The sequence below is a fragment of the Capra hircus genome, chromosome 4, assembly GCF_001704415.2.
Source record: "Capra hircus breed San Clemente chromosome 4, ASM170441v1, whole genome shotgun sequence".
Taxonomy (NCBI): domain Eukaryota; kingdom Metazoa; phylum Chordata; class Mammalia; order Artiodactyla; family Bovidae; genus Capra; species Capra hircus.
The window spans coordinates 58884110-59028288 of record NC_030811.1 but is presented as its reverse complement, the minus strand read 5'-3'; the positions used below and the strand labels follow the sequence as shown (position 1 = coordinate 59028288).

Below are 144179 nucleotides of genomic sequence, written 5' to 3'. Positions count from 1 at the left end.
GCAGAGTAATTCATTTTTCTAGGCAGCTAGCAGACACTTTTGGGGCCTGTTAAAGATAACCAGACACAAAAACAAGACAATTCTGCACTAGCTTTGTCCGCAGGTAAACTGAACCCAAAAACAAAAAATACATGAAAAGAAAGCTTTCTGGGAAATCAATAAAAGAAGTCAGTGTTACCTGATTGCCATTTTTCTTAAAGTCAAGTGTACAGTCTGTATTTTTCTATCATGCTTTTATTCTTCAGTTCAATTCAGTCACTCAGTTGTGTCCGGCACTTTGCGACCCCATGAACGCAGCACGCCAGGCTTCCCTGTCCATCACCAACTCCTGGAGCTTGCTCAAACATGTCCATCAGTCAGTGATGCCATCCAACCATCTCATCTGCTGTCATCCCCTTCTCCTCCCACCTTCAATGTTTCCCAGCATCAGGGTCTTTTCCAATGAGTCAGTTCTTCGCATCAGGTGGCAAAAGTATTGGCGCTTCAGCTTCAATCCTTCCAATGAATATTCAGGACTGATTTTCTTTAGAATTGACTGGTTTGATCTCCTTGCAGTCCAAGGGACTCTCAAGAGTCTTCTCCACCATGGTTCAAAAGCATCAATTCTTCGCACTCAACCTTCCTTATGTCCAGCTCTCAAATCCATACATGACTACTTACTTGAGATCAAAACCACTCACTCACAACTTTCTAAACCCATGGTCAAGGTGATCCAACCTTGAAGGTCTAAGGAGATGGTAACCCTTGGATAGACCCATAGTGAATGCTGTAGAGATCTCCTTATGGGAAAGCAAGTCTGAGATCAACAGCAGAGTCCTCCTCAGAAAGAAGAACCAGAGTGTGACTGTCAATTGTAAAATCTTGATGTGACTGAATGCAAAGTTCTTACAAGATTTTTTAAATTGTAATGCAAGGTATTTAAAAAAAATTATTATTCTATAAAAATGTTGGGGAAAGAAAAAGATGAGGTTCTACTTAGTTATTTCTGATCTTCTCTTGCATGGCCCTGGAGTTTCATAAATCAAAGGATCCAGGGCCACCCAGGGATGCCCCCACTCGCACCCCCACCCCCCACCCCCGCCATCCAAAGTTCTCTCGGCCCCTCCAGTCCCCTCAGAGACTCATGGCTTGAGTCATGTTCCCACCACAAGCTCTAGAAGATGATATCACACCCCTTCCTCTCTTCTCTGGGCATTTTGAAGCTTCTGCCAGCCAGTGTGTGTGTGTGGCCAAAGATGGTAACTGCTGAGTAGGTCTTCTCTGTTTAAAAAGAAATATTGACTGTCCTTTTGGTTGTGAAAGTTGAAACCAAGAAGAGTTTGAGTGAGAAGTTGGGAACAAAAGGAGGAGATTCCCAATTTCTCTCAGAATTTGTGGGAAGGAGGTAGGCTGGGGATGGTAGAAGGGGAAGAGGGGACTCAGGAGTGGAGACCAGTACCCTGGCCGGGGGCCTGGACTGAAAAGGCAAGTCAGCTAGTCTGAGACTCTCCTCTGTGGGACAGGAGGTGAGCTTGGGGAACAGAGATACATGGCCTGTGCCTGAATCACCTACCATTGTCTCCAAACCTTCAGTAAAACCAGTGACATGAAAAGGAAGGCCGTGTGAATGTTCTAGAACAAGCCAGGGGGCTACAATGGCAGAGGGGGAGCAAGAAGGTGCCCAAAGGTGGTCAGGCAGAGGCCTGGACAGGGTTCTCTGTAAGAGTCAGCCTCCTCCCCGTCTCCTACCCTAGAGCTCCTGCCTTCTCCATTGAGGGTCCTGGGTATCTGGGGATAACTGGGACACACAACTGTCTCCAGCACTCTGTGCTCTAATATCTTTCTTCCCTCAATATCTTCTCTGTTCTTGTGTCCATTTGCACATCTATGCCTTTATTTTCAAGGAAATGATACATTTCTTCTAAACACAAACTGGTCTCTGCTTTTTTTTTTTAATTGAAGGATAATTGCTTTACAGAATTTCATTGTTTTCTGTCAAACAACAAGAATCAGCCATAGGTATACAAATGTTCCCTCCCTGTTGAACCTCCCTCCCGTCTCCCTCCCCATCCCACCCTCCTAGATTGTCACAGAGCCCCTGTTGGAGTTCCCTGAGTCACACACTTGCATTGGCTATCTGTTTTACATATGGTAATGTAAGCCCAACATTCAGAAAACGAAGATCATGGTATCTGGTCCCATCACTGCATGGGAAATAGATGGGGAAACAGTGGAAACAGCGTCAGACTTTATTTTCTGGGGCTCCAAAATCACTGCAGATGGTGACTGAGGCCATGAAATTAAAAGACGCTTACTCCTTGGAAGAAAAGTTATGACCAACCTAGATAGCATATTCAAAAGCAGAGACATTACTTTGCCGACTAAGGTCCGTCTAGTCAAGGCTATGGTTTTTCCAGTGGTCATGTAGGGATGTGAGAGTTGGACTGTGAAGAAGGCTGAGCACCGAAGAATTGATGCGTTTGAACTGTGGTGTTGGAGAAGACTCTTGAGAGTCCCTTGGACTGCAAGGAGATCCAACCAGTCCATTGTGAAGGAGATCAGCCCTGGGATTTCTTTGGAAGGAATGATGCTAAAGCTGAAACTCCAGTACTTTGGCCACCTCATGCGAAGAATTGATTCATTGGAAAAGACACTGATGCTGGGAAAGGTTGAAGGTGGGAGGAGAAGGGGACGACAGAGGATGAGATGGTTGGATGGCATCACCAACTTGATGGACATGAGTTTGAGCAAGCTCCAGAAGTTGGTGTGTGGACAGGGAAGCCTGGCATGCCGCAGTTCATGGGGTCGCAGAGTCGGATGTGACTGACCAACTGAACTGAGCTGAAGGAAGTGAAAAGACACCTCTGTGGTTTTCTCTCCCAAAGTCCATAACCCAAATCTAAACATGAGAAAAACATTAGACAAACTGAGGGATATCCTACAAAATACCTGACCAGTTTCCTTCAAAAGTACCAAGGTCATGAAAAGCAAGGAAAGACTGGTAAAATCCTTAAAAAAAATCTGTAGTGAATAATATCAGATCAGTGTGACTTTCTTATTTTTGACAAATAACAATGGTTATATAAGATTTTAACATTATGGGAAGTTGGATTAAGGGTATGTGGGAACTCTCTGTACTATCTTTGCCACTTTTCTGTAACCTAAAATTATCACAAAAATTTTTAAAAATCAATAAGGCGAACGCATAAAAATGCATCAATAGTTAAGCAAATATTCAAGCTGGCATAATTCTATTTGTTTTTCCCCCTAATAATCAAGAAAACAGACTGAAATTAAAAAGACTACACACATAATCGCAAAATGTTAATAGACGTTAGCACAAGATAATAATAGATAATTTTACTTTTGTTTCCTGCATTTCTCAATTTCCTTCCATGAATATATTTACTAACTTTGTAATAATTGTTTTGAAAGTTATATGGAGAAAAAATGACCTACACTCTATGGACTCGAGAGGGCCCAGAGGCCAGAAGATACACCCATGGTAATTCTGTCTGGTGCTGAAAAGAAATGAGACGAAGCCCTGGAGAAAAGACAGAGAGCTTTCCAGGAAAGCACAGCATTGGAATGCAAAGCTTGTTCGGGCTCTGAAAGCACTGGGGGACACAAAAGCCTTCAGTACTTTTGGCAGTGAGTGCACTCCCTGCTTGAACAAGACAAGCATCTCGGCTGGGTCAGTTGCCTCTCTGGGTCCTCCCTGCTGACAGTCAGGCGGCAGGAAAGGTTTTCCAGGCTCAGGTGGCCTATTGCCAATCACTGAAAAGGAAACAACAGGAACGTGGTCTGGCTGCCTGGTGGGAAAGGAGAAATGCATAGGTGGGTGGCAGGCGGGATAAGAGGGCTCTGTTCACTGGGCACAGTGACATGTCAGGTCCCAAAGTAAAGCTTAGGCACCGTGGGAGGCAAAAGAAGCATGACTGCCCTCACACAGCGTTGAAAGCCTCGCTGGTGAGTTTAGAAGAGACCATACTGAAGGGCATGTTCAGTCAACGAGGCACAGACAGGTAATCTTTCTCTTCCTCACTTTCCAAAGGTTTTGATGAAGCCATAGGATCAAGGGGAAACATTTACATCGCTAGTCAATCTCTTACATTTAATTAACCAGGAAATGCAGAGATTTAATTTCCTGGCAGTCATCCAGAGACTTAAGGAAGGGGATTTGGCAAAATGCAGCAGTTTCTGCAGGATTCCATCTCATAATCTTTGTGAAAGTGATGTTGAGTCATTGCTTCGTTCACTTAAAATGCATTCTTAAAACTAATGTTTACTGAGCATCTATTTTGTACCAGATTACAATACCAGCGTGCCCTCCTTGTGAAATGAAAAGTGTGGAAGTGTTAGTTACTGTCATGTCTGACTCTTTGCAACCCCATGGACTGTAGCCCGCCAGACTCCTCTGTCCATGGAATTCTCCAGGCAAGAATACTGGAGTGGGTAGTATTTCCTTCTTCAAAGAATCTTCCCAAACCAGGGATCAAACCCAGGTCTTCTGCATTGCAGGCAGATTCTTTACCATCTCAGCCACCATGGGGGAATAATGGAAAGAGGTGGACTAAAGCTGGGGGCCTGGAAGTAATAGAGCATTACAGCAAAAAGTGCTGAGCAAAACCAGCAGCATCGTATTTAATATGACACGGCCTCAGTTTTTCCAGATTCACTGCTCTTCTCTTAAAAGGAAAAAGAAAAAAAACGTATAGCAAATGAAGAGGTTTTTCAGGGTCAAAAGGAAAATTCAGATCTCAGTGTAGCTTCAGGAAATTTCTCTAATTGCTATGGAATCATGGCCTAAGGGCAAAAATCAACTGACAGATGGTTTTTTTAGTATAATGACTAGCTAGGAAGTTTCAAAGTGCATTTCAAAAGAGTTTAGGTGACAGAGCACCTGGAAGTTGTGAGACCTGGAGTCTCTTCCCAGTTTCCTCTTTTACAGTACATGGGTGACCACAGTACCTACCTCATGGGGTCGCTGCAAGGATGAAATAGGTTATGTACGTGACTCATTCAGCACTTGTCTGGCACATAGTAAAACAACAAATGTTAGATATGAATTTAATACTGATGTACTATAACTTGTTGATATATTAAATTCCACTGCATAAATAAATTTTACCTAGTGAAAATATGACCATGTTCCAGGTATTCTTATCTCATTAAAAATATGTTATTAAATACTTTCTGAACATTTGAAAGTTCATACTCAGCACTTGTGCATTTGTTTATCTGCCAGCTGACAAGCAGGATCATCTACCAAAGGTGTATAAAACTTGGAAAAAACTTGAACCTGAATCCATTCTATCCGCTGACTTACAGTGTTGTTGTGGGACACAGCTGTTGTCATTCAATGCAAATTTCAAGACTATGGCAGTGTTCTTTGGATGCACTCTGAGAGCCACTAGCGCCACTCTAGAGCCAATATAGTGAGGGCCAAATATATTGGACAGAATATTTATAACTACTTTGAGTTTAAGAGAGAATCAGTTAGGATTCATAACGAGGCCATGAAAATTGCCCTGCTTTCCGCCAACCTCTCTAAGAACTCAGTAAATCTGAAAAATCCTAGAACTAAAGGAAAACAGTGCAAATGCTTGGGCTGTCAGCGGTGAGACACAAGATTCTGCCAATACAGTATTGTAAAGTAAAATAAAGTAAAAAAAAAAAAAAAGATTCTGTTGCGTAAAGGATCTTATCACCTATCTTATCAAGTGACAGGACACTTCTCAGAGTGAAAGGGGCCTTTTAAAATCATTCTAAGACAGCAGATATACACACAGGGCTTGTCCCTGGCAAACTGGGACGGGGTGGCCGCCTTCTCCACAGGCAGCTGAGTCCCTGGGATACGTCTCAGCAGCAGCAGTGCAGAGATCCAAGTGCATACACGTGCTGTCCATCCTCCTTCACATGGCCAGTGAGGGAAGGTGGGAGGCTGGCATATTTGCACCGATGGGACAGCTTAGAGGTGGGAAATGGGTGAGCAGATCCACACCCTCACTGCAACTGAAGAAACTGACTCTTTGGAACAAGCACTGAATTTTCCAAAAGAAACCAGAGTTTGGGAGTAAATATCAGAGGAGGCCTCCAAAGCCTTCTTCCCACAATAAACAAAATGATTTCGTTCAGCCCATGAGCAGGTCTTTAAATCGCTTTTTGTGCCAGGTGGCTCCTGAGAGCAACCTGAGGAAAATGGCTCCAGTTTTTGAGCTGGGTTTCTGTCAGCAAGTCGGAAACTCTGAGGGTAGCTCCTTACTTCTGGGCGTGAGGTTGAGGTGATGAATCTCTGCCTGTTCTCTGAGCTCAGAACAGCACTGACTGGTGCTTAAGAAGGGCTGGGAGGGAGAAGCATTAAGACAAGTCCAGGGGTCACATTAAAAAGAGGCCCAAAAGCACTCAAGTGAAAAATCAGGGGACTGCCATGTGATGCTACAGTCACTGCAGTGGGACAGCCCCGCCTACTGCCCACACCCACTCACTTTCGTCTGATCCTGCTCCATTTGTAAGTGGAGGGTAAACGGTTCTTACAGTGTCCTTGGAAGGAAGAGGCTCCCTTGAGGCACCTACATTTTTTTTTAGCTCCATCCTTGAAGAGACCCTCCCCCAGAGGGATTCCTGTGGGTGCTCCTGGGACTGGTTCTGTCAGCACTGAGCCTGCATCTCCTGGATGACCTGGTGAATCCTGCATCCTCTGATGTAGCCGATTCCCAGCTGTCACCTTAAGAGTCTCCTTCTCTTGAATGCTTTTTTCCTGAAAACCAGTTTTAAGTGATAGAAATTTGTGAGTTTGTTTTGCCAGAAATTTCCACGTACAGTCAAAGAGCAGAGCACAGGCCACTTGGTTCTTAGAACCAGAAATTAGTTGGGATCCCCCTTAGCCAGGCCCGTAGCTTCACTGGCTCTCTTCAGTCCCTGGTAGACATATGCCGCAAAGGAATGTGTTTGGAGGCAGAAGTTGCCTGGTCACCATGGTGATGAAGATGTGTTACTTGCATCATACAGGGTGTCCTATATATTTAGTAACAGCAATTAGAAAGGCTGCCGTTGCAGTCAGCTGGGGCACATAACTGGCTGGTCTGAGCATCCTGAACAAGATGCAGTCCTTACAGAAGGGCCTCAGTGAGATTTTGGTGAGGTCTGAACACCTTCCCGTGGCGTAATCCAGTCTTTCTAACAAGCCTGATTTGGGAGAGGCAGCATGGCAGAGCAAGCCTGTGTGGCTAAGACACTAATGAAGATGGAAAGAAAATTGTAGATGCCAGAAATATTTAAACAATAGAATATTTTTCCAAATTCCAATTCCTGGAACCACATTAATGAGACAAAAGACTCCAAGAACTACTGACTTTACAACCCAGGTTCCCATTTGTTCTTATAATAAGATGAAATATTATCTTAGCAGGGTGGGCATGCCTCAGGAAAATTCTCTCCCTGGGGCCTGAGACTCCCTTATACTGCTTGTTATTTAATGATTTTCTCCTTATTTTGAAAATAGCTGAGATTAATAATCATCTATGCTGGCTGGAGGGGGTGATGGGTAGTAATAATATTTTGATTATGTACTGTATGCCAGGAAATACACCAAATGCTCTACATTTATTTATTTTAAAAGCTGAAATCAATCAGCTTTTAAAGCATATCATTGCTATCAACCATTTTTATATTTAATGCATTCGCAAATGTTATACAACTACCACTTCTTTCTAGTTTCAAAACTTTTTAATCACCCCGGAAGAACCCTCTATACCATTAAGCAGTCATTCTTCTCTGTTGCCTCCTCCCCACCCTTACTGTCTCCTGGTAACCATCAATCTGTTTTACGTCTCTATGAATTTACCTATTCTGGATACATCTTTAAAAAGAAATCATATGATATGTAACATTTTTGTCTGGCTTCTTTCATTTAGTATAATGGTTTTGAGAGTTATTCAGTCACAGCAGATATCAGTACTGAGATCCTTTTTCATGACTAAATAGTATTCCACTGTGTGACTATACCACAATTTGTTTATCTACTTCTCCACGGGTGGCGCATTAACTTATTTGATCTTCTCTACAACCATATGAGGGCTTTCTGTTCACTCTTTACAGAACAGGAAGCTGAGGCACAGAGAACTGGAATGACTTGCCCACCGTAATATCCAGAGAAAGAGGCAGCACTGGGATCGGAACCCAAGCGTCTGGCTCCCTTCAATGCTCTGCTTCCCCGCAGAAAAGCTGCTTTGGGGGGCAGAAAATGAGACTATAAAGATACATGTAGAAAACAAACAAACAAAAAGGGAGTGATGTTATAAATGTTATTTTTGTTCCTGAGTAGGAGGGGGAAAGCAAAAAAGAGAGGAAAGAAAAGAGAAGAGCGAGATGAGTCAGAAAGAGACAAGGAGCAGGAGTGCTATGGGTGCTGCAGCCAGTGAGAATTTCTTAGGACAAACATGGATTTCAAATGGTTGCAGCCAAATTCTCCTACATGCAATGATTCGCTTTCACCATTGTGTTCGTGGAACTAAGGAAATAGAAGAAAGAGTTGTGCCTCTAGTTTGGGTCAAAGGAGTGACACAAATGAACAGCCAGCTCCAAGATGCAGAGAGGAGAACAAAACTGGGCAAAGAAATTCAGTGGGAAGTTGATCATGAAAAAAATGTCAAGAATTCAGAAGCATCTTGCGAGGCTTTAGAATTCTATACTCAATGGGAAAAGGTTTGAATTAAGCTTTATAGAGCCTGAGACAGATATCAGCCTATAGTTGATATCTGGGTTATACTATATGAATTAAAAAGCTTCCCAGGTGGTGCAGTGGTAAAGAATCTGCCTGCCAATGCAGGAGATGCAAGAGAGGTGAGTTCAATCCGTGGGTCGGGAAGATCCCTTGAAGGAGGAAATGGTAACCCACTCCAGTATTCCTGCCTGGAAAATTCCATGGACAGAGGAGCCTGGTGGGCTACAATCCATGGGGTCACAAACAGCTGGACATGACTGAGCAGATACATAGATGAAGACCATATGAATTAAATATCCTATATCTTTCCAATGAGGAGTTGCCTGGCATAGGCTTTTTGTGAAGTACTAATGAGATGACATCATGAGAAGTGCTGGGCTGGAAGAAGCACAAGCTGGAATCAAGATTGCCGGGAGAAATAGCAATAACCTCAGATATGCAGATGACACCACCCTTATGGCGGAAAGGGAAGAGGAACTACAAAGCCTCTTGATGAAAGTGAAAGAGGAGAGTGAAAAGGTTGGCTTAAACCTCAACATTCAGAAAACGAAGATCATGGCATCTGGTCCCATCACTTCATGGGAAATAGGTGGGGAAACAGTGGAAACAGTGTCAGACTCTATTTTGGGGGGCTCCAAAATCACTGCAGATGGTGACTGAGGCCATGAAATTAAAAGATGCTTACTCCTTGGAAGGAAAGTTATGACCAACCTAGATAGCATATTCAAAAGCAGAGACACTACTTTGCCAATAAAGGTCCGTCTAGTCAAGGGTATGGTTTTTCTAGTGGTCATATATGGATGTGAGAATTGGACTGTGAAGAAGGCTGAGCACCAAAGAATTGATGCTTTTGAACTGTGGTGTTGGAGAAGACTCTTGAGAGTCCCTTGGACTGCAAGGAGATCCAACCAGTCCATTCTAAAGGAGATCAGCCCTGAGTGATCTTTGGAAGGAATGATGCTAAAGCTGAAACTCCAGTACTTTGGCCACCTCATGCAAAGAGTTGACTCACTGGAAAAGACTCTGATGCTGGGAGGGATTGGGGGAAGGAGGAGAAGGGGACCACAGAGGATGAGATGGCTGGATGGCATCATGGACTTGATGGATGTGAGTTTGAGTGAACTCTGGGAGATGGTGATGGACAGGGAGGCCCAGCGCGCTGCAATTCATGTGGTCGCAAAGAGTTGGATACGACTGAGCAACTGAAATGAACTGAACTAAACTGAATGAGATGACACCTGCTTTCTCATAAATACATCATATGCTGGGTAAAATGGAGGTGGTAGAAACTTAGCTGAGTCTGGAAGGAAGCTGTGGAACCAGAGTTGACAGAGAAAATCTCACAACTCGTATTGGAGAGGTCACCAAAATCCACAGAACTCAAAGAACCAAAGATTCAATCCATCAGTCACCAAAAGTCCAAACCAGTCACCAAAATGAGGTCCCAACTCAGCTCTCTGAAGGCAGAGTGTGAATCAGGGGTCTCTGAGTCCCCTGGAAAGCTCAACAGTGCAGGAGCAGGCCCTGGAACTCCCTGCAACAGACACTTGTATGCAAGCCAAGCCTTGGGGTTGGCTATGTTCAAACAGTCAAGCAATAATGAATGAATTATTCATTTGAGCCAAAACTAAGTCATAATCATTAATATTGCAATAGACTAACTCCTGGCTTGTTCACATGGACCATTAGCCATCCCTGTGTGTGCTGTAAGAAACATCATCCTTCCAGATTGCCAAGGTCAAGACCGAAGCTACCTCAGCATTTTCTGCCTGAATGGGGGCTCTGAACAATACAAACCGTCGACATTTATAGATAGTATCATATAACCCTCACTGGAGACAATGTTTGTAAACATGACAGGATTTTTCATCTCTGCTCCCTTCCTGTACTTTGATGGATATGTTAACTGAAAGAACTGGCTGAGAAAAGGAGATGGAAGGAGGACAGAAAAACAATCACCCGTAAACGGGCTGACCAGCTACCAAGTAACCGAGAACCATCCGTCCTGTGTCAAGAATCCCTTATGCTTATTTCTAAACCACATGCCATGATTTAAGCAGAGCATTATTGATATCAACCCAGCAGTAACAGAACTCATGTTCTTAAATTTAACTTCCAAAAGAGGCACACACTATTCTTTTTTGTATATATACTTCCATATATTACATTTACTTAATATTTCCATTATAAAACTCTTAAAAGACATGGAAAACCGTTAAATGTCAATTTATCAGCTGCTGCATGGAACAACCACTTCTGACATGACCTGCTATAATAAAACAAGACTGTGTGGCCTTTTGGAAAAGATTCCTTTACTGACTACCTGGAAGTTGGCGGGGAAAAGGGAATGTGCAGACAGATGCTGTTTCCTTCCATGTCTGCATCTCCTCCCACCACGATTTGATATAAAATGTCCCAAGCCCTGAGATGAAATCCCATGATAGGATCCCATGGTAGGATCCAAGCTGGGACTTGTTTTCAAGTTCATGGTAGGAGCTTAATTAAGCAGTGTCTTGAATCTGCTTGGGGTGTAGAACTGAAAGTTTACAAAATGGAGAAAACTCAGAGCTTATTACTTATTTGATTTCACTGTCTGGTTTGATCTTTGCTTCATTCTGTAAACAAGGAGATCTGGTACTGTCATCTCCCTTCTACAGAGAAAGTTACTGAAGCTTATAATGGTTACAGTGATTAGTTCAAGTTCACAGGCTAAATTCAGAACCTTGGTTTAAATCCAAGACTTGTGATTATAAGGCTACTGTTAATGTCCATGGCCCTTCTTCCTCATCATTTGCTATTGTCCCAAGTGAAAGTGTTAGTCACTCAGTCTTGCCTGATTCTTTGTGACTCCATGGATTGTAGCCTGCCAGGCTCCTCTGTCCATGGAATTCTCCAGGCAAGAACACTGGAGTGGGTAGCTATTTGCTTCTTCAGGGGATCTTCTTGAGCTAGGGATCAAACCCAGGGCTCCTGCACTGCAGGCAGACCCTTTGAAAGAGAGCTAAATGTGCCCTCCTCACCATCAGATAGTGTCCTTTTTTTTTTCCTGCTGCCCTGACCCTTTTTCTAATTGTGAATCCCTCTGAGTTTTTTTTAACTTATTTTTTTAATTATTTAAAATTGTAGTAAAATGCACATAACATGAAGTTTAACATCTTAACCATTTTAAGTGTACTTTCAGTGGTCTTAGGGCTTCCCTTGTGGCTCAGCTGGTAAAGAATTCGCCTGCAATGCTGGAGACCTGGGTTCGATCTCTGGGTTGGGAAGATCCCCTGGAGAAGGGAAAGGTTTACCCACTGTAGTATTTTGGCCTGGAGAATCCAGAGACTGTATAGTCCATGGGTTTGCAAAGTATCAGACACTGCTGAGAGACTTTCACACTCACTCAGGAGTATTAAGTACATTCCCATGTTGGGCAAGAGCATACACTATTCTTAAGTGACCAGTGGATTTTAAATAAAAACAACACAGAAATGCTGGGCTTTAGAGCTTGTCATCTCTCCTGTTCATAGAACAAATGTTGGAAATAATTGCTTTTAATATTCATAAGGCAAAACTCTCTGATGTGACCTGTCACTTCTGGTCAGTTCCAGTGACCTCTGGACTGGCCTCTGCCTCCAGGCGCCACTGCTCCAGTCCACCCCTCAACCTACTGGGTCCAGTCTCCACAGCCCTGTTGTGGGCATATTGGTCCCTGGACCAAAAACTTCAATGGATCCTCATGTTCTGCGGAATAATGTCTATGCTCATTAGTTCAGCATTCATAAATCCTTACAGTGCCTCCAATGTTTCTGCAGTGGCACTGCTAATGGTATTGCTTCTATATCTGCTAGTGACCGTTGCCGTGTATGAGTCCTTCATGTATGCGCTCAGCACTAGTTAGAGACAGCCATTTCATTTAATCTTGTCATAAATTTTAAGAGTTGCAGGTGATGCTGAAGCCATTTCACAGGTCAAGAAATTGAGATGCAGCCAAGTCAGGCGCTTTACTCATGACTTCATTTCTGGTTACATTCACTCTTGTTTAGCCTCTGGGATCATACCTTCCAGCTCCTGGCATAAAATGGGGGTGGTCATGTTTTTATCCGCCATAGCACCCCCTCACTCTCAGAGGAGGCTCTAGCTCCAAACCCAGACTCATTGGGAGAGAAAAAACAAATTTAGCAGCCTGGAGCATATGTAAATTGGTAAAGGAATCTGTGTTGATAAATGGAAAGAAATTACATATTCTGTGACTCAACCATTCTACAACCAAGAATACCTCCCGAGGAAATCATCAGAGCCATGCGCGCACGTTTGTCCACATGAATGCACGCTGGAGCATTATTTGTGTCCGTGAAAACAAACTTCAAGTCCAATAAGAAAGGGATGGTTAAGTTATATATAGTTTGTACACATATCCAGATTATAATAATTGTTAAGCTCTATTGAATGCTTACCAAATGTCACTCATCGCTTCAAGGGCTTTACTGGTGTTAACTCATTTAATCCATGTGATGGATTACAGAGTGATCCTTAAAATAAGACTGCACAGGAATACTTATGGATAAGGAATACTTACTTATCTTTTTTGTTTCGGCTGTGCAGCTGCAGGATCTGACCAGAGATCAAACGCACGCCCCCTACAGTGGAAGCATAGAGTCTTAACCGCTGGGCCACCAGGAAAGTCCCATTCATGATCTGCTGTTGAATGAAAGAAGCATGTTACAAAATTATACTTAAAAACTATAAGTTTATAGCAGTTTGGTTCATAATTGCCAAAATGTGGAAATAACCAAGATGCCCTACTATAGATGAGTGAGTAAATAAAGTGTGGTACATCAAATAATGAACTATTACTCAGTACTAAGAGGTAATGAGCTATGTATGCAGCCATGAAATGACATAGATGAAACTTCAATGAATATTTCTAAGTGAGAGAAGCCCATCCAGAAAGGCTACATACTATATCATTCCAACTATATGACCTTCTAAAAAAGGCAAAACTATAAAAATGGTAAAAAAAAAAATCAGTGATTGATTGCCAGAGGATATGGGGTTGGTGGGAAGGGATGCCAGGTGGAACACAGAGGTTTTTAGGGCAGTGAAAATACTATAAATGATACCATAATGATGGACACAGGTCACCATACATTTGTCCAAACTTATTAAGTATTAAGATACCAAGAGTGAGCCATAATGTAAACAAACTATGGACTTCGGGGAATAACAGTACGTCAAAGTAAGCTCATCCATTATAACAAATGTCCCATTCTGGTGTGGGATGTTGATAACATGGGAAGCTATGCCTATGTTGGGGGCAGGGAGTATTTGGGTAATCCGCACCTTCCCGTCATTTTTTCCATGACCCTTACACAACTCTTTTAAACAGTCTTGAAAAAAAAAAGATACAACTGCATAGTGAAAGTAAAATGACACTAATAGGTCTAAAAATGGAATTACTGTTTTTATTGTCTTCTTGGTAATTTGGGGAATATTCTGAAATAATAATCATTTATTTCTTTTTTAAAAACTGGCTTTAAAATAAACACATTAAAACAAACACATAGTTTAGGTATTAGATGGCATCTGAAGGCCTGATGGCCAGAGCATCAGGGGAGGTCACTGATAAACAAATGGAAGAGTGAGCCCAGCTGGCACCATGGCCAGGGAGCCAATGACCCTGGGGCTGACCACAGGGGCCCTCGGCAAAGTGACCCGGCCACGGCCCCTCTCTGCTGTGGGCCCCTCCTACTGCCCTATTTGCTCAGAAGTTCTGCTACTGTGAGGTGCTGGCGCTGGGTCAGGAGGGAAGAATCCAGTCACTCTGGCCAGCACTAAACACAGAGTTCAGGGCCTGACATTTTTGGGACCAAGATCAAAGGTCTTATTCTAGCTGTGAGAGGACTTCACTGACTTCTGCTGGTTTCGTGGACTCGGTTTCTCATGGTTCTCTGTCACAGAACTTCACTCCAGAAAGACCATTTTCTCCTAACTTTCCCCTGGACCCATCACACACTTTCCTTCTCCTGCACATTTTCCAAACTTTCCTGTCCTCAGCTCCAAAAATATCCTTCTTTGTTTCATGTCTAGGGATGATGCTGATGAAACATGGTAATGTTGATGCAACTGCTCTAAACTTAGGTATAATCACAGTAATAATAGCTACCATTTATTTAGCAGTTAGCATGCATTCTTTAAACACATTGAATCCCTCTTAATCTTTACAGCTTATCTGTGGGCAGGTACCAGTGTCCTTCCTTACAGATACTGAAGATTCAATGAGGTGAAGTAACATTTCAAAGGTCCCATCATCAATAAATGATAGAAATAAACCTCAATTCCAGGTCTGTCTGCGTGACTCACAAAGTGTTTCCACACTTGTGACATTATTTGATCCTCCCATAATCTGTGAAGGTGGCTGGGCAGGTACAGTCATGCCCATTTTACAGATGAGGAAACTGCCAGCAAATGGTCACGGGGGTTTGGGTCTATGAATTCAGATTTCCTAAATAAACTGTGGAAAATTCTGAAAGAGATGGGAATACCAGACCACCTGACCTGCCTCTTGAGAAACCTATATGCTGGTCAGGAAACGACAGTTAGAACTGGACATGGAACAGCAGACTGGTTCCAAATAGGAAAAGGAGTATGTCAAGGCTGTATATTGTCACCCTGCTTATTTAACTTCTATGCAGAGTATATCATGAGAAACGCTGGGCTGGAAGAAGCACAAGCTGGAATCAAGATTGCCGGGAGAAATAGCAATAACCTCAGATATGCAGATGACACCACCCTTATGGCAGAAAGGGAAGAGGAACTACAAAGCCCCTTGATGAAAGTGAAAGAGGAGAGTGAAAAAGTTGACTTAAAGCCCAACATTCAGAAAACGAAGATCATGGCATCTGGTCCCATCACTTCATGGGAAATAGATGGGGAAACAGAGGAAACAGTGTCAGACTTTATTTTGGGGGGCTCCAAAATCACTGCAGATGGTGATTGCAGCCATAAAATTAAAAGACACTCCTTGGAAGGAAAGTTATGACCAACCTAGATAGCATATTGAAAAGCAGAGACATTCCTTTGCCAAAAAAGGTCTGTCTAGTCAAGGCTATGGTTTTTCCAGTGGTCATGTATGGATGTGAGAGTTGGACTGTGAAGAAAGCTGAGTGCCGAAGAATTGACGCTTTTGAACTGTGGTGTTGGAGAAGACTCTTGAGAGTCCCTTGGACTGCAAGAAGACCCAACCAGTCCATTCTAAAGGAGATCAGTCCTGGGTGTTCATTGGAGGGACTGATGCTGAAGCTGAAACTCCAATGCTTTGGCCACCTCATGCGAAGATTTAACTCATTGGAAAAGACCCTGATGCTGGGAGGGATTGGGGCAGGAGGAGAAGGGGACGACAGAGGATGAGATGGCTGGATGGCATCACCAACTCGATGGACGTGAGTTTGGGTGAACTCCAGGAGTTGGTGATGGACAGGGAGGCCTGGCGTGCAGCAATTCATGGGGTCGCAAAGAGTCGGACACAACTGAGCGACTGAACTGACTGACTGAAACTCTCTTAGGTGAAGAAAACATTGATTATGCTGATGGACTAGTCATGCTGCCTTATTCTGAATTCAGTTCAATCTAGGATTTAGATTTAGATTTTCATTTACTCTCTGAAGTACAATTCTGAAATCATCAGTCCTCAGGAGAGGCACCAATGGGAAAGTCACCCTCTGGATGGAGCATCAGATATGTGTGCTCGATGTGAATACAAACAGTCTTTTGAAAAAGCACTGCCAAACAACCAGCATTAAGGAAGAGATGTGAAGCTAAATTTAAGGAGAAATGAACAATTATGCTAGAAGATGGGACAAACTGAGGAAGCAGCACTGAAACATATACATCACCATATGTAAACGTGTGTGTGTGTTAATCACTCAGTTGAATCCAACTCTTTGTGAACCCATGGACTGTAGCCCACTAGGCTCCTCTGTCCATGGATTACTCCAGGCAAGAATACTGGAGCGGTCGCCATTCTCTTCTCCAGGGTATCTTCCCAACCCACCATGCGTAAAATAGATAGCTAATGGGAAGTTGCTATATACCACAGGGAGCTCAACCTGGTGCTTTGCGACAACCTAGAGGGGTGGGATGGGGTGGGAGGTTGGAGGGAGGTTCAAGAGGGAAGGAACATATGTATACCTATGGCTGATTCAGTTGATATATGGCAGAAACGAACACAACATCGTAAAGCAATTATCCTCCAATTCAAAATAAATCTTTGAAAAATAAACAAACAATATAAATAAGTAAAACCCACTCAAGTCCTAAGAATGGGGAACAGAAATTTACCTATAGTACAGGTGTGCCTTTTGACCTCTATTATTTGGAACTAAAACCACACTTGTGAGGAGCCCTGCATTCCAGAGCAGATATGCTAATAAGCCAGGGGACTGGGATTATTTTGGGGTCTCAATAGTTTGTCCCCTACCCTGCCACTCGGGATCATCATACAAAATATTTGACCTATTTCTTCTTTACAAAACACTTCTTGGCCATGAATTTGTTGGCTGAACCCAGCGGTTCTCCTCTTCCCTACATCTCTGTACAAACATGTTTGGTTGTTTATTTGATCAGGGCGACTTATAGTCAATGTCCCAGAGGATGCAATGGGTGGCCCAGGAGTGGGATGAGCATTTAGGAAGCCCTCAACGCATGACTTCCATCTGATTTCACTTGCCCTCAGGACTGCAGTCTGAGTACACTCTGAGTGGCCCTGGGCTCAGCCAGGCCCCCATGACCTGTTTAAGGCTTGACAGAGAGGAAGACTGATTCAAGAGTATGGACCCAACTTGAGGAGCCGCATTGAAAAGATCACCAGAAATAGTTTCTTTACATACACGCTAATTTCTGCAATCCTTTCCTTAGCACAGGACAGGAGCTGAGCACAGCACATGTGTACTTAGTCATGTCCCACTCTTTGCAACTCCATTGACTGTAGCCCACCAGACACCTCTGTCCGTGGAATTTTCCAGGCAAGAATACTGGAGTGGGTTGCCATTTCCTACTCTAGAGGATGTGGCATTTTTCTTGGGGATAGCATTTATGAAAGAGTGTATGAGTTGCCGGGGCCACTTGGATTTCTTTGGCTTTTTCATCTATCCAAATGTCTAGTTTTCCCGATTCTCTTTACCACAAGTGAGGGTCCTGAGACTGCACCTGGGCATTAGGGCCACAGCAAGAGGAGGCAGGAAGGTACAGTCCTCAGGCACACCCTGCTGGGGAAACACCTGTGGTCCCCAGAGCAGGACACTACTGGGACTCCAGATCATTCAGTGGTTTGCAGGGCTGAAGCTCTTCTTCTGTGCCTGCTATCTGCAACAGTGAAGTTTATGACCCTGCGGTGATCTCTTCTGGCTCAAGAGGTCTGAAAAGCAAGTCAATTAGCTATGCGATGGAAAACAGCATTTTTTTTTTTTTCTGCCAAAGAGAGCTATTTCCAGTAGATTTCTATCTGGCCTATTCCCGCTTCTGCTCCTCTCTAATCAGATGACATTTTGCCACAGAGGTGTTGTTGTTGTGGTTTGCTGCTGCTGCTGCTAAGTTGCTTCAGTTGTGTCTGACTCTGTGCGACCCCATAGATGGCAGCCCACCAGGCTCCCCCGTCCCTGGGATTCTCCAGGCAAAAACACATTGCCTTCTCCAATGCATGAAAGTGAACAGTGAAAGTGAAGTCACTCAGTCGTATCCGACTCTTAGCGACTCCATGGACTGCAGCCTATCAGGCTCCTCCATCCATGGGATTTTCCAGGCAAGAGTACTGGAGTAGGGTGCCACTGCCTTCTCCGTCCGTTGTGGTTTAGTCACCTATTATTTGAATGGATGTGGCATTAATAATTTCCCATGTCAATAAGAATGGTTCAAAAGTAGCGTTTGTATCCAAGCAAAATATTACAATGTCTGGGACTTCCCTGGAGGCCCAGTGGTGAAGATCCTTCACACGCATAATGCAGGGGGCCCAGGTTCCTTCCCTGGCCAAGGAACTAGATCCCACGTGCCACAACTAAGACCTGGAGCAGGCAAAGGAATAAATAAATATTTTTAAAAAATTATATTGTTTGATTGTATCATGATTGAAGTTTAATCATTTATTCCAGGAAGAGGCTGGGACCTCTGAGGGGGCACAGGCACTCGGTTCCTAACAGACCTCCCTGCATGAAGCCGTGTATCATTAGCATTGGTCTATGTCACCAGCGCTATAGGCAAATCCCATCTCCCCAACTAAGACAATCCAGAGACAACTCCCATCACTTCAGGGTCAGCAGACAGGTGTTGCCTGTCTCAGTTTGGGTTCTTCTATAAAATACAAAAAGCCTGACAGGCTTTGGTCTACAGAAGGAGAGTTTTCCCCATGGGGTATGTTAACAGTCTATGCTTTAAGTAGACCAGTTCACTTTTAATGTCAATCCTGAAAGAAATTAAATGGGAAGTTCCTGTTAGACATAGTGTTTATTGAAACCCAGGAAACTGATGGGTGAGCCCGCATGAATTCACCCAGGTGTCAGGGTCTGAGTGAGTCAACGCCGGACACTTAACATGAATGGAAGGGCAGACACAGGTCTGGAAAGCTCCCTGTGTGCCGAGCAGATGCCCTGAAGCCTCATGGCATTGTCTGTAGGCTGACGGCATCTGTGGCAGGACCCCCAGGGCTCAAGCCCGTCGTTTCTGCCTGCCTCTCGCCCTGTCGGATGGCCCCTGCAGAGCTGCCCCAGCCACCCTCCCAGCCGCACGGCCCAGGCATCGCTGCCAGTGGAGGAGGCCCTCTGTGCGTGTGTCTTCTTTCCCTGTGGATTCCCTCTGTCCCCACACGCACCTCCCTTATCACTGTGAGACAGACCCTTGAATGGATGACACGTGCGGTGCCATTGTGTGGTCACACTTATTTTAGTTAATAGGAATAGTAGTGGGCTTGAGACCCTTCTTACGTTTCTCCCTCTGCCTTGTATTGTTGCTGTGTATGTATGGTTTGTTGTTCCTCAGGCCTCTATCAGTTTGATGCCAAGAAAACCAAAACTACCAGATGAAAAATACACTTTTCATCAGTTCTGTCTGGTGCTGACTTGCTGAGATTCCAAGACCCAAGCAAATGTTATCCATTTTAGCTTTGGATTTCACTCACAAGGAATTAATCTCAAGAGGTAAATAATATCAGATTTCCCCTCACCTAATTTACTGTAAACCACCCTCTAAGACTGGAAGACATTTAAAGTCAGGTTTCTCCTTTGGGTCCCACAAAGACTCTGAGTGGAGCTGGGGGTGTTACATAGCCCCAGAGGTCCCCTAGGGGTCCAGGTCAGGGCAGCTCCCACCTCTGGGCAGTGCTGTTGTCTCACCCCACAGCACATCCACTGGCCTTCTGTCTTCCTCTGGTAGGACCCTGAAAGGAAGGGGTCCCCAGGGCAACCCCATGATCTCTCTGCTGGGCCTGCTCAGGGCTTCCCACAAGGGCCCACCATGCCCTGCACCCAGCTCCCCCTCACAGGTGAGCACAAGGTGCTTCTTCCCAGACCCTGAGAGATAGAAGGCAGACTCAAGCCACTGTTGCCTTTTCAAATCTCCAAATTACTTGCATTCTACCCCTTTGCACTGTGACAGGACATCAGCCTTAAAACCACAAATGTTTTCTGGATGTAAGGAGAGATCAAGATCTTAAGAACAGCAAAGTCTGGTTCTCTTCCTGGAAGGAGAAACATAGCTTTCATTTCTTCCTAATTAGTCATAAGCCCACCCTGTCCCCACCCGACAAAGATGAACAGAAATACTTAAACAAAATATCCACGAAACTAAACAACCAAATTTCTCAACCTCTCACTCTGAATCCTGCTACATTGATATTTACTGGACGCTTACTGCACTCTGGATGCTCTTCTGAGAGAAGCAAGCTCATTTAATCTGCTCAGCAACATAGCAAGAAAGAAATAACAGTCTCTGTTCTCCAAATGATGAATAAGACTTAAAAAAAAAAAGTCAGGGAACTTGCTCAGGGTCAGGTAACAGAGTCAGGACTGGCACCTACCTGATGCTCACAGTTGAGATTTGTGTACATGCTTTGGGCTGAATGGACTTTTAAACTCTCTGCCTCTTAGAAAACTGCATACCAGCTGCTAAGCCTTCCTTTGTCTAATGGCAAGGATGACTTGCTGGACCGCTGTGCATTCTGCCTGCCCCGGCCCGGGCTCTGCCAGCTACAGAAATTCACCCCATCGTGTCTTGTGCTGCCCTAGCTTCACTGCCTTCCTGGGACGAGCTGGGTCAGGCTCTTTCACAAAAAGTTGATAAGAAGTTCAGCCACAAGGAAACTGACCTGACCTCTAACTCATTCTCCCTCTTCTCACTTTCAGGAGGATTGTTTACATCTGGGGAAAACAAGACAGCAAAAGGAAGATCTTGTAGTTGGATATCCAATAGTGGGTACCACAAACCCTCAAACACACATCCCAAAGAGAGGCTTCCACTTGCTGTGAGGTCTCCACCGGCCAAGTCTGACCTTGACTTTGTGGATTCTCCCTTCTTTTGAGGCCAAACAAGTCTGTTGCTCTGCCAGCCCACCCATGGCCCCTTAGCTATGTCAACTTGCAGAAGCAGGAAGCATCATTCATCTGCCGCATATTTCCAACTATGGGAAATTAATTCCAAAGGACAGACTCATGAACCTACTTATAAAGGAGGGACACTGGCACATTTCTTCACTGTAGGAACGCCCGTGACTGTGTGCCAGCTACCTTGAACATGAGGAAATCGTTTCTCATCAATTGCACCTTTTAGCACAACAGTTTCTTAAGCTGTGGGTGCAGAAGAGATTGTCCCAGTCTGACAGATGGAGAAACTGAGGCAAAGAGAGGACGAAGGGCTTGTTTCTCATCAGAGCTAGAAAGCAGAAACTGTTTCATTTTTTTTCCCTCAGATTAAGTTTTTCCACCTGCTACTATAAGGACCCTCACCAAGTTTATAACTCTTAAAAGCCTTTTATTTCTTAAAATCCAAAAATAATAATTAATAGCCCCAAGAACTTAGTGCCACTGCAGCTGCTGAGGCCAGGAACAACAGTTACTCGGTAGGAGCCTGATGCTGCAGCAGTGCTGCCCCCTGGTGCCTACTGGGAGTATTCCCAGGTTTCCCTAGGTGGGGATCCTGGCGCCTACTTGCTCCCCGCTCTATCTTCTCCAGAGAAGTGGGCAGGGCACTGGATGAGGGCAGATCATCCCCCATCCACACATCCATTCCTATAAATTCACCACTTGCTAGCCAATGTCAGCAGGCTTTTCAAGTGGCCAAAATAACCCTGTGAGGGCCCACTATGCGCTGCCACAACCCCAGAAGGAGCACATGAGTGTATGTCTAACTCCTTTTCCAGAGAGGTCCCCCATCCACCAAGAACATGGTAATGCCACTGGGGACGCCTAGTCCTGTGTCCACTCCGACCTGGCCAAGCTGATACTCCAAGTAGAGGTCAGTGTCTCCCCTTCCCCAGCCACCAGAAAGCTGATGTCCTGCTGTCCTGGACCACTACCCAAAACGGGCACCCCTAGGGTGATCACCCTACCCTGAGCCTAGCTTCTCCCTGGCCCAGTCCCATTCCTCCTAAGCATTTCCACTGGGCACTCGAGTTGCTCCACACCACATCACAAAGATAGCAAACTCCTCTGGTACAGGCTGAAGGTTCCTTCCACCTCCTGCTCTCCCAGCTCTTCTCAGATCTGGCCTCTTTGTGATGCTCAGGTCCCCATGAGAATAAGCAAGAGAAAGAAGACCCACCATCAGGCAGACTGGGCAGGGCCAAATCAAGATACGTAGAGGTTGTAAACCCTTAAAGCCTAATGCTCCCCCCTTCCCACTCATCTATCCAATTCAAAATAAAAAAAAATTAAAACTGTAAACAGTGCAACGAAATTTAGGATTCTGAAAAAAATCTTGGTTTCCCATGAAAAGTAATTTGATGGCTTTTTAAAAAATATCACTTCAAAATTTTCCCCTCCCCAACTTTTATAAGCAGAAGTTTGCCATGCCTGTTGGGCAGTGCACACAGGGTTGGGGAGGGAGGGAAGTGAGGCAGAGTGTGGAGTCTCTGAGGTAAGAACGGGAGTGGGTGGAGACAGTGCTGGGATGGGGAGAGGGACTTGAAATTTCAGAGGGGCAGGGCATGAGGAGGGAGCTGCAGGAGAGGGGAAGGGCCCTAGAGATGAGGTGGCTATGGTAGCCCCAGTCATGGGGCCTAAGGAGGACAGAGGGGTCTCTGGGAGGCCACCAAGGTCTCCTGCCCATTGTGCTTATCTGGGCTTTGAATGGGTTACACTGTGTTCAAGAACAGTCTTAGTCATTTTATGTCTTGGGGTAACTTGGAGCCAGTATGCTAAAGGTCCAGGTCGAGGTCAGTCCCCCTGGAAATCAAAGGGAGAAGAATGAAGTGGTGATGACTCACCAACTGGTGCTCCCAGGGAGATGAGATGCAAGGCTGCGGAAGGCACCTGATCATGGCTGCTGGCTGCTTAGAGACAGGCAGTCTATTGTAATCTTGCGTGCTTTGCAGTCAGTTCAAACCCTAGCCCTTCCATTTACATGACTCCAGACTCCAGTTAAGTTAACCTGAATGCTCCTGCTTCAAGCTGGTAGAATAGTAGAGAGGTAAATCCAATGTTTTTTTCTCTTACCTAGCTTTTAAATTATAAAATACATATTTGTATATAATTAAAACTTCCATTGAAACCATTTTTAAGTGTACAATTCAGTAACATGAATTACACTGACAATGTGCAGCCATCACTACCATTTTCAAAAAATTTCCATACTCCAAACCAAAACTCTGCACTCATTAAACAGTAACTCCCATATCCCCTCCCCCAAGTGCCCAATAACGTCTGGCCTTCCTATCCTTATACTTTGCCTGTTCTAGATATTTCATATAAATGGAATTACAATTGTCTTATTGTGTTTGGTGTCTTTTTTTTTTCATATAGCATGTTCATCCATATTGTAGCCTGTGTCAGAATTTCCTTCCTTTTCATGGTCGATGAATATAGTCCACTGTATGTGTTGATATACACCATGTTCTGTTTATCCTTACATCGTCCATGGACACTCAGGTTGCTTCCTTGTGGCTATTTGTGAATAATGCTGCTGTGAACACAAATGTTCACATCCCTGCTTTTACCTCCTCTGGATATATACCCAGAAGTGGAATTTCTGGGTCAAATGGTAATTCTATATTTAACATTTTAAGGAACCTTTTAAACCGTTCATGCTTTATGTTTGGTTGTAATATTTTGTTCAAGAGTCTGAGTTACTTTTGTAACATTCTTAAAACTCTTCCCATTAAATAAAAATAATAAAAGGTCTTGAAGTATTTCTGAAAACAATATAAAATCCAACAATTGAGTGGTGTGGAATTCAGGGGCTCCGGGCGCTCTGGAAAGCCACCTCCTGGCACAGGTCTCAGCGTGCATGGGCATACTGCCACGTTCTGTCCCCACAGTCCCCTATCCGCCACTGATGCTCGAATGGGAGAAAGAAGGCAGGGTCTGTGCCCACAGACCCTAGCCCCCAAGAGGGAAGAAGCTGCATCAACTCGGTGCTGCCTTGAGGAGCCAGGCCCTGTGCAGGTGTCTGCGGCCGCCAGGGGGCAGCAGGGAGCCTGCCTTCCACAGCACGGGCGAACCGTGCAGGGGCTACCACCTTCCACGGCTTTAATCTTCCAGGTGGCCGCGGGATTCCTGTGTTGGAAATCTTGCTGCAGGGTGGGAAAAATCGTGGCTGGCCGGGGCTCAGAGATCGGATGGAGAGAATGAGAATGAATGAATGAGTCCATCCCACGTGGCAGAGATAAGTGACACTTAGGTGTCAACCTGGCCACTTGATCCCATCCAAGCAGTGTACATAATATGAACACAAAAACATATATATTTGAAGATAAGGACACTCAAGCAGGTCCATGTAGCAAGGAACTGAGGCCTCCTGACATCAACTTGTCAATAACTTGACAAAGAGGATCTATGTTTTTAAGTTTGATTAAAAGCTCATTAAATTGTTTTAATTATTATTATGAGGATTTGTTTCTAGGAAATACACACCGAACAACTTAACACAAAGGGCACAGGGCTGCAAATGATTCAAAAATGGTTCAGAAAAAAGTATTTTTTGCCAAAAATGAAAATCAGCAGGAAAAAATTCCTTGAAAATCTAGAAATGGGGAAGAATTATTTGAGGCTCTGCTGGAGGTACCAATAGGGAGCCAACCCTGTAAGCGGGGAGTGCTGAGATGTGGGCTTTGGGTGCATTCATGACGCAAGCAGGAGGGACCATTGTAAACCCTGGCCCACGGTGGGCAGCAAGGAAGGAGGGAGAGAGTTGAAGCCTCATGAGGGTCAAGGTTCAGGGGCTGCTTGGGTGTGGGTCAGGAGATTGTGGGCCAGGTGGAGCTCCCACAACAGCCAACACAGGCAAAGACCCAGAACTGGAGTGTGGGATATGCACGGGTTGACCACAAATGCCCAGGTTGGCTGAAGAATCTGTAACTCATTTACCCACAATCCCTAGGAGAAGTCTGTGGGGGAGCAGCAGTGCTGTGTGGCTCACAGTTATCTCTGTGACCACAGCTCCGCCACCCAGCCTATTGGGTCTGCTGTAGATCTTCCCTTTTTCACACTTCGAGGCACGGGGAGAACTCCTCCTCTCTTTTCTGATTCAAACTGTAAAGATGGAGTTAACTAAGGCCCTGGGTTGGGTCTATGGGGACATCTGATCTGAGTGGGGATGGGGCCAGTGGATAGAACATTTTACATGACAAATCACAGAAAATTTGACAGAGGCTCGTAAACCTAAAGGGACAGATTTGCTAGCTTTGTTCTTGACACGTAAGCCTACAGAAACTCCCATATGGGCAAGATGTGTACAGAAGTGTTCACAGCATTATTTGTAGAAGTGTTTATTAAAATATTTAAATAATTTTATTAAACTAAAATTTGAAAAAATATTTATTAAACAAAAGAAGATATAATGTAGCAGTGGCCTCCTGGCACTCAGCTTTTGTACAGCTGCCTCCCACACTGAACAGGGCTGAGCTGCATCAGCAATGGCATATTGCAGAAAGGGCATTATGGGACCTTCAAAGCTAGATCATAAAAGGCATCGTGGCTTACACCTTGCTCTCTCTTGGATCATTTGTTCTGGGAAAAAAACCAGTCACCATGTCACAAGGACATGCAAGGAGCCCTATGGAGAAGTCCATGTGGTAAAGGACTGAGGCCTCCTGAAAATCCACTTACTAGTGATCCAACTAAGCCATCTTGAATGCCAGCCCTCTGGACACCTAAATGACAGTCCCCAGCCAGAACTACCCAACTAATCTCTGACCTGCAGAAACTAAGAAATGTTATTATTAAACTGTAGTAAACCATAAATGTTATCATTACTAAGGTTAGCAGGTAGTTATTGCTTTGTATACAGCAATGGATAACTAATACCAACATTAAATTTTACAATGAAATTTTTGTTTTTTACTTTCCCTTCTTTTACTGAAGCACATATTCACAATGTTGTGCTTGTTTCAGGCATAGAGCAAAGTGATTCAATTTTATATATATTTCTCAGACTATTTTCCCTTATAGCTTATCATAAGATATTCAATATAGTTCAATATAGCTATACAGTAGGTCCTTGTTATTTTATATATAGTGTGTATCTGTTAATCACAAACTCCTATTTCTCCCCATTATTTCCCCCTTGGTAACCATAAATTTGCTGTCTATGAATCTGTTTTGTAAATATGTTCATTTGTATCATTTTTTTTAGATTCCACACAGAAATTATATATGTCTTTCCCTGTATTGACTATGCCAAAGCCTTTGACTGTGTGGATCACAATAAACTGTGGAAAATTCTGAAAGAGATGGGAATACCAGACCACCTGACCTGCCTCTTGAGAAATCTGTATGCAGGTTAGGAAGCAACACTTAGAACTGGACATGGAACAACAGACTGGTTTCAAATAGGAAAAGGAGTACATCAACGCTGTATATAGTCACCCTGCTTATTTAACTTATATGCAGAGTACATAATGAGAAACGCTGGACTGGAAGAAACACAGCTGGAATCAAGATTGCCAGGAGAAATATCAATAACCTCAGATATGCAGATGACACCACCCTTATGGCAGAAAGTGAAGAGGAACTTAAAAGCCTCTTGATGAAAGTGAAAGAGGAGAGTGAAAAAGTTGGCGTAAAGCTCAACATTCAGAAAACGAAGATCATGGCATCCGGTCCCATACTTCATGGCAAATAGATGGGGAAACAGTAGAAACAGTGTCAGACTTTATTTTTGGGGGCTCCAAAATAACTGCTGATGGTGATTGTAGCCATGAGATTAAAAGATGCTTACTCCTTGGAAGAAAAGTTATGACCAATCTAGACAGCATATTCCAAAGCAGAGACATTACTTTGCCAACTAAGGTTCGTCTAGTTGAGGCTATGGTTTTTCCTGTGGTCATGTATGGATGTGAGAGTTGGACTGTGAAGAAGGCTGAGCGCCGAAGAATTGATGCTTTTGAACTATGGTGTTGGGAGAAGACTCTTGAAGAGTCCCTTGGACTGCAAGGAGATCCAACCAGTCCATTCTGAAGATCAACCCTGGGATTTCTTTGGAAGGAATAATGCTGAAGCTGAAGCTCCAGTTCTTTGGCTACCTCATGCAAAGAGTTGACTCATTGGAAAAGACTCTGATGCTGGGAGGGATTGGGGGCAGGAGGAGAAGGGGACAACAGAGGATGAGATGGCTGGATGGCATCACCAACTCGATGGACGTGAGTCTGAGTGAACTCCGGGAGTTGGTGATGGACAGGGAGGCCTGGCGTGCTGCGACTCATGGGGTCGCAAAGAGTTGGACACGACTGAGTGACTGAACTAACTGTATGACTTACTTCACTTAGTATGATTGTCTTCAGGTCCATCCACGTTGCTACAAATGATGTTATTTCATTCTTTTTATGGCTAAGTAATATTCCATTGAATAAACATACACCACACTTCTTAATCCATTCTAGTATGCTTGTTTTTAATGGGGGGTTAAAATGGCCATGTCATAGAATTCTACTGGTCTTTGAAGTCTGTATGTGAAGTATGTATCTGGCACATAGTTGGTGCTCAACAAACATTTGTGGCTTCACCTTTTGCTGATTTTTGTTCCCTTGCTTCAATTTCCAAGTGAGTTTTTTCTCCTTTGGTAAGTAGGAATTCTCCCCATTCAGAATAATGTCAAAATGCTCCCACTTGGTCGGAGAAGGCAATGGCACCCCACTCCAGTACTCTTGCCTGGAAAATCCCACGGATGGAGGAGCCTGGTAGGCTGCAGTCCATGGGGTTGTGAAGAGTCAGACATGACTGAGCAACTATGCTTTCACTTTTCACTTTCATGCATTGGAGAAGGTAATGGCAACCCACTCCAGTATTCTTGCCTGGAGAATCCCAGGGATGGGGGAGCCTTGTGGGCTGCCATCTATGGGGTCGCACAGAGTCGGACACAACTGAAGCGACTTAGCAGCAGCAGCTCCCACTTGGTAGGGTAAGTTCACCAGTCCTCATAGCACAAGTTAGACAGAAAGCCCATCTCCTCTTCTGGACATGGATTATACCTGGGCCAATCCCATCTGAATGAAGACACCACAGAAGTGAGCTTGCCTCAGTGGCCTCTACCCCTCTTCCAAGTAAGACTACAAGGGATGAGGCCTAATTAAGAACTAATGAAGTAGCAGTTTGGGAAAGAAAGTGAAAATCTGAGTTTCTTCTACCTGTACCCAGCAAACTAAAGGTCTAAAGAGAATTTTACTTTGGTATCTGAGAGAAAGAACTGTGTTCCATTAATTATTTTTTTGGTCTGAAAAGCAAACCACGTTAAGCTATAGATTTGTATAATCACAAGATTTATTCCTAGCAAAAAAAAAAAAAAAGACAGCTCCCCCACTCCCAATCAAACAAAATATATGTTCTTCACTTCTAAATACCAAGGGGAGAAAACACATTAATTCCAGGGTGTGTGTCACGGCACCCATCACTTCATCTGCCATTTGCCAAGTTGCTTAAATAACCAGCTTACACAAAACAGAACTTTTCCGGGCCTGGAGCATACATTTTAATATGAAAGACTCCACCGTGAAATTCAAAAACAATGGAGCTAAATGAAGGGAAAAAAGTTGTAAGCCCCTGCTAGACCTTGTTCAGTACTCCACACTTGGATGAGAGCCAGCTCATGGGGCCTCTGTGGTCTGCTGTTTCCTTGTAAACATACAGGGTGAGACAATATTCCCTGCAACACACCTGTAAGCTAAGAAGGCCTCACTCTGAAGAGGAAGAGAACAAAAACTAGACACTCGTTGGCAGTGTCTTACCATTTCCCCTAATTAGCCTCTCCCCTTCTGCCAAGTTCTCACGGATCCCTATTCTCAGAGGTGTCAACTACTCCTCCCTGTCTCCATCCCAAAGGATTTCAAAAAGCCTGAATGGCATGAGGTTTCAGCAGGTCCACAAACACTGCATCTAAAACTGGGTCTGGGTGGCCAGCGTGGTTTCAGGCTGCCCTTTGAGAGCCTGGCACAGAACAAGGTCTCCTTTCACTTGACCCTCCTTTGCTAATACAATGCTGTTTGGCTGGGCCCAGCACCCCATGGGGTAAATGGTTCAGGCCAAGAATAGTCTTCATTCTTCCTGCGAAGCTTTGACAGTCTTCTAAAGAACACAGGAAATTGTCAGTCCCTATTTTTTGTTGAAAATGGCTGACACTAAACCCTGAACATTCTATGGGTTGATCCCAAATCATGGGAACCAAGCTTGCTTGAAAAGCAGCAATATTTTCATCAGAGATGAGATACTGATAAACCAGCTCAGCATTACTTATCAAGGAGGACGTTTTTTTTTTGTTTTTGTTTTAGTTCTACCAGTTTATTACTACCAACCTGCCACCCTCCACCCTCATGCACACATGCTTAGTCATGTGACCCCATGGACTGCAGCCCGCCAAGCTCCTTTGTCCAAAGGATTCTGCACGCAAGAATACTGGAGTGGGTTGCCATTTCCTTCTCCAAGGGAGGACGTATTTTTTAACTCTTGTTACTAGTACTTTAGAAAACCTGCTCTTAACCAAAATCAGCTTATTTCTATGGTATACCCTATTATTGAAACATACCTCATTTAGTAATTCCAAAAAGGCTCTGTGCGCAAAGAAGCATGTCTGGAGGCTTACCATGGCACCATGCAAACTTACCTAAAAGTAGGAAAAAACAAAATTCTTGGTTTGTCATGGCCCTGGCATCACCACATCCTTCAACATTCTGGGAGGGGAGGAAGGTGTTGAACAGTTTTTCAGTTCAATTGAATTTCTTAAAATTCAAGAAAAATCTCTCAAGGTTTAGGCACCTTTACTTGTGCAGTCACGATGTAATCTGCACTCAGATCTAGCAAGGGAGGTATGGGCCTTATTTTAGGGCTGAAGAAACAAATATTCAGAAACAAAAAGTAACATACCTAATTTATACAGATGGGATTTGAACCGAGGTGATTAGTCAGTGGGTTTAGTGTTTTCTGGCACACACCAGGTGGTCTTATGGCATAAGATTGAAGCACACAGGTCCTGCTGTTGCCAAGACCAGTTCACACTCCAACTTCACCAGTTACCACCTCTCTAATGGATGTCACTAACCACCTCCAAAGCTGTTTCCACATCTATGAAAAGGATGACACTGGTATCTATTAAGGATTAAATGAAGATAATGTACACAAACTAGTTGACTGTCTGGGGTAGGGTAAATATCCTGAATGAAGTACACCAACTTTTGTTTTTATCTGCAAACTATTTATTAGAAAGGATTTCAATTTACCAATTAGTCTTCCTTTTACATCAAGTAGGATACCATGGCAGGACTTCCTTAGGGATTCAACAGCATAAGGATCTACATACTACTGACTACCATATTAAACCAAGGGCTTCCAAAGTAGAATATATTAGGTAATTTATTGGGGCTTGGGAAGCGTTAAACTTTTTTTTGAGTTTTAAAAATTGTTTCATAATGTTCATATTAACATACTGCTTGCTTGCTTTGCTTCAGTTGTGTTCAACCCTTTGTAACCTCATGGACTAAAGGCTGCCAGGCTCCTCTGTCTATGGGATTTCCCAGGCAAGAATACTAGAGTGGGTCGCTATTTCCTTCTCCAGGGGATCTTCCCTACCCAGGGATCAAATTCATGTCTCTTGTGTCTCCCGCATTGCCAGGTGGGTTCTTTACCACTAGCATCACCTGGGAAGCCCTAACATAGTGCTACCTATATATAATTTACTATATAGGTATAATCACACATACATGTTCAAAAATATTTTCACAAAGAAACAGTATCAGGTTTGGAGACAGTGATCTAAATGACTTGCTAAGTCAACACTTTGCTACTGCTGCAGTCTTACATTGTTTCCACCTTTTTGCTCACCTGCTACCCTGACCTCCACATTCCTAGGTCTTTTTCCAAGAGAATAAAAGGCATGAAAGGTGCAGAATATGTCAGAATATGTGGGTGGTGGTGTGACACTAAGCTAATAAGCCTGAGAAGCAGAAGTCTATATCTGCTTAGCTTTCAAAATTAGAACCTGAGCTCCACAGAAATAAGCCTCTGCTCCAATGTGAACTTGATAAAAACAATTAGCTCTCACTTCCACTAGGTGGCAGCACAACTCTGCCATGCGATGTGCACTTGGATTAGGGCGTCTCTGGTCTCACTTAAAGAGCGCAGTGGTTAGAGTTACTCCAATTTATAATGTCTCTCACGATGGAGACTACGTATTGTCCATTTTGCTATTTACAAGCTAGCCTTTCCTTATGCTTCCTGAATGTTATATGTATTGTGAATAATCACATAGCAGTTCTCAAAACTCTACAGGCCATATAACAAAAAAGCCCTTGATAAGCTTGAAAAACGAAGCCAACCATCAAACGACCTGGTCGGTCAAGTTCTGTACGGGTCCTACATCAGATTCAGATAAACCTTCGCCATGATACAGACAAAAACTTCCGAAAGTTTTCACTAGGGTAATAGAATAAAGGTGACTTTACAAAGTTATCACAATGCATATTGAATTTTTAAACAGCACCTATGAGAACTTGTTTCTAGAAGCAGTAGTACTTACCAGTTAGACAAGTGGTCAATATAAACTTTCTGATTTTGCAGTCATCAAATTCATTAAGTTATTTTTCCTAAAACCAAACTTTTCTGGTTAAGGGCGTTAACCAAATCTCTATTATAAGAACCAAACCAAACAAAAAAATATCTCTGCATATTTACTTACAATTATTCCTCAATGTCTGATTCTGGTCTTGGAGTAACAGCCAATTAAAAAAAGAAAACCACACACAGCAGAAAGCACTGTATTTTCAAAGACAATCTTTAGTGATGGCCAACAAATAAATTGTTGCTGCAGTAATCTTAAACCATGTTTTTAATGCCTCATAAGATCTGCTTTAAAAATAGTATCCCAGAATGAACTTACATGTGAAGTCAAGATTTTCTGTAAAGTGAATGATCTTCCTAACATGCTCTACATACACTTTATATATCTCTGAAAAGCAACAACGCTCTTTTAAGCATCCTGTTTTATTTAAACCCTTCAGCTTCTAGTGTCAACTAAAATATTGGGTAATCATAATAATCAGTTACTTCCTTTCGACAAGATCATCAAAAGATACGGTGAAACTTTTTAAAGTAATAAACTGTTTTGCATTAATCATTAAAATGTCACAAAGCATTTTGTTAAAATCTCTTATCATTTGACTTTAGTGGAAAGAAATTATACCACTCTCTTTTTCAGTTAAAAAATTTCAGTCCAAGGACTTGAGAGTTCACCTTGTAAGCTGAAATTTGTTCTCAGAGAAATGTGTTAATAGGAGACAGTAGTAAGTAGATAAGATACTATATTCTGTAAATTAGAAAATCAGCACAAGTGCATTCTAAATGAAACAAACAAGAGTTACAATCATGGAGAAGGCAAATTCAAATTGAAAAGTTTCTTCTCAAACACACTCCTATCAACTGCAGAATATTTAACACGCCACACTCAATTACATCACAACATTGTTTATTATGTGAATTTTTTACAATACAAACAAAAAAATACAGAAATGCAATAAATGAATACAGCTAAATGCAGAATGGTGACTTTTTTTTCTTTTCAAGAGGCCATGATTCCCATTTCTAGTAAAATAAAAGAGACTGCACATAGGTAGAAATAGGTTGGTTGTTAGCTTCACAATTTTGCCTAGAAATGATCTATAAATGCATTTTCCCCCCTGCTACTTACCATAAAGTGTAAAAAGGGAATTAAAGGAAAGTTTCTTTGTTGGTTCCTATCATATGAAAGATGCTATATTCTATTTTTTAGCAGGGCCAATATATGGAAAATACCTAAATTAAATGTTATTACAAAAATGAAGCAGTAATGAGATTCTGGCTAAAGAGGGTACTAAATGAAAATAATATATATTTAAAGAATTCAAAACAAACAAACAAAAAAAAGGTTGTTATAAAAAAGCTCTAGGTGCATTGTAAGCATATAGGTTTTTTTTTCCATGTGTATTTTTAAACAATGGAAGTGTCAAAAAATAGGGTCAACTGTGTTAGACTAAATTACATTATTGTATATGCTGCATTGAATGGAACCTCTGTATTATAATTATCATAAAGAAGCATAGTTTGCATCATATTATGGCAATTTATCCTCAATGAAACCTTTCAGAGTCCTTTTATTTTGGAATATCCTGTAAACAATCAAACCACCAGAACATGATTGTACAACAGTAAAATGTTTTCTTGCATTAAATTGAAGACATCTGTTTAATAAAAAAAGAAAAGAAAAATGTAGGAAAGGTACTTAGAGCTGTTAGTTTCTAAGTACACAACAACCCTAGACAATTCAAGGCATCTTAATCTCCATCAAGAACAAAAAAATAATAATAATAATTTTTGTCATGCTGTTAAATCCATCATTAAGGATAAAACCGGTGCAAATTGGTCAAACGGATCCAACAAACACTGATGTCCAAGCTGGCATATTGGCAACTAATACGTAACTGGTGGTCAATAGAGGGTTTAAAAGATCTTCCCTTTCTTCTTGTTCTTTTCCAAGGTTCTAAATGAGTAAACAAAAACAATCAAAATGAGTAACTACTTTATAAACCTAGAAAACATATGGTAACAATAGCTAAACCAACTACAACTGTGTTGGATTTTCAACTGTGTTACATTTTTATTTTAAAATCAGAAGATTTAGAAGTTAACAATAAGGACAATGCTAATCTATAATATTTTCTTGGACAAATATTTGACAAAATTCCAAGACAAACAGTAAGAAATATGATAAAATCCCATTTTTTTATACAAAAACAACTTTTCCTAAATCAAATAGTACAAATCGAAAAAGGTCAACTGACATCAAGCAAGGTATCCTTTTCTCCTACAGCCACCTGCATTCTGAAATGCTTTTTTTCTCACAAATAATTTTTCGTCTTTCTTAAGGGAAAAGTTAACAGATGCATAGTGTTACTGAACAAATGTCTAAACTTGAAAATGTTTAGCAGTGAGGTTAAATTACAGAATCCTTACAGGGATGCAACTTTTCAGTTTTAAATGAGACTAATGAGGAAAAGAAGACCAAAGTACAAAGACTACCCGATTTTTGAGTAAATTATGAGTAACTAATTAGCTGCATTAGAAACTAGGTATCTAAAACTTTATCTTAATGAAATAATCTAACACAATAAAAATATACCTCTAAATGTATAAAAGAGAACACTGCAGCAATACTCTCTATGTCTGTCAAGAATTACACAACCATTATGTTTAATATTTGACAGGAAGCAGTAAACAACTAATTATGGTAAGTCAACTGAAGAGAATGTTATGAAGGTACTAAAGTATAATTATGAAGATTATTAAGTCATAAAAATGTCTGCAGTGGAAAAAATACTATTATAATAGAGTGCATCAATCTATGTAAATTATTCATCCATGAAAATAATTTGTGCTTGGGATGTATGGTAATGGACAATGTCTTAAAATATTAATGTTTTTAAAATAAACAGGAAAATAATTCTTTAAAACTAATACACATATTTGTTGGGAATCTGATATTAGATACCTTGAAGAGTTCTGTTGTTCTAAAATACGTTGTTGGGCTTCCCAGTTTGCTTTCTCATCTTCAAACTGACGACGTTTTTCCTCTAATTCTTTGTGCTGTGCTTCCAAATTCTTTTTCATTTGCTCATGGCGCCGTTGGAGCTAGTTCAAAGCACAATACATAAAATAAAACTGAGAAATCAGAAATACATTTCATCCAGGCAGTCTAATGTTAAAAGCTGAGCATTCAGTTCTTATGCTATAAATTCAGAGTACCACGTGGAAAGCACTGTCTAAAAATCCTCTTTCTATAGGACTTACCACCCAAAATGCCAGGGACCAAAGAGAATAATCTTGGGAAACAAGGGGTTTAAAAAAAAAGGTACAATAAGCTACAGTTGTATAGCACTTTATAAGGGGCATACTCATATTTTTATCATCTCATTTTTCCTTACTCACAAACATGTAGGAAGTTGGGCAGAGGAGACACCACTGTTCCCACTCCTAGATGAGCAAACAGTTGTAGCTGCAGAGTTTATGTCACTTGTACAAAGTCATTAGCCAAAACTGGCAGAACCAGGATCTGAACCTGTCTCATAATTTCAAGTTTAAGAAAGCGAGACAAGTGAAAAGAAAGCAAATAGGTAAGAATATAAGAGTTACAAGATGAGGAGATAAGGTCCCTGGATTCTTATAAACCAGCGGTTCTCAAATGTCAGTCTTTGTATGAACCACCTAAACGCTTGTTAAAAATAAAGAATCCTGGACCTAACCAGATATACTGAATTAGAATTCTGGGTTTTTAAGTCTAGAAATCCACATTTTCAATAAGCCCCCATGATTCTGAAACAGATGGTTCTTTCTATATTGAGAGTTAATGCTGCAAAGAATGCTGGCTGAAAGATAAAAAACACACATGCAAAGTAACTGAAGAAACAAAGAGCTTATCTAGTCCATTTAGGCACTAGTCAATCCATTTCTGTGGAAAACAATGACAGCAAAAAATTAATAAATAAATCTGACTATCTAACTGCATCAAATAACTAACAACTATTTATTAAAAACTTAATAAATGTCCAGGAATTATGTTCCGTTAAAGACTGTATTACATCAATTAGTCAACATCTTGAATTTGGATTATGATTTTGCATACAATCTGCTTTCTTTGTTACTTCATAAACCCAAAAAAGTGACTTCATATTCATTTCTATTCCAAATATCTCATGCAGTTTCTACAAAACGAAACCATCTCAGATATATTAAAGCAAATATGAATCAAATTTGAAGTAACATCTTCCTGATGATAGCAAACACATTACTAAGAACATGTCAGAAAATAGGAACACAGGGAAATGCCTTTAATTATTAAAAAGAGAAAATGCAAGGGAATTATATACACACAATCCAGCATAGTTACTTCTGAGAAAGAGAGAGAGGGATACAATAGGGGAGAGAAACAGAGCTGCCTCAAATGAACTGATGATGCCTTATTTTTTAAACTGGGCCATAGGGTTATAAGTGTTCATCATTCTTTATCTGTACCTTTCTATCACATATACATTTTCTTTTGTGTTAACTGCCATGTAGGTTAAAAGTGCAGGTCACAATCCTTCCCTTTGTAGAAATTCTTAGGGTTAGATGTATTACACAGCTCAGAATTTTTCAGATTTCTGAAAGCCAATAGGTCTATTTAACACCTGGGCTGTCTAAGGTAGCATCTATCACATTTTTTATTTTTGCAGCAAAGTATATAACTATTCACATCAAGTGGGGATAAAACTGTTAGTTCTGTTTCCAGCTTTGCAGTTTTCAGAGCTTTTAAAGATTCGAAATTGTGGATACATGATTGTAGACTTGTCTAGGATTAAGAGCACAGTTAAGTGCATTCAAATAATGACTTACAGATATGCAGCACTGACCAAGTTAATTTATCGTTCCTCTCATGTAAAAAATGGAAATGAGACAATAATATCCACCTTGTAGGGCTGTGGTATGGACTAAATAACATAATCTATGAAAGATGCTTAGTACTGTGTCTAATACACTGTGCTGCAGGATATTAGCAGCTATGCCCCACACAAATATATCTAGCACTTGAGAAAACATATTATACAAGGTTAAATAGACTTCATATTTATATACTTATATGGCTTACAGAATTAGGGGAAACTTGGCCCACATCGCTTTACAGTTTCTTTCAATGCTAATAAAGACTATTCTTCAAAGAGTAGCTAAGTATTACAAAAGTCTGTTTTCACCATTCACAGTAATCATTAAAACTCTCAAAAGTTCTATAATTGCTTATGGAAATAAATGCTTAACATAATTGCTTATGACATTTACTCTTAGGAGGAGACCCTAAAATATGTCTTTTCAAATGTAAATTCAACTCCTTTTAGATTTTCATCGAAACCTAAGTGCGGAGATAATGCAGACTCTTGATTATTCCTATTTTTATTTACCTTCTGATAGGGATTCATGGCACCCCACTCCAGTACTCTTGCCTGGAAAATCCCATGGACGGAGGAGCCTGAGAGGCTGCAGTCCATGGGGTCGCGAAGAGTCGGACACGACTGAGAGATTTCACTTTCACTTTTCACTTTCATGCATTGGAGAAGGAAATGGCAACCCACTCCAGTGTTCTTGCCTGGAGAATCCCAGGGACAGGGGAGCCTGGTAGGCTGCTGTCTATGGGGTCACACAGAGTCGGACATGACTGAAGTGACTTAGCAGCAGTAGCAGGGATTCTCCAGATTACTTATTAATTGGTAAAGGGGTAGAGACTCAAATGGATAGATTTAATAAAAACCTAACTAATAAAAAAACTTAATCTCCTAAATGTCATCTTAATAACAAGTGCTCAGGATATTAGTTTTGCAGAGTTGGCAATCTTAAACCTGGAGAAGCTATTCTGTATCTGCACTGAATTAAACACATATTATAAATGTAACAGTAGTGGAAGTAAGTTTTTTTGTGATAAGAGATTACATGAAAAGCTCAGTAATTTAAGAGAAGTCTAATGTGGAATAGAAACACTTCCTCAAAACTATTGAATACTCTGCATTCTGCTTACTCAATGGATTGGAGCACTTCTGTCGTAATATTAGAGTAGGACTTCCCTGGTGGCTCAGACATTAAAGCATCTGTCTACAATGTGGGAGACCTGGGTTTGATCCCTGAGTTGGGAAGATTCCCTGCAGAAGGAAATGGCAATCCATTCCAGTACCATTGCCTGGAAAATCCCATGGACAGAGGACCCTGGTAGGCTACAGTCCATGGGTAGCAAACATATATTTAGCCAAAGAAAGCTTATGTATTTTCTGCAGTAATTAATTACAAAAGCAAAGAGACCAACTGTAAGGATGTAACAAACTAAATCTGAGTCTTTTCTTAACATGTTTAAATACAAATATTATTATATTAGTGGATCCACATTTAACCAGAATTTTATCATTTAAAGTAATTTTTAAAATATTTCATATTGTATGACTGATTCATGTTGATGAATGGCAGAAACACAACACTGTAAAGCAATTATCCTCCAATTAAAAAATTGTTTAAGTATTTCTTATTAATGTCATCCTACATATTTAAAAGTAATTTTCAGCACAATGATAATAAATCTATTCTGAGAAAACATCATACTGAAATTGTTGATTTGTGTTTACCTATAGTTTCTTCTACTGTTCTTGGACATCAAGCCAAATTTACTCTATAGATTATTGTGTTAAGTGTTTTTTTCCCTCCATCTTTTATTTCTTATCACTTACAGATGGATATGTCTTCATGATCTTTTTGATTAACAGAAACTAAATATATGCTTCAACATGTAGAGGGATTCTAAGGTTACAGCAGAACAGCTTGATGGAATGCTTTGTCACTACCCTACCTGATTTTTGCAACTGAATTACACTGACACTAGGGTCACATAAAGCCCAACTCATCTACAAAATCACATTCCTTCATTTCTTTTTGTCTGTAATTTATCACAGCATGCCCATAGTTTAATTAAGGTTCTTTCTTTCTCCATTCATATGCAAGTAAGTCTCGTCAATTATTACTATCCTAAAACTAGTTTTTATTCTTGTATCTGCCCAAAACTCTTACTTTCTTATACCGACTATATGGAAAGGCTTAAAATTTCATTTCTCATAATTTGTTAACTATAGCTAGTAAAATTTACTTTAGGTATTCTACTATGTCTTCCTACCAAGTATACTTGTATCTAAACAGATTATTAAAATATGTATTATTGTAAATCACACACCAGTAAGGTGATGCTTAAAATTCTCCAAGCCAGGCTTCAGCAATATGTGAACCATGAACTTCCAGATTTCAAGCTGGTTTTAGAAAAGGCAGACAAACCAGAGATCAAATTGCCAACATCCACTGGATCATCGAAAAAGCAAGAGTTCCAGAAAAACATCTATTTCTGCTTTATTGACTATGCCAAAGCCTTTGACTATGTGGATCACAATAAACTGTGGAAAATTCTGAAAGAGATAGGAATACCAGACCACCTGACCTGCCTCTTGAGAAACCTGTATGCAGGTCAGGAAGCAACAGTTAGAACTGGACATGGAACAACAGACTGGTTCCAAATAGGAAAAGGAGTAGGTCAAGGTTGTATATTGTCACCCTGCTTATTTAACTTCTATGCAGAGTACATCATGAGAAATGCTGGGCTGGAGGAAGCATAAGCTGGAATCAAGACTGCCAGGAAAAATATCAATAACCTTAGATATACAGATGACCCCACCCTTATGGCAGAAAGTGAAGAACTAAACAGCCTCTTGATGAGAGTGAAAGAGGAGAGTGAAAAAGTTGGCTTAAAGCTCAACATTCAGAAAACGAAGATCATGACATCTGGTCCCATCACTTCGTGGGAAATAGATGGGGAAACAGTGGAAACAGTGGCTGACTTTATTTTCCTGGGCTCCAAAATCACTGCAGATGGTGACCATAGCAATGAAATGAAAAGACACTCCTTGGAAGGAAAGTTGTGATCAACCTAGACAGCATATTAAAACGCAGAGACATTACTTTGCCAACAAAGGTCCATCTCAAGGCTATGGTTTTTCCAGTGGTCATGTATGGATGTGAGAGTTGGGACTATAAAGAAAGCTAAGTGCCAAAGAATTGATGCTTTTGAACTGTGGTGTTGCAGAAGACTCTTGAGAGTCCCTTGGACTGCAAGGAGATCCAACCAGTCCATCCTAAAGGAGATCAGTCCTGGGTGTTCATTGGAAGGACTGATGCTAAAGCTGAAACTCCAATACTTTGGCCACCTGATGCGAAGAGCTGACTCATCTGAAAAGACCCTGATGCTGGGAAAGATTGAGGGCAGGAGGAGAAGGGGACAACAGAAGATGAGACGGTTGGACGGCATCACTGACTCAATGGACATGAGTTTGGGTAAACTCCAGGAGTTGGTGATGGACAGGGAGGCCTGGCATGCTGCGGTTCATGAGGTCGCAAACAGTCGGACATGACTGAGCGACTAAACTGATTGACTTCCCAGGTGGCTCAGAGGTAAGACTGCCTGCCAATGCAGGAGACAAGGAGACGTGGATTCAATCCCTGGGTTGGGAAGCTCCCTTGGAGGAGGAAATGGCAACTCAGTCCAACATTCTCGTCTGGGAAACCCCACGGACAGAGGAGCCTGGCAGGTTACAATCCTTAGGGTTGCAAAGAGTTTGACTGAACACACACAGACACATTAAATTTGCATATTACATGTGAAAAAAATCGATAGAGCAGTTACATTATCTATCAATTTCATTTAAGACATTATTTTGAAAAGGAGTATTTTGTCAAAGGTGAAAATATATGGTTAATTACCTCAGCTTCAGAGTCCTTCAGTTTTTGAACTTTTTCTTTGACCTTCATCTCAAACACCTGTTCCATCTCCATCTCCATCTTCTTCATTTTAGCTACATGTTCCCTTCTTTCTTCTTCCATTTGTGCAAGTGGGCTCCTATTATGAACATTAAAGATAATCATTATATGTCTAAAAACGAAAAGTGTAATACAAAACTGAAACAGTGATGAGAACAATGCTGTATGCCATTACTAAATTCTCTGCTTTCTGTTTTTTGAAAACAAGCTTCAAAAGAAGCTTTTAATTATTCTGACACCATCTTAAATAACACAGAACAAAGGTTTGAAGTTTTATGTATGAACATATGAAAAAATTCTTCAGAAACTTTAAAAATGTATAAATATTTACAATCTAGAACTTCCTTCCATGAAGTTTCATGACTTGAAGTCTCCCTAAACCTAATGCATATCAAATCTAAAGAAAACACATAAAACAGACTGTATAAGGAAAATGGAAAAGACACATTCCCTAAATACATTCTCAAAAAGAAAAACTAGAAGAAAATTAATTTTTAAACAAAATTTTAATATGAAAAAATGGTATTGAGTTAATGGAGGAGGAGGATGGAGGGAGGCAGAAAAAAAGACAGTATCAGAAGCAAATGAATATCCTGACATTTCTGAAATGCCAGAAAACAGACATTAAAAAGTAGTTCACTCTATTAAAGTTCACAGACTCAAATCTCTGCACAATGTTTTCCAAGGTTTTATGTTGAAAAATACTACAAATACGCTTTAAGTGAAGGCTAGTATACTTATGGAGAAAAGAGTACAGCAAAGTATCAGCAACCTACTACAGTCCCAGAGAAGAAAGAAAAGTGGGCTCTGTGGCCTTCGGGATCTCTAAAAACCTATTCCAATACACTGGGACAGCTTAAAAGAGGCAGGCTCTTTTCTGACTTTGTTGATTAAACACGTATATTGTGCTTCCACAAAAACAAGCTTTGACCATTTAATTACAACCCTAAATGAATAAAGTGGTTAAAAAAGTTAAATTATGGCTTAAAAACAAAATCAGGCTTTGTATTTCATCTATAACTTCAAAGCTAGTCACTTTAATCTTGATTTGACACACTCTGATTATAGTGACTTCTCTCCTTATGAGGCTGAATATTTCTGACCATCGTAGCACTATTCTTTCCTATCAAGGAGAAAAAGAGACCGAGATGGAATATATTAAATGAACAACAGGACAGAAAGAACACTGCCTACTGATTTTTCTTAGCAAAAAGCAAAGACAAAATGTGATGTAGCATTGTGACCAAGAGGATTTGTTTTTGCAATTAGTGCAAGTTAGAACAAAATGTTACTTAACTAAAGGATATTTCATCAAAAGAATAAACCTGCAGTATGTTTTAATAATTAAACAATTAATCAGAAGTTCTGAAAATGAAAATAAACCAAACATTAACTTAGGAAAATCAACATTCAAAAAGCCAGGTAAACTGGAATAAATTTTAAAGTGTAAATATCATTATTTCACTAAAAGGTGATATATTTATGGCAGGTATTTTTAAGAGGAGCCTCAGATCTCTTGGGTCCTGAAATCACACAACAAACGTGTGTGTGTGTTGTGTGTTCATACAAGTGTTTTTTCTAGTAAGGGTTCAAAGCTTTTGTTTGATTTCTACAAAACTCACTTCTGCCATACTCCAAAACACTTTTAGGCTCTAGGAAAAAACCATAAAACCCATAAAAATGATTTTTGAATTGGCCATCTTAAATAACTGAATATGTTAAGCAACTTAAGATTATCCAACAACACTGCTGCAACTTGAAAATATATTGTAAACTTAAATAAATTAAGTAAACACTAGAATTTAAAAAAATAAATTAAAATTCAGATGGAACTGTGATTTTAAAGTTAAATATATATTCTTACTAATAATAACCTATCTATAAAATACTCTTTAATTTCATCCTTGGGAGGAATAAGCCAATCCATATAAATGTAAAGAATTTGTAGTATACTTTGCACATGAAAAGACTACCTACCACCTTACCAAGAGTGGAACACGGTCACCTAAATTATCATTTAAATAACTCTTGGAGGAAAACAGAAGATTGTAGAGCTTTGATGTTTTAAAATTTGTTTTTAAATATTAAAAATCTTTACATACTAAAACTGCTTATGTCTTTGGAAAAACAAATGAAATGTCTTCAAGTGTGCCATATCTAAAAGAACAAAAAATACAGAGACTTACTAGCACACATAAATGGAGAAGAAAAAGGTAACCCTCTCCAGTATTCTTGCCTGGGAAATCTCATGGACAGAAGAGCCTGGAGGGCTACAGTCCATGTGGTCACAGAAGTGGGACATAAGTGACTAAACAACAACAAAACACACTTAGAGTAAACCACAATAAAAACAGCAATTAAAAGCAAATCCACAGATTTTACAGTAAAGGGGCTCAGCTGGTAAAGAATCCACCTGCAATGCGGGAGACCTGAGTTCAATCCCTGGGTTGGGATGATCCCCTGGAGAAAGGAAAAAGGAAAGGATCCTACCCACTCCAGGATTGTGGCCTGGAGAATTCCACGGACTGTATAGTCTGTGGGGTCACAAAGAGTCGGACACAACTGAGCGACTTTCACTTCACGTTCCTAAAACAAAAGTTTATGGCCAAATTTGTTGAAGATAGTTAATTTCTTTTCCAAATTCTGTTAATAATCCCTATACCAAATCATTATGAAAGTAAATATGCTATGCAACTATCTTCTGACAGTCTGCTCAAGTTTCTAAACCTATTTACATATGCATACTTTCAAAGAGATGTTCAATATTTCACACTTGAGGTACTTTGTCTTTCAACCTTGTAAAAATACTTGCCTCCTAACCAAGAGTGATATTTCAGTATTATAAGAAAATGGTCACACATTTAAAAAATTAATTTTTTGAAGACTCTTACCAGTCAAAATGATTTTGTAAACCTAATTGTTAAATTAATTAGCATCTCAATTCTAGTCATCTTTATTAAAGTGCTATTTAGAAAAACGTAATACAAAAATGTGTTTATAATGCAGAAAACAGGAAAAAGGATAACTTTTTGTTATCACAGTTTTTCAAATGAAACTTTATTAGATAGCTAGAAAAACCATTTAAACTATTTCATTGTCTGCCTACTTTTTAATGAAAATGCTTGTTGACACACATCAACAAGCTAAAGCTTATAAACTTAAAACTTGTCAGAGAAATTCAACGTAACTCAATCAAAAAAATAAAAAGACCCGGTAAAAGATTTTTTAAAAAACAGGCCAACATAACCTGAACATCATATTAAATCCTCAAAGATGCAACTTAGCTTCTTTTAGGGATCTTTTCAAGGAGATCCTGAAAAATGACTTACCCTTTTCATGTGACCAATTGCAGAATCACAGCAAGGACCACATTTAAGGCTGACCTAAGACCCTACTGTGGTTGTGTCATACAACCTACATTTTGGTTGTATAAATGTATAAATGCTGAAATGTATTACATTTTGAGCGTAACGAAAAGAACCAAATTTCATTTAAATTATATGTGGTCTTTCCTGAAGAATTCATTAAGCAAGTACATTTACATACTTTTGCTTCTTAGTTTGGTGGTTTGGCAGGTCACTATGTATACAGACATGTAGCAATTTTCATACAGCATTATCCAAAAGAATTTCAGTTAAATTAAGGATTTCAAAGAGCAACAAAATTTTCCAAACATTTTGGGAAACAATAGTTACTAACATTTTGCCAAGTGAGAGTGTTAAAACCAAACATAAATAAAACAATACCATCATCATATTTTCACGAAAGGACACATGAATAAAAGATGTAATTGAAAAAAAGAGGGGGGGGGAATTTCAGAAAACTGTCTTTATGTATCTTTAGATCAACGAAAATTTTGTCATGTACCAAGAGTTATGAGGATTACCCTTTGAAAACCTGTATTTTCAGCCATTTCTATGAATTCAGTTACTGATAAAGATGGAGAAGGCTATAGAAAACAAAAATAAAATTAACATATGGGAAAAAGGTAACCACAACTTAATCATCTCAATAAAGTGAAACAAATACAGAAATAGAGTGAATCACACAAGTTTTTTGGTTTCCCAGGGCATGTAAGTTATATTTATACTACACTTCATTAGATGTGCAATTGCATTATGTCTACAACAATCAACGTTTGAAAAAGTAAAAGTGTTAGTCACTCAAGTTATATCTGACTCCCTGTGACCCATGGACTGTAGTCCACCAGGCTCCTCTGTGGAATTCTCCAGACAAGAATACTGGAGTGGGTAGCCATTCCCTTCTCCAGGGGACCTTCCCAACACAGGGATCAAACCTGGGACTCCTGCATTGCAGGCAGATTCTTTACCATCTGAATTACTAAGGAAGCCCATAAAGAACACTATTCCAATTTTCTATTGAGTAGCCAAGAGGAATTTGATGGCGACGAAATAATATGATTTTTTACTAAATAAATAATGCCATTCCTGGGAGGAATCGATGTATACTTACTTAGTAAGTTGCCCTTTATTCTTGTTGTTATCAACTCCATTATAAGTCACAGCTGCCAGTTTTCTGCTCCGGTAGTTCTCATAGTGTACATTATTAGTGACATCTTTCAAGTCCTGCATATGTGTTCTGTCATAAACAAAAGACACATAAGGAATTTGCTTCTATTAAAAAAGCTTTGGTGTAAATTCAAAATTTTAGCAAACAAAAAATTCAGACGAAACTTTTCAAGGAAGACAGCATTTATCTGTCTTCACTTACATGTAAGGGGGAGCAAGATACAATGAGCTAACTTGACATTAATAGAAATTTAAGTTCCAAATTAAAGTTTAGAAACCATAAATTCTCTCAAAACATTTACTAAACAATGACATTGCTAGAGAAGAGTATTTACCTTTATAGTATATATTTTATTTTACTAGAGAAGGAAAGGTAGATTAGTTCCTACTGAAGTTCACAAACCTAAAAGAAATTGCTTTCCTTAATATTTCCTTAATATTACTAATATTTGAGTTTTTATTCAGGTTAATATTTAGGAATACATAGATTACACATCAAGTTGGATTCAAACTGGGGAATTTTAATTTGGAATAAATTCCTATTTATTCCAACTGTCTGGTAAATGTGGTATTTTGCTTAATGAATGTCTGCTCATAGCAGACATTATCTATGATACATAAAATCAATATATAGGAGATACCTATACATGAGACAATTTTACCATTCCCTAGTGTTTCAAGATGCTAAAAGACTCCTGTGAGCTGCTCTATTGTATCCTTTACCAATGCAATGTTCTTGGATATACATGGTGTGGGAGTACTCTGTATCATTTTATCTTCCTTTTTCTCATCATTCATTCCTGCACTTCTAATCCCCTATCTTTCACCTCCACCACTTTACCAAAACTCCCTTATGAGAGACAAACGTAAAGGTGTTATTCTGTTTTTATTCTGCCTAATAGCCAAGAAACATTTACTATTACTTTTCCTTTTTGTGATGGCCAATTACTATGATTCATCCTCGATTGGACATTTTTGTGCAGTTCTCTGATAGTTTACTCCTATTTCTAACTAAGACTGGGTTTTCCACAAGCCTCATTGTCCTTTATACTCTGCCCTTTGATGAATATACACTTTCTATGGCCACTGGAATTATCTAAAGCTCTATCCCTCTCTACTTCTGTCAAGTCAGACAGTTTCTTACTCTGAGCATATCCAATGATTGGGACTGAATTTGTCACTGACTCCCAAACTTACTTCAGAGTTCTTCCAGTCTGCTTTGGGAGCTCTCCTGGCACTCTTGAAGTCAAGTCACTCTAACCCAAGACAACCTTCTCCTTGGCTGCCAGTCTTTTCTATGGTACCAGTAAATGCGACAGGTGACAGCATATAAACTCTTCAACTATACTATACATCCCCTTTTACAAAAAACGTGCCATCACCTTTTGCACTCTTGCCACAGAGCCTATAATGGGCCCTGCAAAAAACTGATTTGGAGCTGAGATGTGATAAACATTGTTGATTTTCTAGGACACATTACTGTTTTCAATTTCTCTAAGTAGAGAATAATAAAAACAAATAACCGTGCCAGTATAAAACAATCTTTTTGTAATTTTAAATATCATATATTACCTCATCAATGCATCATTAAAAAATCATTAAAGGACCTGAGGTAAAGTACATCGTAGCTGAAATACAAGATATATAAGGTGGACTTGTTAACTAGCTATTAAATTATTTTTGTTAATGTCATTAAACACTTTAGATAATGAAAGATTTTTCCCTTTCACTAAAATAACCTTTTTTTATGATTACCTGGTTCTGGTATTTTCCAGGTTATAAAAGTCTCTATTTCCACTTAAATACGTTTTATTTTACTCTTAAAAATCAACTCATTCTTCCACACTTAAAATAATTAGTATTTTCCCCACAGTTTCTTGAATTTATTTATCTTTTCCATTTCTGATTGCTGATACTATACCATTCTCTTCTCTCCTTTTGTTTTCCTTCTCTATTTGATTTTGGCACTCTCTACTGCCACATCCTGAAATTATTTTTATCAAAATTTCCTCTTTTCCATTGTCTTCCTTGCTTTGCCTGCAACAGTCAGTTCTCTAAATTAGCAAAATGACAAATCTTTGAACTTGGGTCTTTCTTAGGAGCAACCACTACTCCTGACTTTAACCTGCAGGATTTCACTTACTTGGAAGTCACAGACATATGGAATATTGGTATTGATATTTCCTTCAAGTATTTATTAAATATCTACTAGGTGCCTTTATCATAAAAACATGGGCTACATAACATATACCTTACCTCTCCTCTGAACTTAGAAGGAAAAGCAGTAAAATATTCCTAAACTTATTTTCAAAGTATATTTATCAAGGATGTTTTACACGTTTCAAAGACTATAAATGAAAAATTATGTTAAGAGGCAAAGTAAACATCTAGCAAAAGTGTAAGTGAACATTTATGCCTTAGGAAAGAAAAAAAGAAGTGTGCTAAAACAAATTCAACAAATAAATGAAGTTTTTATTAAGCAAAATTGCATAACCATCTACCTCAAGAAGTTGAAGACAATATCTTCATTCTACTTGATAAAAATGTTAAGTAGGATCACTCCCAACCCCACAAATAAACATCTGATGACTCTATTTATCTTAATCCATCTTAAGGCAACTATTTTCATAAATCCTTCTCTATCTGGTTCCGCTCCAAGAAAATATACCACTTAATACTTACTTTGAATTTCTTTAATACATGTAAATGTTCTCATCATAGCATATATCTACTTATATATAAAAATTATGCAATATTACATAATTTTAGAATTTTTAATATTTCCACACATGTATGATTGTCTTATTGCTTTCCTGTAGGAATGGTCCATTTGCTTGTAACGCTTGTATACTACTGAGTCCCACTCATCAGAGGGGAGGCTGCATACCTTCATATGTTCAAAGTCTGGCTAGTAACTAGCCTTCCTTTCTATAGTATTTTAGGTACATAGGGAATTATTGATTGCATATGTAAATAAAACACGGTTAAAGATTATCATTGCTTCAAGCACTAGGTAAGTAGCATAGATTTAAAAATGAGGAAAATAATAAAATGATAGGGAATGCACTGGCAGTTAATATTTATGAAACATTATTAGTTCTTCTGAAGTCACATTTTCAAAATGGAAGAGAAAACAAAGAAATGGTAATAGAACCTGAAGCATTGTTTTCTCAAAACCAAGGGAGATAAACATCCTTTCATGTGCATTTGCTCTTCTCCCACTGTGTGAGGCCTGGCAACCACTGTGGCTGAATTAACACCATCATCTACTTTCTATCAGCGCATCTAGTCATGAGTTCTTTTGAGAAAAATCAATTACATGGCGATCTCAATTTCAAAATTCACTCCCATCTCTTATATTTCTTGAGGTAGCTGCTGCTGCTGCCAAGTCACTTCAGTCGTGTCTGACTCTGTGTGACCCCACAGACGGCAACCCACCAGGCTCCCCCGTCCCTGGGATTCTCCAGGCAAGAACACTGGAGTGGGTTGCCATTTCCTTCTCCAATGCATGAAAAGTAAAATGTGAAAGGGAAGTCACTCAGTCGTATCCAACTCTTCACGACCCCATGGACTGCTGCCTACCAGGCTCCTCCGTCCATGGGATTTTCCAGGCAAGAGTACTGGAGTGGGGTACCACTGCCTTCTCCTCTTGAGGTATCAGTTTGACTCAAATTGTCCCCCTCACTTTTAAGAATGATCTTGTTGCTGTTCCATGATTTCCAATTATCATCAATATTCCTATTACTTCTACATAGCTAAAGAAATTCTTGTATACTGGGAAAGTGCAGAGTAGTGTGAAACTGAAGAGACATCAACTTAAGATGGACATCTAAAACTGGAGGCTGAAAAGAATAGTATGTATTGAAGGTCTGGAGAAGCAAGCATGATGAGAGGAAAAAAAGAGCAAAAGGGTATGGAATAGCATAAAGAAGGAATTTATCTCTCCATGAAAACAATGAGGTTCATTTTGATCCTCTTTTTGTTCCCTATCTCTGGGTCTTTTCAACTTTTTCTTCAGAATTTCCTCTCTGCTGTTAGTTTTCTAATTAAGGTCCTGGTTCCTCTAACCAGAATTTATCCTGTTTTCACATGATTTCCTTCTCCTTCATCAGATGTACAAGGTACAATTCAGGACTGATGTTTTTCCCTCCTGGGAGGAAGATCAGTTTTTCACAGTGTTTCAGTAACAAAAGTGCTCCACTCACAGCTACTAAGCTGTGTATCTTTTAAATATTTGAAGTTCAGTTTCTGACCTAAAACTTAAGCCTTCTCTTCCAGTTTCCACAAGCTTTTCACATTAAAGAGAAGCAAAAGCCTGTTCCTTTCTACTTTCATACTTCTTTCAGTATTAAACCACAACACAAAGTACAATGATTGAAAGACCCACTTTCCTATGTATCCCTAGCCACACAGCCTATTTTGTATTTTTCCTCTAGAGTTCAAAACCTTGGCAAAATAATCCAAATTTGTCTCTAGGCAGTGCTTGCTTCAGTGCTAGAATGAAGATACCAGTTTAAATTAGCTAAATTTATAGAAGACAAAAAACTAAATCTGAGACTAATTTTATTTAGGGAAAGTAAAATCTGTGTTATTTTCATCACTGCTTACACTTACCTTATCAACATATTTCTTAGAATTGTAAAATCACAATGTTCACCGTTTTCAACTACAAAAAAAAAAAAATCAGACCATATGTATTACTTCCACTAAACTCATTCTTTTAAAAGGAAACTGGGTGTTAACAATGAGAAAATATACAAAGTATTAAATACCTTAGGTCAATGTTTCATTAAGACTTTAACCCTATAAAATAGTACTTAATGTTGCGGGTCAAAGGTGGGTGAGGAATCAACTTTAGAAAAACTGCAAGTTAACCAAAATGAAAACCTAAGCCAAGAAACTTTAATGTTCTTCTTTTTTTTAATGTATCACTAAAAGAATACTCTTGAAGGGGGATAACCTAAAACTAAAGATACAAAGCAATTTCCTCTGTGCAGATTTCTAAGGTCTATACCAGTTTTAAAGTCTCAGCTCAGAAACTGAAGGTTACATGGTGATGAAAAGAGCTGAGAGTGACCACAGTATCTCTAGTTGGGAAAGTCACTCATAATAACATTAACTTGGAAAATATCCTAAAAATTATGTATATTTTCAAAGTAGTATCAACAAATTATAATCATGACTCAATCTTCATTCCAAGTTACTGTAACACTGAAGATTAAGTATTAGTATAAACCAGTATAATGAACACAAATTTCGGGAAACGTATCTAATGCCAAGAAGGCTTCAAAGAATTGACTCTATAACTAAGATTATATTGCTGTTTAAAACTCCTTTAAAAAATTAGTATAGAGGATCTCTTAATAACAAAATTTCTTGCTCTAAAGATATGATGCCAAGAAGTTGACTTCTGCCCTGAAGAAAGCAAAATGCAAATCTTTTAATTGGGCTTCTGACAGTTTTCATTCTTTAGGGTCCCAGACCCAATTGAGACTCAGATAGAAATGACAGGCCTTTTCTCCAAAATTGTTTTCAATTTCAGAAGGTTTATTAGATCCCTTGGGAGCAATCTGTGGGCCCCAGGTAAAGAACCCCTGCATTGTAAGTGTGTTTTCAAACAAGAAAACAGGAATAGGCTTAATGGTGGGGCAGAGGTGGGAGGAATACTGACAAGTGGCTTCTAAAGTACTATAATGTTAAGATTTAACACATACTTGCCTGACACAGCAGGACACAAGGTCTGAGAAATGTGAATGTATTTAATAAGGAGATGAGACTCAATGAAACTGAATTCAGATCTTTGAAAATCTAGACTATATCAATGTAGCATGCATATTATACTACTTACTAAATACAAATTTTTTATAACATTTGTAAGATCTTATAGAAAGCCATTCACTGGAGAAAACCTTACCTTCCGCAACACCCCAAGGATACTGCCTTCCTCTGACCCTTTTTCCATTAACTTCAATGATAGTATTACTACCTACCACAGCAAGAGGTAAACGGTCCTATAAAACAAAGTATTCTTGTTCAAATACATCTTTGTAGTCCTCACAAATAAAAGAATAAAGAAGTTAACCTTACTCAACAGGTAAGCAAAAAACATTATTACCCCAATAGTTTTTGCATTCACTTTCATAGGTCATTCAATTAATATTTAGTAAATTGCCATTGTATGGCATTATTACTAATGTAAACAATAAACAAAATTATACGTTCACTAAAATTTAAGAATACTAAGGCATATACTGATCAGATTATTTGTCAAAGCATCATTCCAAAAAGAAGTGTTCCATACTGGAAAAATTTAAAAGGGTAAAAAATACATTGGCAGCTACAAGGAAAAAAATGAGACTTGTAGCTAGTTTGCCTACTTGATAATAAATCAACCTTAATAGCTCTAGAAGCAGACAATGTTATTAATATATCATTTTTAAATCCAGGGTACTTAGGAAACCACTATAAGTTAAAAATATAGAAAATTATGTCAGAATAGATTTTTGATTGATTTTTATAAAAGAACAAAATAAAACATATGTTTGGCTCTTAAAGAATAAGCATAATAGTGCTTAAGAGCAAATCCTTTGTCTTCTCATTATGCTTCCCCTTTCATTCCCATTACCTGTTTGTTTCTAAGGGGGAAAATTATAAAATATGAAATCAGTTAATTGAAAACCATCTGAAAACAAGAACTGTTACTTATCTTTCTATTCCATATAATGCTTTATTATACTAACAGTCAAACAACGAAGTTAATCATAAAGGTGAACTAAACAATCAATAATCTCATTTATTTTGTTAAGTCAATTGTTAAAAAACATTTATATATGTATATGCCACATGGCAAGTGGGATTCTTAGTTCCCTGACCGAGGATTGAACTTGGGCCCCCTGCAGTGGAAGTACAGTCTTAACTGCTGGACCATCAGGAAGTCCCTATAAACACTGCTATTTCTAGTCTTTACAGCAGCTATTATAGTATTGCTAAGGCCCTAAAACATGTTAGTATATGTATGGGAATGAACCTACCTTTATCTTTTTAACAAGCTTATTTTCTTCTTCATCATCTGTCTCTGGGAATTCATATATTTTAATTTTATGTTCTTGGATTTCTTTCATTATCTAAGATGAAAGAGGAAGTTAGTAAAAGAGCACCACATATAATTTTAGACATTAGCTTTATTTTTATTATACTCTTCTTAAATTCCTGAGTCTTTAGCTCCAGTTCCTTTACTGTTTGTCAACAATGCAAAATGTAATTTAAAACCAAAATAGTATGCTGGTGTTTTTTTTTTTTCAATAAAGTTTATATATAAGTACCGTTCTCTAAATCCAATTGCTTCAGAAATGTTAAACTTATTAGGTTATAATACCCAAAGAGTTCTAAAAACGAAGTAAGAGTCCAGAAATGGCTTCACTAGTTGATTTCTATTCTAGTGGTTTTGGGTCATTTATTTATAATGACTGAGATACCTTTAGACAAATTCTTACCAACTATTTTATTCAGCTGAATCAACAGAGCTTAAACTCACCTAAAGTTTTTAGTAGCACTGAGCAAAGGTAAATAAAATTAAGTATAGCACTGGCTCTAGGAAAAAAAAATGTGTACTTATCAGGAAGTATCCTTGCATGTACATGTGCATACACATACATCAAGGAGCAACAGATAAAAGATCAGGCAAGCACACAGGGAGAAAACATGCCCTGGAAATTAAGAAGCTAATGCGTTTATAATAATAATCAATGAGAATACAGAGAAAAAGAAAGACAGCTTACTAGTAACATCAGAAATGACCTCAAATTAATTTATTTTGTCCAAAATCACTCTAAATTCAAATAAGAATACAGACATCCAAATAGTGTTGAATACCTACCCTATTCAAACTTATAACAAACAAACTGATGGCTAATAAACCTAAACCTAGCTCCCTGCCTGTACTGGTAGCTTAATGCTACACTCACTACCAGGGTCCCCAGCAGCAGTAAAGGGACCTGAAACAAAATGTGCTACACAGCTACCAAAGCAGACAGAACCACCATGGAAATAAACAAAACCACATATCCTTTATAACTGGGTTATGCATCTATTTAGAAAAAAAAAAAACCTAAGAATAAATGATGAGGTGTCAGATCATGCATCAACCCAATGTTGGCCAAAAAGTTTATTCAGGTTTTTTTGTAAGCTTTCTGAACATACTTTTTGGCCAACCTGATACATGACTAGAAGAAAAAAGAAAAGACTAGTAGCTAGCGCTAAGAGCAATGGCTTTTAGTCAGAGGTTGTATATTAAAATAGCCTGAGTAAGCATCTTCACAATAACAAATACAAAGCTGTATCTTAACCTACAAAACCAACTAGTAGAGCTATGGTCCAATAATTCATCTTGAAAAAGTTCTCTACATGATTCTGATAAACATCTCTGGTTAAATACTACCTGCCCCTGGCGCCCTGCTTTTTTTTAAAGAATAAAAGAAAAAGTAAATTGACAACCACTGCAAGTGACCAATTTAGAAGTAGAGATCACTGCTTATTCATCTTTTTTATTTCTTCATTTTTAGTACAATTTCAAATTAAGATAAAAGATATATTACTAATACTATATGATTAGTATCTGAACTTAGGAACAGCAAATTACAAAATAAAAATGGAGCTAATAAATGTAAAATAAAAAATTTCCTGGTAGAAATATCAGATACAGTAAAAATGATGTAGTAAAACATTCTAAAAATTTTTACAGATTTAACACAATTTCAAAGCAAATTTCCACAGGTTTTTGTTTTTCTAATAGTTTTCAAGTTATTCTAAAAGTCATACTGAAAAAGATGAAGAACCAAAGTACTTTGTTACAAACGACTAGAAGGACAGTGAGAGATAAAAAAACTCTAAAATCTACTTCAAAATATTATACAACTTAGCCTCAATTTAAAAGACATACAGTGCTAGATGCTCAGTTGTGTCCAACTCCTTGCAACCCCATGGACTGTAGCCTGCCAGGCTCCTCTGTCCATGGAATTCTCAAGAATACTGGAGTGGATAGTCATTCCCTTCTCGAGGGGATCTTCGTGACCCAGGGATCAAACCCACGTCTCCTGCACTGCAGGCAGATTCTTTACTATCTGAGCCACCAGGGAGGCTCTAAAAAGACATAACACTGGCCTAAAATTTAAAAATAGGCTACTAGAATAGGAAAGTAGTTCCAGAAACTGATCCTACATTTCATAAAATACAATATATAATAAAACAAAAACACAACACTGAGGGAAAACTACACCCTTGCTTTAAAATGTTCAGCTTTTCTGGAAAATTGAAAGTTAAAGAAATTATTAGACATCACCTTAATCCAAAAAAGTATAAAAAAAAATTATGACAATGCTAGCAAGGCATTGGATCAAACATACCTATCATAAAAGGATTGACTGTTTTATTGAGAAAGCACCATGACAAAATGGAGAGGGGGTAATACAATAATTATACCCTTTAAAAAGTAATCCTCTCCCCAGGAATTTAGTCTAGGAAAGTAATTTTATAAAGGGTATGGGGAGGGGCAGTGGCACAAGCTATACAGACAATCTAAAATGGGGCTTCCCTTGTGGCTCAGCTGGTAAAGAATCCGCCTGCAATGTGGGAGACTGCCTGTGGGGACGGGTGGTGGTGGAATCTAAACAGAAACATCTAAAATAGCCTTATTTAAATTGACGAAGGATACAGGGCATTATGGTTTCCCAGATGGTTCAGTGGCAGAGAATCCACCTGTCAACAGAGGAGGCAAAAGAGACAGAGATTCGATCCCTGGGTCAGAAGATCCCCTGAAGCAGGAAATGGCAACCCACTCCAGTATTCTTGCCTGGAAAATTTCACGGACCGAGGAGTCTGGTGGGCTACAGTCCACGGGATCACAAACAGTTGGACACAACTAAACAACTGAGCACACACATTGAAGGGCACTATGATAATACTTATGGGCTCCTAGGAGAAATAGTAAGGTAAGAGAAACCCAAGTAAGATGGTAGGTGTTGCAAGAGGGCATCAGAGGGCAGACACACTGAAACCATACTCACAGAAAACTAGTCAATCTATTCACACTAGGACCACAGCCTTGTCTAACTCAATGAAACCAAGCCATGCCTGCGGGGCAACCCAAGACAGGTCATGGTGGAGAGGTCTGACAGAATGTGGTCCACTGGAGAAGGGAATGGCAAACCACTTCAGGATTCTTGCCTTGAGAACCCCATGAACAGTATGAAAAGGCAAAATGATAGGATACTGAAAGAGGAACTCCCCAGGTCAGTAGGTGCGAACAGGCTACTGGAGATCAGTGGAGAAATAACTCCAGAAAGAATGAAAGGATGGAGCCAAAGCAAAAACAATAACCAACTGTGGATGTGACTGGTGACAGAACAAGATCCGATGCTGTAAAGAGCAATACTGCATAGGAACCTGGAATGTCAGGTCCATGAATCAAGGCAAATTGGAAGTGGTCAAACAAGAGATGGAAAGAGTGAACGTTGACATTCTAGGAATCAGTGAACTAAAATGGACTGGAATGGGTGAATTTAACTCAGATGACCATTATATCTACTACTGTGGGCAGGAATCCCTTAGAAGAAATGGAGTAGCCATCATGGTCAACAGAAGAGTCCAAAATGCAGTACTTGGATGCAATCTCAAAAATGACAGAATGATCTCTGTTCATTTCCAAGGCAAACCATTCAATATCACAGTAATCCAAGTCTATGCCCCAACCAGTTATGCTGAAGAAGCTGAAATTGCATGGTTCTATGAAGATCTACAAGACCTTTTAGAACTAACACCCAAAAAAGATGTCCTTTTCATTATAAGAGACTGGAATGCAAAAGTAGGAAGTCAAGAAACACCTGGAGTAACAGGCAAATTTGGCCTTGGAATGCGGAATGAAGCAGGGCAAAGACTAATAGAGTTTTGCCAAGAAATTGCACTGGTCATAGCAAACACCCTCTTCCAACAACACAAGAGAAGACTCTACACATGGACATCACCAGATGGTCAAAACCGAAATCAGATTGATTATATTCTTTGCAGCCAAAGGTGGAGAAGCTCTACACAGTCAACAAAAACAAGACCAGGAGCTGACTATGGCTCAGATCATGAACTCCTTATTGCCAAATTCAGACTTAAATTGAAGTAAGTAGGGAAAACCACTAGACCATTCCGGTATGACCTAAATCAAATCCCTTATGATTATACAGTGGAAGTGAGAAATAGATTTAAGGGTCTAGATCTGATAGATAGAATGCCTGATGAACTATGGACAGAAGTTCGTGACATTGTACAGGAGACAGGGATCAAGACCATCCCCATGGAAAAGAAATGCAAAAAAGCAAAACAGCTGTCTGGGGAGGCCTTACAAATAGTTGTGAAAAGAAGAGAGGCGAAAAGCAAAGGAGAAAAGAAAAGATATAAGCATCTGAATGCAGAGTTCCAAAGAATAGCAAGAAGAGATAAAGAAAGCTTTCTTCAGCAATCAGTGCAAAGAAATAGAGGAAAACAACAGAATGGGAAAGACTGGAGATCTCTTCAAGAAAATTAGAGATACCAAGGGAACATCTCATGCAAAGATGGGCTCAATAAAGGACAGAAATGGTCTGGACCTAACAGAAGCAGAAGATATTAAGAAGAGGTGGCAAGAATACACAGAAGAACTGTACAAAAAAGAGCTTCACGACCCAGATAATCACGATGGTGTGATCACTCATCTAGAGCCAGACATCCTGGAATGTGAAGTCAAGTGGGCCATAGAAAGCATCACTATGAACAAAGCTAGTGGAGGTGATGGAATTCCAGTTGAGCTGTTTCAAATCCTGAAAGATGATGCTGTGAAAGTGCTGCACTCAATATGCCAGCAAATTTGGAAAACTCAGCAGTGGCCACAGGACTGGAAAAGGTCAGTTTTCATTCCAATCCCAAAGAAAGGCAATGCCAAAGAATGCTCAAACTACCACATAATTGCACTCATCTCACACACTAGTAAAGTAATGCTCAAAATTCTCCAAGCTAGGCTTCAGCAACACATGAACTGTGAACTCCCTGATGTTCAAGCTGGTTTTAGAAAAGGCAGAGGAACCAGAGATCAAATTGCCAACATCTGCTGGATCATGGAAAAAGCAAGAGAGTTCCAGAAAAACATCTATTTCTGCTTTATTGACTATGCCAAAGCCTCTGACTGTGTGGATCACAATAAACTGTGGAAAATTCTGAAAGACATGGGAATACCAGACCACCTGACTTGCCTCTTGAGAAATCTGTATGCAGGTCAGGAAGCAACACTTAGAACTGGACATGGAACAACAGACTGGTTCCAAATAGGAAAAGGAGTGCGTCAAGGCTGTATACTGTCACCCTGCTTATTTAACTTCTATGCAGAGTACATCATGAGAAATGCTCAGCTGGAAGAAGCACAAGCTGGAATCAAGATCGCCGGGAGAATATCAGTAACCTCAGATATGCAGATGACACCACCCTTATGGCAGAAAGGGAAGAGGAACTAAAAAGCCTCTTGATGAAAGTGAAAGAGGAGAGCGAAAAAGTTGGCTTAAAGCTCAACATTCAGAAAATGAAGATCATGGCATCTGGTCCCATCACTTCATGGCAAATAGATGGGGAAACAGTGGAAACAGTGTTAGACTTTATTTTTGGGGGGCTCCAAAATCACTGCAGATGGTGATTGCAGCCATAAAAATAAAAGACACTTACTCCTTGGAAGAAAAGTTATGACCAACCTAGATAGCATATTCAAAAGCAGAGACATTACTTTGCCAACAAAGGTCCATCTAGTCAAGGCTATGGTTTTTCCAGTAGTCATGTATGGATGTGAGAGTTGGACTGTGAAGAAGGCTGAGCGCTTTTGATGCTTTTGAACTGTGGTGTTGGAGAAGACTCTTGAGAGTCCCTTGGACTGCAAGGAGATCCAACCAGTCCATTCTGAAGGAGATCAGCCCCGGGATTTCTTTGGAAGGAATGATGCTAAAGCTGAAACTCCAGTACTTTGGCCACCTCATGCGAAGAGTTGACTCATTGGAAAAGACTCTGATGCTGGGAGGGACTGGGGCAGGAGGAAAAGAGGACATCAGAGGATGAGGTGGCTGGATGGCATCACTGACTTGATGGACCTGAGTCTGAGTGAACTCCGGGAGTTGGTGACGGACAGGGAGGCCTGGCGTGCTGCAATTCATGGGGTCACAAGTGTCGGACACGACTGAGTGACTGAACTGAACTGAGAAGAAAACTAAAGCAGGAGACTATTTTCAACAGTTATTTTTAATATAGTGTCAACAACCACACGTACACAATTAAGTAGCAGGAGGAACACACTGTAACACATTATAATGAAAATATGAAAAACTACAAATTACATGAATAATATTAGAATCCTAAGAATTCCCAAAGTCATTTTACTTACCTGTTTCTTAAACTGTTGGCATTCTTCTGGTGTGAGTGTGTCTGCTTTGGCAATAAGTGGAATGATATTCACTTTTTCATGCAAACGCTTCATAAACTCAATATCCAATGGTTTAAGTCTGAAATACACAATATTTAATATGACTGGATTGACCAATTTGGGAGAACAGACTTTTTACATTCCAATGCTAAAATTACATACATTGGAACTACTTCATTTCCTCATGAGAAACACTCTCTAAACATGTATATTGGGCCAGCAACAGTGAGGAAGAACAGGATTTCAAGAAGCACTGGAATGCCTAAGAAAGCTTTGACTCCTGCATTGTAACACCCTGGTCACAGCATGTGGGCCCGAAAGTAGAATCGGAAAATCCAGAAAGGCTCCTTATAAGCTTTCTTACAAGAGACTCTACTTATCACTCAAACTGGGAAATCTGTCTCGTTCGTAAATGAAAAATTATAGTCCTCTTTTACTTCTTGTTACCCAGTATATTTCTCAGAGAAGGGGCTCAGAAGAACATCTTCTTCATCATCCCTTTTATTCATTACACTCTAACTATTGCCTCCACTTGGCCACTATACTTTTAAGGTCACCAAATACTTTCAGGCTGCTAATATAATTAGTCAGCAGCAGCCAACTCAGAAACACTGTGTTTAATGGTATTTTTAATTTGCCCCTTATGCAGCACTGACATTACTCTCTCACAAGCTGTTCACTTAATTTCCAGGAACCTCTTTGTAAGCTAGTCCCTTAAAAGGTACATGCCTCAGAATTCTCTATTAGGTCTTTTCTTCTCTACATTCTATGAGCTTATCATTAACTACAACAACTTCTAATATCTTTTACGGCTTAATAACTCCCAAGTCTTTATACCTAGCCCAGATCTCATTGTTACGTTCCAGGCTTGTGTTCACCTGATGGAAATACTACTCAGACAATCCATTCTGGCACCTCAAAATCAAAAGTTCATCTGAACCCCCGAATACCCCCTCCCCTTCTATGCTTTCTATTTCAGTAAGTAACACTTCAATCCACCCAGTTACTCAAAGCTGAAACCCAGGACTCAGATTGGATAAACTTCCTCTATTTATCTATTCCAAAGATTCACCAGAACCTGCTGAACAAATAAAAATATTTATATATTTATCTCCTTTCCATTACTTTGGTTCAGGCCACCAAACTTCGATAATGACAAGAATCTGTCTGGTTTCCCTCAAAACCATGCACACTGCAGTCAGTATGATGTTTCTAAAATGCAATTCTGATCAAGTCATTCCCAGAATGAAAACCTTACTAAGCCAGATTCCTTGAGTGAGTGTGGCCTAAGAAGCCTGTGAAAACATAACCTCTTCAGCTGACCTCATTTCTCACCATCCCTTAGCATTTTTTGCTACTTCCGACTTCCAATATGCCAGCCTTTTTGAACTTCTCACAGTATCTTAAAATCACCATACTTTGGTCATATTGCCTTGGCCTGGAACAACTCCATTCCCATCGCCATTCTAGCTGGCTTGCCTAATTCCTATTTGTCCTTTAGGACCCAGCTTACTATTCTCATTTCCTGAGAATTCTTCTCCAACCTAAAACTAGAAGCCTAAAGGATCACAACACTGAATCTGTCATATAGTAACCACCTACTTGTGTATTTGTTCTTCCCATCTTCTCACTAGAAGATCCTTAAGAGCAAAGGCCTTTGTCTCATTCATCTCTTCTGTAATATCTAGTACAGTTCCAACACTTGGGAAGGTGTTCAAATATGTGCTGACTAAAAAACTATGCTGCTGTAATTTTCCTTACATCTTTGAATAACTATAAATGAAAATCAGCTATTCCTCACATGCAGAATACACTAGACTAAAAATTAATATTTAACAAAATAAATGAAGGTAACAGCAGTATTTTGCATAGAAATACAGTATTCGTTTGCTTTGATAAAACATGAGGAAAACGGAATAAAGATCTAATTTTATTATAAATTTTACAGACTAATATTTTAAAATAAACAGAAAGCCCTTGTTTGAGTTCTCTTAGCATACTATAGTTTAATATATATACTGTCGGGTGTATTGGGGGGTTGTCCACATGCTAATGGGAGAAGGCAATGGCAACCCACTCCAGTACTCTCTTGCCTGCGGGGTCCCATGGACATAGGAGCCTGGAAGGCTGTAGTCCATGGGGTCGCTAGGTGTTGGACATGACTGAGCAACTTCACTTTCACTCTTCACTTTCATACATTGGAGAAGGAAATGGCAACCCACTCCAGTGTTCTTGCCTGGAGAATCCCAGGGACAGGAGAGCCTGGTGGGCCGCCGTCTATGGGTTTGCACAGAGTCGGACACGACTGAAGCGACTTAGCAGCAGCAGCGGAGACTAATGAGATACTCCTTTTTTACTGATGAATAATACTATACTTCTTTGTGGTAGTGACGTGGTGACTGGCAGAAAGACAGGGTAAGAAGGCAGGAAGGCAGATATGGAGAAATGAGACAGCTTCAATTCTAATTCTCATCTTAAATCCTTTGAATTTTGATATTAGCATTCAGAGAACACTACAGAAAGAGTGTGTGGCTGGAATAACACCATATTTATCTATAAACAGCACCCTTATCTCACTAATGGTAACTGAAAAACCTTTTGATTTTGAGAAAATATTTAAGTTTTTGTCTGTTTTTCATCAATCATTACATAACAACACTAAATATAAAAGTCATGGCTCAATCAATCTCGGATTTGGGACTGCCCTGGTGTTTCAGTGGTTAAGAATCTGCCTGCCAATGCAGGGGACACAGGTTTGATCCTTAGTTTGGGAAGACTCCACATGCTGTAGAACAACTAAGCCCCTGCGCCACAACTACTTAGCCCATGTGCAGCAACTACTGAAGCCTGCACACCCTAGAGCCCATGCTCTGCAGGAGTAGGCACTGCAATAAGAAGGCCAAGCACCTCAACTAGAGTAGCCGCTGCTCACCACAACTAGAGAAAGCCCACACGCAGCACTGAAGACCCAGCAGAGCCAAAAAATAAACAAATTTTAAGAGAGAAATATGGAGCACATAAAATAAACTTAATTATTCCACTACATATTTTTTTAAAAATCTCACATTTGTAAATTTTTAGAGTTTACCTTCCAGATTATATGGAGGACAAAGTTAAATTACTACCACTACCACCTCATTAAATTGGTGACAGAAAAGAATTCAGTCAATCTATAATTTTAATGAATCTTGCAAGGAGATCCAACCAGTCCATTCTGAAGGAGATCAGCCCTGGGATTTCTTTGGAAGGAATGATGCTAAAGCTGAAACTCCAGTACTCTGGCCACCTCATGCGAAGAGTTGACTCATTGGAAAAGACCCTGATGCTGGGAGGGATTGGGGCAGGAGGAGAAGGGGACAACAGAGGATGAGATGGCTGGATGGCATCACCGACTCAATGCACATGAGTTTGGGTGAACTCTGGGAGTTGGTGATGGACAGGGAGGCGTGGCATGCTGCGATTCATGGGGTCAAAAAGAGTTGGACACGACTGAGTGACTGAACTGAACTGAATATAAAATATTAAATTGTAATCCAAGTTAACAAGATTTTATGCTTAAAGTAAAACAACATTTACAGAATGTTTATTATTTCAACTTTCCAAGAGAAAGATACTTGAAAATAGCCATGACAAGGAAATCAGGGAAGTCAACTTCTCAAACATAAAATGACAGGGCTGAAGAATATTAAACCAGTTTTTACAAAATTAAACTTTAGATATAACCTTTATAAAAGCCCTGATAAAACCCTTTGTCCTTTTAAACTAGAATACAAATTTTAAAAGCTTACAAAATGCCCACAGAAAACACTTTTATTTCACAACAGATTACATACTGGTTGAAATTTTTCCTCTATCCATTTAATTTTATTTCAGATCATCTTTTCCAACAAATCTAATTTTTAAGTTTTTTTTTTTTTTTTTAATACAAAGGAAACTCCTTTATAGAATTTCTAAAAGATAAACCCATCCCTGGTGACTCAGACACTGAACAATCCACTTGTAATGCAGGAGACCCAGGTTCGATCCCTGGGTCAGGAAGATACCCTGGAGAAGGAAATGGAAATCCACTCCGTATTCTTGCCTGGGAAACCCCAGGGAGAGAGGAGCTACAGTCCATGGGGTCACAGAGTTGGACACAACTGAGCGATGAAACACTCACAAAGAGAAAAAACCATTTAATACCTCAAAGCTTACAGCAAAATAAGTAAAATGAATAGAGGGCAAATATTTATTAAACATACATAAAAATACATAAAAATATTTATTAAACATACATACGTATATACATTTCTAAAGGAAAAAAAAATCTCTATAAAACTGACATTTTTTTCAAAGTGGCAATGAAAATTCAAAAGGTTTGTAAAAACACCATTTAAAAATGCAAGTTCCAAGTCAGTTACCAACCACTGAACAAAGGAAATGAAGCAGCAACAAGCTGAAATCACAAATTAACCCTTTGTTCAGTGATGACACCTGGTGGGGTAAGGGACACAGAAAATACACTGGTGGACCAATCTACAATTACTCCAAAGACAGAACCTCTAAAAAGGGAATCCAGGCACTACCCAGGTAGAAAGGTCATAATTCCTCTACTATGCTGCCTGGAATTTCACTCTTTAGTAAGCATGGAATTTGGAACTCTCTACAGAAAATTCAATGTCATATTATGTCACTTAATCCACAGCAGCATATACCAGTGGCAAAACTTTGTTCCATTTCTAAAAATAGTTAAGCTGACAAACTACTCAAAAGCACATTGTTATACTAAGAAATTAAAATCTGGAACTCTCATCCCTTGTGACAAACAAGAAATGGTCCCAAGCCACTACACATAATATCAGAATTTTTTCTTTAAAAAAAATTTTATTTCCCACGCAATTTTAAGGAATATAGTTTCCCTCAGGGGATAAGAGAAATGTGATTCCATGAGAATTACTAAGTGTTGGAGAGAGTCCAAAAGATCTGAAATAATAAAAAGTGGATATAAACTGACAAATTTCTATTGACTTAACTACAGGTTGAGATTTTACTTTGCTGGCTTTCAGGAAAAAGTCCTAACAAGTTATATTAGCATGATATATATATACACACACACACACACACACACACACAAAAATTCAAGAAGAAACTAACAAGTTATCAGAAAAAAACTATACAGTATGGTATTTTGAGGTTTTTTTTTTTTTAAGCCTTTTAAGTCGATAAGTCAATTTTGGGCTTTAGGCTTTAAATATACAATTTTCTGAGAATACTACAGAAGAATATTAGAAATGAAAAAGAAACAGCTGCACCACTACAATCAGACAGTGCAAAAATGGTAAAGTATAAAATTAAGGCTTTCTGCTCAACCAAGAAGGTGATAATGGGCACTAGCCTATCTAGGCAAAAGATGAAGAAGAAAGCAGAAAACAAAAGAGAAAGGTATGCTTTTGAAAGTGGGCTTCCCTGATAGCTCAGTTGGTAAAGAATCTGCCTGCAATGCAAGAGAATCCGGTTCAAATCCTGGGTCGGGACGATCTGCTGGAGAAGGAATAAGCTATCCACTTCAGTATTCCTGGGCTTCCCTTGTGGCTCAGCTGGTAAGGAATCTGCCCGCAATGCAGGAGACCTGGGTTTGATTCCTGGGTTGGGAATGCATATCTCCTCAAAATGACAAAGAAACACAAACGACCAAAACAGGAGTACAGGCTGGCCATACAAACAAACAATCCGATCAGATACATGTCTAAATACTCAGATCTTAATTTTAACTCCTAATAAGTAGAAGGTTAGTACTGATGATAGGATACTTAAATAATTTGACTGTGACAGCTAAGGTCAAATAGAAGATTAGTGAAATAGATTTACTGAAGAAAGAAACAGCACATTAGAACCTTGGTATTTAAGTTTTTTGGCAATGTTCTCTACCAGATGTATAATAAATAATATCTTTGGAGTTTCTTAGAATATGTCTAAGCTAATTGTTATGGCTGTTTCTCCTTATTTGATTGTTCAATCTGTGGCAGACTGGTCAACAAGAAAGCTAAATCAGCCACATTGAGACGCGAAACCATGATGAAAACAATATTCCGCTCCATGAAGCACAGTCTTACAGATGAGAAACTAAGAAGTAAAATCATTTTCAGCGTGGCTAGGACTTACATTTTTTATAAATCATTTTTATATGGAATTTGGAATTTCACAAGTTGTATAGTTAAACGTACTCCACAGAGATAAGGATTACTAACACATGCACCCAAAGATAAGTAATAATAAAACAACGAAAAGGTTATCAGAAGTATTCAGGTACTTACCCATGTCCTGAAGGAGCAATGAAGTATAAACAACACTGCACTCTGTTATCAGGCATCTGACGTCTGTTCACTCTAGATTCTGCATTTAGGTAGTCCTCGAACTTACTATCAATGTAGTCAATAACAGGCTGCCAGCTGTAGAATGCAAATAAATAAAATAATTAAGTTGAGATTCCACTTATGAACGGTGCTTCCCAGATGGCTCAGTGGTGAAGAATCCACCAAGATCCCTGGGTCAGGAAGACCTTCTGGAGAAGAAAATGGCAGCCCACTCCAGTATTCTTGCCTGGGAAATCCTATGGACAGAGGAGCCTGGCAGACTGTCCATGGGGTCAACTAAAGAATCAGACATAACTAAGTGATTAAATAACAAAAAACACACTTTACAACATGAAAAATTACATCCAAAGAGTTTTAGATTTCAAATGAAAAGATTAAACAACACAGAAGCCTCATGATGAATTTATTTAGGTATTTCAAAAGTTTAAGAAATTTACTTCAAAAATAATGCAGAACTCAAAGAAAAATAAAAATATTTTTATAAGCTCCTAATATCTTATTTCCAAAAAGAAAGTCATGGATGTTTTCTTCACTTACAACTTACAGAAAAACTGAAGGTCTAAAATCATATTTAAATTAGGGTGTGACAGAAAACAGATAAAATTAATAGCAGAGAATGAAAAGTTTCAAATTTCTTATAATAATGAGAATTCTTTTATCTATGTGTTAGTCTGTCTTCAAAATAATTCTATGAAAAGTGTTATCATCATTTTATAGAAAAGGAAATCAGTTCAAAGAAGTTAAGCAACAACGACAAGTGGCAAAGTTGATATATGAACCCAAGCCATATTACTTAAATTTTAGTAACCATAGGTGAGAAGATTTAAAATGTTAAAAAACGTCTAACCAGCCCTATTCCCAAATGCAATGGAAAGCAGTAGGGACAAACCCTTCTTACCAATTACTATTATCCACTGCATCTCCAAATCCTGGGGTATCGACTATTGTGAGCAGCAACTGAACACCACCTTCTTTGATTAAAACTTTGGATTGTTCCACCTGTAAGAGTCATTGTGTACAGATATTAATAACATACATTATATCTGTGGTTTCCTACAAGGTAAGATATAGGGAGACGAGTGTTAATCAAAACTAAATAGGAAGCTTTTTGTAAAGTAAATCTACCCACCCAGCAACTTTCTTTAGAATCAATTACTGTAGATGTTGAGTGTCCAGGTTACTTAAAAGTACATATATATAAATGATGGGTTTATGGCTCATAGTTGGTATAGAGAAGGAAAACAGGAACTGATAAAATATTATTAATTATTAAAGCCATTTAAAATTTAATAAATGCACATCTAATAATACAAATAAACAATGTGCTTGAATGATCAAGTAATTCACAGAGATCAAATACGATTTATCAGAAAGTACATTTAATCTACCATTTGCAGTAAATGTTTTCTGGATTATCTCCATCTACTTTGGTCCCAACCAATTACTCAAGTGAACTTATTTCCATTCCCAAATCTTTCTCAGCATGGCTATGATTATTTACACTTGTGTTTACGTCATGACCAAGAGCCAACTTTCTTCTCAAATGTGTTATTGTCCATTCAGGTCAAAGCGATCAGCAAAATCCAGGCATTGAAAAAAAATGCATCTGGTAGGGTAAAACCCTACTAACTGAGTAAAATCTTCAGTTCTCTTTAGAGTTTGTAAAAATGTTCTATTTAAGAAAAGGAATTGGACTTAATAACAGCAGTTCTTCCTACAATCTAAGATACTCTGTAACCCCAAATTCTGTTTTAGAATGTAAAAATCATTCATCTTGGGACATATGCTGCTCCTACTTAAAGCAAACATTCATTCAAACAGAAAAGCAGAATCATTCTCCCAGAAAAAGATAGGCTTTCATTTAATTTATATATAGTGTTTAGCAAGACTAGAGGTTCCAAGTATGCTGATAGGCTAACTTAAGAGGCACGAATTAAACTTTGAATGTTACATGCCATAGGATGGCACCAATTAAGTACTACTAGACTTAGAGAGGGAAATGTAATCACATGAAAAACAATTTCAACTATCTATGTTGATTAACAGAGTTGGGAAAGGAAAAGCAATTAATTTCTGGGTAGGAAAAGTTTGGTTTACCTTTACAGGTTAAAAAATGGATAATGTCTTTCCATTACCCTCACATTTTCTTATAGATGCTAGCTGATGGATGAAGAGACTGAAGAGTTGAAACTAAGACTGCAGAGCTAAAAGTGTATAGCAGCACTGCTCAACAGAACTTTGAGATGATGGAAATGGTTCTACATCTAAACTATCCAATACATACTAGCTGCTTGTCCATGAGGTTAACAAGTTCTTGAAATCTGACTAGAGCAACTGAGGAACTGAATGTTCAATTTTATTTAACTTAAACTGAAACAGCTACACTTGGCTTTGTTGCTGTTGTTGTTTAGTCACTAAGTCATGTCGGACTCTTTGCTGACCCCATGGACTATAGCCTGCCAGGTCCTCTGTCCATGGGATTTTCCAAGCAAGAATATTGGAGTGGATTGCCATTTCCATCTCCAGGGGATCCTCCCAATCCACATGTGGCTTAGTGACTACTGAATTCGATAGTGAAGATTGACAGCAATCAGAAATTATTTTGTTAAAAGAGCATTATCAAAAAAGAAAGTTGCTGAAACTGAAATTTGGACATGCATATTCACAGAAATGCTTCCAATCTTTTAGACAAATAAGAGATAAAGTTCTTATCTTTTAGACCAATGGTTTTTAAACTGCTTTGACCCTAATGTAAACTGTCAGTGAAAATTTTAGATATCCCAAATGTAAGTACATTTATTTATCTACCAAACATATAAAATTGGTTATCTGAACATTAAATAGCAGGAACTGTCAATTTCTCTGTAAATTAAAAAAAGCTAAACATCAATAGATATGGGCTCTAATATTTTCTAGTCATCTTCAATATCAACGATGGTTGCACACTGCTTCGGAGAATCCTGTTTCATACCACATAGCTAAGATAATACAGTCTGTCTGATATTGAGTTACTCTAATAATATAAGGGAGGCAAAATAACTGTGGAAATAATCAGACTAATCAGTGTAGATTATCAAAACTAAAAAAAATTGAGTGATATTACTTCATGCGGCTTAGAAATTCACATTCTATATATCTAGTAGTTGTCTATAGTTAAAAAGGATCTATATATCTAGTAGTTGTCTATAGTTAAAAAGGACAATCTGGTTATATGTCAATTATATTTCAATTTTTTAAAAAAGAACAATCTATTCAAATCTAACAGATCTCGATATATATCTCATTTGCCTCCATCTCCCTCATAAAAATAAGTTATCCATTTATGGAAGCAGAAATATCTAAAGTAACCATCCCTTCACCTAAAAATTCTCAAAAATTATTTTAAATGACACAGTATCATGTATTAGAACTGATGTAAAAATCTAACTGTTCTACATGAATCATCTCCTGATTTTACTCCAAACCATTTCTGGTTCTCTCATTACCAAACAAAGAACATTTCTACCTCCAGTACTGGGCTGTATACTAATCACACACCACAACAGCTTAAATTTTAAGATTTTTGCTCCTTTGTTTTTAAAAAAATTAGTTCAACAACTTAATTGTTTATTGGAGTGATAATACAAATGAAGATCTGCTTTTCATATGAAAGTTTCTTTTCTTCTTTGGCCTATGAAATTCTGTGTATCCATACATGGTCAAATACAAAGAAGACAGCAACATATGGAAGAAATCCAGAAAACATAACTGTAAACTAGTGCCATTCACAGGATCCAACTGTATCCTATCATCTGGCTTTGCAAGTATCCTCATGGGATCCATGGTAAACAAATTAGTTCAAGCCCAGGAATTTCAAACTTTTCTTAAGAAATCGACTCCAAATGGCCACTTTCCCATGCACTTTACTTAAGCAGGTCACACCAGCATATTTTACGGCATCACTCAGAGTTCTCAAAGATTAAACACATAATTTAATACAAAAGGAATGAATGAATCAAGGGCACTTTCAAACGAGCTTTTCTCTGAAAAATAAAATTAAAGCCTATTATATTGTTTATGTATAATAATGAAGGGCTACTTTGGATTCCTATATTCCAGAAACTCACACTTTTTCTAATATTTACAGTTTTTCAGTCTGAGAAAAAGTCAAACTTTCACTGTTCATACAGCTTCGCGTCTTCCATTTCTGAAAGACTATTAAACACATTACACTTTTCTAACTTAATGTTTGAGTCATTTTTTAAGATAAAGTATTATAACTATATTAACATTTGAGGAGAAGGCTAAAATTTTCTGTTAAGAGCATACCTCCACCTATACTTGCTCAGGAGATGGCATTACAGCCAAAGCTCTGCAGACTCAGCTAGTAGAAACTTGAAGTCTGCAATACTCCACTTGGCTCAAACACAAAATCTATTCTAGATTATTTAATAACTCAAAAGACAAGCATCATCATATGTACTTCATTATGTTCAACAAGATACTTAGAGAGGCAATGACCAACAGAATAGTTATGCTTAAAAACTACTTCCTTCTCACCAAGACTGAGAACGAACTAAGAAGAAACTTGATCCAAGCACTAATTCTGCCTTCTACTCTCCGAACCACTATATACCTCATTCCCCTCTCTCTTTACACTGAAATCTTAATTCCCATGTCCCTTTCATTTTCTATTAACAAATCCCTCCCAAAGCCTTTCTTTTCCTTTCTGGCGAAGATACTTTTCCATAAATTTCATAAACTTTAACTATGACAGGAATTTCCAGGTCATCTGATAGTCTTTTTATTTGCTCCTTCACCTCATGTCTCTTCTAGTATGACTCTTCCCAAGTTCTATCTTGGGGCTTCCCAGGTGGCTCAGCAGATAAACAACTTGCCTGCAATGCAGGAGACTTTTGTGGGTTTAGTCCCTGGGTCAGGAAGATCCCCCGGAGGAAGGGAATGGCAACCCACTCCAGTCTTCCTGCCTGGAGAATCCCATCAACAGAGAAGCCTGGTGGGCTACAGTCCACAGGGTCACAAAGAGCTGGACACGACTGAAGTGTCTGAGCACACACACATGCACACAAGCTCTACCTTACAATCTCTGCCACCATGCTCAGCAAAGTACTTGATCTTCACTGGAAGACAAGAACATTCCCAATTTGTTGTTGCTGTTTATTTTTAAATTTTTTTAAACTCAACTACAGTTGACTTACAATGTTTCAGGTGCATGGCAAAGTATATAAATATACAATCCTTTTTATTTACATTCAAATGGATATATACATTCTTTTTTAGTTCTTTTTCCACTGTAAGTTATTACAAGATATTGAATATAGCTCCCTGTGCTATATAGTAGGTCCTTGTTGCTTATCTATTTTATATAATGTGGTTCAGTTAAGTTCAGTTGCTCAGTCGTGTCCAACTCCTTGCGACCCCATGAATCACAGCACGCCAGGCCTCCCTGTCCATCACCATCTCCCGGAGTTCACTCAAACTTATGTCTATCTAGTCGATGATGCTATCCAGCCATCTCATTCTCGGTCGTCCCCTTCTTCTCCTGCCCCTAAACCCTCCCAGCATCAGGGTCTTTTCCAATAAGTCAACTCTTCGCATGAGGAGGCCAAAGTATTGGAGTTTCAGCTTCAGCATCAGCCCTTCCAAAGAAATCCCAGGGCTGATCTCCTTCACAATGGACTGGTTGGATCTCCTTGCAATCCAAGGGACTCTCAAGAGTCTTTTCCAACGCTACAGTTCAAAAGCATCAATTCTTTGGTGCTCAGCCTTCTTCACAGTCCAACTCTCACATCCATACATATAACGTGGTATGTATCTATTAATCCCAAATTCCTAATTAATCCCTCCTCCTTTCCCCTTTGGTAACCATAAGTTTGTTTTCTCTGAGTCTGTTTCTGTTTTATAAATAAAATTCATTTGTATCATGTTTTGTTTTGTTTTTTTTAACATCTTTTTAAGAATTTTTATTTACTTGGTTATGTTAGGTCTTAGTTGCAGCACTCAGGATCTTTAGTTATAGTATGAGGGATCCAGTTTCCTGAAGTGAAGTTGCTCAGTCGTGTCTGACTCTTTGCGACCCCATGGACTGTAGCCTACCAGGCTCCTCTGTCTGTGAGATTCTCCAGGCAAGAGTACTGGAGTGGGTTGCCATTTCCTTCTCCATGTATCACGTTTTTAGATTTCACATATTAAGTGATATCATATGGTATTTGTCATTCTCCTGACTTACTTCACCTAGTGTAATATCTGCTGCTGAAAATGGCGGTTTCATTCTTTTTTGTGGCTGAGTAATATTCTACTATGCGCACACACACACTCCCCCTCTTCTTTATCCATCTGTCAGTGGACATTTAAGTTACTTCCATGTCTTGATAATTGTACACAGTGCTGCCATGAACACTGGGGTGCATCTGTCCTTTTGAATTTGAGTTTTCTCCAGATATATGCTAAGGAATGGGACTGCTGGATGATATGGTACCTGTTTTTAAAGGAAGCTCCATAGTGTTCTCCATAGTAGCTGCACCAATTCACATTCCCACCAACAGTGTAGGAGGGTTCTCAAGAGCATCCCCAATTTTTCTGAAGCTTTTTTGAATGTTCTCTCCTGTTTAGTGGAATAGATTTCTTTTTTCCCTGAGGCTAATTTCTCAATCTATGGTGGGGATTTGATCAATTTCCATTTCAAAGTCATCTCAACAACTATTTAGACTAGTTCCCCTGTATCTTCAATCTCTCATCTCTTAGGAACTGATTCTCCATAGGATACAAACATTTTCAGGTCTTTTTTAGAAATAAAAACCAAACCATTGTCTCTGTCCCCTACACTGGACCTCTAGGTATTCCCTCTCATCCCTTCCTTCATAGCTATTTCCATCTTCACTGACTCACAAAGTCACTTCCCAACTCACTGTCATCCTGCCCTCTATTCCTGATTTCACTAAAATATACCTTGCCAAAGTCACCTCTATACCACCCTAGAGCAGCATCTTTCTCACTATATTATGACTTTTTGCTATATCCTTCACATGACTGTGACAACCTTGAGAACTCTATGTCCATCATCCTTGTAGCCCCCAAACCTGGTAAAAGACAAGTATTTAAATACCTGCTCTGTGTAAAACTGCCTCAAAAAAAAATTATCAAAACTGGACCAACATTAACAGCAGAGTTTCCTAACTGGACTCTATAAAAGATGTTTCAAGGAGTCATAAGAAGTTATCTTAGGGATAGGATTCATTGCTTTCACTTCTCACCTCCAAAACTTTTGTTTCCATCTAATCTAAAATAGAGATTTACTAAACTTCATAAACCAAGAAAAAAGTTTTAAAGATGACCAACATAAGGCAGCCAACTAAAAATCTGGGAAAAATAAAAATAATAAGGACTTCCTTGGAGGTCCAGTGGCTAAGACTCCACACTCTTAATGTAAAAGGCCTGGGTTCAACCCCTGGCTAAGGAACTAGATCCCACATGCTCCAACTAAGACGTGGCAAAGCCAAATAAAAAAAAAATAAAATTTTCAAAAAAAAAAGAAAATCTGAAAGAAAAAACAAATCTAGCACTGTCATTTCACAAAAGAAACTAAAATGGATTTAGTCTCAGAATAAAGGATGGTCTTTCCCTATGAAGGTTGCCAACTATCACCTTTCCCTAGGAGATAGCTGGCAAACTTTTGCTGAAATGAAATATGATATAAAAATTTTCAAATATAAGATCATAAAACTTGCTACCATGTATATAACATTGTATTAATAATATTTTTCTTGAAAATTGTTAATCTAATCATCTATGTTTGAGATGAGACTATGAAGTAGAGCTTAAGTGTTCAAATTTTTTCTATAACTTTAATCAGTCTATTGGGAAAATATATATATGAATGAAAGTAAAAGTAACATGGTACCATTTCATTCAATTAGAAATATTCTGGAAGAACTCAGGAAAAACAGTTCTCTCTCTTACTTTCTTTCACAGAGATAGGATGAAATCAGTCCACAGCAGGCCAGAAACACAAGGAGTGGTCCACAAAGTATAGTACCCAGACTGGTAGTTGAACAGCTTGGAAACTTAAAAGAAATGCCAAATTCTTTGGGCTCTGCCTCAAATATGGGGAGGGGGACTTGACAGATTGAGCAAGGCTTCCAAGTGATTGTGAAGCACAGCGTACTTTGAAAAGACTAGTATAAAGAACTACAGGACCAGAATGTCAGCTTACATTCGGAAGTGCACAGCTTAGGTTTCTAAGGCCAAAGATAGGATGTTGGGAATTAATCTCAGAAGACTTCTATCTATTACTGAAAAGTTCACTCAGATCAGAACCACTGATACACTGGAAACTCCGAATCATTTGCCTGCTCAGAGTAGATAGTTTCTCCTTTCTCCCAAGACTGTGAATGAGAAGGAATTTCTTCTTTAAGATACAAACAAGCCTCTTGTAAATAAATAATGCTAGAAGAGATTCTGAGATTGTGGTCTTAAAAAAAAAAAAAAAAAAGTTTCACTCCCTATTTGGCCACATCACAGGATGTTACTTCTCTTCTTTTTGACAGTTGGAAGTGTTCCAGAAAGCCTTCAGGTCAGGGAAATTGCAGACATTTGCTTTTTGAAACTCAGGATTGTATATTTTTCCTAGTCTAATATGTCTGGGCTAAGATGTAATACTTCTGATCACTCTTCACTGAGAGAATTTAAGAGCTCCCAAGAGCAGATAATCTGCTAGATTATTGAGCTTGGTGAAAAACCACTCAAATGTAAAAGAAAACTACATTCTATTCTCTAACAACTGAATGACTAGGAATAGGCCATGTTCTCTCCTAGGTAAGTGGAGAAAAGAGTTCAGACAACCTTCACCTTGTTTCCAGTGTATCAAGGAATACCTCCATGGTACATCAGGAAAAAGGACTTCTCTGGGATTTTAATAAGGATCAATCTAGCTCTCAAATGTTAAAGGTCTTACTTTTGGTAAAAGGAGGAGATTTAATAGTGGTACACAGGCCTTTGTCTTAAAAATGTTACTAGAGATAGCCTTAGTCTAATTATGCCTTTGTTTTCAAAAAAAGGGAGAGCTGGGAGAACATTTACAACAGAAGAGGATAGCTTTGAAGTGTTACCTTAAAAGAAGGAAAAGTGAGTTTAAGACAGCATTATTCTGGAGACAGACCAATATAAATAGAATTCTGACAAATTGAGAGCTTCTCCCATCTTTTACCAGATACCAGCCTAGGAGAAACTACCTGCAATAACTGAATGTAAGGGACCGTTATCTCGATAAGAAACATCTGCAAATCTCAAGAAGTTAAAAACAGGACATATTGAGATGGTCAAAACACTTCATGAAATCTGAACAATTAATGAGTATAAAAGACGTTCAATCTTATAAGAAATCAAAGGGAAAAAAATGAAATGTCTTTATGTATACACACAGGTGCATGTACACACACATACACAACAGAAATGAGTACTTATGTCCACCAAAAGACATATACAAGAACATTTATGTCAGTCAAAAACTGAAAACCCATATGCTTATCTACAATGAAGAGGACAGGCTGCAAAATAGTCATATAGTAGAATATTATAAAACAATGAAAACAACTACAGCTATACAACATGAATAAATACCACACACATAATCCTCAGTGAAAGAAACCAGACTTAAGATATAATTAAATGAAATTCATGAACAGACAAAATCAATCTATGGAGATGTCAGAAAGGTGTTTATTAAGTGGGAGTGGGTATAATATTGAGTGAGAGGAGACACAAGGAAGCCTTCCAGGTTCCTAGAAAAATACTGTATCTTAATCTGGGAAGTGGTTACTTGGATATATGAATTGCTGCTGTTGTTTAGTTACTAAGTTGTATCCAACTTTTTGCGACTCCATGGACTGTAGCCCGCCAGGCTCCTCTGTCCATGGGATTCCCAGGTAAGAATGCTGGAGTGGGTCATCATTTCCTTCTGCAGGGATCACACCCACATCTCCTACTTCAGCAGGCAGATTCTTTACCACTGGCCACCAGGGAAACCCAGATATATGAATACATATGTAACACCAAGTTCTATGCTTAAATTTGTGCCCTTTTAGTACAAACTACACACCAACTTAAAAATTAAATGCAAAAAAATTCTGCTTAAGACAAAAATAATCAACAAAATTTCAAAAAAGATCAAATTTAAAATTTCAAAGATTCTCAAATTTGAAATCATTCCACTTAATCTACGATAGTGTTTTATAAAATTTCACAGACCAAAAAAAAAATAGAAACAAAACTTCAAAGATCCTCAAACAAATTTTAAAAAATTGTTTGTTCAGTCAGTCAACAAATATTGGATGCTAACATGTAACAGATGCCGTGCTAGAAACTTAGCTTGTAAGGGTGAATGAAAAGGAGTCCCTACCCTTACAAAGTTTATAGAGTGGTCAAGAAAGTCTTCATTAAGAAAGTAACTTTTAAGCAGAAAACTGATGAAAATTAGGTAGGAAGCAAGCCATGAGGATATTCCAAGGAAAACCACTGCAAGCAGAGAAACAAACTGGAAGGCCCCTGGAGTGGAAGAGATCGGCCTGCTCAAAGGACAGCAAAGTGGTTGGTTTGGCCAAAGCAGGATAAGCCAGAAGTATAAGAACTAGGTTGAGGAGTGCGGGTCGGGGTGGGGAGGGGGAGAAGGGATGGGGGTGAAGCAAACTCTCCTTGTTTGAGCAAATACTTTGTTGCAAAATATGTTAAACTAGATTTCCATGTGTTGAATTCCTTAGATTGCAAGTGCCAATACACTTCATCTGTTCAGACACTAGCAAAAATCACTGCACTGGGTGAATCCAAAGAGCTAAAAATACTGTCCACTTGCCTATTTTGTTTAAATAAAATAAAATAAAACATGGTAAGATATGAAACTTTTATGATTAATTGGCTTCCATCATCCACCAAGAAGTTTACTGGAATTTCAAACCTAGTACATAATGGTCGGTCAATACCCTCCAGAGTCCAGCTTGAAAATTCAAATATAATAAGCAATAATGAACATCATGTGTATACCATTTAAAAGTAAAAACAACACAACACTAGGTATTCCTTACTAGCTAGCATCAGATAGGAGAAGGCAATGGCAACCCACTCCAGTACTCTTGCCTGGAAAATCCCATGGACGGAGCAGCCTGGCAGGCTGCAGTTCATGGGGTCACGAAGAGTCGGATACAACTGAGCAACTTCACTTTCATGCAGTGGAGAAGGAAATGGCAACCCACTCCAGTGTTCTTGCCTAGAGAATCCCAGGGACGGGAGAGCCTGGTGGGCTGCCATCTATGGGGTCGCACAGATCAGACATGACTGACGTGACTTAGCAGCAGCATCAGATAGATCAGCCTTAAGACATAATTCCATTTTTTACCTTATGACTTAATTTTCCATTTTTTAAAACTAAACTCATATATTACATAACTGAAGAAATAACCTCACTGATCAATTCAGTTTGTCTAAACTGCCTAACTGGAAAATCTATCTCCATACATAAGATTTTTCAAGGAAAAGGCAATATAAATAAAAGAAAAATGACAATTTTTTAGACCAAACATCATTAAAAAGTAAAGCTAATCCATTTATTAAGAACTCGCTAATCTACTAAGCTAACACTAAGTTTCTAAAGTATAGAGATAGCATAGTTTTATACAATACAGACTAAACCATAGTGCTCAGATTTGTGTCCTAGTTCCGGTACGCTAACTACATGATATCAGGTATGTCATCATCTCTTCCAACATCTGTAAAATAGGGATGATAACACCATTTACCTGAAAAAGTTACTGCAATAATTAAATAAATGTATCTATAGTGTTTGGAATAGTACCTGGAAGATGTTAATGATTCACTAAGTGTCGTTTTATTATTAATGTCGACCTTGCGTTATGCCAGGTACTAAAAACTACAAAAAGGACTCAGAAAATTCCCTCACCAGCACTAACAGCCAAGAACACCACCGGTAGATATATGACTATTAATATTTAACAGACATTTTACAATAAATATTCCTGAACTTAGGAATCTACACTGTGGGGTTTCCTTAACATTTCTATACAACTAGTTACTAATTCTGGATTTAAAAACTTAAATTAAGAAAATTTAAAGTTTATCTTGTTGCTTAGGGTTAAAATATCCAATATATCACAAAATAAATAAGCAATGTAGTATAGTATCAAGTTTTTAGAACACATTTTTTAACAGGTAATTTGAAATCTCAAACTCCATAAAGGATATTTTAAAAATTCCTGAAACAGAGAAAACTTTAAAGAAGAAACAAAATATCAGCTCTAGCATCACTGCCTCAATAAGACATGCTTCTGCTACAACCGTTCACTCCACTACTTTTCTGCTTATGTGCTGTGTATTACTGTATCAATCTATCAACAAATCTTTCAATCAATAGTTTAGAGCAGTGCTGCCTAACAAAAATGTAATGTGAACTACATAAATAATTTTTAAAATTTCAGTAGCCACTTTAGAAAGCAGCAACAGATGAAATTATTGAATTTTACTTAACCCAATATAACCAATTAATCATTATTACAAAATGTAATCAATAGAGAACTTTTAATAAAATAATGTTTTTTTAAAAAAAACAAACTAAGACTTCAAAATCTGGGGTATATTTTATACTTGCATCTTAACACAGACATCTCATATTTTAAGACCTCAACAGCCACATGTGGCTACCAGCTATTGTCCTGGACAACATATCACTACAACTATAGAGAGTCTAGCACTTTGCTAGCAGCATTAGCATCACCTTAGATTTGGTTAGAAATATTGAATCCCAGCTCACTTCAGACTTCCTAGAACAGGAACTAAGTGTAACAAGCTCCTCAGATGATCTGAATGCACATTAAAGATTGAGAAGTACTAAATTAGACCACACATAGCTTAAAGTATTAACAAACTGTTACTGTCATTTAACTATCACGTGGTATCATGCCGTTCACTAAAACAAATACTAATGGCTTTGACATAAGTCATGTTTTCTGTACCCTGTCCAACAGAATTTTCTGCAATGGTGGAAATAATCTGCACTGCTCCAAATGGTAGCTACTTGCCACATATTACTACGTGAAATATACCCAGTGCAATTGAAAAACAGAATTTTTTGCTTCAATGACTTGTAACTCTTTAAACTTAAATAGCTACATATGGCAAGTAGTTACCATATTGCAGCATAATTCTGAAAGTTATCATTTACTGTATCACAGCATAATCTCTAGGAGGATCCTTAAGACAAATTCATAAGGTTCTAAATCAAGAAAGTCCCTCTAATTACATGCACTTCTCAATCAATCACTCTCTCTTTTTCAACAACAACCATGTTTACTAACACTTTACACTGGCTAAGGTCAAATTTGAAATCTACCTATATATAAATATAATACAAGTCACAGAATATGTTTTGAGGGGAAGTACAGGTGGCTCAGTAATAAAGAATCCGCCTGCCAATGCAGGAGACACAGGTTGGATCTCTAGGTCAGGAAGATCCCTTGGCATAAGAAATGGCAACCCGCTCCAGTATTATTGCCTGGGAAATCCCATGGATAGAGGAGCCTGGCAGGCTACCATCTATGGGGTTTCCAGAGCTGGACATGACTTAAGAGACTTAAAAAACAATAACACAGAGAACATATTAAGAGATCTTAACCAAGTTCGTAACAAAGCAGATGGACTGTATAACAAAGTATCTATAAAAAATAATTTTATAGAATGTGTTTTGTATCTGTTAATATTACCCTATCTTATCATCAATTAACAATACACATACCTGTACAGTCTTTTTTATTCTATGGGAAGGACCTGGATACTCTGGAGAATACAAATCTGTGAGGAATAATGAGTTGATTAATGTTGACTTTCCCAGTCCAGATTCACCTAAAAGAAACAGAGGGGGAAATCTGTTAAAATTCAGTCAACTTATCAAGCTTAAATATTCAACCAGTGTTATAATCAAACTTGCTTTCATCCAATTACTTCTTGGAGGACAAGGAAGTGACATTACAAAATATACTATAAAGACTCCCTATTACAATAAGTTCTTAGCCCTAATTTTCTTACCTATCAAGTCAGACCTGTATTTGAAAAGGATTTTTGGCTTCATAATTCTACAATCTGTGTTTTTTAAAAGTAATGTAAAAAAACAAAAGTAATGTATCTGATACAATAGTCACCAGTTCTTTTAAAAAACAGTGATATATTCCTAGAGATGAAAGTCATGAAGGCAACATCCCACTTGGATTATATATTGCTGCTTCAGTGCAATAAAGCATAAAACAAGTATAAATGCTTTTTACAATTAATGAATGACCAAGGCAAGAAATCAGGTAAGTACAAAAAAGTAGTACTTTTGTACTTTTACTTTTTTGTCTGCTGACAAAAAAAGAAGAAAAATTAATCACAATGTATTTTAAAAGCAAACCACCAAAAAAAAAAACCCACTTCTAATTTACCCATATACCAATCAATTTAAGTATACTCTATAAACTAGATTCCAAAAAGTCATACTTTTCATACTTCTATATACTTTTTATAAAAATGCTTCTGTTTAAACTGAGAAAGGAGGGAGGTAAGACAATTTCCACTAAGATTCACATACTCTTCTCTATCGCTTCATGTCAAGTCTAAGAGACCATACCAAATGTACAGCTAATTTTTACTAAAACATCAACAACTTTAGAATACATGTAATACAAAGTCAAAATAAAGTAACAATCATTTAATAATTATCAATTAACACGGCACCAGTTGTTAGTAGTTCAGTTAGTTTAATAGGCATCTTTATCCAATATAACTGATATGACAAGTTTTTAATGAATACTATCACTCTTTCATATGGTAGAGGAAGGATTAAACTTTCCCTCTAATTTTCAACTGTGGCTAGCATTCACTAACAAAAATAAAGTTTTCATCTGGAGGGAAACAGCTAGTTTTAAAATATGTGAATCATAAAAAGTAAAGATTTTGTCAAAATATCAGAGTGGATACCAAGGAATCAAAAGTGTAACGTGACTGGTGGTTCATTCTTAACTAAAATTTTTATGATAGAAGACTAGGAATTGTTAATTTTGTTACAGATGATAACATTTATAGTGATAACATAATATGAGATTTCCACAGTATTTCTGTCATACTCCTGAGAACAGATTTTAATTGAATGATCAGTAATTTAGCTGACATACACTGACCTGCCTCTTGAGAAATCTGTATGCAGGTCAGGAGCAACAGTTAGAACTGGACATGGAACAACAGACTGGTTACAAATAGGAAAAGGAGTGCGTCAAGGCTGTATATTGTCACCCTGCTTATTTAACGTATATGCAGAGTACATCATGAGGAACGCTGGACTGGAAGAAACACAAGCTGCAATCAAGATTGCCAGGAGAAATCTCAATAACCTCAGATATGCAGATGACACCACCCTTATGGCAGAAAGGGAAGAGGAACTCAAAAGCCTCTTGATGAAAAGGTAAAGAGGGGAGTGAAAAAGTTGGCTTAAAGCTCAACATTCAGAAAATGAAGGTCATGGCATCTGGTCCCATCACTTCATGGCAAATAGACGGGGAAACAGTGGAAACAGACTTTATTTTGGGGGGCTCCAAAATCACTGCAGATGGTGACTGCAGCCATGAAATTAAAAGATGATTACTCCTTGGAAGGAAAGTTATGACCAACCTAGATAGCATTCAAAAGCAGAGACATTACTTTGCCAACAAAGGTCCGTCTAGTCAAGGCTATGGTTTTTCCAGTGGTCATGTAGGGATGTGAGAGTTGGACTGTGAAGAAGGCTGAGTGCCGAAGAATTGATGCTTTTGAACTGTGGTGTTGGAGAAGACTCTTGAGAGTCCCTTGGACTGCAAGGAGATCCAACCAGTCCATTGTGAAGGAGATCAGCCCTGCGATTTCTTTGGAAGGAATGATGCTAGAGCTGAAACTCCAGTACTTTGGCCACCTCATGTGAAGAGTTGACTCATTGGAAAAGACTCTGATGCTGGGAGGGATTGGGGGCAGGAGGAGAAGGGGACGACAAAGGATGAGATGGCTGGATGGCATCACGGACTTGATGGACGTGAGTCTGAGTGAACTCCGGGAAATGGTGATGGACAGGCAGGCCTGGCGTGCTGCAATTCACAGGGTCGCAAAGAGTCGTACACAACTGAGCGACCGAACTGAACTGAACTGACTAGGAGTTATGGACTAAGCTAATGATATGAAAATGAAAATGACTACTTCAATTCTCAAAGGCATTTCTAGGGTAATACACACTATTAATTACAATTTAATTTAGTAAGTGTTTCAGTAGTACACATTTAGTGTGCCATGTAAAGAGTCAAGGAAGTTATTATTTGGGCTTAATGAAGAAAACCTCTTCATATCATCCACTTACTTGAGAGTTCTGGGCAGAGTAAGAACAGAGCCCCAAAATCTAAAGCTTTCTCCCTTTTAAATATTCATCTATTAGTTTCAACCATTAATAAATTTGGAGGCTATTCAAAGTTTTTACAAACACTGTTTATCAAAATACATGTAAATGTAACCACTGAAACCCTATACACCTCTGCAAGTACGTTTCATTTCCAAACTAATTTTTTTCCACACTTTCATCTCCTTTTAGTCAATTTTTTCCTATGGCAGCCCCAAACTACAATTTTATTAATTTTTTTAACCTGTGTTACGTAAGAATAAAAAGATAATTTCTCCTTTTCATATGCCAGTTAACTCTGTAACAGTTAAATATTAGTTTTTAAACCCTTCAAACTTATTTCAGCTCTTTCTCTTCCACTTTCTTCCTGAAAATTCAGTCCAGAAATCATTATCTGAGGCTGATGATACCAGGTGAACATGTTAGAGGGAAGGCACAGTGGCCCAGGGCAGGCTAATAGGCATCTACAAGATAAAGACCGCTTCCCAAAGAGTCTGGGAGAAGGCCTGAACTCAAAAACGATGAAGAAGGCATGAAGAGTGGCTTGCCACAGGGTGTCACAGCACTTGAAAGGGGTGAGTAGCGAGACTCCACCACAGGGAGGAAGAGAAAAGCCTGGACAGAAGATTAGTTTCATACAGGAAAACTGATCAAATAAGTAAGCACAGTTAAATTATGAATCATTATATTGTATACCTATAACTTATATTGTACAGAAACTATAATTCAATTTTTTTAAAGTAAACATATGCTGTGATAATGAACTGAAACTGGAAATACCAGTGTAAACATTATGATTTTCAACAAATATAATAGATGGAGATACACTATGGATACAAAAGTATTTGTTTTTGTTTCCATATATATGTGGGGCTTTTCTGGTGGCTCAGACAGTAAAGAATCTGACTGCAATGCAGAAGACCGAGTTCAATCCCTGGGTTGGGAAGATCCCCTGCAGAAAGGAATGGCTATCCACTCCAGTATACTTGCCTGGAGAATTCCATGGACAGAGGAGCTTGGCAGGCTACAGATCATGGTGTTGCAAAGAGCTGGACACAAATGAGAGACTAACACTTTCACTGTCTCTATATACGTATGTATACAAACATACATTTGCTATTTTCTGATTCTGATGGTATATTAATGGCTATGCAGTAGAAAATCCTTGAGGAAGAGAAATACACAAGTATTTAACGGGCAATCAGGCATTGTGCATTCCAAATGTTACAGAGGGCAAAAACCTGTGTACTGTACTTGTAATTTTTGTCTTTACAAATGTTACAAAATTAATTAAAACATTATCTCAGCACAAGATCAAAATAAATCAGTGTCACACACTTCCAATTATGCAGAATACTTTGTACCTATAGTTCTCAATTTTTAGGTGAATTAACCACCTCTCTGAAAACCCAAATACACAATCTCTCCCCAGAAAATAAATGATAAAAATCTCAATTGTATTTCAGGAAGCTCAGTCAGTGAACCCATTTAGAGCCCCCTCATGCTCAGTTGTGTCTGACACTTTTCGACCCTACAGACTGCAGCCCACCAGGCTCCTCTGTCCATGGGATTCTCCAGGCAAGAACACTCTAGTGAGTTGCTATTTCTTCCTCCAGGGGATCTTTCTGACCCAGAAATCAAACCTACATCTCCTGCATCTCCTGCATTGCAGGCCGATTCTTCACTGCTGAGCCACCGGGGAATCCCTAGTCATCCCTATTTTCCCCTTAAAAAGTCAGCACCATAATCTTTAGTATCTTTGTTGTTGTTAAGTAACTCTCTGCCACCCATGGTTTGCAGCATGCAAGGCGTCCCTGTCCTTCACTACCTTCTGGAATTTGCTCAAATGCATGTCCATTGAGTCGATAATGCAATCCAACTATCTCATCCTCTGTCTCCCCTTTCTCCTTCTGCACTTAACCTTTCCCAACATCAGGGTCTTCCAGTGCATCAGTTCTTTGCATCAGGTGGCCAAAGTATTGGAGTTTCAGCTTCACCATCAGTCCTTAGGATGGACTGGTTGGATCTCCTTGCAGTCCAGGAGACTCTCAAGACTCTTCTCCAACACCACAGTTCAAAAGCATCAATTCTTCGGCCCTCAGAATTTTTTATGGTCCAGCTCTCACATCCATACATGACTACTAGAAAAACCATAGTTTTGACTAGATGGACCTTTGTCGGCCAAGTGTTATTTCTGCTTTTTAATATATGCTGTCTAGGTTTCTCATAGCTTTTCTTCCAAGGAGCAAGCGTCTTTTAATTTCATGGCTGCAGTCACCATCTGCAGTGAATTTGGAGCTCAAAAAAATAAGTCTGTAACTTTTTCCATTTTTTCCTTATTTGCCATGATGTGATAGGACCAGAGGTCATAATCTTAGTTTTCTGAATGTTGAGTTTTAAGCGGCTTTTTCACTCTCTTTCATCTTCATCAAGAGGCTCTTTAGCTCCTCTTCACTTTCTGCCATTAGGGTGATATTATCTGTATATCTGAGGTTATTGATATTTCTCCCAGCAATCTTGATTCAAGTTGAGCTTCATCCAGCTAGCACTTCTTATGTTGTACTTTGCATATAAGTCAAATAGGCAAGATGACAATATACAACCTTGATGTATTCCTTTCCCAATTTGGAACCAATTGGTTGTTCCATGTCTGGTTCTAAGTGGTGCTTCTTAACCAACATACAGGTTTCTCAGGAGGCAGGTAAGGTGGATAATATCACTTTAATGATTCATGGTGTAGTTAACTTGGACTTTTGTTCTTCTCTACTATATTCCCTTACAGTGTTTTCACCTATCTTTACATTTTCCCATTAAGCATCTGTAACAGTTAGAGCATACATGGAATGGGGATATCCTCAACATACCATAAATCTCCTAAAATTCAGGAAAAATATATTTTATCTTTGAAAAAAATATTTAGTAGCACAAACTTTTAAGAAAATAATTTGCTAATGTTTCTAGAGCCACAAAATATTCAAACACTTTGCTGCAAAAATCCAACTTCAGGGACTATAAACAGTGATACTGCCCTCTGCTCCCAATACATATACACAAGTCCTATGTGTTTAAAGATCTCCATTGCCCTGTCATTTGTAACAAGGGTAAAAACAAATTTAAAGTCCACTAATGGAGAAATAAGCTATAAAAACTATCATATATTCTGTCACAAATTAAAATACAATGTAGTCATTAAACATCTCAGTTAAAATGTTGACCAAAATTTCCATTCTCTAAAATTTTTACTGCAGCATTATTACAAAATTAAATACACAAATCATTCAAAAGTCAAATTAGAGTCTAAAATTTGATTTAGCCACAGTTGGAAATATGCAGCTGTTACAAGTGAAAGATTGAGGATAAACATAGCAAAATGTTAATGATAATTATCTCTTGCTGGTAAGTCATTTCATTTCTTTAGTATTTCTTAATTTTCACAAGTTTCAAGTATCATTATGGAAAAGTATCCTTTCTGAGAGGTGCATCTTACTGAGGCCCTAAACAGATCCCACCATGTTTACTTCCTTCCTAGAAAATAATACAATACAATTATTTTACATATTGTTTACTTATATGTCTATCTCCCTAAATAAGCATAAACTCCAGTGATCTTCTCATAGAAGAAACAACATATATTACTGTAATTTATAATCGTAATAATGTAATATAGTATTTATATAGGAAGAACTAGAATGAATTAAACCAAAGGGTTGAGTAAGAGAACCAACCAAGCACATATATCTTTAAGCTTGTAATAAATGGTTTTAGGAAGACTAATTAACCATTTAAAAAATAAGGTAAAATAAACATCAAATTCCTGTCTCACATCAAAAAAATTCACATGGATGTAAATTGCAAAATAAAGAAAGTAAACCTTAGTCTATATACTTATATACAGTGCAATCCCTAGTAAGACTGAATCAAGCAGGCAGATATCAAAGACACAAGCCAAAAGAAAAAAAGACTACACGGACAATATAAAAATCAGGTTAATATATAACATGACACAAGAAAAATTCTGACAGAGTCAATGCCCAACCACAACCACAACAACAATACCCTTAGAGCATCTATATAAGGAAAAAAAGGAATATAGCTTTTAAAATTAAACTAGAATATGATTTATAAAACCAAAGATAAACAGAAATAATTAAAAAGCTAACCAGCAACAATACTATGTAGAATGAAAATAAGACACCAATTTTTAGGTATTAAATTGGCAAAGAAACACTGTAATATCCACTGATGGTAGTATGCTATCAACACCTGGTTAGTGTGCAAAGTGGTATACAATCTATCTTAGGTCAATTCGGTATTAATATTAAAACCCTTAAAACAACTCATAAGCTTTCATAAAAAAATACCAATTCAAACTTAACAAAGCTTAATCCTAAAGAAGTAAATAAAAATGCAAGGACAGATATAACTACAACCATGTTTGCTCTAACTATACTGATACTGGACAACAAGGCAAATTTTGGTATACCCAACCTACAAAAGCCAATGAAATCTGCATCTCAATCATAGCTAGATTATCAAAAAATGTTATTAAAAGATGATCATAATTTACTGCTAATTTTATAAGACAATCACAGACATTACAGATACATACAAACAGAAACACTGTATGTTTCTATGCTTAAGAGTTACCACTGGATGACAGATTATGGTAATATTTATTTTCATTTTGCTTTTCTGCTTTTCCCTATTTCTACAATGAAACACATTAACTTTATTACAAAAGCACTTTTTAAAATATGTAGCTGAAACTCCTAGAAGGAATACAAAAATCTAAATAGTAGGTAAGTTTTTTCCCCCTAAACTTTCTCTGCTTTGGCTAAATTAGTTCTCTGAAATAAAATTCATATAACAAAAATGCACTATTTTAAAGTGTACAACTCAGTGGTTTTTCTGTATTCACAATGTTGTGCAATCATCATTGGTTAAATTACTTTTATTACTAAAAGCAAAATAAAAATGCAGAGCTCAGGGCAGAAAATTCTGAAGTATTAAAGCATTTCAAGTAGTCAACATATCTTAATGTCAGAATTAAGCATAATTCCACTGAATGCCCAATAACCTAGATACAAAATGGCCAATACTACTTTTCAATTTCTTCAACTAACTAACTACATTAATATAAACACCAACAAGAAGGTGGGGGAAGATTATCTATGACAGTCATTGTTTATTCTGTCACTCATTAAATACCCCCTAAACTTTACTAATAAGTCATACATAAAATACACATTATGATAAACTCTGAATCCCCAAAATGGCTAAACCACCATATTCTACTGCTAAGCTCCTTTTGCCAACAAAAAGGCCAGTGCTACTAAAGACATTTGATATACGTCAACTAAATTATGACAATTAAAAAAAACCTCTGCTATAAAAATTTTGCAAAGCTTAGTCTTATAGAAATGATTAAGCTGGATTTTATCTTCAAAAAATCCAAAGTAACAGATTTAATGCCACTTGCTTTTCAAAATATTTTCTGGTCAGATAAAGCAATCTACCTTAGTTCTACCTCTTTGAAAGACTCTAGTAAAATCAGGAATTTACAATTAACATTTTATTCTCAGAGCATGCTTCTTTTTAAGTGAAATCACTCAGTCATGTCCAACTCTTTGCTACCCCATGGATTGCAACATTTCAGGCTCCTTCATCCATGGGATTTTCCAGGCAAGAACACTGGAGTGGGTTGCCATTTCCATCTCAGAGCCTAGGCAAGTCTAATTAAGAAGCACACAAAGAACTGTCAAGTTCCGAGCCCAAACAGGTTTGACGCTTTGCTACATTAAAGACCTAACTGTCTTCATTACTTAATATTGCTGACATTGGGTTTTAAACTAAATTTTCAAATAAAGATTCAAAATCAAGAATTCCAATCTCATCCCACAGGCAAGCAAGGTCTTTAAAATCTACGTTAGCCTACCCTTCCAGCCTTATTTCCAACTATTACAAAGTGAACTCTTCAAGGTAGGATCCTAAAATCAATGTACAATGCCAATTAATCTTAAATCTCCCTCTGCTCCTCCATATCATCCATAAAGCACAATTACATATAACCTGACAACTTGTTTTCTTCCTGCACTGAAACAGATACCTTTTTCTTGAGCACTTAAGAAGTAACTAGTTTATATTAAGGCACCTAGACTAACTGAGCAAAGTGAGAGCCATACACTATGAAAGTATGTGGAAGCTGGAATGACTAGGGGAATAGAAAACTCACCTCTCCCACTTGATGCTGACCCAAGGACAGAAACTACTCATTTCAGTAGAATGGCAGGAAAAAACTGCTTGCACTATTTAAGTTATCTACAATTCTCATTTCTTTTTCTCTCTGTCCCTCTCGTCTCTTTAATTTTTTTAGGGAAAACAGAATATCTAGTTGAAATCATACAAGTTCAAAGCATAATGGATGCACTATATCCAGTATTTCCAAATGAGCCTCTGCATCTTGCCTAGAGAATCCCGTGGACAGAGGAGCCTGGTGGGCTGCTGTCCATAGGGTTGCACAGAGTCGGACACAACTGAAACAACTTCAGCAGCAGCAGCAGCAGCAGCATAGTGCTCAAGAACACACCAGACAGAGATAGACTGGGTTTGGTTCTGGCATCTGATAGCAGTGTGACCATGAGCAAGTAACTAATATCTCCATGCCTCAGTTTTTGCATCTTTAAAATGGAGAAAACAATAATACTTATATCATACGATTACTGTTAAGGACTGTATGAGTTACAGAAATAAAGTGTCAATACTTTATGTACTTGAAATACTGCCTGACATACAGGTGCTGATTTTTGTTGGCTATTGTTTTTCCAACTGGACTGCCCACTCAATGTCTATCCCAATTCTGTTCTTCGAAAATCTGCCCTAATACCTCTTCCTCAAATAAAGCAGTAATAATGTCCAACCACAGATAAGCTCTCCTATACCTTTAAACATCTGTTTTTAATTTCTATATGACTCTACTAACTTGTATTTACTTCCTGAAAATGTTATCTTTTTATGTATATTTTATATCATTATGTAAATTATAAGCTCCTTTAGGCAAGAAAATACAGGAATACCAATAGGCCTCTTTCATACAAAAAAGTCTCTCAGGTAAATAATAAATATTGCTTATGAAGCAAGGTTACTGGATAAAGGTTTCCCAACAAAGGGTGAAGAGATTAAGAAATCAACTGTTAAATATAGATTCTGTTTGTATCAATGTATAAATCTCAAATCAAAAACTGTTTTAAGAGTCGAAGTTGCTCTGAGCATAAATCACAAAAATGAGGACTCAGTTTATAAGGAATAGCTTGTAGTCTCTAAGTCAAGAATGTTACAGCAAGATTAGCTTTACCTTTCTATGATATATACACAGTGCTGTCAGATATGGCCTGCAGTCTGAAAAACAATGTATAAAATACTTAAAAGGTGACTTTTATGTGTCACACATTGCAACTATGTAGATGAAAAGATTCAGACCTTGTACTCAAGTCTACACAAAGACAGTTAATTAAACAGTAAGGTATGGGGAGGAGGACAGAATAATAATATTGATACCCATTCTCTTTTATTCTCATTTTAAGTCTTACCAAACAAAAAAAACAAGCTATAGTTGACAAAAGGTCTAACCAAAAAAACTAGTAAGAATCAGCATCTTGTCCCCATGGTGGTAACACTGATTAAATATATCTATGAGGGCATGTATTAGTTAAGTGGAAAAAATACAACACTAACAATACATAGTTGCAACATGTACAATGGTTACTAACTACTACTACTAAGTCACTTCAGTCGTGTCTGACTCTGTGCGACCCCATAGATGGCAGCCCACCAGGCTCCCCTTGTCCCTGGGATTCTCCAGGCAAGAACACTGGAGTGGGTTGCCATTTCCCTCTCCAATGCATGAAAGTGAAAAGTGAAAGTGAAGTCGCTCAGTCGTATCCGACCCTCAGCGACCCCATGGACTGCAGCCTACCAGGCTCCTCCGTCCATGGGATTTTCCAGGCAAGAGTACTGGAGTAGGGTGCCACTGCGTGCTAAATATAAAATGTTCAAGTGTTAAATGTGGCAACAACAACAAAAAAATTAGCAAGTTACATTCAGAGATTCCATATTTCCTCTAAAAGTCAAGATCAGCTGATTATTATATATCTTTCACCTGGAAAAATGTCACAGCAATTTCAAACCAAATATCTGGCCTTGACTCCCAGACATTACTAAGCAGACACTCAAAAAGTCACTCTTTAAGTTTTAATAATATAAATTTTTTGAAAACTGTTATGGTTCTCCTAATGGACCTAGGAGGTTTTTTAACAAATTAAAAAATGATCTTTTATTTGTCTACAGTTTGTCACTTAAGATCACTAACATTACACAGTAAATGTAAATATAAGATGCAGTATTTCTTCATGTATAATGATTTATGTTACCAACCTATGAAGAGGTGTGTCCTGCATATTTTATTCACCTATCTAGACCCACACCTCTGCTCTACAGCAGCAATTTGCAAGCCGGGTATACCATACTTTTTATTCAGCCAGAGGCAGACAAGTATCAAGTTTGCAGATTTTGTACCACGTTTTTGTGCGTGTGTGTGTACCACGTTTTAACTATGAATTATTACAATGCAGATACTTCCAAACAGCCACAAACTGACCCTCAGGCAAAATATTCTGGTCAGTTGATAAAATATTCTTACCTTCAGTGAAGGAGTATTTCATACCTAATTCAATAATCTAATTCAGCACCAAAATAAAACACCAGGTATGGAATATAATTAGCAAAATTTAATGCACAATACATAAAGATCCAGCATCAACTCAATTTTCTTTGTCAAGGATAGTTAATCCAATAATTCTGCCTTCCATCTTCTTAAATAGAGAAATATAATAAATTGCATCAAATTGAGGAGCCAAGTTATAAAGTCAGCCTATATGAGGTGAAAATAGTATAAAGTCATTTAAGATTAAGACTGTCATTTAAGAAAACTAATCTTACACATGGTAAAGCGTCTTTTCATATATGATGATGTTACTAAACTACAATTAAAATAACCCGACAATCTCTTAAAATCGATTACAGGCAGGGAAAGGTGTTCACAGGATGAAACACATGCAAGAGAAAAATAAGAGTGAACCAAAGAAGGAGAGTCATATTTCACGTATTCCAGAGCTTACACTCAATGAATGAACTCCCAGGGCAATCACTGCACGATTATGATCCTCTACCCCATCCTTCTTTTTCAGATTTAGAGAACATATGTTTAAGTTAAACACTTGGATGATATGGCTTCAATGCACTACATGAGCCAAAGAATAAAACTATCCTGGAGTAATAAGTAACCACCAGATGCTATTTCCTTTTGTAGCATCAACTGAGGAGAACTTCTCCAGTTTTCTGTTCCACTAGCCACCTCCCACTGCTTTTCAACTTCTACTTCCTTTCCCCACAGTTTTCAAAACTGCATCACCTACAAAAAAACAGGCAAGAAAATACTTAAATCCCACTATGATACCAAGTTAAATTTTAAAGTGTATCTGCTTAACAAAAAACATATAACATTGATTGCTGCAGTTATTTGGGCTATTGTTTTCTTAAAACATTCAGAGTTCATTAAACAGTTTGAAACTTGGGTCAAAATTCAACTTTAGTGAGAAATTATATCTTACCCACAACCATAAGTGTGAATTCAAAACCTCTCTTCACTGATTTTCTGTATACTTGATTTGGGAGATTTGCAAATCCCACATAGCCTTCAAGATTCTTCTGTTGCTGAGAAAAGCAAAAGAGGCTCAATTATTAATAAGTCAACAAAATGCTTCTATCATACATTTTAAATTCTCATTAACCTATTTTTAGAAAATCATACAAACTCTTACTCCTGGTAAATCAAACTGATTTTATAGTATTACCAATAAAAGTATTAGTTAATTGAAGAAATGGACAAAATAAATTGAGCACAAGTTGATTAACAGTAGTCAACTATAAAAGTCAATGAGATTGTCAGATGACATCACTGACTCGATGGACATGAGTCTGAGCAAGCTCCAGTAGTCGGTGATGAACAGGGAAGCCTGGTGTGCTGCAGTCCATGGGATTGCAAAGAGTCAGACATAACTGAGCAATTGAACTGTACTTAACTGAGTCAATTACAAAAACCCAAGGGAATAAAATAAAAATTAAAAAAACCTGCCTCAGAGCAAAGATTTCAATTTATAGTAAGTTACTGAGATTCTGATCAAACAACTAAAAAAAACAACAAAGGATTTTTCACAATAAAAAAATTCAAATCCCCTTAAGATTATATTCAGTACAGTCACTCAGTCATGTTCAACTCTTTGCAACCCCATGGACTGCAGCATGCCAGGCTTTCCTGTTATACTATATATTATATTATATAATTAATTATATATTTTATATTAACAATATGTTATATAACATATATTCCCTGTTGTATTATATATATAATCTTATGTAAGATTATATTAAGGACTCTTTTAATTATTCCCTTTGCTCATACTAAAAACCACAGGCAGGAGTTTCCTGAAATTCACCTTCTTATTTATGAAATAAAATCAAAATGTGGAGTTTAAAATTTTTCATAAACTCTTAAAAGCTCTCATGATCAATGTCAACCAGTAAACATTATCTTTCAAACTCTTATACTAGGTCCAATAATGTCACCTCAATGTTTTTACTGGACATCAGATTTATCCTGGTTTTAAAGTAAACTTTAATTTCGTTTTCTGTATAGCTTTTGATTCTTTGATGAACGCACCAATAATTTCATGAGTAATTCATACAAACCTACTTCTAAATTGGCACAGAAAATCAGTGTGACTTTCAACTTACCCATTGGTGAGAAATACTGTCCATAGTTCAGACCATCTGAGTGAGTAGAGTCTTACTGATTAATTTACTTAGAGGTAGGTCTTATTCATCATTAAAACATAATGCCATTCATCATTTAAAAAGAGATACACATTTCTCTTAAAGGTTTTTGCCACATTTAAATTCTCATCCAAAAACACTCATATGGGATCAAAGTAATAATTCAATACATTTGGATTTAACAAAGAACAGCACCCTACATTCCTCATTAGTATCACATATATAACTAAATATTCCATCCATAATCTTTTACCTTTTTTTAAAATTCATATAAATTAATTTTAAGACAAATGTTGAGCAGATAAGTAAGCCAATTAAATTAGAGGCTAATTTTAAATATACTAGTTAGGACACTGAACAGAATATTTTAAAGTCAAATATTTGAAAGCCTACTATGTGCAGAGCTAAGACTATGTATTAAATTTAAAGCTTCCTTGATTCATATTTCATCCAATTGTAACTGAAATTTAACTTAGACCAGAAAAAAGCCTCTGTATTAATTATGTAGTATACTCACAGCTACTTTGTAAAGAACATATTTCCATCATTCCAGTGTTCCAGATTCCAACAGAACAGATCCACAGAGGAACAGTAAACGAGGAATTCCAAGAATCATTCATGGCACATTCAGTCCAAACAGGGCAGAGAAATCCATTGGAACACAGTAAAATGAAGAGGGGGGGAAAATGAAAGTTACTTACATGTAACTCAACAAATTAAAGGTAAATTACAAATATACTGAAAGTAGACTTTTTTTACTCACATCAAGGAAATATTTTTTTGTTGGATATAAGGCCCAGTGAGTCCATTTTAGCAGCTTTCCTGATAAAACATAGAATCAAAGACCTCCTCTCTTTTCATAAAGGACAATCACTATGCCTTGCACCTGAAGTCTTACAAGAAATGATGAAAAAAGTGTAAAGTATGAAATTTCAAGAAGATATACAGGGACCAACTTTAAATTCCAAGAAGAAAAAAAAAAAGTAAATTTCATACAATTTTGCTTTGTCAGTCACTGGATTAAGACAGATCAGATCAGATAAATGCCAATGTTTTCGCTAGGATCTTTATACAGTATTACTATATTTCAAGTAATTAAACTAAAGTTCAGAATTGGAAGAAACTGGGATATAGGAAAGGAAGCTAAAAACAAGCTAAAGACAAATGGAAAGATGAAGTAAATGTGACCTATGAAAACTGAAGGGCAACGAACAGAACACAGAGAAGAAAATAAGACTATCTTTGGACAAAATGTCCGTAAAAAGGGTATGTCTTTTTTTCTATATTGAACAAATCTATGAGTTATATCACAACCTAGAAAAGACAATGATTATTCAAATGTCACCTCCACAGAGAGGACTGCTCTGAATACCCTAACTAAAACTACAACCTACTCCTCATCTCAGCACTTTGTTGCTTTATGTTTTTTTTTCCCTTTAGCACCTATCACCATACATACAAATCTTGTTTATGGTGATCTCCACCCACTCTACCTCCAACTAGAACGTAAACTCCATCAAGGTACAGATTAGAGGAATTACAGAAGTTGTGACATCAAAGAGAGGAAGCCATCTGACCATCTGAGAGAACTGAAGAAGTTTCCGAGAAAATATTTTAGGTCACATATTCAAGAAACCCACCATATAAAAAGTGTAAGAAAAATGTCTCAGTCTACCCGTGTCTTATTCATTGCTTTATCCTCAAGTCACAGAAAAGTCTTAGGGACAACTGGGAGACTGAAGTAAGAAAACAGGGAAAAGCATTCTAGGGCAAAGCGGTGGGCCCTAAAGTGGAGATGAACCTGGTACTTTCAGGAACAAAAAGAAAGCATATGAACTCCACAGAAGTAAGGTAGCAGACCAGGGGACAAGCGATAGAAAATAGGTCAGGGAGGCAGGCAGGGGCCAGATAATGTGGGACCCAGTCACAGCAGGAAATTTGAGTGTTATTTTAGGCATGATGGGAAGCCACTGGAGGGTTTTACACAGGCAAGTGACCTGACCTGATTTGTGTTTTAAAGATAGTTCTTACTGCTAAGAGAAGAAATGGAAATAAGAAAACTGCTAAGAAGCCTACTACAATAGTTTAAGAAAGAAAGGGTATACTGAATTTAGATGTGTCAATGTAAGGAGAAAGATTCAGAACAAGTTTTGAAGGAAGAATTGTCAGGACACTTCTGGTGCTTTACATGTGATCAGTAAAAGAGACAAAAGATACTCTCACTACTTGACTTGAACAACTCAATGGCTAGTGATAGCTCCACGAAAAGAGGGAACAAAGACGAGGAACAGAGTGAGTGGTGAGGGCCAAAATCACCAAAATCAAAAAAAGCTTTGAATGTGTTCAAGACTCTATTACATATTCAAGGAGAAATGGTCATAAGCAGTTAACCATATGAATTCAGAAATTCCAGGGTTGATTGTTGCTGAAAATACAGATTTAGGAAAAATAAGCATATAGATAGTACTGAGAGAGGATTATACTCTCAAAGGAAGATTATGGATGAAAGGGATTCTAGGCAGTTTCCTGGGGCTTCCCTGCTGGCTTAAGAATCCGCCTGCAATGCAAGAGACCAGAGGGTTGGATCCCTGGGCTGGGAAGATCCCCCTGGGGGAGGACATGGCAACCCACTCCAGTATTCTTGCCTGGAGAATCTCCATGGAAAGTGGAGCCTAGTGGGCTATAGTCCATGGGGTCGCAAAGAGTCAGATACTTTGCTGAGCGACTAAGCACAGCACAGCACACAGGCAGTTTCCTGGAGCTCCAACACTGAAATGCTAGGCAGAAAAAGAGTCAGAAAGATCAGGCAGTGAGGAGGAAAGAAAACTGAAGGGCTAGAGGTTACTCAACTGTGTAAAATGCTACTAAAAAGTCAAATGAAAAATACCAGAGATGTGACCATAAAATCTGGAAATAAGATTACTGGTAATTCTACACAAGAGCAGTCTCAGTAACTCAGGAAGAAGACTGACTAGTTTGAGAGTAGATAATTCTCTGTATATGTTAACTAACATAATTTTTAAAATAATTACATGTTATAAATTATTTTAAAATTAAGCATGTCATTTGCCAGTTTCCCCATACGACTGAATTCCCAGAGGAAGAAAATCATGTCATATTCATCCCTACATTCCTTACAAGAGTGCTGATACACAGGAGTTGTTTTTAAAAAAATAAACAAAAATACACTTTCAGGAAAATTTCTCCTGAGAAAGAAACTGTGTCTAAACACAAAAGACAGATTTAGGGAATATACTAAAATATAACATTGGCTGACTAAAACACATAAACTTTTCACATTTCATAAGAATCTTGCCTTCCCCAAATTCTAAAATCAACCACAGTCTGTAATTCAAAAGATTTAACCACCCACTGATTCTTTTTCTGGACAAATATAATGCTCACAGTGCCAGTGTGAAATATAATCTCTGGATAAAGAAACATTATTTATAGACCCGAGTGACGTAACTGTGACACTTATAAGCATGCAAATGTAGATAAAAGTATATTCACCCAGGCTTCACCCAAAATACCTTAAGAGTATTACTTGATTTCAATCATCAGTTATGTAAGAAGAATCAGTTATCGAATCATCTTTTCTAAAAGCACATGTTAAATCTTTTGGTAACTAAAAGATATGGCAAATCTCTATGTCAAATTCACATTTAAGAAAATCAAACTACAATTCCATTGCTTGCTATTTCACTACCTGTGGGAAAACCAACTTAAATACAATACCCAGTAATTGCAGTCATTAACTTACTTAAACTTACTTCTAGAAATCAATTAGATTCAAAGAACAAGATGCCTCAAAATAATTTTAATAACAGATTATTGGAACTCAAGATTTGTTTATATTCTCTACCATCTGTTCTTACTTCAAAGTAAAGTTATCAAAACCGTGGCATCTGAAAACCCATTATCATTTTTAACATTTGAATATTAATATTTATAAATTAACATATATTTTCCAAAGGTGAAAACAGCACCTTATTCTGAAAATTGCTAAATATGCTTTTGGGGAACAACAAAACTGAGTTGTAATAGGAATTTGAGGGAAAATTAAAACATTTTTATAGGATCTACTATAAACCCTCAACTCTCTCCATCACTCACATAGAGCCAGACATCCTGGAATGCAAAGTCAAGTGGGCCTTAGGAAGAGTCACGATGAACAAAGCTAGTGGAGGTGATGGAATTCCAGTTGAGCTATTTCAAATCCTAAAAGATGATGCTGTGAAAGTGCTGCACTCAATATGCCAGCAAATTTGGAAAACTCAGTAGTGGCCACAGGACCGGAAAAGGTCAGTTTTCATTTCAATCCCAAGGAAGGGCAATGCCAAAGAATATTCAAACTACCACGCAATTGCTCATCTCACATACTAGGAAAGTAATGCTCAAAATTCTCCAAGCCAGGCTTCAACAGTATGTGAACTGTCAACTTCCAGATGATCAAGCTGGATTTAAAAAAGGCAGAGGAATCAAGAGATTCCAACATCTGTTGGATCATAGAAAAAGCAAGAGAATTCCAGAAAAACATCTGCTTTATTGATTACACCAAAGCTTTCGACTGTGTAGAAGACAACAACTGTGGAAAATTCTTCAAGAGACGGGAATACCATAACCACCTTACCTGCCTGAGAAATCTGTATGCAGGTCAAGAAGCAACAGTTAGAATCAGACATGAAACAACAGACTGGTTCCAAATTGGGAAAGGAGTACGTCAAGGCTGTATACTGGCATCCTGCTTATTTAACTTATATGCAGAGAACACCATGCAAAATGCCTGGCTGGATGAAGCACAAGCTGGAATCAAGATTGCCGGGAGAAGTAACAATAAACTCAGATACACAAATACCACCACCCTTATGGCAGAAAAGTGAAGAGGAAGGAACTAAAGAGTCTCTTGATGAAAGTGAAAGAGGAGAGTGAAAAAGCTGTCCTAAAACTAAACATTTAAAAAACTAAGGTCGTGGCATCCAGTCTCATCACTCCACGGCAAACAGATGGGAAAACAATGGAAACAGTGACAGACTTTATTTTCTTGGGCTCCAAAATCACTGCAGATGGTGACTGCAGCCATGAAATTAAAAGACACTTGCTCCTTGGGAGAAAAGTTATGACCTGCCTAGACAGCATATTAAAAAGCAGAGACATTACTTTGTCCACAAAGGTCCGTCTAGTCAAAGCTATGGCTTTTCCTGTAGTCATGTATGGTTGTGAGAGTTGGACTATAAAGAAAGCTGAACACCGAATAATTGATGCTTTTGTTCTGTGGTGTTGGAGAAGACTCTTGAGAGTCCCTTGGATAGCAAGGAGATCCAATCAGTTCATCCTCAATGTTCTCTGGAAGGACAGATGGTGAAGCTCAAATTCCAATACTTTGGCCACCTGATGTGAAGAACTGACTCACTGGAAAAGACCCTGATTCTGGGAAAGATTGAACGCAGGAGGAGAAGAGGGCAACAGAGGATGAGACGGTTGGACGGCATCACGGACATGAATCTGAGCAAGCCCCAGGAGCTGGTGACGGGCAGGGAAGCCTGGTATGCTGCAGTCCATGGGGTCGCAGAGTCGGACACGACTGAGCGACTGAACTGAACTCACCAACTTTACAAAAGAGATAGATATTCAGCCCCAAATTACCTAATATGACCAAGGTTCTATTTCTCCACTTAGTAACTACAATAATAAAAAAGGGGAAAAAAATCCCACTATAAAGATTCAAGGAAGGTTTACATCAGTAACTTAATATTCCAAAGGTAAATTTGGTCTTTTCTATATAATTCAAATTCAAGCTGTATCAACTTTGAATTTTAAAACATAGATAAACTGCAAGCTTTCTCCTAAAGTTTATGTAATTCTAAACACAAAAACAACCACTCAATACAAAAGACAAAGCTACATAAATTTAGTTGTCTACTTATTAACTCTAACAGAAGCCTTATATCATACACATAGACGAAACTATCTAGCACTTGAAATCCCTACCATCTCTTACATAACTCAAGGGGAAAGTTACAGAACTTCACTACTGAAAAGTCTTAAGTATTTTAAATATAACTGGTGCAAAAGTAGCTAGATTCTAGATTTAATATAACAACACTACTAAGATGTTACAGGATCACATAAGTGTTTCCTAAATATTAGCTTTACTGTCCCCTCCTCAATTTTCTTTAAAGGTCATACGTTAGTTTGCATGCCCCTAGCTCCTCCGTTTTTACTGAGATGAACAACTGTGTACAAACAGAACCAACTTTCACTTTCTTAATCTTATTCTGGATGCTTGGTTACTCTACCTAAAAGATGTAATATCTGTATGAATACATGTAAGAGGTAACTTTAAAATTTTAATAAAATTTTTTCTTTGCTCTGAACTTGGAATTTAAATGTCTTTTTATAGAATTACTGGCCACACTCATTTAACATAACTACTGGATTCACATAATGTATGTATCACAAATTAGGGATATAGAAGCTAATGAAAACAAGGTCCCTGCTTATGAAACTAAGAATCTGAGGTCAGAGAAGTTAGAAGGCAATTCTATTAATACAGTGATAAACACTATAATGGAAGCAAGCACAGGAAGACAGCTATGAGAACAAAAACGACGGGTGCTTTCTCCCATCCTGTTGTCAGAATCTTCAGATTCTAAAGGACTAGCAGGCCTTAGTCTGATGAGAAATTTGGGTAGGTGCTGCACAATATGGACAAGCAAATTGGCAACTGTAAAGGCCCAAAAGCAAGAGAAGAAAGTACAGATCTTTTTGGTAACTAGAAATAGTTCAGTACACCTCATAATCAAGGTCTAGGAGATGCAGAGTAGGAAGTCAAGCAAAATCCAGATCACAAAGGTCTTTGTAGGCCACAGTAAAGAACTTAGACGAGGCATCATCTTGAAAACTTATGAAGAGTATTAAAGAATTTTAAGCAGAAAACTGCACTATCACATTAATTCACAAGCCAAGTCACATTCATATTTTAGAAAATTACAACTAATAAGAATATTGAGGAGAGACTGGTAGCAATTTCAAGATCTGCTGCAGTAGCCCAAGGAAGAAATTAGGACCTGAATCATGACAGAAGTAGCAAGGATTAAGAGAAATTAAGTTAGAACACTACTGTTCATTACAGTAGCCACTAGCTCCATGTGGCTACTGACCACTTGAAATTTAGCAAGTCTGAAATGGGATATGCTCTGGCTCCATTGGTAAAGAATCCACCTGCAATGCAGGAGGCCTGGGTTCGATTCCTGGGTTGGGAAGATCCCCTGGAAAAGGGAACAGCTACCTACTCCAATATTCTGGCCTAGAGAACTCCATGGACTGTATAGTCCTCGAAGCTGCAAAGAGTCGGACACAACTGAGCCACTTTCACACACATACTAAGCATAAAATACAAACCAGGTTTTTTTATATATACTTATTTTTATTTATTTATTTGATTGTGCCGGGTCTTAGTTGAAGCATGTGGGATCTAGTTCCCTAACCAGGGATCGAACCCCGGGCCCCCTGCTCTGGGAGCATGGAGCCTTAGCCACTGGACCAGCAGGGAAGTCCCACAAATCAGGTTTTAAAGACTTATTATGAAAAAAAAATAAAATATCAATTTTTATACTGATTACTTATTGAAATAAAATTTTAGCTATATTGGGCTATATAAAAATGATACTAAAATTAAATTCCTTCTTTTCAACTTTTTAACATGCCTGCATGCAAAGTCACTTCAGTCATGTCCAACTCTGTGTGACCCTCTGGACTATAGCCTGCCAGGTTCCTCTGTCTATGGGATTCTCTAGGCAAGAATATTGCAGTGGCTTGCCATTTACTTCTCCAGGGGATCTTCCCGCCCCAGGGATTGAACCCACGTCTCCTGCACTGCAGACAGATTATTTACCATCTGAGCCACTAGGGAAGCCTAGGCTACCAGAAAAGCTTAAATTACATATGTGACTTACATCAACTTCTAATGAACAATGCTGGGTTAGATATTAAGGAGCTGAAGTGACAAGTCTCTGTAACTTGTGGGGGGAACATCAAGACATAAATTCTAAATTTATGAATTTAGACTGAGCTGGATTAATGGTGGTTCCAGTCACTAAAAGCAAAATTCACTTGAGTTTAAGGGCTTTAGGAAAACAAATATCTAGTAGGCAGCTATATATATATAAGTTAGAAGTTCTAGAAATGTCTAGGTTAGGCAGATACTAACATTTTAAGGCAGATATTAACATTTTAAGTCATCAACATTTAAATGGTATGAAGGCCATGGGTTATGAATCCAAGTACAATATTCAAAGTAGGAAGCAGGCCACAACCAACAACAAAATCCCAACTCTATGACCTACACAACCTAGGAAAAGGTGAAAAAAGAAGAATGAGGAAAACAGTTTTTAGAAGCAGTTCAAGGAGGTCAACTGTAGTGGCTTCCTTCAAGAAGTGGTCAACTGTACCACATGCTCTGGAGTGGTCAATACAGAGATAGAAAAGAATCTATTTAACATTATCAGGGACCATTGTCAGAGCAGTGGACTGATAAGGGAAAGACGGATGGAGGCATAATGGAAATAAATAAGTAGTAAGTAACTGCAGACAGTGAGCGTAAACAAGTCAATTTTTTCTGAATGCTTATCTGTGAACAGAAGAGCAACAGAGTAGAATTTAGAGAACAACAAAGGGTTAAGGCAGGGTTTTAGGAATTAAAAAAAAAAAGGATGGCTGCATGCTTAAATGCTGCGAGTTTGGGGTCAGTAGATGCAAGTTATTACATATAGAATGGATAAACAAGGTCCTAGTATATAGCACAGAGAACTATGTTCAATACCCTGAGATAAACCACAGTGGAAAGGAATATTAAAAAGAAAGCATATGTGTATATAAATGAGTCACTGCTGTACAGCAGAAATTACACAACATTGTAAATCTACTATACTTCAACAAATAAATTTTTTAAATAAAAATAAATTTTAAAAAAAGCATTACCTAGACAAGTGGCTAAAGAAAGGAAGGTAAACTAGGATACAGATAACATTTTGGAGTGAAAGACAGGATTTTCTTTAAATATCAGACAGAAAAATCATTTGCTAATCCTAAAGGGACTTACCAGGGAATTTTAAGAGAAAAAGATTTGAATCTGCTGCTGCTGCTGCTAAGTCGCTTCAGTCGTGTCCAACTCTGTGCGACCCCATAGACGGCAGCCCACCAGGCTCCCCCGTCCCTGGGATTCTCCAGGCAAGAACACTGGAGTGGGTTGCCATTTCCTTCTCCAATGCATGAAAGTGAAAAGTGACAGTGAAGTCGCTCAGTCGTGTCCGACCCTCAACTACCCCATGGACTGCAGCCTACCAGGCTCCTCCGTCCATGGGATTTTCCAGGCAAGAGTACTGCAGTGGGGTGCCATTGCCTTCTCCAAAAGATTTGAATCAGCAATCATCAAAACAAAAAGAAGGGCTAAGAATACACAGCAGGCATCCAAGCAATTCTGTCCACTAGTTTAGGATAAATCTGTGATGGACAGGGAAGCCTGGCATGCTGTAGTCCATGGGGTCGCAAAGAACTGGACACCACTGAGTGACTGAACTGAACCATGTGATCTTTTACTCCAGTAGCAATCTGTAACTGAATGTAAGCCAAGACTGTTATCTGAAGCTGTTATTTTGCAGAAAGGGCACACAAAAACTACAAGGCATCATGAGAGCTGACAGGTATGGTTGAAGTGAATCACTGAACAAAATGGAGAGGGTCAAGGATCCAAGGGAGGAAGTAAGGAAATGAGACAGCTAAGAGAATATGAAGCTGTAGACAGAAAAAGCCATATACTTAAGTCTTCAGAGGTGGGACAGAAGTTCCAGATGATGACCACATGGAGCCGTTAAAATGATGGCTTAACAATAATCCCAGATGTGTAAGTTAAATTATTGAACAAGTTTTATATATGGTCACTAAATATGCCCCAGAATAATAACAAGGCTTGGAGTAGAAAGAAAAATTGTTTGGTGCCATCTTTAACAAATGAAGAGAAAACAGGGATACGGTATCTGACAAATTTAAGAAGAGTGAGAAAATAACTGTTATTAAATAGCATAAGCTTTAAAGAAGCAGGGCTTTTTTAAAAGGAAGAATGGTCTACAATCTAGACAACTACTGATAGAAACATAAGATGAATTATCTATGTAATAAATATTACAACAGACACATGAGTAAAAAGGTGAAATTAACATTTTATTTCACCCAATGTATATATAATATCAACATCTCAACATTCAGTCAATATAAAAAGTTATTATGACTCACTTTACATTATTAATTTTTCTATATGCTTTTGCTTTGTAATAATCTTTGAAATATAGCATACCTTATTTAGGACTAGCTACATTTCAAGTGCTCAAGAGCCATATGTTGGTAGTGATTACCCTACTCGATATAGAAATGGAAATTTCATAGATATAGAACATTTTCATAATTACGAAAAGATCTACTGGAGAGCACTAAATTAAATGAACAGTAGTACCCAGTAGTGTGAGGATGTGGGAAAACAGGCACTTTCACACATTACTGGTGAAATATACATGAAACCACTTCCCTAAAGATCAACTTGCCCACATGCATTGAAAACTTAAGTCTTCATGCTCTCTCACTCAATAAATTTCACTTCCACAAATGTATACCTTATAGATTTATAAAGTTTGGATAAAACAACATTCAACAAAGCACTGTTAAGGATAATGAAAAATCATAAAAACCAAAGTTTCAAAAACAAGTGAAACAAATATTATGTTACTCCCATGTGTTAAAACACCATGCAGAAATTAGAACTTCTAGAAGACCAGACATGACAAATACCAATATCCTGAATGGAAAAACTATTATTAGACAGCTGGCATAGTAATATTTACTTTTAAAGATTCTCTTATGTGTACACTGGAAAACAAAAGGATATACAGTGGAGTGACATTAAAGAAATCAACAGAGTAAAGACTTAAGAAAATTCTCTCCTTCATTAAAAGCAGTAAGAGGCAAAATTATCAAAATCAATTTCTTCTGAACTCTGGAAATGAACAAAAGGGTTATAGCAATTCAAAGAACACTTACTCAAGAAAAAGGGCTGGATGTCAGTAAAAACAGCAGTTCTTGTTGCATTTTAACTTGCCCATTCGTATCTTCCCTCACCTGTTTTACAGTAGCCTTGAAAACCAACAGCATGCAATCATGGCAAAAATCAGCACCCAGTCAGCAACTGGAAGAGAATAGGCTTCTTCAAAGCTCCATTCCCCAAAAAGATTATTTGACCTGTCTGACTCCTTGCAAGACCCCACAACCAACCAATAGGATTATTAAAGACTTCAGTAACAAAACAAGACAAAGAAAACAGACTTTACAGAATTAGTTCCTCAAAAGTCTCTAAACAACAAAAAATAATAATAAATCCTGGGGTGAAGGAAAGAGGGGAGATGGACAATTTGACCACAGCTGTCACGCTGTTTTGCTTAAAATGCCCAGTTTTCAACAAAAACTTATGAGATGGAAAAAAAAAAAAAAACCCAAGAAAGTACAAAAGTATAACCCACATTCATGGGGAGAAAAAAGCAATCAACAGAAGCTAACTCTGAGAAAACTTAAACATAGGCAAAGACTTTAAATCTGCTATTTTGAATACATTGAAATAACTAAAGGAAATCATTTCTAAAAAACTAAAAGAAAGTATAAGAACTACATTCACCAAATAGAGATGATTAATAAACAGAAAGAAATTATTTAAAAGAACCAAATAAAAATCCTCAAGTTGAAAAGTGGAGGGCTACCTTGGTGGCCCAGTGGTAAAGAAAATGCCTGCCAATGCAGGGGACACAGGTTGGATCCCTGGTCTGGGAAGATCCCACATGGCACAAAGCAAATAAGCTGGTGTGTCAGAACTCCTCAGTCTGTGCTTCAGAGACTGGGAACTGCAAATACTGAGCCCACGTGTGGCAACTATTGAAGCCAATGCACCCTAGAGCCCATGCCCCACAAGAAGAGAAGCCACCACAATGGGAAACCTGCACACCACAGGGGAGAAAAGCCCCCACTCTCCAAACTAGAGAAAGGCTCACAGCAACATAGACCTAGCACAAGCAAAAATAAAGAAAAAAATTATTGTTATAAAGTAGAATAACTGAAATGAAATTTCACTATAGAGAAAGAGGTTCAAAAACTGATACGAGCTAGCAAAATAAGACCGTCAAATAACATTTACCAGGCTAAGGAACAGAAATAATAAGAGAGGGAATAAAAAACTACACAGCCAGAAAGTGTGGAACAAAATCAAGCATACCAACATGAAGTACTGGAAAAAAGGACATACGGAAAAAGACAAGAAGAAAAAGAGGCAAAAAGTATATTTGAAGAAACAATGGCAGACAACATCCCGAATCTGAAGAAAAACATGTCAACACAATAAAAGCTCAGCAACTTCAAACAGAGAAAAAGCAGAGATCCACAGCTAGACTCATCACAATCAAATTGCCAAAAAATAGACAAAGAATCAGGAAAGCAGCAAGAGACTTAAATGACTCTATATAGGTGACTCAATATGAATAATGACAAACATCTCATCAGAAACCACACAGGCCAGAAAGTAGATGGATGACATATTGAAGACAGTAAAACAAAAAGAATATCAACCAAGAATTCAGCATCTACCAAAGGCATCTTTCAAAAATAAAGCTGAACCTAAGACATTCTCTGATAAGCAAAAATTGAAAATTCCTCACAATCAGATAGAAACACTACATAATAAGTAAACACAAAAGACAGTACAAATGTAATTTTTATTTGCAACTCTCCTATCTGATTTAAAGGCACACTTTACACAGCAATTACCCTTATGGCAGAAAGTGAAGAGGAACTAAAGATCCTCTTGATGAAAGTGAAAGAGGAGTGTGAAAAAGTTGGCTTAAAACTAAACACTCAAAAAAAAAAATTAAATTAAAAAATAAAAAAATTTAAAAAAAGACAAAAAAAACTAAACACTCAGAAAACTAAGATCATGGCATCAAGTCCTATCACTTCATGTCAAATAGATGGGGAAATAATGGAAACAGTGACATACTATATTTTCTTGGGCTCCAAAATCACTGCAGATGGTGACTACAGCCATGAAATTAAAAGATGCCTGCTCCTGGGAAGAAAAGCTACGACCAACCTAGACAGTGTATTAAAAAGCAGAGACATTACTTTGTCAGCAAAGATCCATCTAGTCAAGGCTATGGTTTTTCCAGTAGTCATGTACGGATGTGAGAGTTGGACCATAAAGAAAGCTGAGCGCCAAAGAATTGATGCTTCTGAACTGTGGTGCTGGAGAAGATTCTTGAGAGTCCCTTGGACTGCAAGGAGATCAAACCAGTCAATCCTAAAGGAAATCAGTCCTGAACAGTCATTAGAAGGACTGATGCTGAAGCTGGAGCTCCAATACTTTGGCTACCTGATGCGAAGAACTGACTCATTGGAAAAGACCCTGATGCTAGGAAAGAGTGAAGGCGGGAGGAGAAGGGGATGACAGAGGATGAGACGGTTGGACGGCATCACCAACTCGAAGGACATGAGTCTGAGCAAGCTCTTGGAGTTGGTAATGGGACAGGGAAACCTGGTGTGCTGCAGTCCATGGAGTCACAAAGAGTCGGACACAACTGAGTGACTGAAATTACAAAGCAATAATTATTAAATTTTGTTTTGGGGTTTATAAACCAGAAAGAAGTAATTTGTATGACACTAGGAGCACAAAGGAGGTAAAAGGAAATGAAAAGTACAGGAGCAAAACTACTGTATTTTACTGAAACTAAGCTGGTAGTAACCCAAATTATAATGCTATAAGTTATTAAAGGTAATCTCCACAGCAATAAATGAAAAGATAAATAACCTAACTAAAAATTGGGCACAGCACTTCAGTAAACATTGCCCCACAGAAGATGGGCTTCCCTGATGGCTCAGATGGTAAAGAATCTGCCTACAATTTGGGACACCAGGGTTCAATCCCCAGATCATGAAGATCTCATGGAGAAGGGAATGGGAACCCACTCCAGTATTCTTGCTTAGAGAATCCCATGGACAGAGGAACATGGCAGGCTACAGTCCATGGAGTCACAGAGTCAGACACGACTGAGCAACTAACACTTTGGTTTTTCCACCGAAGATATACAAATTGCCGACAGGCACATATAAAGATGTTGAGCATCATTAGCCATTGTGTGCTTGCATGCTAAGTCACTTCAGTCACATTCAACTCTGCCTGCCAAGCTCCTCTGTCCATGGGATTCTTTGGGCAAGAATACTACACTGTCAGGCAGATTCTTTACCACTGAGCCACCAGGGAAGCCTTACTGTATAAATAACACATAATTTTGTTTACAGATTCACAATGTTTTCATATGGACTTATGTTTCTTCTTTTGGATATATATACGTAGGGATGTAATTGCTGCATCTTAGGGTAACTTTCTGAGAAACTGCCAAACTGTTTGCTGAAGCAGCTCTGACATTTACATTCCCCCCAGTAATGTGAGAGGGGTTCAGTTTCTGCACATTCATGTTCACACTTGTTATTAGTCTGTCCCTTTAAACTATCACTGTTGGAGTGATAGTATCACTGTTGTTTTCTTGCAATTCTCTAATGGCTAACGGGGCTTCCCAGGTGGTGCTGGTGGTAAAGAACCCACCTGCCAATGAAAGAGATGTTAAGAGACACTGGTTCAATCCCTGGGGCTGTAAGATCCCCTGGAGGAGGAAATGGCGACCCACTCCGGTATTCGTGTCTGCAAAATTCCATAGACAAGTCAGCCTGGTAGGCTGCAGTCCTTAGGGTCTCAAAGAGTCAAACATGACTGACCACATATGTACATGAACAGCCATGCAATAAAATATTTAATAGTAAAAAGGTATGAAGTACTGATGGATGCTACAATATGGTTGAACCTTAAAACATCATGGTAAGTCAAAGAAGCTAATTACAAAAAAATTTTCTAAGATTTCATTTATATGAAATGCTCAGAATAGGAAATTCTATAGAGATGGGAAGTAGATTAGCTGTTGTCAAGACCTGGGAATGGGAGGTAGCGGGAGTAACTGTTAATATACACGGTTTCATTGGGGTTGATGAAAATGTCCTCAAATAAGACATAACGATGGTTGCACAACTCTGTTAATATACTAAAAATCACAGAATTGTTCAATTTAAAGGGATGAATTTTACAGCAGGTGAATTGTATCTTAATAAAGCTGTCAGAGAATCAAGTATGTAGTGTCTATAATACACTACTTTTCATATATTGGGTTGGCCAAAAAGTTTGTTTGCATTTTCCTGTAACAGTTTACAGAAAAACCCAAAAGAACTTTTTGGCCAACTCAATATAATTTTTATATCTGTTTTCCTACATGTATCTTCTTATCTGTGAAGACGATAGGAAGAAATTAAAAACTAAGAAAGAAACTATTAAGATTGGTCACCCAAACAGACGGGTGGTTAAATGGTAGAAAAGGAAAATGAGATGGGTAAAAGTGTAAAAGAGATAAGACATGGAAGGGACATTTCCAGACATACTGTTTTACAGAACTGACGATTAATACCACAGTAATGTTTTACCTAGAGTTGGACATCACAGAGTGTCAAGTCAAGTGGGCCTTAAGAACGTTACTACAAACAAAGCTAGTGGAAGTGACGGAATTCCAAAAGAGCTATCTAAAATCCTAAAAGATGATGCTGTTAAAGGGCTGCACTCAATATGTCAGCAAATTTGGAAAACTCAGCAATGGCCAAAGGAATGGCAAAGCCAGTTTTCACTCCAATCCTAAAGAAACGCAGTGCCAAATAATATTCAAACTACCATACAGTTCAGTTCAGTCACTCAGTTGTGTCTGACTCTTTGTGACCCCATGGACTGCGACATGCCAGGTTTCCCTGTCCATCACCAACTCCTGAAGCTTACTCAAACTCATGTCCATAGAGCCAGTGATGCCATCCAACTGTCTCATCTTCTGTCATCCCCTTCTCCTCCTGCCTTCAATCATTCCCAGCTTCAGGGTCTTTACCACAAGTTACTTCTTTATATCAAGTGGCCATAATATTGGAGCTTCAGCTTCAGCATCAGTCCTTCCAATGAACATTCAGGAGTGAATGCCTTTAGGATGGACTGGCTGGATCTCCTTGAAGTCCAAGGGACTCTCAAGAGTCTTCTTCAACACCACAGTTCAAAACCATCAATTCTTCAGCGCTCAGCTTTCTTTACAGTCCAACTCTCACATCCATACATAACTACTGGGAAAGCCATAGCTTTGACTAGATGGACCTTTGTTGGCAAAGTAATGTCTCTGTTTTTCAATATGCTGTCTAGGTTGGTCATAGCTTGTCTTCCAAGAAGTAAGCGTCTTTTAATTTCATGGCTGCAATCACCATCTGCAGTGATTCTGGACTCCAAAAAATAAAATAAAATCAGTCACTGTTTCCATTATTTCCCCATCTATTTGCTGTGAAAGTGATGGGACCGGATGCCATGATCTTAGTTTTCTGGAATGTTGAGTTTTAAAGCCAACTTTTTCACTTTCCTCTTTCACTTTCATCAACAGGCTCTTTAGTTCTTCTTCGCTTTCTGCCATAAGGGTGGTGTCACCTGCATATCCCAGCTTATTGATATTTCTCCCGGCAATCTAGATTCCAGCTTGTGCTTCCTCCAGCCCAGCATTTCTCATGGTGTACTCTGCATATAAGTTAAATAAGCAGAGTAACAGTATACAGCCTTGACATACTCCTTTCCCAATTTGGAATCAGTCTGTTGTTCCATGTACAGTTCTAACTGTTGCTTCTTGACTTGCATACAAATTTCTCAGGAGGCAGGTCACATGGCCTGGTATGCCCATCTCTTTAAGAATTTTCCAGCTTGTAGATGTTTTTCTGGAACTCTCTTGCTTTTTCCATGATCCAACAGATGTTGGCAATTTGATCTCTGGTTCCTCTGCCTTTTCTAAAACCAACTTGAACATCTGAAGTTCACAGTCCACATACTGTTGAAGCCTGGCTTGGAGAATTTTGAGCATTACTTTGCTAGTGTGTGAGACGAGTGCAACTGTGCGGTAGTTTGAGCATTCTATGGCATTGCCTTTCTTTGGGATTGGAATAAAAACTGACCTTTTCCAGTTCTGAGTCCCCTGCTGAGTTTTCCAAATTTGCTGGCATACTGAGTGCAGCACTTTCACAGCATCATCTTTTAGGATTTTAAATAGCTCAACTGGAATTCCATCACCTCCAGTGGCTTTGTTCACAGTAATGCTTTAAGGCCCATTTGACTTCACATTCCAGGATGTCTGCCTCTAGGAGAGTGATCACACCATCGTCATTATCTGGGTCATGAAGATCTGTTTTGTACAGTTCTCTGTGTATTCCTGCCACCTCTTCTTAATATCTTCTGCTTCTGTTAGGTCCATACCATTTCTGTCCTTTTATTGTACCCATCTTTGCATGAAATCTTCCCTAGGTAACTAATTTTCTTGAAGAGATCTCTAGTCTTTCCCATTCTATTGTTTTCCTCTATTTCTGTCATTCTAACTCCAGTTCTAACTATTGTGAGAACTACAAATACAACTCACTGCTGAACAACCATCAACAGGAGAATGCTGGATCCCACCAAAAAAAGATACCCCACGTCCAAGGGCAAAGGAGAAGCCCCAGCAAGATGGTAGGAGGGAGTACATAAAGGCTGTATATTGTCATCCTGCTTACTTAACTTATATGCAGAGTACATCATCTAAAATGCCTGGCTGGGTGAATCACAAGCTGGAATCAAGATTGCCGGGAGAAATATCAACAACCTCAGATATGCACAGGCTGCCGCTGCTGCTGCAAAGTCGCTTCAGTCGTGTCCGACTCTGTGCGACCGATAGACGGCAGCCCACCAGGCTCCCCCGTCCCGGGATTCTCCAGGCAAGAATACTGGAGCGGGTTACCATTTCCTTCTCCAGGGTATCTTCTTGACCCATGGATCAAACCCTTATCACTTATGTCTCCTGCACTGGCAGGCAAGTTCTTTACCAATATCACCTCCTGGGAAGCCACAGATGGGGCAAAAATGGAGTAACAGTGACAGACTTTATTTTCTTGGCCTCCAAAATCACTGCAGATGGTGACTGCAGCCATGAAATTAAAAGACACTTGCTCCTTGGAAGTAAAGCTACGACAAACCTAGACAGCATATAAAAAAGAAGAGATGTAATATTTGGCCAACAAAGGTTCATACAGTCAAAGCTATGGTTATTCCATAGCTTTTTTCCATGTGTGGATATGAGTGCTGGACCATAAAGAAGGCTGAGCATCTAAGAACTGATGCTTTCAAATTGTGGTGCTGGAGAAAACTCTTCAGAGTCCCTTGGACAGCAAGGAGACCAAAGTAGTCAATTCTAAAGGAAATCAACCTTGAATGTTCATTGGATGGACTGAGGCTTAGCTGAAGCTCCAATACTTTGGCCACCTGATGCGAAGAGCTGATCACTGGCAAAGACCCTGATGCTGGGAAAGACTAAAGGCAAAAGGGGAAGGGGGCGGCAGAAGACAAGATACTTAGATAGCCTCACCAACTGAACAGACATGAATCTGATCAAGCTGCCAGACATAGTGGAGGACAGAGAAGCCTGGTGAGCTACAGTTCATGGAGTCACAAAGACTCAGACATGCACTAGCAACTGAACAACATTTCGTATATCCCAATGAAAAAAAGAACCAAAACCTGCCAGAATGTGAGAAGGACTCAAAATGGATAAGAAGCAGTAACAAAACTGTATTTCAAATGAGTAACATAACAGCAATGAACAACACAGGTAAGAACAGAACATTGGACACCAGTATGGTGCCTATACAGTATGAGACTAAAGACAAAAAGAGGTGTACACAATACCACACTCTAGGAAGTAAATATATTTATAATAGTAATTCTGAAATTACATTTACATGTACACCAGAACTGAACAAATAATAAATAAATTGTAGATAACAGCCAAGTTTTGCACTGTTGGAAAAAGGAGTTACAAATAAGGAAAAAAGAAAGGCTAGACTGAATCTGGTGTCAGTAGATTAAAACTGGTTTATCAGTATGAATTCATGGTTTTTAATATATATGAACAAATATTTACACAGAGATAGGTCAAAAAATACAAGTTCTTAGATCTATTTGTTCAAAACACCTAGAAGTAGGAGCAACTAGCACTTTTAGAGCTGAGACCTTGGCTTCTAAACACTATTCTGAGATAAAAGGAACCCGAACTCCTTGAAAAATGATCAATTCCAGGCCTGAGGAGGAAAAATAAAAGACAAACCAGAAAATGAAGAAGTGCTCCAAAACAAATAATGAGGCATGTTGAAAGATGAATACGAGCTAACAGCAAAGAGCTTCCAATAGTCAGATGCAGGATAATCTGAGCAATAAACAATGACAACATTAATATTTATGTGTCCTACAGTATTAATAAATAACTGAATGAATGAATGTGTGAGACAGAACAATTATTTCTTATAAAAGAATTCCATGGGTTCATCCCTGGTCAGGGAACTAAGATCCTGCAAACCATGCAGAGCAGCCAAAATAACCCCAGAAAATCATTACTAAGGAAAGCAGTACAGCAATATTTGTGGCAGATAAGAATTATTGATAGTAGATAAAGATATGATGAGAAATAAGTTATTTGCATAATGCAACAAAGAACTAGTATCTAAAACATACAACTCATTAGACAATACAACTTAAAAATGGACCAAATATTTCAACAGACCATCAAAGACATATAGATGGCAAACAAGCACATGATAAGATCCTCAACATCATTCAATTCAGTTCAGTCGCCCAATCATGTCCGACTCTTTGCGACCTCATGAGTCACAGCACACCAGGCCTCCCTGTCCATCACCAACTCCCGGAGTTCACTCAGACTCATGTCCATCAAGTCGGTGATGCCATCCAGCCATCCCATCCTCGGTCATCCCCTTCTCCTCCTGCCCCCAATCCCTCCCAGCATCAGAATCTTTTCCAATGAGTCAACTCTTCGCATGAGGTGGCCAAAGTACTGGAGTTTCATCTTTAGCCATCGTTCCTTCCAAAAAACACCCAGGACTGATCTCCTTCAGAATGGACTGGTTGGATCTCCTTGCAGTCCAAGGGACTCTCAAGAGTCTTCTCCAACACCACAGTTCAAAAGCATCAATTCTTCGGCGCTCAGCTTTCTTCACAGTCCAACTCTCACATCCATACATGACTACTGGAAAAAACATAGCCTTGATTAGACGGACCTTTGTTGGCAAAGTAATGTCTTTGTTTTTGAATATGCTATCTAGGTTGGTCATAACTTTCCTTCCAAGGAGTAATTGTCTTTTAATTTCGTGGCTGCAATCACCATCTGCAGTGATTTTGGAGCCCAGAAAAATAAAGTCAGCCATTGTTTCCCCATCTATTTCCCATGAAGTGATGGGACCAGATGCTACGATCTTCATTTTCTGTATGTTGAGCTTTAAGCCAGCTTCTTCACTCTCCTCTTTCACTTTCATCAAGAGGCTTTTTAGTTCCTCTTCCCTTTCTGCCATAAGGGTGGTGTCATCTGCATATCTGAGGTTATTGATATTTCTCCTGGCAATCCTGATTCCAGCTTGTGCTTCTTCCAGCCCAGCATTTCTTATGATGTACTCTGCATAGAAGTTAAATTAGCAGGGTGACAATATACAGCCTTGACGTACTCCTTTTCCTATTTGGAACCAGTCTGTTGTTCCATGTCCAATTCTAACTGTTGCTTCCTGACCAGCATATAGGTTTCTCAAGAGGCAAGTCAGGTGGTCTGGTATTCCCATCTCTTTCAGAATTTTCCACAGTTTGTTGTGGTCCACACAATCAAAGGCTTTGGCATAGTCAATAAAGCAGAAATAGATGTTTTTCTGGAACTCTCTTGCTTTTTCGATGATCCAGTGGATGTTGGCAATTTGATCTCTGGTTCCTCTGTCTTTTTTAAAACCAGCTTCAACATCAGGAAGTTCACGGTTCACATATTGCTGAAGCCTGGCTTGGAGAATTTTAAGTATTACTTTACTAGCGTGTGAGATGAGTGCAATTGTGCGGTAGTTTGAGCATTCTTTGGCATTGCCTTTCTTTGGGATTGGAATGAAAACTGACCTTTTCCAGTCTCGTGGCCACTGCCGAGTTTTCCAAATTTGCTGGCATATGAGTGCAGCACTTTCACAGCATCATCCTTCAGGATTTGAAATTGCTCCACTGGAATTCCATCACCTCCACTAGCTTTCTTCCTAGTGATGCTTTCTGAGGCCCACTTGACTTCACATTCCAGGATGTCTGGCTCTAGGTGAGTGATCACACCATTGTGGTCGTGAAGATCTTTTCTGTATAGTTCTTCTGTGTATTCTTGCCATCTCTTCTTAATATTTTCTGCTTCTGTAGGTCCATACCATTCCTGTCCTTTATCGAGCCCATCTTTGCATGAAATGTTCCCTTGGTATCTCTAATTTTCTTAAAGAGATCTCTAGTCTTTCCCATTCTGTTTTTTTCCTCTATTTCTTTGCATTGATTGCTGAGGAAGGCTTTCTTATCTCTTCTTGCTATGCTTTGGAATTCTGCATTCAGGTGCTTCTATCTTTCCTTTCTCCTTTGCTTTTAGCTTCTCTTCTTTTCACAGCTATTTGTAAGGCCTCCTCAGACAGCAATTTTGCTTTTTTGCATTTCTTTTCCATGGGGATGGTCTTGATCCCTGTCTCCTGCACAATGTCACAAACCTCCGTCCATAGTTCATCAGGCACTCTATCAGATCTAGTCCCTTAACTCTATTTCTCACTTCCACTGTATAATCATAAGGGATTTGATTTAGGTCATACCTGAATGGTCTAGTGGTTTTCTCCACTTTCTTCAATTTAAGTCTGAATTTGGCAATAAGGAGTTCATGATCTGAGCCACAGTCAGCTGCTGGTCTTGTTTTTGCTGATTGTATAGAGCTTCTCCATCTTTGACTGCAAAGAATATAATCAATCTGACTTTGGTTTTGACCATCTGGTGATGTCCATGTGTAGAGTCTTCTCTTGTGTTGTTGGAAGAGGGTGTTTGCTATGACCACTGCGTTCTCTCGGCAAAACTCTATTAGCCTTTGCCCTGCTTCATTCCGTATTCCAAGGCCAAATTTGCCTGTTACTCCAGGTGTTTCTTGACTTCTTACTTTTGCATTCCAATCCCCTATAATGAAAAGGACATCTTTTTTGGCTAAAAGGCCTTGTAGGTCTTCATAGAACCGTTCAACTTCAGCTTCTTCAGCGTTACTGGTTGGGGCATAGACCTGAATTACCGTGATATTGAATGGTTTGCCTTGGAAACAAACAGAGTTCATTCCGTCGTTTTCGAGATTGCATCCAACCACTGCATTTCGGACTCTTCTGTTGACCATGATGCCTACTCCATTTCTTCTAAGGGATTCCTGCCCACAGTAGTAGATATAATGGTCATCTGAGTTAAATTCACCCATTCCAGTCCATTTTAGTTAGCTGATTCCTAAAACGTCGACATTCACTCTCACCATCTCCTGTTTGAACACTTCCAATTTGCCTTGATTCACAGACCTAACATTCCAAGTTCCTATGCAATATTGCTCTTTACAGCATGAGACCTTGCTTCTATCACCAGTCACATACACAACTGGGTATTGTTTTAGCTTTGGCTCCATCCCTTCATTCCTTCTGGAGCTATTTCTCCACTGATCTCCAGTAGCATCTTGGGCACCTACCGACCTGGGGAATTCCTCTTTCAGTATCCTATCATTTTGCCTTTTCATACATTGGGTTCTCAAGGCAAGAATACTGAAGTGGTTTGCCATTTCCTTCTCCAGTGGAAGACATTACTCATTAGTAAAATGACAATTATAATCACAATGTTTTATCCACTAGTTATTCCACTAGAATGGGTAAAATTAGTAAGAGTGGCCATCCCAGGAGTTAGTATGTGAAACTACTAAAAATTTTTACAAACTCTTGATGGGAACATAAATGTTAACATTTATGTTACAAAATGGTTTAGCAATTTCTTAAGAAGGTACATGTACACCTACCTATAACTTAGGCTAACTATTTACCCAAGAGAAGAGTAACCATGCACCACTATCAAAATTTTTTAAGCTGACAAAGAAAAAAGCTAAAAAGAAGACACATACAAATTTTAACACTGGTTATATTTTGCTAACTGGATTTGGGAGTAATTCACTTTTATATTATTTCTATTTTCCAAAGTTATTATTAAGAAACCTAAAGGATTTTCATTAAAAAAAAAAAAATCAAACAGAAAGCAAATGAAGTCATTCACAAGTTAGTGTGGGTTTTTCTTCTTTATCAATCAGATCTTATTTTCCATTTCTGACATATTCATTAGACTGCAAAGAAAGAAATTATACGAGGTAATTCAGACAAGATTTCAATCATGATATGAACAGGGGCAAGGCAGAGAAATAAAACCTGGAGGACTAATAAAATAAGATGAATTAATAGCTGATTAGTTGTGTATCAACTTCAGAAAAATTATATACCACAAGACTCCATCCTTAATTAAGCCCAGATGCTGGGAAAGATTGAAGGCAGGAGGAGAAGGGGACAACAGAGGATGAGATGGTTGGATGGCATCACCAACTCACGAGTTTGAGTAAACTCCAGGAGTTGGTGGTGGACAGGGAGGCCTGCCATGCTGCAGTCCATGGAGTCACAGAGAGTCGGACACAACTGAGCTACTGAACTGGACATTATTCAATATTGTGATGAAAACAAAAGATACACTTTAAGTATACACATGATAAAAGCTGAAAAAGTTAATAAATACTTTATATGACACATTCAGAACCCAAATGAAATCTGCTACAGAAATATATGGATCCAATTGTGCCCTTTTTCCCACCCTCAAACCACAATCTAAAGGATAAAGTTTCAGTTAAGGACACAACTATAAAATGGGACTGCAAATGAGGAGGAGGGACACATTTCACCCACTCAATCAAGTACGTCTAATTTAAAAAAAAAAAAAATCCTGAAGAAGCAAGATAAAATACTGGCAGCACAAGGGGAAAAGGTAGAGACATCTGAGTTGACAGTATACTCTCTATGTCAGTATAAGAATTAAGGTTTCCCTAAAAGGTAACTTAACTTTATGCCTCATTAACAGATTTATATAGCACGTAGAAGGTCACAAAAGATAGATTCAACCTGCAATTTTAAGATCACAAGATATTCATTTCAGTCCTGGTATTAGCAGGGTTATATACCAAATGAAGTTCAAAGGGGAGTAAAATTGGCTGGAGGGATATGACTCCCTACCATATAAATGCTGTTAAAGAAAATGGAAAGAGTAAAAGTCACAACAAAAGATAGCGGTCTTCAAACTACAAAGCAATAATATTAAAAAGAGAAATCAGACTTTTCTTTTTGGTCCTAGGGAGTAAATGAGAATATCTGAATGCAAATATCAAAGACCGATACATATAAAAATAGGAAGAAAAAAATTAATAGTGACATCTATTCAAAGATGAAATGTGTTATCTGAGAAGGCAGCTGAGTTTAACAGACTAAATCAGTTCTGTTTGTTAGAGATATAACACAAGTCATATATGCAATTTTAAATTTTCTAGAAGCCACATTTAAAAAAGTAAAAACAAATAAGTAAACTCAATTGGATGACATCACCAATGGACATGAGTCTGAGCAAACTCCAGAAGATAGTGAAGGACATGGAAGTCTGGTGTGCTGCAGTCCATGTCACAAAGAGTCAGACACAACTTAGCAACTGAACAACAAAAACTCCATTGTAATAATAAATTTTTTCTTTAACTCAATATATCCAAGACATTATTTCCACATGTAATCAATATAAAAATGAATTAGATATTTTATATTCTTTAAGTCTTTGCAAAATCCTCTATGCATTTTACACTTATACCAAATGTCAATTCAGACTAGCAATATTTCAAGTGCTCAACAGCCATATATGCTTGTGGCTATAATACTAGTCAGAGTTACAGTCACAGGCATGTTGCAGGGGGAATTAAGAGTATTATTCGCATAATTAGGTTAAATGACAATACATCTTCCAATCTTGAGATCTTGTGAAAATAGAAGGATGAAAAAAACAAGTTTTAATAACATAGGCAAAATTTTTAAAGGATTAACTTTGGTCCATTTTAATCAGTCACTACTGTACCTTGTGTACTCATGATATATATGCATTCTGTACATAACACAGTTTTAGCAAAGAGTTCAAATTATTTCCAGCATATACCTCTCAAGCCAGCTTCTAAAAGATTTTAAAGCCATTTCCTGCCAAAATACTGATTCCCATGACTCATAAAATGTTCAACTGATATTCATCTTAACATTACTTGCCTAATAAAAAGGTAGGTAGAAACAAAGAATTTATTATCTGATTTTTAAAAAAAATTTCTATAGCTAGTACACCACCATACACAGGAAAACAGAAATTCAATTCCTGTTACAGGCCAAACTGCATACACCCAAAACTCTTATGATGAAGCCCTAATCCCAATGTAACTGTATCTGGGAGACAGGGCCTTAAGGGGGGTAACTAAGGTTAAAGGAGATCATAAGAGTAGGGCCCATCATGTGGAGCCGGTATCCTTACAAGAAGAGGAAGACACACTGGAGATAACCCTTTCTCCTCTAGAAGATGCACAAAGGCCACGTGAGGACACAGACAGAAGGTGGCCATATGTAATTCAGGAAGACCCTTCTCAGATACCAAATCTGCTAGCACCTTAATACTGGACTTCCAGCCTCCAGAACTGTGAGAAAACAAATGTCTGTTGTTTAAGCCACCTCATCAGTGGTTTTCTGTAATGGCAGTCCTAGCAGACTAATAAAGTTCTAAGAAAATACTAGTTAAAAAATTGTACTGCAAACTAAATTACATTACTGCTGAAATTATTAATTTATTATGATAAATGTTGCTGTATGTTTATAAATTTACTCTACAACAGAAGATTTGAAAAGCCTGCCTTGTAGAGCTACTGAAGCAGCCAAAGTAATCTGAAACCTCAAAACAGAAAATTCTAACTTTTTCCATAACCTAGGTCTGTTAATTTATTCCATTATAAAAATAATGGTCTTTCAGCCATCTTGGACCCTGTGGAGGCCTGCTGGGAACAGGACTTCTAAAACAACAAATATGTCTGGAAGGCTGTGGCCCAAGGCCACTTTTGCTGGCTATAAGCGGGGTCTATGGAACCAAGAGGGAGTACACAGCTCTCCTGAAAATCAAAGATATATATGCTTGAGATGAAACTGAATTCTATCTAGGCAAGAGACGTACTTATGTATACAAAGCAAAGAACAACACGGTAACTCTTAGCAGCAAACCTAACAAAACCAGAGTAATCTGGGGAAAGACATCTCATGCTCAGGTAAACAGTGGCATGGTTTGTGCCAAATTCCGAAGCAGCCTTCTTGCTAAGGCCGCTGGACACAGACTCTGTGATGCTGTACCCTTTGAGGATTTAAACTCATTGAAAAGCAAACAAATAAATGTATGGATTTGTTCTCTTGTGTTTCTGCTAACCACACACACACACACACACACACACACACACACACACACACAAACACACACACACACACACACCATTCTACTCAAGAGCAGTACAATACATAGTAATGCCAGAGATCAGTAAAGGGCTCAGAAAAGCATGCTACTCATCACAATACTGCAACTAACTACGCCCCCCACAATATTTGTAATATTAGCATAAACAGTAACTGAAAATATATTTTTACAGATTGACAATGCTGTTACCTACTAGGAGAGTAGTCTTCAAGGAGTTTAAGTTAGGGAAAGGATCAAAGATGGGAAAAGCTTCCCAGAATGAGTAGTTTTGAGGTGGGCCTTCGTTAATGGATGGATGTGACTTCAAGATAGGTAAGAACAGCATAAGCAAAGAAAGAATACAAAACATGATTTGATCTAAATAGAAGGAAAAAGCCAAGCAAAGAGACCCTAAAATGACTACCCAAGTTTTTAATTAAAAAATATATAAGATAATCGTACATCAATAAGAGTCCCCCTTCACGTCAAGTTTTGCTTTCCAAGGTTTCAGCTACCAGCTGTTAACTGTGGTCTGAAAATATTAAATGGAAAATTCCAGAAATAAGCAATTCATCAGTTTTAAATTGCGTGTTGTTCTGAATAGCATGATGACATCTCACACCTTCCTGTGCTGTCCTGCTCTGTCCAGCCTATGATGTGACTCATCCCTCTGTTCTGTATATCCTGCCCATTGGTCACTTAGCCTTCTCAGCATAACCAGATCACCCATTATGATATTGCAATGCCTGTGTTCAAGTAACCCTCACTTCATAATTTTACTTAATAAAGGCCCCAAAAAACAAGAGTTGGAATTCTGGCAATTTGCATGTATGAAAGAGAAGCTATAAAGTACTTCCCATAAATGAAAAGTGAAGGTCTTGATTTAATAAGGAAAAAGAAATTGTACCTTAAAAGGAATCTTCTATCCATGAAATTGAAAAAGAGGAAAAAAAATTTATGCTACGTTTGCTGATACACTTCAAACTGCAAAGTTACAGCAACAGTGCCTGATAAATGGAAAAGGAAAAGTCATAGTGCAAGATAAATGGAAAAGTCAGGATGGAAAAGGCATTAAATCTATGGGTGGAAGACATGAACATAAAACATGTTACAAATGATGGCAACAGGTCACACCAGAAAGCATGCAGCCTGTATGACAACTTTAGCAAGCAAGGGATCCCCTAAAACGACACCAAGCCATTTACTCCAATATGAAATGGTTACATAGACTCAAGAATAGATTTCAACTGAAAAATGTAAAAATTGTTGGAGAGGCTGAGTCTGCCAATGAAGAAGCCACTGCCACATTTCTGGCAGAGTTGAACTTGAGAGAGAGACCACATTTTTATAACCACCTTTATTACAGTATATTGTTACAATTGTTCTGCTTTATTATTAGCTATTGTTGTCCATTTCTTACTGTGTCTCATTTATAAGTTTAACTTTATCCTAAGTATGTATGTATGTATAGAAAAAAACAGTACAGACAGGGTTCAGTATTACTATCTGTGGTTTCAAGCATCCACTGGGGACCTTGTAATGTATCCTCCATAGATAAGGGTGTTCAGTTCAGTTCAGTTCAGTCGCTCAGTCGTGTCCGACTCTTTGCAACCCCACGAATCGCAGCATGTCAGGCCTCCCTGTCCATCACCAACTCCCAGAGTTCACTCAGACCCACGTCCCTCGAGTCAGTGATGCCATCCAGCCATCTCATCCTCTGTTGTCCCCTTCTCCTCCTGCCCCCAATCCCTCCCAGCATCAGAGTCTTTTCCAATGAGTCAACTCTTCACATGAGGTGGCCAAAGTACTGGAGTTTCAGCTTTAGCATCAGTCCTTCCAAAGAAATCCCAGGTTGATCTCCTTCAGAATGGACTGGTTGGATCTCCTTGCAGTCCAAGGGACTCTCAAGAGTCTTCTCCAACACCACAGTTCAAAAGCATCAATTCTTCGGCGCTCAGCCTTCTTCACATCCATACATGACCACAGGAAAAACCATAGCCTTGACTAGACGGACCTTAGTCGGCAAAGTAATGTCTCTGCTTTTGAATATGCTATCTAGGTTGGTCATAACTTTTCTTCCAAGGACTAAGTGTCTTTTAATTTCATGGCTGCAATCACCATCTGCAGTGATTTTGTGTGGACCACTGTAGAAATATAGCTAGAAATCTGAAATCTAGTATCTGCTGTAACTTGGAGCTATACTCTGGATGGGTAAGCTACATAACCTTTCTGAGCCTTAGACTGGGACAACGTATTCATGAGGTTATCATAAGATATATATGAAATACTTGAAATATTTGGCACTTCAGATACAATAAGCACAATAAACGTCAGTTGTTACAGTGGTTGTGCAATAGACAACAGCTATTATCAAGGCCTCTGAACTGTTATCTTGCAGTTAAATGATTTCCAAACCTGGCTATAATCAGAAACATCTGGGAAACTTGATAAAAACAAATACCTAGGTCCTAAGCCTAGAAGTAGGGAATTAGAATGTTCTGGTAGGGCCTAGGAAATAAGTTGTTTTTTTTTTAAACAAGGACCTTAGAAGGCTATATTATAAATAGATATTTAAAGTTCTACAATAGGTCAATTATTTTATGAAATATTTTAGTACAATAATCTGTATTACAGATTCATTAAATGAAATGAGAACAGTCTTTTATTCACCCTAGTTAGATTCTAATTTGTTAAATGGCATCCACTAGTGACACTAGTTAAACGGAATCCACTCGTCCTTCAATTAAAAAGCACTGGAATCTCCAAGCCCTAGCCAAAACCCTTCAACATAATTTCAAGTAAAAGGTGTCTCCATCAAGCATCAAACTTTCCCCTTTTCACTTGTTCCTAGCCAGTGCTAATGTTGATGGCCTATTTATCTCACAACATTGTACATGCATGTTTTTGGTATTATCTTTGCACTTCCTCCACGTTCACCAAATACTTAAGTTTCAAAAGGACAGAGGCTGCAACTTTTCAGCAAGTCTATGATTATCTCAAACTTTCAGAAATGTAAAAAAAGGAACAACATCTGTGTAATTATCTTTTTAACAGCACAGCACCATGATCAAACACAAACAAGTATTTTTGGTGGGTCTACTTGCCAAATTGCCGGGAGAAATATCAACAACCTCAGGTACACAGATGACATCACTCTAATGGCAGAAAGTGAAAAAGAACTAAAGAGTCTCCTGATGAGGGTGAAAGAGGAGAATGAAAACGCTGCTGTGAAATTCAACATTAAAAAAAACTAAGATCTGGCTGATTCATGTTGATGTTTGATAGAAAACAACAAAATTCTGTAAAGCAATTATCTTTCAATTAAAAATAGATAAAAAAAACAAAAACTAAGATCATGGTATACGGTCCTATCACTCCATGGCAAATATAATAGGAAAAAGTGGAAGCAGGGACAGATTTGATTTTGTGGGCTCCAAAATCACTGCGGATGGTGAATGCAGCCATGAAATTAAGATCCTTGCTCCTTGGAAAGAATGCTACGACAAACCTAGACAGCGTATTAAAAAGCAGAGACATCACTTTGCCGACAAAGGTCCACACAGTCAAAGCTATGATTTTTCCAGTAGTCATGCATGGATGTGAGAGTTGGACAATAAGAAGGCTGAGCACCAAAGAACTGATGCTTTTGAACTGTGGTGCTGGAGAAGACTCTTGAGAGTTCCCTGGATTGCAAGATCAAACCAGTCAATCCTAAAGGAAATCAATCGCTGAGTGGTTCCTATCGGAAGGAATGTTGCCGAGGCTGAAGCTCCAATACTTTGGCCACTTGATGCGAACAGTCACCTCTGGAAAAGACCCTGATACTGGGAAAGATTGAAGGCAAAAGGAGAAAGGGGTGGCAGAAGATGAGATGGTTAGACAGCACCACCAACTCAATGGACATGAATTTGAGCAAACTCTGGGAGATAGAGGACAGAGGAGCCTGGTGGGCTACACAGTCCATGAGGTTGCAGAGTTGGGCACAACTTAAAGACTAAAAAACAATAACTTACCAGATAAGTCATTCTAGTTATTTTGTAGGCTCACACCTGAATTAAGGAACTGGTTAAGTAACGCTTACTTTTCTGTATTAGATCAACCTTTATATTCTAATACAAAACATGACAGGATTGACTACAGTTCTAAGATTGGGGCTTCCCTAGTGGCTCAGTTAATAAAGAATCTGCCTGCAATGCAGGAGACCCAGGTTTGACTCCTGGGTAGGGAAGATCCCCTAGAAAAGTAAATGGCAACAATTTCATTCTTTCATGCCAAGTTCTCATGTTTACTCAATTTGCCCTTCTCAGCAATCAGAAAACAAACTACAAGTTGTACTCAGAGCAAATTTGGTTTTGCAAATTATACAATGAGTATGTATTTTGGTTTCCTTAGTTGTTTTCTATTTGCACATTATTTTATACATCCATAAAACAAAAATCACTTCTACTTAAATGTCTACCCTTTTCACTCAGCTGTCAGAATACACTGTACAAAATATAGCTGGGAATTAAGTTCCCAGAATACTTCTCGCTGGCATCCATCTTGGCTGAGCAATGGGAGGGCCACCAGGAAGGACTCTTGAGTCAGAATGACTGGCCAAAGACAATCTGGAAACTAATTCCATCACCATAAAACCTGAGACTGACAGCCAGGAAGCAGAGCAGTTCTCCTGGGGTTCTTTATCCTTCTGCTCTCCACCTGGGCGCCCTTTTCCAGTAAAGTCTCTTGCTTTGCCAGCACGTGTGTCCTCAGACCATTCATTTCCGAGTATTAGACAAGAGCCCACTCTTGGGGCCTGGAAGGGGTTCCCTTTCCTGCAACAAAAGCACTAGCTAAGGCAGAAATGAAATACAAGCTGTAAGTTCAGAGCTGCCTCTAGGGAACTATGGCATTGTGTCTCCAAACCTGACACTGCTTCCATCTTGCTGTCATGCCTGACCTGTTAGTCACCATATCTGGGCTGCCATGTTGTTTTTTTTTTTTTTTTTAATTAAAAAAACAAACAAAAACAGAATGTAGCTGGGAATTAAAATGGAAATCTAACCTGATACTTAACAGAGAGCAGAACTTCAATAAAGAAATGAACCAGGAAATAATGACTGAGCAGCTAAAATACAAAGATTATTAACAGCAAGCTGAACAGCTACAAACTTCAAGGACAGGAGAAGTTAGGTACATTCCTAAGAGCACAAAAATGTGAAAAACTATGTATAATTTAAAAACAAAAATGACTCTCATATTGCATTATTTAACAGTCCCATATATAAGTCATAGCACAAAACCAAATATTCCTGACAGTGATTTTAACAAGTTCAGTATATTCTTATGAAAGTAGAGAAGCTAACTGGATTATACATAACAAATGCCTTTCTCCAATAATATGAAAAATATAAATTAAAAACAAGTTTAAGATACTAAACTAACAAATGCCCTAGGAAAATAATTGGGGAAGGCAGAGGAGGCTTAAGGATAACTCTTTTCATACTATTTATAGTTCTAAAATAATGAAACTGAACATCTTGAAATAATAAAATGGCTAGACAATTAGAATATCAATATTAGAAACACCATATACAAACTTAAAATAACCTATATATAGATTAATAAACCAGGGTTGAGAACCACTAACCACTAATATACCACTAATCACAACCATGAAAAAAAGTATTAATTAAGAAAACAAATCAAACTTCAGTGACTGAAATATTAATAATTTAGTGGCTTTTTTCCCCTCTTGGTTAATGTATTTAATCATCAAAGAACTAAATATACCTACTAAACTTTTTAAAATTAAAAATGGTTTAAAATGTTGATGCTTTAAGGTAAGACTAGTTACTGAAAAAAATTTTCCTTGTATAGACCCAAAAACATGTAACAAATGAGGTAGTACCCTAGTCATTATAATAGAATAACCAGAAAGCACTAAGATTGCTGTGAAGATTTTGCCTCCTCTTGCACAAATAATTACCTCATTCAAAATATTTCTAGTATTTTCGAAAACTGATTGACAGTATATACCAAAAGCTTCCTCAAAAAAGGAAGAACTCTGATTATAATCTGAATGAACAATTTAAACATATAAGAATAAAAAAAGTCACTCATATAAAGAAATACTAGCAGTTTGAAACAGCTACTGCTTTGAAAGTACCAGTAAAAATTTTTAATAACTAGACATTTTAGTACTATTTAAGAAATTATTAACCTCAGTCTGTCTAGCTGTGAAGAACACATAAGTTTCACAAAAATCACTTTATTCTAATTTCCTTCAAGTTTGCTCTCCAAAGTAAAACTACCAAGTCTTATAAAAATATAAAAAAATTTATTCACCAAACTAGAGTATGGCTTTTCTTCAATATAGACATTCAATTACTAAACATAAAAATTCAAAGCACAAATGAATTAATTTACAAAAACCTTAAAATGTTTATTTTCCATCCTAGATGTCTCTCCTAGCATTACTGAGACTCTACTATGCTCATTTAGCTGTCCCACAGGCCTCTCAATTTCATGTTTTAAATTACCTATTCAAGAAATGATACCTACTCCTCTCTATCCAAGGGACTCGCAAGAGTTTTCTCCAGCATCACAATTTGGAAGCACCAATTCTTCGGTGCACAGACGACTTCCTTATGGTTCAACTCTTACATCCACACAGGACTACTAGAAAAACCACAACTTCGACTATATGGACCTTTGTCAATAAAGTGATATCTCTGCTTTTTAATATGCTGTCTAGGTTTGTCATAGTTTTTCTTCCAAGGAGCAAGAGTCTTTTAATTTCATGGCTGCAGTCACCACCCACAATGATTTTGGAGCCCAAGAAAATAAAGTCTGTCACTGTTTCCACTTTCCCCCCATCTATTTATTTGCCATGAAGTGATGGGACCAGATGCCATGATCTTAGTTTTTTGTATTATGAATTTTAAGCCAGGTTTTCACTCTCCTTTTTCACTTTCATCATGAGGCTCTTTTGTTCCTCTTCACTTTCTGCCATTAGAGGGGTATCATCTGCATATCTGAGGTTGTTGATATTTCTCCTGGCAATCTTGATTCCAGCCAGGCATTTTGCACAATGTACTCTGCATGCAAGTTAAATATGCAGGGTGACAACACACAGACTTGACATACCCATTTCCCAATTTTGAACTAATCTGTCATTCTATAACTGGTTTTAACTGTTGCTTATTAACCTGCAAATAGGTTTCTTGGGAGACAGGTAAGGTGGTCTGCTATTCCCATCTTTTAAGAATTTTAAAGTATCCACACAAAGAATTCCGCATAATCAATGAAGCAAAAGCAGATGTTTTTCTGGAATTCCCTTGCTTTTCTAAGACCCAATGAATGTTGGCAATTTGATCTCTGGTTCCTTTGCCTTTTCTAAACCCAGCCTGTACATGTGGAATTTCTCCATTCAGGTACTGCTGAATACTAGCTTGAAGGATTTTGAGAATTACCTTGCTAGCATGTGAAATGAGCACTAGCTGCCTAGGTGATTTTGATTTCTAAGTTTGAGAAATACCAAGTGGCAGGAGTTCTAGGAGGAAGAATTATGAACCAGATGTTTAACAAAGACTTTTTTTCTTCTCCATCTGCTATAATCTTTCAAGGGTTCTTCATCACCTAGTATGGTGGTTCTCAAACTGGCTCTCCCACGTGACATTTGGCAATGTCTGGAGACATTTTTTTTTCATTGTCATCACTGGGAGGATGAACTGCTACTGGTATCTAGTTAATAGAGGCCAGGGATGCTGGTCAACATTGTACAATGCACAAGACAGTCCACTCCTTCCAAATTAAAAACACCAAACTGCACTCTCGCCTGCATCTGAGCCTCATCTCAAATGAAGCTATCAAAAGTACTTAGTTGTGGCCCCAGAGGTAAACAAAACAATAGAATTAACAAATCTTCAGTAAAGTCAATTTTTAATCCCACACTGGTGAGGAAGAAGGAGGGGGGGATTATCTTTATATTGTATATGGGTCTTCCCTGGTGGCTCAGATGGTAACGAGTCTGCTTGCAATGCAGGAGACTCAGGTTCAATCTCTGGGTTTGGAAGATCCCCTGGAGAAGGAAAATGGCAACCCACTCCAGTATTCCTGCATGGAGAATCCCATGGACAGAGGAGCCTGGCGGAAAACAGTCCATGGAGTCACAAAAGATTTGGACACGCCTGAGCGAGTTTCATTTGTATACAAGTCAAACAAATACAGATAAAATGCAAATGTCACAGGAATATCTAAAATAAATGTCACATAAATACCTAAAATACACTTCAGAATAAAGTACGCAAGATTAGGCTTTACTCCCAACCTCAGAGGATACTTATGTACTCTCCTCAATCTGCAAAGTACTTCTGAAATTAAAAAACATTGCTTAAAATAAAATACACAAACTTCAAGACAGGCATGACCTCATCTTTAAACTACTGCCACTAAGATTTTTAGGTCTATTTGTTACTGCACCATGGTTTAACCCAGAACTATTCGAAGTATCTATAGAGGAACCAGTCTGATTGCTCAATGGTTTACACCAGAGAAGTAAAAATGTAGAACACAGAAATGAAAATTTTTATACCAGAATAACTTTATGTCTAGTGGATCTTTAAAAATTGGGGCTTGTATTTTTGTCTTTTAAAATTTCATCTGCATTAGTAAAAATAACTTGCAATAACTTGTACTTTACAATTTTGTCAGTCAATAGTGAATTGGAAATTTAAAAAAATAAAAAAACACTGTTTGAGCAGCAGTAACCTAAACCTATCATTGACTTATACATCTAGTAAGCGGCAAAGCCAGGATTTGACTGCATGTCTGTCTGACACCAAAGTCTTTTTTCTTAGTCCTTATACTATATTTCTGTTATTATTAATACTTTGAACTCAAATCCCTATCTGTAATCCCTATCTCTGTAGAGATACACTGCACCAAGTATGAATTACAAGGACCTTTTGTGTGTCTCATCTAAGGCCTTCAACGCTGAATGCTAACCAAGCTGCCTTTTTGGTCCCTTTTACCCAAGCTCATGCTCAAAATCTGGCTCTCCACATCTTCCATAATGCAAAAGGACAAGACCAAAAACATTTTTTTCTCCTCAAAGTCAAGAGCAGAGACATTTAATGATATAATACTATCTTCTTTTGCAACCCACCCTGCTTTCTATATAACTGTGGGAGATGACCTCCTCTCAAGGAAAAGTAGATCTCAGATCTTTCTAACCACACCAGCTACATAAAGTACACAATAAATGAATCAGAAATAAGACAATTTCATTTAGTCTTACATCCTCACACTAAGACCTCTATCATAAAGTTTAAAGATCTTCAACTTCACCAATCCATACTGCACATCTCCCTAAGTGTTTTTACAAACTTTTTTGATCACAGTTCTCAATTAAAAACAAAAAAGTTATATCTCAACACAATATACAATACTTACACAACAAAATTTACCACTCCAAATTTTTACAATGTACTGCTATTTTTTATTTCTTTACTACTTTGTGAAGTATTGGTAGAAATCCACAAAACTGATTTCAACATCCACTTGTCTCAACTCACAGTCTGCAAAACACTGCTGTAGAGACCAAATGTAGGTCTACATTCAACAGTGTGCTCTCATCTGGCAAGCCTAACCTATAATCACACTACCTTAAAATTCTACTCCTCAAAAACACATTTTTTATACATCAGTTTCATTGTGCAATAGATCTTGTCATTTAGAGTCCAAACTCTGTACAGAAAAATAAAAGTTTTGTCTCAAAATTTAGTAAAATGTATAAATGTTAAATTAAGTTTCTACTTCTAATCAACAACTGAAGCTAATAGTTTAAGCTAATAGTTTACTAGCTTAAAATGTGAAACATGCTCTCAGCTGATAATTTAATTAGATAATAACACTCTACTGGCAAATACAAGAATAGAGTCTATAGCGAATACATATACCATCAATTTATAACACGTCTGAAACCAACTTAACCCACTATCTTCACACCAAGTGGTCTACTCATCTGACCACTCCCTATTATTGAGATCTTGGAAATCTAACTCTTCCTCCTTACCATTTTTTGTTGCTGTTTAGTCACTAATCCATGCCCAACTCTTTTGCAACCCCATGGACTGTAGCCCATCAGGCTCCTCTTTCCATGGGATTTCCCAGGCAAGAATACTGGAGTGGATTGCCATTTCCTTCTCCTGGGGATATTCCTGACCCTGGGATCGAACCCTCCTCTTCCCTATCTCAGGAGGATTCTTTACCACGTGAATTGTCATTTTTAACCCTCTACAACTGCTCTAAGGTCTTTCAGGGGTCCTATCTTGTCTCAGAACAGCTCAGAAGTCCCGACATGTAGTTATTTAAGATTATTTCTTTGGGAAAATATGCAAATCCAAAGAATCAATTATTTAACAAAGTTTTGAAACAAGCTATCGGTAACTGATATGTATCTGATACATAAATTACCTTTTCTGTAGTTATGTATCGAATATCTCGAAATCAAAATCAGAAACCAAACACTTTTACTTTACACAACTGTAATAGTTTCTGCAAATTAAAATCTACTCGCCATAAACACACAATGAATTTTTCAGTTATGAGCTTCAATTCTGTGAGCCTAAGAGCACGTGATATTTTTAATAACTGTATTGAGAAGACCTGGCTCCGTCATGCTGTCCGAACACAGAAGGACACAATGCTACCATACAACCATCTATGGAGCTTCCACATTTATTTCATAGTTCCACTCAACCCAATCTCCTCTAGCCCCACCCACTGAACAGCTGGGTGGGATGAAAGATTGTTTCCTGCCCCCGTTCCCCTCTCCTCCCTGCTCCTTCCCCTGCTATTTGGAGGAATAAGAGATACAAGAAACATTAACTAGATTGGTAATTGTTTATACACTGCTAAGGCAGTATCCTTCAGTCTATCAGGATTTCATAAACTTCATCTCTACCTGTGCACCTAATGCCAAAAAACTTCCCTTCTAAACTTGCTTATAAACAAGTTTTTATAAAGGGTAGGGAATTGACTTTACTCATCACCTTAATAAATACATAAAATGCTTTAGATTCTAGATTACCTGTTGATTTCGATTACCAAGGGTACTCAGAAAAATATCCTTCCATTTCATCAAAGTAACAACACCAAGAGAAACCACAGTTGAACTAGAACAATAAAGTCGCAAGAATAAACTAATTCAGTATCTAAACAAACACCTGGACCTCACAACCCAGATATGAAACAGTGCACTCTCAAAATGTAACTCAGCAAATGGAAATGTGTTAGAAAAATTTCAGTTGCTAGTTCCTACTATATACACAGTATGAAATGGAACTCGGGAGTGGAAAATGTGAATGAAATGGCCTCGTTCTTTTTCCAATACGTGGAGGAGAAAAGGAAATGAAAGGGCTTCTTAAGAGAAGAAATGAAAATACTTAAATATTTTCAAAACTTAATTTCCTTAAACATCGCCAGTCCGTATCTTCAACTCCCTCCCTTTTCCAAAGACCCTTCCCAGCCCTTCGGCTCCTCCGGAGGGCGCCCTTACTAAACGTTCTCTTTTCCCCTTTTCTTAAAAATTAAGCCCAAACCAGGCTCCTCATCCTCCTTATTCAAGCTTTGCCCGCCATCCACCGGCCTCCCGGGCCGCGCCTGGGGAAAGGAAGCCCCAGAGCCGGGGAGGGGGAGCAAGGAGGCGACACGGTCGCTGGAGCCGCTGCAGCAGCCGCCGCCGCCTGCACCACAGCTTCAGCCTGGTGCATCCCTCTTCCTCCCTCCCCGCCGCCGCCCTCTCGGGGCCGGCCCACACAGCACCCTCACCCGGACGCGCACACACATTCCCACCCTCCTCGCCAGGCCCACTCCCCCACGAGGGGAGCTCCGCCGCGGGAGTTGCGGCCGCCGACGCGAAGAAGCAGGGCCGCGGAGCCGGAGGCCCGGCAAAGGAGACCCTGCTCGGGGTCCGGCGGCGGAGGCCGCGGCTCACGTCTCTCCACTCCCCGGGCCCGCCCGCCGCGGCTCACGTCTCTCCACTCCCCGGGCCCGCCCGCCGCGGCACAGGAAATGCCGCCGCCTCGGTTCTCCACACATTCAATTCAAACTGTCACTGCCGCCGTCTCCCCTCCCCCCGGGTCCGCCGCCACCGCCGCGCCCCGGGCCCGCCGTCGCCCCCCACCTCACCTGCTTTCGCCCCAGCGCCGCGCCTCGCCTCAGGGCGTTTCCCCCACCACCACCCGATCGGGGGGCCGCAGAGCCCCCCAGCGTCCCGAGCCGCCGACCCGAGTCGCGACGGCCCAAAGCTGAGACTCACCCATGGTGCTGCTGTTGACGCTCCTCTCCTCAGCAGCAGCGGATCTCGCACTGACCGACATCCCCTCCCCCCTCCGCGACCAGCCCGGGCGCAGCGCAGCCCGCCGATTCTCCAAAGCCGCCTACGCCGATTCCGCGGCGTAGCCGCCCGGAGTCGCTGCTCCGCTTACGCAGGCAACAGCGGGCGGACTCCTCCACTGGTTCTCGCCGGACTCCCGCTCCCTCCTCCGCCCCTCCGCCCCTCCGCCCCCTCAGACGAGGCTTCCGGGCCGAGCGGAGGCTGGCTTCGATCTCGCGAGATTACTTCATCGCTGCCCCGCCGACTTGCTCGTTTTTCGAGCATGACTTCATTGGCGTCAGCGCTCTTTTGCTGCTCGGGTTTAGCCGCCATGTTAACATTGGCAGGATCTGGCACCTCAGGGGTCATGGATAGTCAGGCTTCTGTGCGTGTTTCTTCAACACCGCCGCTAAGGTTAACGCCTTACGTTTGTGGGTGAAAAGCCTGGGGACGCTGAGAGGGAGTGGCCCGTGGGGTGCGAGGGTGTGGTTTTGCCCTAATCAAAGATGGCTGCCGTTTGTGCAGCCCCGCGCGTTTTCACGTCAGGTTTCGGAGCTGGAGGAGCCTCTGGGTTGGTCTCTGCGCTTACTTACGAAATTGGCGTAAGGCAAAGAGGTGCCACTAAAAGAGGCCAGACTGGGAGGCGACGCTTTGGGTAGGGGTCGCCTGTATGCCTTGGCTCCAGGTTTACTGGCCTGGCAGTAATGTGAATGCAAGTGGAGAGATACTTCGAGGCGGGTGTCTATACCCCCATCCGTCCCCGGTTCCTCAGTTTCCTTCACGTTCGGAATGAAAAGTGAGGTTAGGCCGTGGTTACCTCGACATTGCCCTCGCGCTGTCACTTTCCAGTGGCCTGGCACAGCGAAGAGGTCCACTGCTGCAGCTTCCACTGCGGACTCTTCACGATCACACTCGTATTGGCTCAGCCTGTTGGGGCCCGGTTTTGTCCTCGTGGTGCTCACACCATAGTTGAGGAAATGAATGGACACACGTGAAACTGTTGGGTATCAGTTAAAAAATAAGGGTTAAAGTGTGTGGTCTCCTACTGTTAATTAGCAGTGAATGTTGCTCAGTCGTTGGCGCCTTCCCCAGCTATTTTCTAGTGAAAGTAGCCTCCTTTTGCTCAGAACAACACGTGATCTTTTGTACCTTTCATAAAAATTAATCGCTGTCTTCATTGTATAGTTCATGCACACGTATTTTGTTTCCTGTTAAACTTCATGTTATGGAATTGTATGCATATGTAATTATCATGAGCTAACACAAAAATGTTCATAGCATTCTTATATTAGTGCAACAATTTAAATATTAACTTACAGGAGAATGGATGAACAAGTGACATTATTGGACAAACTGAAATACATAGAATGCTAAAAAACGGAAATTAATAAACGAAAGCTACTAGTATTAATTTAGAGTTCGTTAATATAATATTGAGGAAAATAACTTACAGAAAGATGTATACGGTGTATCATAAATAAAAATTTAAGAAACTGTGAAGATCATATAAGGAAATTATAGATACCAAATTCAGAATAGCGATTAGTTCCAGAGAGGAGGAGAAGAGAACGTGATAGGTTTCACTTCATAGGATGTTTTTTCTACCAAAAATAATTTGCAGAAAATGTGGCAAAACCTTAAAGGTGGGTGAAGGATGCATGGATGTTAAATTGTAATTATTTTCTGTACTCTTTTCTATAGTTGAAATGTTTCCAAGTAATTTAATAAAAATTTTATCTAAGAAAACAGCTCATTTTGTATCTTGATACTGTTTCTTAAGTATCCATTTATACTAAATTGCTTATATATATATAAAGTGTGTTACAACTTGCCTGGTCAACCAATAGTGTTGAATTTCTGAAACTTCACAGGAGTGCTTTATTAGAACACTTTGTTAAATTTCTTCTGTGGAGAAGGCAGTGCAGCAGATAATTGAAATGTGTGACTTATGGAGTTAACCTGCTTGGGTTCACATCCCATCTCTACCATTTACTAGCCAAATGCCTGAGAGGGCAAGTTGCTTAAATTTTCTGTGATCCAATTTCCTCACCTATAAATGGGAATAATCCTTGTCTAATTGAGTTTTTGTGAGAGTTAGATGTGTTCAGTCCATAGTACAGTATATGCTTAATAAATTACCTACAAATGGATTATTTTAAAATATAAAATTATGCTGAATACTGTTATTGTTTAATAAAATCTAATAGTTTATAAAGAAGAAAGTCTCCCATCTCTGTTGAGCGGATCTCTTAATAGATGTGAAAGAGGTGAATTTTGTTATTTTGCTCTCTGAAAATGGATAAATTATTAATATAAATAATATTAATAAGTTATTTGCCTGGGTTTGTTCATACTCTCCTACAAATTCCATCACACACAATAATTTCCTTACCACTTTCCACTGAAAATTAAAGGGAAGATTATAGGCAGTGAGATGATGACATCTTTTGGAACTTTCTCTCTGAGGAGTTCTAATAGTAAATGATAATATAATGTGTATGTGTACATGCACCTGTGTGTTAGAAATTATATGGGGAAGGAGGGAATGGAGAGAGAGAAAATTATAGTATTAGTTTCATGATCTCTACTGCACTGTCTGCAGTATTATATTTGTAAAGAAAATTTAGTCTAGACCTTAACCTTCTGACTCAGAAATAGTCTTTTAAAAACAAAGAACTGGAACTTCCCTGTGATAAAGAGGATAAGAATCCACCTGCCAATGCAGGGGACAAAGGTTCGTTCCCTGGTCCAGGAAGATTCCTCATGCTTCAGAGCAACTAAAGCCCATGCGCCACAACTGCCGAGCCCACACGATGCAGCCACTGAAGCCCCTGTACCTGGAGCCTGTGCTTGCAGCAAGAGCAGCCACACCAGTGAGAAGCCGTGAACTCCAACAAAGTAACCTCTGCTTACCACAACTAGAGAAAGCCTGTGAGCAGCGAAGACCCAGGATAACCAAAAAAAAAAAGCAAAACTATAGGTTTGCCAACGTAAAAAAAAATAAAAACCAAAAACTCATCTGAAATTTGGATAGACTATGTAAATTGTTTTCACTGCATATTTACAATGTCCAGTCTCAGCTTTGCCAAGCAATGCTTGTTTCCCTAGTTAGCACTCTTTTCCACAACAGCCGCTTCAGATTTGCTCCATTGTTTTCAAACCATCTCCCTCATTTACTCTCAGCAAAAAATAGAACCCGTCAGAGAGGAACTCCAAGAACCTCTTGACGCCACATTCATAAGACTACATGTGTCTACATCCACCTTTCAGATATCACAATGGATCAGGTGCCCCTCCCCATGTGAGATACATATTTCTACATATTCCTTGTATTCCATCTCTGTAGCTTATTCTTTGGATTGTCTCTTCCTACCTTCCCAGGAACTTCACTCAATGGATTATTTATTTACTCAGTAAACTTCTGGGTTCTGTCCCTATGACTCCACTGAAATTCTCAACAAGGTCATGAACAACCTTTTCATTCAACCAAGTGGACCCTTTTAAATGAATTTTTGCTTGAACAGTTGACACTATTGCCTACAGCCTGCTGTACTTATGTCTCTAGATTTGTGAAACCGCACATTCCTAGCTTTCACCCTGGATCTCTGGCTTCTCTATTTTATCTTCTAGGATCTTCATCTTCTGCCTGTCACTTATGTGTCCATACACCTCAGAGTTATATCCTAGTCAGTTTATTCCTATCTCACTTTTTATACTCTCCTTGGGTGAGCTCATTCACTTCCATGGCTCAGTGACCATGTCTATGCTGATAACTCCTAAGAATATATTTCTAGTCCAGTTCTCTCTCCTTGCTACAATTCTGCACACCTGACTGTGCTCAAAATATATGTCATGATGTTCCAAGATATCTCAAAACAGTATATCTGAAATTAAACCCTTCATTTTCATTATATGTGCTTTTATGTTCCCAGTCTCTAAATGATATCATCATCAAACTAACTGCCTGAGCTAGAAATGTGGGTATTAGATTCAGCCTCTCCCTCTCTCTCACCTCCTACAGCCATCACAAAGTCCTGGCAGTTTTCCTTTCTCGTATATCTCTAGTTTCTCCCTTTCTCTCCATCTCCACTGCTACTGGCATAGTGGTGAAGAACCTGCCTGCCAGTGCAGGAGATGTAAGAGATGCAGGTTCAGTCCTTGGGTTGGGAAGACCTCCTTGTGTTAGGAAATGGCAACCTGCTCCAGTATTCTTGCTTGGAAAATTCCACGGACAGAGGAGCCTGGCAGGCTATAGTCCATGGTGTCAAAAGAGTGACAGCAACATACCCACACAGTTTGAACACAACTGAGCATACCAACACACACACATACCGCTAGGACTATTATTCCAGCTTGACCAATATTATTAATACCTCCTGCAACAGTCTTATCTGCCTGTTACCCTGTTCTTCTCCAATTTATTCTTCATATTGTACCCAGAGTGACCTTTCTAAACTTTAACTATGTCAGTCCCCTGTTTGAAATCTTCAAATTATCCTTCAGGAAACTTATGTGATACATTTTCTTATTAATGGCCAAACTACCATGCCTTTCTCTAAACTCTAGCAAGTCTTGCTTCTCACTCTCTTTGGGCTACTTTACTCTCCCTTTTATGCTTGGATTGCTTACCAAGCTTTCTCCTTTAAGCGTCATCATTGTTTCTAAAAGCCTTCCTTGATGTACCAAGATTGGACAAGTTACCCTCTTATCCCCATTTTTGTTGTTGTTCACTCTCTAACGGAGAAGGCAATGGCACCCCACTCCAGTACTCTTGCCTAGAAAATCCCAGGGATGGCGGAGCCTGGTGGGCTGCCGTCTATGGGGTCTCACAGAGTCAGACACGACTGCAGTGACTTAGCAGCAGCAGCAGCAGTCTCTAAAGTTGTGTCTGATCTTTGTGACCTATGGACTGTAGCATGGCAGACTTCCCCGGTCTTCACTATCTCCCAGAATTTGCTTAAACTTATGTCCATTGAACTGATGATGCCATCCAACTATCTCATCCTCTGTCACCCTCTTCTCCTCCTGCCCTCAATCTTTCCCAGCATCAGGGTCTTTTCCAATGAGCTGTCTCTTTGCATTAGGTGGCTAAAGTATTGGAGCTTCAGCAACAGTTCGTCCAATGAATATTCATGGTTGATTTTCTTTAGGATTGACTGGTTTGATCTTCTTACTGTCCAGGGGACACTCAAGTGTCTTCTCTGGAACTACAGTTTGAAAGCATCAATTTTTCAGTCCTCAGCCTTATTTAAGGTCCAACTCTCACATCCATATATGTCTAGTGGAAAAACCATAGCTTTGACTATATGGACTTTTGTCAGCAAAGCGAACTCTCTGGTTTTTAATATGCTTTCTAGATTGGTCATAGCTTTTCTTCCAGCAAGCAAGAGTCCTTTAATTTCATGACTGCAGTCATTGTCCAAAGTGATTTTGGAGCCCAAGAAAATAAAGTCTGTCACTGTTTCCATTTTTTCCCCATCTATTTGCCATGAAGTGATAGAACCAGATGCCATGATTTTCATTTTTTGAAAGTTGAGTTTTAAGACAGCTTTTTCACTCTCTTCTTTCACCTTCATCAAGAGGCACTTTAGTTCCTCTTTGCTTTCTGCCATTAGGGTGGTATCATCTGAATATCTGATGTTATTGATATTTCTCCTGGCCATATTGATTCCAGCTTGTGATAACCCAGCCTGGCATTTGGCATACATTGAAGTTAAATGAACAGGGTGATAATAGACAGCCTTGTTGTACTCCTTTCCCAGTTTTGAACCAGTCTGTTGCTCCCAGCCCAGTCCTAACTGCTGCTCCTTGACCCGCATGCAGCTTTCCCAAGAGACAGACAGGGTGGTCTGGCACTCACATCTCCTTAAGAATTTCCGCAATCTGTTTGACTGTGATCCACACAAGGAAGTAGAAGTAGATGTTTTTCTGGAACTTGCTTGCTTGTTCCATGATCCAACGAGTGTTGACAATTTGATCTCTGGTTCCTCAGCCTCTTTGAAACCCACTTTGTACATCTAGAAGTTCTTGATTCATGTACTGCTAAAGTCTAGCTTGAAGGATTTTGAGCATAACCTTGCTAGCATGTGAAATGAGTGCAATTTTATGGTAGTTTGAACATTCTTTGGCATTGTGCTTCTTTGGGATTGAATTGAAAACTGACTTTTTCCAGTTCCATGAGGCTACTTTTGAATTTCCCAAATTTGTCGACATATTGTGTGAAACACTTTAACAGCATCATCTTTTAGTATTTTAAATAGCCCAGATGGGCAAAAAAAAAAAAAAAAATAATACGTAGGCTAATTATCTGGATATACATAACTGAATATAATTTTTAGGTGACTGTGCTTTGTAAACTATGGAATGTTATATGAATTTAATTGTTTTGGTGATTATCTGTGATAAATATGGACCAACCTCCTAGCTTTGGTATTAGAACCAGGACTACCTATCACAATCTGATAGCTGACTTGAAGATAAGAATTTTTATAGCTGCTCATTTCATATCACTCAAATTTAATCAATAAAACTGTGAAATAGATATTACCCTTATTTTTTAAATGAGGAAACCAATGTTCAGAAAGGTAAAGTGATTTACTTAAGATCTCAGAATTTGTAAGAGCCTGAGACAACTTTCAAATACTTCGTGGCTTTCCAATACACAAGACCTCATATGAAGAGACTTGTTCCTCTGTTGTCCTGAACCCTATTCTCATTTGTTAGACATTCGGTCTGGTGAAAGGGTAAGAAGGCATTTTATTTGCTTGTTGTTGTTTTTTTTATAATTTTCAGGTACTTCTACCTTTAATGCAAGAAGAAAGACATATGAATGATATTTAGGTGTGTCCAAAGATTTTCCTGAAGGACCAACTCAAAAAGTGACAGTATGGGGCTTCCCTGGTGGCTCAGTGATAAAGAATCCACCCACCAACGCAGGACTCAAGTTCAATTCCTGATCCAAGAAGATCCCACATGCTTGAGCTTGTGCTCTGCAATAGAAGAAACCACTGCGATAAGAAGCCTGCGCAACGCAGTGAAGAGTAGCCCCCGCTCACTCCAACAAGAGAAAAGCCTGCAGAGCAACAAAGAGCTAGTGCAGCCAAAGGTAAAGAAATTTAAAAAATTATTTTAAAAAAGAAAGAGTATGAGATGGCACTTCTTATAGAACAAGTTTATCCTGTTTACTACACTGCCCAAACTTAGCAGACATAGGCAGACTGGGTTGTAGGAGTGGAGCTTGAAATTTCAGATGTGTATTTTATGAAGTGGGTCAGGCACTCTGAAATATTTGTTTGTTAACAGTAATGTCCAAATACCCAAAAAGCCCTTGAGTACTTTTCTTTCCTCCTTTGAAGAAAAGTGGAAGAGCACTGAAAAGTGATAAGCCTGGCATGGTACAGTCCAGAGTCTGGGGTTGCAAAGAGTCGGACATGACTGAACGGCTGAAGTGAACTGAGAAATGATATGTAAAATAAAGTCATTAACTGACCAAAACTTTTTTCTTGTGAGAATTAAAAGTATAACTTACAAAGGCTGAAGCTAGTTTAGTTTCATATTATTAATGAATATGGGAATATATTTTGTTCAAGTCAAATTTTGAATATGAAGCCTTGTAATTCAAGGTATTTCTCAAAAGGAATATTCTACCACCTACAAAATCTCTTTTAAGTGTAATGAAATACAAACACAGGGAATCAAGGTGAGTATGCTTTAAATATTTTTGTATTTAAATTTTAAATATTTGAAAAACAATAGTTTTAGTGTTAAATTCATGATTAAAAAGCATAGTTATTACAGGAAAGTTCTGTTGAGGTCAAATAATGTAACTAAAATGATTGATTGTTAATTTTTTGCAAATAAAGCGGAATAGATATTGACATGCTCTTTTATAGATTAAAAATCTACACAGTACAGGAAGTCAAGTGACACTTGCAAGGTTATACAAGGAGTGAACAGAAATTAGAAAAAATAAAGCCTCATACTTCCTCTTTCTTTGTAAAGAACAAACTTTACCTCACAGAGGAAGAGGAGCCAAAAGACATAGCAGTGATAACAAAACAAAAATAAGATAAAATAGAATGAGAGAATCATGTAACTTGAAGACCAGAGATTTAAAAAACAGCAAACAGCTCTCATTCTTAAATTCTTTACCTTAGAAGGAGGAGTTTTTCTTTTTCCCACCAGCCAAGGAGGGAGTGGGGGAGAAAGCAGCACAGAAATAGGATGTCCAAATCCAGACTGCCCCAGGAGGCCTGATTTATCTTGACTTATCACTGGTGCCTCAAAGAATTTTCAAATTCCAGGGCTCTCCTGGAAATTTGCTTCTAATGTTGATGAGAGTCCCACTTTCCTCTTAGGACTCCATGGTCCTGATAACAGATCTGCAGCACGGTTGACCCTGGGACTGAGGGAAAAGAGGAAGCCATCTACCTTGAGGTTTTCTTGCCAGTCATCACCTTGTTGTGAACCATCCAATCTGATTACACGGTAGAAATACCACTGAGCACAATATTGGAGAAAAATCCAAAGTACATTAAAAAATCTATTATAAGTGGAAAATGCCATTGTTGCCAACTGCCTTTGGCATTTCCTACCCCTGAATCATAAACTGACTGAAATAGGAAATAGGAACACATGGTTTTATGGGAAACCAGCTGCCTTCAACAACCAGACTTAATATATTGACTTTGGCAATGATTGAATGCCTCCTGCTATATAAGAGGTTTGTGAAAGTGAATTGAATAGTACTTAAGTAAGTTTGTGTAGATGGAATGTGTTACATTAGAACAAGGCTGTCACTTTAAGCAGTAGGAACTTATCCTCTCAAAATCACTTTTCCTAGTAGACCTCTGAGTGACTGTTTCCTGAAGGTGCACCTCTGAGATCTCACATCCAGGAAAACAGGAAATTCAGAGAGGAAGCGAATGTCTGTGCCAGACTAATGTGCTTGCTTTATGTGAAGCAATCGCATTGGATTGCCATGGAGATTTACTGGTGGAGGACAAATGCTTAGTTAAAACAGTCTGTCATTACTTCCTTTATGAGGTTTCCAACAACCAAAAGACTCTTTCTTATACTAAACTTTTAATCATTTGATGTTCATTTGATCCTATTTTAGATATGTGTCTGATAAAAAAAAAGATCAAATATTAATGTTTGTGATTTTTACCACAGGTATCATTCAATTCATGGAAGGAATTATGATTAAGATTTATTTATAGGTTTTAGTTGATACTCTTTTTTCTTTGATTTGCTTCTAGAAAGTTGGCAATAAATGATAAATCTTGCCAGTCAACCACTAAAAACAGATAAACAGGTTTTATGAAACAAAAATAATGGCCATCATTAGCATCCAAAATAGTAGCAACACAGCAGTAAACACAAATGCTTAATTATAGGTATTTCCCCCAAGAGTTCTTATTTCAAAAGGCTATATTTGTGTCTTAATAGAATCTAGTATCTTAAGAACTGGAAGAATCCTAACTACATCTGCTGCTGCTGCTAAGTAGCTTCAGTCGTGTCCGACTCTGTGCGACCCCTTAGATGGCAGCCCACCAGGCTCCCCTGTCCCTGGGATTCTCCAAGCAAGAACACTGCACTGGGTTGCCATTGCCTTCTCCAATGCTGCTGCTGCTGCTAAGTCGCTTCAGTCATGTCTGACTCTGTGCGACCCCATAGACGGCAGCCCACCAGGCCCCCCCATCCCTGGGATTCTCTAGGCAAGAATACTGGAGTAAGTTGCCATTTCCTTCTCCAATGCATGAAAGTGAAAAGTGAAAGTGAAGTCTCTCAGTCGTGTCCGACTCTTAGCAACCCCATGGACTGCAGTCTACCAGGCTCCTCCGCCCATGGGATTTTCCAGGCAAGAGTACTGGAGTGGGTTGCCATTGCCTTCTCCCCTAACTACATCAGCCACCTACAAATTCAGGAACTTCCTCAAGTATTATTTTTTTCGTGTTATATATAAGGCCACAGCACCAACTACTGAAACTATAAATGTTAGAATCTGCATTTAAATGAAGCAGATGTATTGCAGATGATATATTTTTTACAGCCTATAGTTCACATATGGCATGAGTGTAACTCTTTTCCTTTTCAAATTTATAATACACAAATGAGTAAACTCTTCTGAAGTCCTTCTTTCTGATAAAAGCATTCATTTAATTGTTTATTACTTCAAAATATGTTTTTGGTTTGAGCTCAGTGTCCATGACATTTAAATGCTGTCAGTGAGCATCAGACAATTAAAATGTTTTCTCTTGTAAAATGTAGCTGCTTTTACAAATCTGTGAGCAAACATGACCATGAATTACTTTTGCTATGAGACTACAGACCCTGAAGATGGACTAAAACTTAGCTATCTTTTCATCTTATGTAAACCTAGCATAATGCCTTGCATATAGTAGACACCCCAACTTTTTGGAAAATACGAAAACATTTTGGAAATAATTGCATATGTTTTTAGGATTCGCATGTGTCTTAGGAAACTGAATAGAGTAGAAAAAGCAACACCAAAAAAGGGTCAAAAAAAAAAAAAGAAACTTGAAAGTGTTGTAAATAGGAAGAGATTACTGTCTCATCCTCATGTTTGCTCTTTATCCTCAATTTCCATTACATACAAACACATTGAGGAAAAAGTCATCCAAAAAACAAAACCAAAAAACACTTTCCTGCACAATTCCCCCCTCCTCCCAGATTTGACAAGGTGGAGATTTTTCTGGGTTTGTTTTTTTTTTTTAGCCTCATCATGAGATTTCTGAGTTTGTCTGTTTTCTTTCGGCATCCTTCTGACATTCAAATGGAAAGCTTAGCCGACTCTGCTGTTGGTAAAGTTGAGCAGAGAAAAAGAAGTCCACCTTTCCTTCTGTCTCAGTCCTGATCAGTTCTGAATAGAGGCAGGCCTGACTCTTTGCTTCCTAAGATATACTAACCTGTTGAAGAAAAGTAAGGTCAAGCTCCCCAAACCTACAGTTCAGTGTGGTGTATAAGCAACCGACATGTACTCTTGGCAAAAAAAAGGAAGAGAATGAAGAGATCACAGAAGTAAAAGCCTCTTTTTCAATCACAGGCAGGTACTCTCCCTCGTCCTTTCCTTTAGTGTCTAACATGCAGCAGTCTCGAGCGAAGCAATCTCTCACTTTATAAGTAAAAGGAATTGCTGAAGGAAGAAAGAAATATTAGGAGATCTAGAGACCAACTATTCCAGCTACTGTGGCTGTGTAACTCTGGGTGAGTCACTCTTCTTCAGGAAATTGAAACTATGTCAAATATGTGAGAGTTACTGAAGTTGGCTGCAGAGGAGAATGTGGATCCTCGGGTAATTTCAAGTTTCCTCCCTACTTCTTTCTCTGAGAAGCACACACATCAAATATAATGAACGCTGAGGGGGAGGGGACGGTCAGGCAGAGGGAATGTGTTAAGATACAGTCTCAAGAAATGTGTGAACTCAACCTAGCCACTAGGCTGATATAGGGTGATTTAATTATCTTAACCCAAATATTTATCTAATGAACTTAAAATACTCTGCAAAGGTGAGCTATTTATTCCCATCAATCAGTGGAAGAAATCTGAGAGAAATTAAGTGGAAAAAAATTTGTTTTGTTTCATGGTTCACATAATGAAAATGGAGGATAATTCAACAGGAAAATATCTTATAATAACTTCTTCCTGTTAGTGCCATACCAGAATGAAGGTGAAGGTGAAGTCGCTCAGTCGTGTCCGACTCTTTGCGACCCCGTGGACTGTAGCCTACTAGGCTCCTCCGTCCATGGGATTCTCCAGGCAAAAATACTGGAGTGGGTTGCCATTTCCTTCTCCAAGGGATCTTCCCAACCCAGGGATCGAACCCAGGTCTCCCACACTGGAGGTAGACACTAACCTCTGAGCCACCAGGGAAGCCCAGAATGAGGTACATCAAAAAACAAATTGTTTACAAACATCCAAAGATCTTTGAAATCCTAGACATTGTTAGGGACTAATGTGTATTACGTCCTCAAAAAAAAAAAAAAAAAAAAAAAAAAAAAACTGTTTGAAGCAAGTTTTACCATTTTGATTTTATCATGGCAGAAATCAAGGCCCTGTTATTCAGGATACAGAAAATTATCTTCCAGCTTAATGTCATCTTATCACATTTACAGGTCATTACTATATTCTTTCAGTAAACTACCACCTTTCAATATACTCTGTCTCTGTATCTATCCATCCATCCACCCATCCATCCATCTCTCCATATTTGATAGTCACTAATCAGAAATATTTGCCAGAACATTTTTGCATTTACAAGTGATTTTGATAAGCAAAGGAAAAAATTCCATAATTTTGGGCTCTCCTTAACAATGATCAAGAGGTGGTGGGGGAGTACCAGGAGAGCCACTCTTGTTTACTCTGTTTATTGTAGGGTAGGGCAGTACTGGTATTTGGAATACTAATAAAGCAGAGTCTGGGTCTATAACTTCAGTTATCAAAAGAAAGAGGCTTTGATGGATTATGCCCCCTGATTACAATCTCTGTGAGAAACACACACATATGTATTGTTCCCTGTAAAATAAAGACTTTGTACAAATAGGCTGTACAGTGGGATGAAAAGTGCTTCAAGAGAATCTCTGGAGCAGCAGGACTCTTGATCATCATATCCCCTGAAATGTTATCATTTCTCTTCAGATAGCAATGGGATCAATTTAAATGTGCTACCACCTGCCTACAAGCGTGATTTCAGGGAATTCAGCATATCTTCCAAATCCT

The 144179-nt window shown here is 38.6% G+C and overlaps 1 protein-coding gene across 5 annotated transcripts; it reads right to left on the bottom strand.

Annotated features, from left to right (window-relative positions):
* On the bottom strand, positions 32814-131674 carry SEPT7 (septin 7). Of its 5 annotated transcripts, none has more exons than XM_018047145.1 (14): positions 131382-131674; positions 130816-130817; positions 91236-91338; positions 78919-79025; positions 66022-66122; positions 65064-65198; positions 58732-58849; positions 52325-52417; positions 51208-51304; positions 49908-49959; positions 45238-45363; positions 40708-40843; positions 34889-35028; positions 32814-33880 (listed from the first exon to the last, which is right to left on the bottom strand). In XM_018047145.1, exons 1-14 carry the CDS (start codon positions 131440-131442, stop codon positions 33841-33843), a joined length of 1311 nt encoding a protein of 436 aa, XP_017902634.1. In that variant the 5' UTR covers positions 131443-131674; the 3' UTR covers positions 32814-33840. The 5 variants fall into 5 exon arrangements, with proteins under 5 accessions (XP_017902634.1, XP_017902632.1, XP_017902636.1 ...); XM_018047143.1 differs by lacking the exon at positions 130816-130817 and adding an exon at positions 125206-125210 and having other exon boundaries at positions 131382-131669; XM_018047147.1 differs by having other exon boundaries at positions 91236-91332; positions 131382-131575.

Coding starts and splice junctions, on each gene's coding strand:
- SEPT7 (XM_018047143.1), bottom strand. CDS start 131,442: ATGTCGGTCAGTGCGAGATCCGCTGCTGCTGAGGAGAGGAGCGTCAAC. Junction 79,026..91,235: donor ATTCACACTTATGGTTGTGG/GTAAGATATAAT, acceptor TGTTTCTTTTAG/GTGAATCTGGACTGGGAAAG. Junction 35,029..40,707: donor TGAAGGACTCTGAAGCTGAG/GTAATTAACCAT, acceptor GCTTTGAACTAG/CTCCAACGGCGCCATGAGCA.